At 33.4% G+C, this 144,179-nt stretch overlaps 10 protein-coding genes and 1 pseudogene across 12 annotated transcripts; 6 read left to right on the top strand and 5 right to left on the bottom strand.

The window, feature by feature from the left end:
- Positions 1 to 7,876: 7,876 nt before the first annotated feature.
- LOC107645889 (mitogen-activated protein kinase kinase kinase NPK1) lies at positions 7,877 to 12,675 on the top strand. Its single transcript, XM_016350025.3, has 17 exons — positions 7,877 to 8,457; positions 8,718 to 8,759; positions 9,053 to 9,118; positions 9,217 to 9,327; positions 9,415 to 9,495; positions 9,578 to 9,655; positions 9,769 to 9,851; positions 10,005 to 10,089; positions 10,161 to 10,261; positions 10,489 to 10,528; positions 10,710 to 10,766; positions 10,846 to 10,892; positions 10,982 to 11,135; positions 11,238 to 11,471; positions 11,568 to 11,899; positions 11,980 to 12,044; positions 12,212 to 12,675. Exons 1-17 carry the CDS (start codon positions 8,152 to 8,154, stop codon positions 12,313 to 12,315), a joined length of 1,986 nt encoding a protein of 661 aa, XP_016205511.1. The 5' UTR covers positions 7,877 to 8,151; the 3' UTR covers positions 12,316 to 12,675.
- LOC107645890 (Chaperone DnaJ-domain superfamily protein) lies at positions 12,599 to 14,474 on the bottom strand. The gene is made up of 7 exons (XM_016350026.3): positions 14,138 to 14,474; positions 13,961 to 14,032; positions 13,851 to 13,888; positions 13,681 to 13,760; positions 13,410 to 13,493; positions 13,197 to 13,305; positions 12,599 to 13,047 (listed from the first exon to the last, which is right to left on the bottom strand). Exons 1-7 carry the CDS (start codon positions 14,372 to 14,374, stop codon positions 12,906 to 12,908), a joined length of 762 nt encoding a protein of 253 aa, XP_016205512.2. The 5' UTR covers positions 14,375 to 14,474; the 3' UTR covers positions 12,599 to 12,905.
- A 498-nt stretch (positions 14,475 to 14,972) lies between these two features.
- Positions 14,973 to 17,223, bottom strand: LOC148554680 (Tetratricopeptide repeat (TPR)-like superfamily protein). The gene has a single exon (XM_088489744.1). It carries the CDS (start codon positions 17,125 to 17,127, stop codon positions 15,169 to 15,171), a length of 1,959 nt encoding a protein of 652 aa, XP_088345870.1. The 5' UTR covers positions 17,128 to 17,223; the 3' UTR covers positions 14,973 to 15,168.
- Positions 17,224 to 17,676: 453 nt separating this feature from the next.
- LOC107646499 (mannosylglycoprotein endo-beta-mannosidase) lies at positions 17,677 to 22,941 on the bottom strand. Its single transcript, XM_088489743.1, has 11 exons — positions 22,626 to 22,941; positions 22,361 to 22,499; positions 22,026 to 22,253; positions 21,841 to 21,899; positions 21,575 to 21,623; positions 20,988 to 21,218; positions 20,340 to 20,509; positions 20,014 to 20,218; positions 19,040 to 19,708; positions 18,715 to 18,942; positions 17,677 to 18,600 (listed from the first exon to the last, which is right to left on the bottom strand). The coding sequence occupies exons 1-11, from the start codon at positions 22,772 to 22,774 to the stop codon at positions 17,818 to 17,820; spliced, it is 2,910 nt and encodes a 969-aa protein (XP_088345869.1). The 5' UTR covers positions 22,775 to 22,941; the 3' UTR covers positions 17,677 to 17,817.
- Positions 22,942 to 33,926: 10,985 nt separating this feature from the next.
- Positions 33,927 to 43,479, top strand: LOC148554681 (uncharacterized). The gene is made up of 3 exons (XM_088491586.1): positions 33,927 to 34,141; positions 36,349 to 37,481; positions 43,155 to 43,479. The coding sequence occupies exons 2-3, from the start codon at positions 36,356 to 36,358 to the stop codon at positions 43,178 to 43,180; spliced, it is 1,152 nt and encodes a 383-aa protein (XP_088347712.1). The 5' UTR covers positions 33,927 to 34,141; positions 36,349 to 36,355; the 3' UTR covers positions 43,181 to 43,479.
- A 20,077-nt stretch (positions 43,480 to 63,556) lies between these two features.
- Positions 63,557 to 64,932, top strand: LOC107646498 (epi-neemfruitin B 7-O-acetyltransferse L7AT pseudogene; annotated as a pseudogene).
- A 7,750-nt stretch (positions 64,933 to 72,682) lies between these two features.
- On the bottom strand, positions 72,683 to 76,559 carry LOC107646497 (putative UDP-glucuronate:xylan alpha-glucuronosyltransferase 4). Its single transcript, XM_021104044.2, has 2 exons — positions 75,746 to 76,559; positions 72,683 to 73,700 (listed from the first exon to the last, which is right to left on the bottom strand). The coding sequence occupies exons 1-2, from the start codon at positions 76,557 to 76,559 to the stop codon at positions 72,727 to 72,729; spliced, it is 1,788 nt and encodes a 595-aa protein (XP_020959703.1). The 3' UTR covers positions 72,683 to 72,726.
- A 2,074-nt stretch (positions 76,560 to 78,633) lies between these two features.
- Positions 78,634 to 79,775, top strand: LOC107646496 (Cyclin family protein). Its single transcript, XM_016350678.3, has 2 exons — positions 78,634 to 79,091; positions 79,540 to 79,775. The coding sequence occupies exons 1-2, from the start codon at positions 78,691 to 78,693 to the stop codon at positions 79,745 to 79,747; spliced, it is 609 nt and encodes a 202-aa protein (XP_016206164.1). The 5' UTR covers positions 78,634 to 78,690; the 3' UTR covers positions 79,748 to 79,775.
- A 20,188-nt stretch (positions 79,776 to 99,963) lies between these two features.
- Positions 99,964 to 103,045, top strand: LOC107645888 (uncharacterized). The gene is made up of 6 exons (XM_016350023.3): positions 99,964 to 100,255; positions 100,360 to 100,399; positions 100,705 to 100,785; positions 100,965 to 101,157; positions 102,194 to 102,461; positions 102,544 to 103,045. The coding sequence occupies exons 1-6, from the start codon at positions 100,205 to 100,207 to the stop codon at positions 102,748 to 102,750; spliced, it is 840 nt and encodes a 279-aa protein (XP_016205509.1). The 5' UTR covers positions 99,964 to 100,204; the 3' UTR covers positions 102,751 to 103,045.
- Positions 103,046 to 106,243: 3,198 nt separating this feature from the next.
- On the bottom strand, positions 106,244 to 109,251 carry LOC107645887 (serine--tRNA ligase). 2 transcript variants are annotated; one of them, XM_088491109.1, is made up of 8 exons: positions 108,907 to 109,251; positions 108,563 to 108,830; positions 108,192 to 108,385; positions 107,974 to 108,077; positions 107,713 to 107,896; positions 107,406 to 107,585; positions 106,735 to 106,925; positions 106,244 to 106,410 (listed from the first exon to the last, which is right to left on the bottom strand). In XM_088491109.1, the coding sequence occupies exons 1-8, from the start codon at positions 109,108 to 109,110 to the stop codon at positions 106,290 to 106,292; spliced, it is 1,446 nt and encodes a 481-aa protein (XP_088347235.1). In that variant the 5' UTR covers positions 109,111 to 109,251; the 3' UTR covers positions 106,244 to 106,289. The 2 variants fall into 2 exon arrangements, with proteins under 2 accessions (XP_088347235.1, XP_016205508.1); XM_016350022.3 differs by lacking the exon at positions 106,244 to 106,410 and having other exon boundaries at positions 106,448 to 106,925.
- Positions 109,252 to 114,506: 5,255 nt separating this feature from the next.
- Positions 114,507 to 118,039, top strand: LOC107648011 (uncharacterized). 2 transcript variants are annotated; one of them, XM_021104046.2, is made up of 5 exons: positions 114,507 to 114,851; positions 115,746 to 115,868; positions 115,945 to 116,045; positions 116,977 to 117,125; positions 117,804 to 118,039. In XM_021104046.2, exons 1-4 carry the CDS (start codon positions 114,588 to 114,590, stop codon positions 117,062 to 117,064), a joined length of 576 nt encoding a protein of 191 aa, XP_020959705.1. In that variant the 5' UTR covers positions 114,507 to 114,587; the 3' UTR covers positions 117,065 to 117,125; positions 117,804 to 118,039. The 2 variants fall into 2 exon arrangements, with proteins under 2 accessions (XP_020959705.1, XP_020959706.1); XM_021104047.2 differs by lacking the exon at positions 117,804 to 118,039 and having other exon boundaries at positions 115,945 to 116,041; positions 116,977 to 117,113.
- The last annotated feature ends 26,140 nt before the right edge of the window (positions 118,040 to 144,179 follow it).

The raw sequence follows: 144,179 nt of genomic DNA on the forward strand, positions 1-144,179 counted from the left end.
AGTCGCTGGATCTTGCCGCTGCTCCTCGACGTCGACGCCAGCAGATCCACAAGGGTGGACATCGCGTGCCACTCGCCGTTTCTGCTTCTCCTTCTCGCTCGATTGCCAGTCGCCTTTTGTTGTTGTTGTTCAAGAGGACAGGATTGGACCAATGAAATCCAGCAACAAATCCCTCTAATTAATTTTTCATTGACAAATCCCTTGAAAAGCCTTGCTGCTTCTGTTTCTTCTGATTTTGATTTTGATTTCATTATTTTTGTGCTTTTGATTCTGATTCTGTTCTTTGATTTCATTGTTCTTCTGATTTTGATTTGTTTTGCTTTTGATTGTTCTTCTACTTCTATTTTTCTATTTCATTCTGATTCTGTTTATGCTTCTATTTCATTCTGATTCTAATTTCTGTTTATGCTTCTGATTACATTGATTTTTATGCTTCTGATTACATTGATTTTTATGCTTCTGATTTTATTATTGTTGCTGCTGGTGTTGTTGTTTTATTGTTGCTTTTGCTTGATTTTGGTGAGGAAGGGGAAGGGGAAGGGTATTTTAGTGCGAAGGACAATTTTAAAATCAAGTTAAACCTTAGGGACGATTTTTTAAGCAAAAAAAGGTTGGGGACGAAAAGAATTTTCAGCCCCTACCTTAGGGGACCGAAATTGTACTTAACCTTTATATTTACTATATAAATCAACATCCACTTCACACATTTTCTTTATCTCTTCTCACATAATTTCATACCTCTTTCTCTTTCTCCCTTTCCATTCTTGCTATTTTTTTGCACAACTAGAATTTGGTTTATGACCATAGTTTTTTTTTTTTTTTTAATTTGCTAAACGTATGTATTAGGTGATTGTGTGATTGTATTCATTAATTTTTCTATTTCTTTCTGTAATTGTATTCATAAGTTATATAATGTCTTTGTCGTCTATATATCACTTTTTTTTTCTTTCAACAATTTATATTTTTTTAATATAATTTAGTTGTAACAATATTGTTGAAAATACATGTTATCATGATTCATAAAAAATAAAATTAAAAAATTAAATATTGTTTTTGATTATCAAAATTTTAATAATATTCATACTTGTATTTTATCTAATAATTTTATTATTGTACCATAATATTTAAATATAACCTAAAACAAGATATAAAAAAACAAAAGTAACTATTTAAAAAATAAAAACAAAAAATAATGATATAAAATCAGGTGAATAAATTTCAATTGAATATTTTTATTTATTTTAAATTATCATTTATCATCAACTATTATAAAATTTAAATTAATAATTATATATTATTAGACAAAATTTAAATTTTGTAATCAATTAAATTTAATTTATATTATTATTTAATTAAATTATAAAATAACGGTTAAAGATAATTATTATTTATATTAAAACGTTTTTTTTATATATCTTTTTTTGAATAATAATATTATTAAATTATATATAAATTATTATATTAAATAAATGTATTGTAAAATATTTTTTATAAATTAACTTTTAAATTTAATATTAATTTATATATTATCTAATATATTCCTAAATAAGATTAATCCTTTTCGCGTATAGTGCGAATCTTAATCTAATTGTTAATTATTTATAAAGATGCGCACAAGATGAAATATAATGGTAAACAAAATTCTAAGGATGTTGTAAAATAAATAATAAAGATATAATAAATATAAAATAAAAGTGGAAGTAGAAAACACAAGTATTAATATTAGCTAATAATAATCTCACTATAATAGGAATAATTTATGTATCTATATTAAAAGAGAGAGAAGTGTTAGCAATATATAAGAAGAGTATTATAGTAAAGAGAGGAGAGAGGAATGCTTTTTCTATGTAATTGTTGGAGGCTTAAGCCTCTATTTATATACGTACATGAGGTAGTTTTTTCAACTTCATATTAAATGTAGTCATCTTTGAGAAACTATATATCATGAAAAATGGGCATCCACGTAAGGTGTGATAAAGTATCCTTATCACAACACTCTTCCTTGGATGACCATTTAGGATTATACCTCGTTAAAACATTACTAAAGAAAGATCCAATGGAAAAAAATCTTAGTGAAGGAAAAAGAGTACAATATCCTTTGTGACATGGACTGCCTGATTAAAAATCTTGTAAAGAAAAACCCAAGGAAAAAAAAACCTAACCAAGAAAAAAAGAGTACAGTCTCCCCCTCTTGTCGACATCAGTTGATGTCTCGAAATCGACGCATCCCAATCTCATGTACCAATCTTTTAAAGGAGGATTTTGGGAGTGACTTTGTGAATAAATCTGCCAGATTGTCACTTGAGCGGATCTGTTGGACATCAATTGTCCCTTGATTTTGAAGATCACAAGTGAAGAAGAATTTGGGAGAAATATGCTTTGTTCTATCACCTTTGATATATTCACAATTAAGTTGAGCAATGCATGCTGTATTATCTTCAAACAGGACAGTTGGAGCTATCTTATGATCAATCAGTCCACATGATAACAGAATATATTGGATCAAACTCCTGAACCAAAAACACTCGCGATTTGCTTCATGAATCGCTAGTATTTCAGCATGATTAGAGGATGTTGCTGCAATTGTCTGTTTCGTGGACCTCCATGATATAGCTGTACCACCATATGTGAACAGATATCATGTTTGGGATCTCCCTTTATATGGATTAGACAAGTATCCAGCATCTGCATAGCCAACTAATGGTGACTTGGATCCATAGGGATAAAACAACCCCATATCAACCGTTCCATGAAGATATCAAAAGATTTGTTTGATTCCACTCCAGTTTCTTTTGGTTGGAGATGAATTATACCTTGCTAATAAATTCACAGCAAATGATATATCAGGTCGTGTATTATTAACAAGGTATATTAGTACTCCAATGGCACTAAGATATGGTAATTCAAGACCAAGGATATCTTCATTTTCTTCTTTAGGAGTTAGGACGGAATTAATCCTTTTCCACATCCAAAGATCTTACGATCATTGGGGTATTCAAGGGATGTGACTTATCCATATAAAATCTTTTCAAGATCTTCTCTGTGTATGTTGTTTGATGAATAAAGATCCCATTTTTTATATGCTCGATCTGCAGGCCGAGACAAAATTTAGTCCTTCCAAGATCTTTCATCTCAAACTCTTCTTTTAGAGTTTTTATAATTGTTGGAATCTCTTCAAGAGTCCCAATGATATTTAAATCATCAACGTACACAGCAATTATAATGAATCCAGATGCAGATTTCTTTATGAAAACACATGGACAGATATCATCATTCTTGAATCCATTTTTGGCCAGATACTCAGTAAGACGATTATACCACATTCGTCCAGATTGCTTTAGACCATATAAAGATCTTTGCAATTTGACTGAGTATAACCGTTGCGAATATTCATTGGATGGTTTAGATATCTTTAGTCCTTCAGGGACTTTCATATATAGATATCCCGATCTAATGAGCCGTATAAATAGGCTGTTACCACATCCATTAAATGCATATGCAGTTTATGATATGCAGATAAACTGACCAAATAGCGCAATGTTATTGCATCCACTACAGGGGAATACGTTTCTTCATAATCTATACCGGGCCTTTGTGAAAAATCTTGTGCCACAAGTCAGACTTTGTAGCGCACAACTTCATTTTTCTCATTCCGTTTTCTCACAAATACCCATCGGTATCCAACAGGTTTTACATCTTCAGGTGTACGGACTACAGGTCCAAAGACTTTACATTTTGCAAGTGAGTCTAATTCAGCCTTCATTGCTTCTTTCCATTTTGGCCAATCATTTCTTTATCGACATTCTTCGACTGATCTTGGCTCAAGATCCTTATTTTCATACATTATATTCAATGCCACATTATATGCAAATATTTCATTGACAATTGTTTTATTTCGGTCCCATTTCTCTCCTGTAAAGACATAATTTATCGAGATCTCGTTATTTTCACAATTTTCAGGTACCTGAACGTCTTCTGGCATTAAAACTATATCAGAATTTTGGACAACTGCAGGTGTCTTTACTATGTCTTTTTCAACAGGAATAGTATTTACCTCTTTTCTCTTTCGAAGATTTTTGTCTTTGGAACCGATAGGCCTGCTCACTTTTGGCGTGTATTTGCTTCGGTGGCAATTTGTCCAATTGGGACATCAATTTGAATTGGGGCATTTTCCGCTGGTATATAAGACTTGGATATCCTTTTTGTATCAGAAAATGCATCAGGCAATTCATTTGCTATTCTTTGCAAATGTCTAATCTTTTGAACTTCTAGTTTACATTGCCCTGATCGAGGATCTAAATGCATCAATGATGATGCATTCCAATTAAGTTCCTTTTTAGGAAGCTTATTCTCTCCCCCTAATATTGGAAATTTTGATTCATCAAAATGACAATCCGCAAATCGGGATTTAAATACATCTCCAGTTTGTATCTTAAGATACCTCACTATAGAGGGAGAATCATATCCAACATATATCCCCAATTTTTTTGGGGTCCCATTTTGGTGCGATTAGGTGGTGCAATGGGAACATATATCGCACATCCAAATATTCTTAAATAGAAAACATTTGGCTACTGGCCAAAAGCTAATTGCATAGGAGAGAACTGATGGTAACTCGTTGCTCTCAAACAAATAAGTGTTGTGGCATGTAAAATAGCATGCCCCAAACCGAGGTTGGGAGATTTGTTCTCATAAGTAAGGGTCTAGCAATTAATTGGAGGCGTTTAATAAGTGATTCTACTAACCCATTTTGTGTGTGAACATAAGCTACTAGATGTTCAACATTTATTCCATTAGCCATACAATAAGTATCAAATGCTTGGGAAGTAAATTCACCAGCATTATCAAGATGAATTGCTTTAATTGGATTTTCTAGAAACTGTGCTTTTAATCGAATAATTTGAGCCAGTAATCTCGCAAACGCCAGGTTGCAAGAAGACAATAAGCACACATGTGACCATATCGAAGATGCGTCTATTAGGGCCATAAAATATATAAAAGATTCACATGGTGGATGAATAGGTCAACATATATCACCTTGAGTCCTTTCTAGGAATTCAGGGGACTCAAATCCAATTTTTACTGGTGATGGCCTTAAAATTAACTTTCCCTGAGAACATGCAGCACAACAAAATTCACTAGATTTAAGAATCTTCTGGTTCTTTAGTGAATGTCCATGGGAGTTTTCAATAATTCTCCGCATCATAGTTGTTCCCGAATGACCCAATCGGTCGTGCCAAGTTATGAATTCATTTGGGCTAGTAAACTTCTGGTTTACAGTGGCATGTGATTCAATTGTACTAATCTTGGTATAATATAACCCAGATGAAAGTGAGGGCAACTTTTCTAATATAACCTTTTTATTTAAATCATGAGTTGTGATACATAAATACTCATGATTTCCCTCATTCATTGTCTCAACATGATATCCATTTCGGTGAATATCTTTGAAACTCAATAAGTTCCTCAGAGACTTAGTAGACAATAGTGCATTATTTATTATGAATTTTGTTCCTCCGGGAAACAAAATTATAGCTCTTCCGGAGCCTTCAATCACATTGCCTGAGCCAATAATAGTATTAACATATTCTTCTTTTGGCACAAGATGAGTAAAATATATATCACTTTTGATAATGACGTGCGAACTTGCACTATCCGCAAGGCATACATCTTCATTATATATCTTTGTCATTTTCTTCAAAGATAAATAATAATAAAATGAGTAGCAATACATGCACAGTCAAATTGAATTCTTGATTGGAATTATTTTTCTAAGAAACACTGCACATAATGTCATATACTAAAATTTTATTTTAAAAGTTGACACATTTAATGATTTCAAAATTCATAAACATTAATATTTCATTATTTATATACATCATATTTAAAACTTAAATAAAACTTAACAATAAGTTCTTTACATTATTTATTTACATAGATACTTAACAATCCTACATATTAAACTATTCCATCATTGATCAAATGACCAATATTTCCTTCAGGGTCCTCAAAGAAATCAGATACATCATAATGAGTGGTGGAATTTTCAGCATCATTTGAAACAAAATTTGATTCCTTCCTTTGTCATCCTTTTTCAAAGATGCCTAGTAAAGATCGACTAGATGCCTTGGAGTACGACAGGTACGTGACTAATAGCCCTTTCCACCATAACGGAAATACTTATTTTCTGTTGATTTATTTTACCCAATATTTCTTTCTTTATCCCACTTTTGGTGAGATCCTCTCTTTTGAATATAATTTCTTTTCATTCCATAATTTTTCTTGTTATTAAAACCTTGTCATTTACCGCTTCTGGGGTAATTTGCCGCATTTACTTCAGGAAATGGGGCAGCGCCAGCTGGGCGCGTTTCATGATTTTTCAAGAGCAACTCATTGTTGCGTTCAGCAACAAGAAGACAAGAAATTAACTCTGAATATTTTTTAAACCCTTTTTCTCGATACTGCTACTGTAGGAGTACATTCGAGACATGGAAGGTTGAGAAAGTTTTCTCCAACATATCATGATGAGTTATCTTTTCCCCACATAATTTCATTCATGAGGTGATTTGAAACATTGCAGAATTATATTTATTTATGGATTTAAAATCATGCAGACGCAAGTGCGTCCATTTATATCGGGCTTGAGGAAGTATCACCATTTTTTGATGATTATACCTTTCTTCAAGGTCTTTCCAAAGATCTGCTGTATCTTTTAATGTGAGATATTCATTTTTCAATCCTTTGTCAAGATGACGACGAAGAAAAAGCATGGCTTTGGCTTTATCCTTCTGGAATGCATTATTTTCAGCCTTAATGGTATCTCCAAGATCCATTGAATCAAGATGAATTTCAGCATCTAATATCCATGATAAATAATTGTTTCCAGATATATCAAGAGCATTGAATTTAAGATGAGAGAACTTCGACATAATGAAAATTTGTTACCTGGGTCTTCCTAAAAATTTGATTAGAATCTCGTGCTAATAACGTGTTGTAAAATAAATAATAAAGATATAATAAATATAAAATAAAAGTGGAAGTAGAAAACACAAGTATTAATATTAGCCAATAATAATCTCATTATAATAGGAATAATTTATGTATCTATATTAAAAGAGAGAGAAGTGTTAGTAGTGTATAAAAAGAGTATTATAATAAAGAGAGAAAAGAGGAGAGGAAAGAGGAATGTTTTTTCTGTGTAATTGTTAAGCCTCTATTTATATAGATATATGAAGTAACTTTTTTAACTTCATATTAAATATAGTCATTCTTGAGAAACTATATATCATAAAAAATATAATTAAATCGAATATTATTACTAATACTAGCGTCTCGTCTTAACCTGTGGATTAGATATTTTTATTCAATACGAGATAAAAACACAAAATTAATCATAATTTAGTGATTAACTATTGTGTAGAGGTAATTTTCTTAACATCAGATATCGTATTTCATTTTCTACTGAAAACAATTCTGATTATATAATTACAAATAACAATTTATATTTAAATATACGGATTTACATACAAATTAATAAATCCATTAAAAAAAACCTCATCAATACTCGAGTATTATTTTTTTTCATCGTTTATAATATTTTTTAGTTTAATAGGCCAAAAATTAATTCATCGTGGATCTAAATTTTATGTTTTTATTTAAGAGTTTGTCGTTGGCTAATAAATTATTGCATACATAAAGTGAAATTCGAACCTTCAATACTTACTTAAGTAGATGAATAAATTTATCATTTAACTAATTCAAATTAGTTTAATACTCAAGTATTAAAATTTAAAAGCAGTAAATGAGTAAAAATAGACAATCTAAGTCAAAAACAATGATGAATTTTACAAAAAGTTCTGAAAAGGTAAAAGAAGTTGTACAAATTAACAAACAAGTCCAAGTAGCACTCTACACTTAACAAAACGGCCCCAAAAGATTGACGTTATTCCATTCGCAAGTCACTAAAATTTGAAAAGAGAAATCCGCAACCCCTTTTCCCTCCTCTCTCTATGCTCTTCTCTCTCTCTTCGCCGGAGCCAACGTCTCTCGTTCTTCACTCTTCACTCTTCACCCTTCACCGCATTCACTTCTCACTCATCACTCATCACCGCCGATTTAGAGACAGAGAGACAGAGAGAAGAGATCACACAAATGCAAGATATATTCGGATCAGTTCGGCGATCGCTGGTGTTCCGTGCTTCGCCTGAGAACGAAGAGCACTCGCTGAGAGGAACCCTAGTTGATAAGATCGGTTACTGTATACGCAATTCCAGAGTCTTCTCTAAGCCCTCACTGTCGCCACCGTCCTTGCCGCCGATTCCCAAGGACGTTGCTGCTGCTGCTCCGCCGCCGCCTACGATCCGATGGCGCAAGGGCGAGTTGATCGGTTGCGGCGCCTTTGGCCAAGTTTATGTTGGAATGAATCTCGATTCTGGAGAACTTTTAGCAGTTAAACAGGTCGCTTCCTTTTCCTTCATTCTTCCTTTGCTTTTTCGCTTTGTTGCTAATTTCGGTTTTTGTTTTTTATTTTTACTTTGCTAGCATCTTGTTGATTTTAAAGTGGATTTTCATTTTGTCTTATGATTAGCTCTCTGTTTCTTAGGAACTGATATTTTGTTTCAATCACTTCTTGAAATTGTCGGCACTTCTATTTGAACTCGTTTCATTTTTTAGATTTAACACTTGAATTGATTTCGTTTTCCTGTCTGGGTTTTCAGGTTTTGATTGCAGCGAGTAGTGCTTCGAAGGAGAAGGCACAGGTTCGTTGTCTTGATTGAGTTCCATTTGCCACGGATTCTGATTGCATCAACTAAAGCAATTTGATGCGACTCAATTGTTATACATTTCCAAATAATAAACATAAAATTTTGAGAGTTATAGATGTTTATTTATTTACTACTATGGTTCAATACCGGTATTAACCTGAAGTAATGGGAAAACAAATTTGTTTTCTCATAAATCATAATATTTTGGGATGTCATACTATTTGAGATCCTGATAAATTAGCTGACTCCTTGTGCTGTTGTTTGATTAACCTTTTGCATGCTAACAGGCTCATGTAAAAGAGCTCGAGGAAGAAGTTAAGCTTCTTAAAGATCTTTCACATCCCAACATTGTTGTGAGTATGATATTCTATTGGTGGAAGAAATTGATAAATCAGTTAGTTAACCCAAACTATTTCTTTTCTTGACTGAATAACTTCTTTTTGTGCTGTAGAGATATTTGGGTACAGTTAGAGAGGAGGACACCTTAAATATTCTCCTGGAGTTTGTCCCTGGTGGATCCATATCATCACTGTTGGGGAAATTCGGAGCTTTCCCTGAGGCAGTAAGTTGTATCTACCAAACTAGTGTACTGGGTAATTTTATATGCCATACGTATATGATATTATATTTCCACTAATTCATTTAACAGGTCATAAGAACTTACACAAAGCAGTTGCTGCTTGGACTTGAGTACTTGCACAAAAATGGAATAATGCACAGAGATATTAAGGTGATTTTTCTTGTAGTATCATTGATTAGCATGTCAGATCTCCTTTTTTGAGTGACTAATGTTCACTTGTAATCAATTTCAGGGGGCCAACATTCTTGTAGATAATAAAGGTTGCATTAAACTTGCAGATTTTGGGGCCTCCAAACAAGTTGTTGAGCTGGTAATCCAAGTCTTCTCTATTTCTCTACTATAGTTCTATTAGATATACTATTTTGACTTTGTAAGGATCTTGTATCTGCGTATTTGTTGAAGAAGCGTCTTTGTTTGATTTAGGCTACTATTTCGGGTGCCAAGTCTATGAAGGGTACTCCATATTGGATGGCTCCTGAGGTTATTCTCCAGACTGGACATAGCTTGTAAGGCCGAGTTTATTTTTATTTTTTTTTACCTTTGATATACTATTAGGAACTTCCTTGTTCCTATATACCGTACTAAGGTCCTTGGTCATATATATATATAATTTTTCAGTTTTTCTATGCAAGTGTATATTGATATTGATGCCTTTTCAGCTCTGCTGACATATGGAGTGTGGGTTGCACTGTGATTGAGATGGCCACTGGAAAGCCTCCCTGGAGCCAACAATACCAACAAGAGGTATCCCAAATTTTGACTCATTATATTCTGTTTGAGGTGCTCTCTGAACATCTACTGAAAAATTGGACCAGGTTGCTGCTCTCTTCCATATAGGGACAACTAAGTCTCATCCGCCAATCCCTGATCATCTCTCTGTTGCAGCCAAAGATTTTCTGCTAAAATGTTTGCAGAAGTATGTTTATTTTTATTCTTCTCTGCTTTCTCTCTATCCAAATTAATTCTACTTTATTTCTTAGTGTGAATGACTAATAAATTCTTTATTCTCAAAATGTACTTGCTGGGTTTTATCACCTGGGAAAAAAAAAAAAAGAATACATTCTCAGTGATAAAGGTGTTTTATTTGGTTTCCTTTCTAAATGTTAGTTTTTGGGTTGTGATAAATACATTATCCTTTTGCAGGGAACCATATTTGAGGCCATCGGCATCAGAACTACTGCAGGTAATTCTATGAGCATTTCTCTTCTGAATGCGCCCAAGAAAGCTGCACTATTGAAGTGGACATTTGATTCATTTAAGTTACTGTTATCTATAACTAGTGGAATGTGTTGTATTAATATCAATGTTTTGCATTCAAATATTCAGTTCTCGATAAGATTAACTGAGTTTCTTACTGGGTGCAGCATCCCTTTGTTACTGGTGAACCTATGGATTCTCTTCCTGTTTCATCTACTGTCGTGGTATGTATTATGCATGACTGTTGGGTATAAACACTATGTATATTTGTTAATCCAATTAAACTACTTTTTCTTCTCATAGAAAAATTTGGAAGCTTCATCTTCTTGTGCTCCAAATGTTGAATCCTTGTAAGTAGTGAAATGATATTCTTCTCTGGACTTGTAAGATTGCAGTTGCTTCTTTGGCCCATGTTGACCATTTTTATTTTTTCAATTAGCCTTCGTTGCTCAAATTTGAATCTTGAGGACTCAGGAAATAAAGAGTTATGGGGAATTAGCAACGATGATGATGACATGTGTATGATTGATGACGACGAGGAGTTCTCTCAGAATGATGTCAAACACGAACCTTTGATCTCAGAAAATATTGAGGTGAATACTTTCAGATCCATGTCACTTCTTGTAGTTGATAGTATTTATTTCCCATGAAAGTCATAACCTAAGTAACCTTTTTTCCTGAAAAAATAAATGTAGAGCTTCAACCTGATGTCAGATCCCTCTGATGATTGGGTGTGTAAGTTTGATGGAAGTCCGGAATTGGAACATAAAGGAGTCAGTTTTGGCACAGATGAAAATGATAAGTCACTTGGTCACTTAGGGGATTATAACAAGGAGCAGAAAGATTTTTCCTTTCCAAGCGTGCCATCTCTATCAGAGGAAGATGATGAGCTCACGGAGTCAAAAATTCAAGCTTTTTTGGATGAGAAGGTATTGTTTCTGGTTGGAATCTAGTTAGTCCTTCTGCACTCTATCTTTTCTACAGTAAATGCTGTGCTGAGTGATGACTGTTTGCTTTTATGGCAGGCTCTTGAACTGAAGAAGCTGCAGACACCTTTATATGAGGAGTTCTACAACAGTTTAAATATGTCTTGTTCACCAAGTGTGATTGATGGAACAAGTGATGAAACTGCTTCTCGGAAGTTTTTGAAATTACCTCCTAAGAGTAGGTCACCAAGTCGGGTACCAAGCACTCCATCTAAAGCAGCTGACAATACTGGAAGTCCTGGAAGTAATGGCAGGTCCGCATCAACTGTTGGCAATGTAAATGATCATAGTTCACAGGACCTTCCATCTTCTCCCCTTAATGAATTTAAAGGGCTGATAGTTGACTCCCAGCAGGAACCTGGTAGCCCAAGGTTAATACTTTGCTTTGCTTTTGTTAGCTTCAATAATTTTCATAAATAAGTAATTTCAGTTCTAGACATTTTACTTTCAGTTTAAGCTTTTCGAAACAGAGAGAGTGGAAAGAAGAGCTCGACCAGGAGCTTGAAAGAAAACGAGGTTAGAAGTTTATTAACTTTGTTGTTAGAAGATTTTGCTATTATCTAGTATTTGTGCAATTTGTCAATCGTGCATAATTGAAAAGTAATTTGGATGAACCAAACAAACAAAAGAGGCTATGTTTTAATTTATATCTAATCTATTTATTTACTGGGACATGATTGCAGAATGGAGGCGCCAAGCAGGGGTGGGGTCAAAGACTTCTTCACCAAAGGATAGAGCTTTACATCGGCAGAGAGAGCGGACACGATTTGCTTCTCCCAGCAAATAAGATTGTTGTGTTAAGAGCGTTCATGCTGCCTCCGTGAATGCTTCTTATAAAATCACTGTGCTTGCAAATGCAAGTGTTGCTGCAGTTTTGTTGCGGTTACTAATGCTGTAGTTATATATGTCTTTTTGCCATTCTACACATGCTGAGATCCTTTTGTGTCTGAGAAGCTTCGATTGCTCTCCCAAGTGCTCTTGAGCTTGTCCGTGTTGTTCTGGCATGTAAAGCTTTTTATAGAAGTGTTGCTTGAAAATTTTACTTTATTTTTGGGGTCGAGAGAGATGGATGCTCGTCTCAAGTTTTATGCCCAATTGTATTATTAATATGAATATAGAAATAATCAGAACTAATGCCTTCTATCGGTAGTAGTAGTATTCACTATTTGAGACGAATCAACTATAACCAAATCCACTGTCATAGACTGATAGACTCATAGCTTAGGGGAATGAAAATGCATTTGCAAGTTGGAATCTTGAAAGGAAGAAGCGGAATGAGAATGCTTTCTACTCTTTGAAGTCTCTCTTCTTTCTCGTTCCCTTTCCCTTCAAGAGCTCAACTCATAATCACACCCTAGACAGAGTTGCTGCTGAAATTTAAAACCACTCAACATGCTGGGTTGAGGTTTTGGGTTGCTTCTTAGGTTTTTGAAATCGGTTATTCTCAAACTTAGCTTTAGTGATAAGTGAGTAAAGTAAGTCTGCCTCAGCCGATATATCGTAGGGTGCTTCTAGTATACTGCAACATCAAACATAAATGTATGAGAAATTAATGGAATGGATACAATAAAGCCTAGAACCTATATACCATTTGAAGCACGTTAATGGAAACGTGTGCTAGAGAGTATCGCCAAGAACAGTTTTTGTTGGACGACTAAGCTTAATTACCTGTCAAGTAGCTCCTCCAAGAGAATTCTTTGTGATGGGGTAACGTAATGAATGCAATTTCTAGGGCATTGTCCGACAGCACATTGAACTTGATAATCATCACCATGACCTAAATTATTGTAGAGTAAAATGGATTTTACAAAATTATGAAAATAATGTTGTTTACCCAAAGACATTTTGAAACTAGAAGAATGAACAGTAGAAGAAGCCAACCTTGAGAAGATGCACGCGCTGTTCCAGTTGAAGAGACAAACGAAAATGCATGAGGTGCTCTTTGCACACATGAACTTGAACATGCTGCACAAAAATTGTTCATAAGATGCTAAATATTACTGCATGGAGTAATGATTAGGAGTCCTAATCATCTTATTATTCTTCTAACGAGTAAAAATTCAAATATATATGTTATTTTTCCAAATCTTCCTTATTTAAAAATTAAGAAGATAATTAGGAGGATGAGTTATGATTTGTACGAGCACCTTACCTTTGCCAACACAGAGAAGCTCATTAACAAAAATATCAAAAGCTTCACACTCTGGTGCATCAAATGGATCTAAGCATTCCCTACAAAATGCAATTCCAAACGTTAGCATTACAAGCTGAATGCATATAGCGGAATCTGAAATTATGGAAACGGAGGTAAAGAAGAATCACCTTTCAATAATTTCTGATCGGGTGCAGTTGGAAAGTATCTGCAGCAATATGAAGTTAGAAAAATGAATACTATGAATACGTGAGTATCATGCGGAAAATTGTAGTAGCACCTGGTACGCCTCAATTACACGGCGAATCATGGAATCACCGTCTTTGTTAACATCTGGATGGAACTGCTTAACCTTTTTTAAAGAAGAGAAATCAGAAAAACATGAGTGAGTAATAGAATTATGATAAGAATGCAAAATATTTTTTAGTTTCTGAGAATTGATGCTGGTGTTTTGTACTTTGGATCGAAAAGCAGCTTTGATCTCGGTGGTGGAGCAATCAGGTTGAAGTCCAAGAACTGCATAAGCTGAAGCAGTGGAAAGAGGAACATCTCTGCTTCTGCAACTGCAACTGTAACTAATTCTTCTTGCTTGCTTCCTCGGAATGAACGGAGAACTGTGTTTCCGAAAGGGTAAAATGGTAATTGAGGTCGGGGTTGCTGTTAATGTTAAGCCACTCAACAACCACGAACCCATTATTCTCAATTACTCTTGTGGCCACAATAGTTCCATCCACTTTCTTAAAATTTAGATTTGTTATGGTCTACAAGATTCGTGAAACTAACTTTGGACTAAATTCGTGTTCAACAACAATTCTAAAGTTTTACGTAAAACAGAAAATAGATCCTCTTACATTTTTTTTTCGTGACTCTTACACTTTTTTTCGTGACTCTTACATTTTTTTTTTCAAGGTGTAGACTGTAATTTTTAATTTTTAATATTTTTTTATATTTTCTCTTAATCTCACTTACAAAATATATGGTGAGTACTTTCTCAAATGAGAAAAAAATTTGAAAGGATCAATCCCTAAAACAAGGGCCTAAAGACATGAATTAAAATGAAAAATATAGATGCATTAATTTACACAAAAAAGAATCTCATATTTGTTTTCTCACTTATATTTAGAAGTTCAATATTTATACTGTAAATCAGAAGTTATTGTGCACATAATAATTCAATTTATTGTGCACACAGTTAGTCAGTTAGTTGGATCCTACACAAAACACAATTATCGTAAAATTGTTGTATTTGAAAGGGAGGAAAATTATCGACCAAAAAAAGAAAGGGAAGAAAATTTAGTTGAATTATACTCATAATATTATTAGTAAATATTTGAACTAAGTATACAAAATAATGATTAACAAATGCCCTAAATCCATTATACTGCTGAGTGTCCTCTATTTAAAGAAACAAATCCAAGGCTGGATAATTTTCTGGACAAAAATTGAATTGGATTATCACTAGAAATTCAATGGTGAGAATAAAAGAAGCTAATAATCCTTTTTTTCTTGGCCCAAGTAATAGAGAATACACTTTTTATCAGGTAGATAACCTTCATCTTTCAGGTGTTCCAATAACCCACACAAAACCCAGTATATAATGTCAGCTTTTGGATGCAACTTGTCCCCAACAACGAAACTGTTAACCTTCTTATCAATCTCAATGCAACTTATGCCTACTTCCTTTGCTACTCCCATCTCTTTCATTCTCTTAATGGCACCTGCTCTTTCTTTCCATTTCCCTTCAATGGAGTATATGTTTGCCATCAAAACATAAGGAGCTGGCCTCTCTGGTGTAGCTAAAAATAATTGATCCGCGGCATATTTACCCATCTCAGAATCACCATGGATGCTACAAGCACCAAGCAATGCTTGCCAAATTAGTACACCCGGATTCTCAGGGAATCCCTCAATGAACTTTTTAGCTTCCTCAAGAAGTCCTGCCCTGCCCAACATGTCAACAACACAGGCGTAATGTTCCGAGCGAGGACTTATGCTGTGATCTCTAGTCATGGATTCTAAGAACTCCATGCCCTTGTCGACAAAGCCTGCATGGCTGCACGCGTGTAGTAGTGACAAAAATGTAACATCTGTTGGTGCTACACCCTCCATTCTCATCTCTTCATAAAATTCAAGTGCTCTAAAACCATCTCCATGGCGAGCGAAAGCCGCAATAATAGAGTTCCATGAAACCGAGTTCTTTTGACTCATTCCGTGAAAGACTTGGAGTGAGTCATTCAAATCACCGCACTTGGAATACATGTTTACAAGGCCATTACTTACAAAAGGATTCTGAATGAAGTTCTTCTTAATAACCAAAGAGTGAATCTGCTTACCAAGAGACAAAGACGTGTCAATACCAAATACGCCAAGAATAGCAGAAACCATGTTGGGATCCACTTCAATACCCAATTTCAACATTCTCATGAATATCTGGATAGCCTCCTCCTCAAATCCATTTTGAGCAAAGGCTACAAGGATTACAGTTAAGGAAATTTCATCTAGCTCCTCCGCAGACTCAAAAATTTTCCATGCTTCTTCTAAACTTCCGCACTTTGAATAAAAATCCATCAAAGCACTTTCAATGCATAAATCCGACTGCATTCCTAACTTCCAAAGCAGGGCATGAATTTTACAACCTTCCCTCAGTGCCTGTAAACCTGAACAAGCCATAAGTGAGCTCAAATAGGTCAAAATATTAGGACTCACTGCCCCGCAACGCATTTGAGCAAACAAATTCAAACTATCCTCATAAAATTCATTTTGCGCAAGGCCAGAAATCACTGCTGTCCAAGTCACAACATTCCTCTCAAGCATCTCATCAAAAACCTGCCTCCATTCACTAAAACACCCACACTTAAAGTATGAAGTTATGAGAGCATTTCCCACCGTAATTTCCTTCTCAAAGCCACCAAGAAACACCAAACCATGGATCATTTTGGTTAAACTAGAGAATCCAGCTCCATCACAAGCTGACAGCACTGTAGTCAGAGTTGCTTTATCAAATCCACAACACCCTGTCCCTGACTCACTCCTTTGCTTCTTAAAGAACATTAAACCCGAATCAAAATCCCTGTTTCTTAAAAACCCAGAAATCATAGTGTTCCATGACACCGTATCTCTCACGGGCATTCGATCAAACACCTTAAGGGCATCCTGCAGTTCACCACATTTCGAGTACATCGACAAGAGAGAGTTCCAAACAAAAAGGGCATTACGTGGGAACCTATCAAAATCGAATGATTGAGGTTGTTTGATGAGATGGGCATGGATGGAAGAACCAAGGCGAAGGTTTCCATCTCTGCCGCAAAGGGAGAGAAGAGAAGCTGAGGTTGGTGCAGAAAATGGGTTTTGAGAAGTTGGTAATGGTGGGTTCTTCAGATTGAAGGGGGAACTGAGAGAATCCACCAACGAAGGGATATAAACATTGAATTTCCATCTGGATTTCATCCATGAAATGGATCATAACAATACAGTGGTTCAATGAAAACCACATTACACAAAACATAACTACGTCTCACCACAGTATCTGGCTTAAGTGAAAATTAGCACTCATGTCAAAAAAAAAAAAAAAAAAAAATCCAAGTACAATGTGCTCTAAAAGACTTCTTAAAACAGAAATTCGAAGTTTTGATGTCTTTTAATGTATTGAAAATATAAGGAATTTATTTTTTAATAATTTTTTATTAAAACATTTTGTTATAATATTTTAAACTAATATCTTTAAAGTATTTGTTAACAAGTAGATATTCTACTCGCATAAACAAAATGCTAATACTAGTATTGTGTTAATTTAGTCAGAAACATTAAATAAATTAGTTCATCTTTTAATATAGTCTTGAGTTCAAGTTCATACATTAAAAGGAGACGGTTGCTAATGATTTTTCTAGCTAAAAAAATCAACTAAAATTTTCCTTATGTTTACCCTTCCTTTGTTAAATTTAAGAGAGGTAAAAAACCAATACTTTTTTTTTTTTTTTTATCAATATTAGCCAACACTTTGAGCCTAATATTTTATAATTTAGTATTTGATTTTGGTAAAAAATAATAAACTTTGTTAGTCATGTAATATTACTTTTAAATCTAAAATACATGAGCATTTCACAAGGCTGTTGTGTTGAGTGTGATTATCATACAACTTCATAGAATGAAGTGTGCTTCATCGTAATTCCAAGCATGCAGAGCAACACAAGGAGTGACACCCTCAGGGTCAGTGACTTCAAAAGTCAACTCAATATGCATCACCTCTCCTGGGATCACTGAAATGTAGTTATCTGAATAATGAACCGGAAGAATTCTGGTGTCTTCCCCTTCCTTATTGTCCTTCTTTGAGGTATGAACAGAAAAATGAAGAAAGAAAGCAACACCAACGTCCTCCCCATTTATCTCATAAACTTTCAAACCATCACTTTTCCCAGCAAAACATCTCTGTAACCTCTTAAACCAACCAACTTCATGTTCCTTGTCAACCAAGGAATCTGCTGTTTCCAGTGAGTCCTTACCATCAACATAGCTGAGCCTACTTGTTGAACTTTTAGAGTATGGTTCTTTTGATGTGTTCTTCACTTGAATTTGAATTTTGTAAGTGGACCCTTCATTGGAAGTCTGGGATGTTATCCTGAGAGGTATTTTCTTCTTCCTATATTGCTCCAATAGCTTGTAATCTCCACCAGAAATATGTAACCAATAAAAGTTTCTAGAGATGGTTGTGTGATCTGACATGCTGTATAGTTTGAGAAGAAGAAAATAAACTAGTTCTGAATTTTTTGACTTCGGATAATCCATCTCAGAAATAGATGCAACTTTCTTTGGCAGCAAAGAGAGATTTTCAAGAATCTTATAGTACGAACATGTTCCTTCCAGATTCCACACTGAAGCTTCCATACCCACATTAGATAATTCTTTCAACGTAGTATTAACGACCTGTGTTGGGAAAAGATAAATTATAAAATCAATTGAAGTTATCATATTTGTAAAATGACGTGTCTAATTTTATTTCTAATTCATATAACTGAGCTTCATTTCATACACAATTACCTCTATAGAATATGTAGCCAGATTAAGTTGTATGTGAATTGGCTCGGCAGCACATCGACAACCATAGAAGCCTGCGGTTTGGTCAAGGAGATGATCATAAAACTGACCTCTCAGACCCGTCCAAGGATTTTGCGTCTTCCAAATCAATACACCGGTATATTTGCTCCACATTCGAGAGCTCCATCCTTCGAGAAGAGCTCTATATTGTACGTAATTGACAAGTTGAGCCTGACAGGATAATAGAATAAAAATTTTACACCAGCTTCAATGAAAGAACAAAGGAAGGAAAATCAGGAATGGCCAAAGATATGAAGACTTCTCTTACCTTCAAACAAAAATCATCAAGATCTTTTGCATCACCATAAAGTTGAATTTGATCATGAACATTGCTTGGTTTTGAATAAGGAATGTATTTATGGTACTCCCATATGGGGTTCGGAACTTCTTCTACATAACCATTGGAAAGTTTCTTAAACACTGGTATCTTCCATCCTTCCGGAGGCATTGTGGCTCTTATGGTAGATGCAACTGGCACTCCTACGGAGCCAACCTCTGGATTAAATCCATAATCATAATAATTATCCTTGAAGAAGTCTTCCGGATTTTGAATTTCATAAGGACCATCAGTGAAGTTCCCCTTTCCATCAGCAAACCCATCCCACAATGATCCTTCTATGTATATGCGTGTGCCATCAAGGTACTGACTGGGATCGGTCAGCTCCGGAGACAAGTGTCCTACAGATTTGTTAGTTTCATCTACAGCTTCAAACCAAGGATGAAGCCTCAGATCATTTTTCAAAGCAGTATTTATATCATCTGGTGGAGTTTGTTCATTTCCACCCACCCAGAGAGCAAGACTAGGATGATTTCTGAGAAGTTTCACCGTGTCTCTTGCACAAAACAAGAAAAGATCATGGTCTAGAGGTCCATTTGGATTTGATATTGGATCGCCACGTCCATCAACATCCCCAGTTATCCAGAACTCTTGCCATACCTGGAAGATTTAAACCAGAAGTATGACCATTTTCAAAACCAATGGTGGCATTGATGTAATATAAAAATAAACTATTAAGATACAGATACTGGGACGCAACAAAAGACCTCCAAAAGTACGCTCATAACAAAGTCATGTTCAACACAGACAATGAAGAGAAATACATAACACTGTTTTTAATAATGACAATTGAGTCATTCAAGTTTGTATGGGTTTTGACAGAGCAGCATTATTCAATAAATATCTTCAAAAAATATAGCTTAAGAAAAAGGATGACAAGTAGATATATCAGCAATATGGCTTACCAGAAGGCCATAATAGTCACAATAATGATAAAACTCTGGCCTTTCTGCAAGTCCACCACCCCAGCAACGAATCATGTTTAAATTCATATCTGCATGAAATTTTATATCTGCATTATACCGCTTCTTAGAAAGCCTCAGTAGCCCATCAGACAATATCCAGTTTCCCCCTCGAATAAAAATTGGTTCTCCGTTGACTTTAAACAACCTAAAAGATAAAAAACATGCAACAGACATATACAGAAACAGATTAAGATTGAATTAAGTCTACTAAGAAAAAGGTACAGAATACCACATTGAAGAAACATCAAATAAGAAATTCATCGTACCTCCCTCCAGTAGCATCATCAATATGGCTCTCAATTTTGCGGAACCCAAAGAGATGGCTCCATGAATCAGACTCACCATATTCTTTAACATCAATGTTAATGATAACATTGTACAAAGACTGCTTTCCCATTCCATTTGGCCACCATAAATTGGGCTTATAGAAGAAAAGCTGGGGAAGAAGATGCAGAAGAAAATAAGCTACAACAATGGCTATGATCACTTTGACTACTTAAAAATCTTTATATACTCTCTTGCTGTCAGTTTTGTTTCTTTGGATCACACCATCAGTATAACCACTTCAGAGGAACATCAAGTAATAATTACAACTTATGAATCCCAATATCTTGGAAATTGCTAAACATCACCTCATCAAATATGTCCCCTCATACCTGAACCTTTTATTTCCTTTTCCCAAACAAAGAAACACAGAGAACCACTTATTATTTATGGTATCTTGAACCTAAAAACTAGCAGCAGTATATCAAAGACTGTATGGTCATAATAGTCATTTAGGACTTCAGGTTCAGGATATGAAAGTTGATTTCAACAATTATAATAATAGGATTAGAGCAGTTTAAGAGTGAGAATAAGATACATCCACACAGTGGACTAAACTTTGTCAAAAGCAATTGAATGTTGTCACTGACCTCAGGAAATGTATACTGCACCCTTGAATTTGCTGGAACTGAGAGATATTGAGTTTCCACATGCTCCACTAGGCAAATGTTATCCTCAAGTTCCATGATCACTTGGATACTCAAAGAACACTCAGCAGTCCAGGAGCTCTTATTTTCCAACTCAGTAGTTGTGTGTAGATAAGCTCTTTCATAATTGTCAAAAAATGATGACACCAAGTGCGGATCAATTATTTTTACTGGCTGCACAAAACAAAGATACTGAAATCATCCTCCCAAGTAATGGTTAGAACTTAGAAGCACTATCAACTATCAAGAAGTAAACTCTAAAGAATGCTCAATCAAATTCATTAGCTGTATGGAAAAAGGTATCATAGCATTTCTCTAATTGTGAACTACAAAAAAACCAGTATATGACAGGACTAGCAGTTCTTTATATTTAACCATGAATACGGAAGGGAGAGGAAGGCAATGCACCGAACCGAAAAGGACGATCAGGAGAAAAAAGGCTAACTTAAATGGTCTCAATGACAAATTCTCATGCATGAAAAGAATTTGGGATAGTGAACTAAAATATTTAATATAAGTATATAACTCACCCCAGTAACAGAAATGGAAACTTCATCCCATATTCCAGTATTCCTATCTCTGCAATCAAATTCAACACTAGCATTAGATAAAGATGCATTTTGTTTTACATGACCCACTCTGTAGTGCACATTCTCTTCAAATTTTAAGCAGTCAACATGTAATGCTCAAAATGCACTATATTTAAAAGAATGATGGTTTTTATATATTATTTGACATAATTAAGGGAAAATAAAAGGAAATACATTGTCCATGGAACATTAATCAAGTAAGTGACCTTATTGGAGCTATCCAATCCCAGCCTTCCACATATTGTGTGGCAACATCCTTGCCTATCTGCAGAGCAACAAAAGAGAATGACTTAGACACACTACAATAATCAATCACTTCCTCTCTAACCCTCGTCAGGCTCTCAATTCCAAAGCCCTAACTGATTTAATAAGCTCTAAACCGTATCCTGACCTCGTGATCACCACCCTGTCCCCCTTCAGGAGGAATTCTCCCAGGATGATCGGGAGGGTGAACAAGAATAGCTAGAAGATTACTGCCATCAGGGTGAAGAATATCGGTGACATCAATTGCATGCCTTCGAAACATTCCTTTTGGCAATGTGATTTCGTGCCCATTCAAATACACATCAGCATAGTAATTGATTCCACGGAAGTTCAGATCACAGTGTTGATTGATAGACTGCAAAGGATTCAGTAATTAGTTAACTTATGTCAATCCATGATCCATCAAAACAATAAAGAAACAAATATCAAATAAAGAACCACAACAACAGAGCATCAACGTACCAGCTTACAGTTAAAGGTGGTAAAAAACCAGAAGGTATAATAATCTCTTCCAGAATCAGCAATATCTACAATGTCTTCATTTTGAAGTCCATAAAAGGGATCAGGCACCACTTTGTTCTTCACTAAGGTCCCCAGAACACTGTCAATTCAATAGATAGTAAACTACCACAAAGACAAGACTGAAAGGAAATGCATGAATGGATAGTAATTAAAAGCTAATAATGCTGTGTTTGTCACAATCAAGAGAGAGAGAGAGAGAGATTACGTTCCAGGGACGAGAGCTTGCATCCATGGTGAAGTGGGGGAAGTAGGGGGGTGAGTAGTGGTGAGCTGGATTCCAGTGAATTGGACTTCGGTGGACCTGGCTGCCAGCCACCCTGAATCAAGCACCGTCTTGCGGTGTTGCTCCGCCATAGTCGCCGGAGTTGAGAATAATTAGATCGCTGAACCGACACGAGTCAGAGAAATGAGAACAGAAATGGAAAGAAAAAGGGTAACTTTTTGTGTGTGTGTGTGTGGTTTTTTTTTTTTTTTTTTTTATGGTTGCTGTAAATTTTAAAAGAATAACCAGCATTGTGCTTAAGGAATTTTAAGTTGGAGATTTTTTTTTGTCTCAATAAATTTTTATTCCAAGATTATTAAAATTTATTAATTTTTGCCAATTAATTTATTAATATTTAAAAATATAAATAAAAATATATTATTAAATTATTATATTAAAAAAATTGAGTTAATAATTAAAAGTAATAAACAAAATTAATAAATTTAAAAAATAATAAAAGTATACATGTATTTTTACAAGATGGATAAATATACATTTCAATTTTTTAAAGACAATTGAAGGTGCTACATCACACAATAAGGTGTCATTTAGGCGATTGCTACCACCAAAAAAATTATTCAAGCCATAGAATGATAGAAATGATAACAAAATTTGATATTATTGGTACAGATAACTCCTTAAAATATTAAAATATACATTTATTCATCATATAAAAATTTATGTGTATTTTTATCCACCTTTTCAATTTTAATAATTATCTAACATTTATTTGTATGAATCTTAAAAAAAATACTTTTATCATATAAATGAATTTTTTTAATAAGACTAATTTATTTTATAATAATATTTTTTTAATTTAATTAATTATTTTATAAAAGAATTTGTTAAAAGTTTATTTATTGAACGTACATAATTAAAACTTAATTAAAAGCAAATAAACTAATTTATTTGATGAGAATAAATAAAAATTTATTAAAATTAAAATGTCTGATCTATAATTTTTTACGACCAATTTAGATATTTATTATTTTTAAATTATTAACATAATTTTAGCCTTATTATTAAAAATGTGTTTTAATTTTCTAAATTCGTTTTATTATTACTAATTCTATTTTTTATATTTCAATTTTGCCCATTCCATCTTTTTTCCTCAAGCTTTATCCTTTTTTATCTCATCTAATTCCTTTATCAACACTACCAACAAAACCAATGCCACTATCACCTACTGCCTCTCACTACAGAAAAAGAAAAAAGATGAAAGAAGGTGGAATAGCAAAAATGAGATAAAAATGACAAAATTAAAAAACCTTAAAATTTTAATGAATTTAGAAGATATAAATAAAAATAAAATTGATTCAAACAATATAAATTAAATGTTATAAATAATTTTAGAATACGTATCAAACATATATGTACATACTTTATGCAAAGATAAAAAGAAAAAGAATAAAGTCCTTCTGTTTTCTTCTTGGTATGTGGCATAGTGCTTTCTTCTTGATACGTGCGTGTCATGGTGATTGAGATGTTACGATGATTTGCCCAATTATAAAACACAACACGTGGAATTCTGTAAATATAAGACGCATGAAATTAAACGCCGCCATAATTAATCTTTTCTCTTTCGGATTATAGTAACACAATCTCCATTGTTCACTTCTAAGTTCTAAATGCCACATATAACTACTTACCAAACATGGGAGAGTGGTTGATCCTTCACACTTTCACTTAATAGTTAATCTACAAAAGTTACATCCCGCGTAAGATCGTTAACACAGTGTGTGGATGAAAGAGAGAAAATAAGTGGAAAGAAAATTAAAAAAAAAAAAATTTAGATATTTTTTTTTATTAATCAAAAATTAAATTTATAATTTTATCAATTTTAATTTATTTTTTTATTTTTATCTTATTTTTGAAAAAATAAATTATATTAAATTTATATAATTTTTTTATTTAATTGTTATTTTTATTCAAACAATAAAAATTTTATTTTTTTATATATTTTTTTTATTTTCCACAAATCCAAACAACTTATTAAAAGAATGAAATATATATATATATATATACTTTTTATATTATGATTGTTTTTATTATTTTCTTCTTTTATATTTTCTTGTTACCTATGACATATTTTATGGTTTTAAAGAGAAAAAATTCTAAACGACTCTTGACAATTATCTCGAAAGACAAGAGATCTTTAATAAAAAAATACTATTTTTTATTCCTGATTTTTATTTTTATGAGACTAACTATTAATATTTTCTTTCTATATTAACAAAATAAGTCTATATGGCCTATTAAACTGTTGATTTATTCATTAAGAATTAATTAGGATTGATAAATTCTTTTTTGTTGAAAATTTTGTAGTCTTTTAAGGATAATTGTCAATGTTGTTTAAATTTTTCTATATTTTTTGTTATTTTTTCAAATATATTAGCTAAATTTACAGTGTAAAACTAAGAAATATTAATATTTTTAAATTATTTTTATCTATAAAAATTAAATGGAGTATATATACGTGAATACTTATGTGATACGTTAATCACTAATATATATATATATATATATATATATATATATATATTAGTGATTAACGTATCAGATGAGTATGTTTTGAAAAGAAATCATTAACAATGGACTAATCAATCTCATAAAGTTAAGAAAAAGTATATGGAACTAAGAGGTTATCAGCTAAAAATTAAACAAAACCACATTAATTTATATTAATAATTAATTTTTAATTTTTTAAATTCAAAATTAAAAAAATTAAAATTAATTAAGTAAACCTAATTAAAACCTATAAAAGCATTCTTCTTCTTTCTCATATTAACCTACCCACTTCCAACAATCAACACACAGATCTCTCTCTCACCAATATTGCTGTGCTTCGTGGTGATGGGTGGGTTTGATTCTTATGCTTCTGTTAACAATGCCATGCTCACGAGTTATAGCAAGGAGGGATTCTTGTGTGAGGCGAAAAAGCTGTTTCATGAGATGGGGCTTGGTGGGAGGGATGAGGTTTTTTGGAACTTGATGATTGTGGTGTGCGGGCAACACCGCGAGGGATCGGAGGCGCTGGCACTATTCTATGAGATGGTTAGGATGGGATTGGAGGTGGACATGTTCACTATGGATAGTGTTTTGACTGCCTTTACTTCCCTCAAGGATTTGGCAGGGGGAATGCAGTTTCATGCCAAGATGATTAAGAGTGGGTTTCATAGGAATACTTATGTAGGATGTGGTTTGATTGACTTGTATTCGAAGTGTGTAGGGACATGTTAGAGTGCAGGATGGTGGACGATGGAGTTCTTATTTTGTATTCAACACACATGTTTGTAATTAGGGGTTTGTTGCAGATGTTGCTCTCTGCGTTTTGGAATATTATGTGCCGTTTTAATGATTAAAGAGACTACAAACTACACAATTACAAAATTATAAAAAAACATTCATTTAATATGAAAAAAACATTCTAATACTTAACAAAAGAAACATCCAATTATATTTTAGCAAAAATAATTAAATATCTATAAAATTAAAAAAAATAAAATTCTTAAAAAAATAGAGACATTCACATTTGCAATACAAAAAAATTCAAAAAATATATAAAAAAACATCCATTTAGTATGAAAAAGAAACATTCTGATACTTAGTAAAAGAAACATCCATATATATTAACTCATAAAAATTTTGGATTCATCCAAAAGTATTTGGCTGGTTTTTGGCTAATACCCTTTTGGTTCCTAGCATTGCTCGTTAGTTAAATATCAATGACCGGAATGATATTTGTTGTCGGAGCCTCAATTTTTTAAAAAAATTATCAGGAATCGAAATAAGTATTTTCCCAATTTTAAATGATGACAAGTGTAATAACTTATGCCCCGCACGTGATAAGATTGAAATTATAATTTTAAGTTGTTTTATTAAAATTAATTTGAATTATAATAATTTGATTAATAAAAAGTAACTTGTGTCCCGCACGTGATAAGATTGAAATTATAATTTTAAGTTGTTTTATTAAAATTAATTTGAATTATAATAATTTGATTAATAAAAAAGTAACATGTTATGCATTGTTCGTTTTCTCTTAATCTAGTGTTAAGTATATCAACTCTAAAATAATTATTAATCAGTTTTAGTAATTTTTTTCAATAAATCAAACATATATACTTAATGTGACCATAAATAACCTAGTAATACTTTTCACCAACAAATTTTTATATGTTAATTTACTGTGAAGTAAGAACATATCAAAATCAGCTTAAAATGAATAACAAATTATTAGAGAATTCTAATGCACAAAATTCTCTAATAAATAATAAATAATTTAAAACTACTAATATTTATTTAATACACCATATGTTAATACTGAGAGTATTTTTTAAAAAGATATATTCGTAAAAATAGATATAATATGATTACAAATATAACATAAACAAATATGTTAAATAAAAAATTAAACTAATATGCTTACCAATGCCTTTATTAAATTTTGCAAATTGAAAAATAAGTATGTATTTGGTTGTTTGGTGATCACATAGATAATTGAATAATTGAGTTGTAAATTGATCTCATAGTGTGCACCTTATTTTTTTTTATTTTTAAATAAAAGTAAGAATTAAGTGAAATAAGCAGTAATATATAATGAAAAAGATAAAATATTTTGCATATGTATAGATAATTGTTACAAAATAAAATATTATTGTGAAATATTAAAATTTTACATACTCCAAATCATGAAGATCAACCACAGTGTAATGGTCACTTCTTCCTATTTTTGATCATGATATAAGCTCTTCTTTTTCGGTCAAGAGTCCAATAATATCTAATTGAAAAAAAATTGAATTAAAAGTATTAAATTAAGGACAAATAAATGAATAACATAATAAATTACTTATAAATTAAATTTTTTTTACCAATTTATTTTATATTAAACAATAAAACTAACAATATATTAATAAAAGGATATACCTTTAAAAAAGTCGCAATACAATTTTAAACATTTGCATAAATAAACTATTAAAATTTATGTTATTGATAAAATGATGCTATTATATGATTTATTTGCAAAAATTAAAATAAAAAAATAGTTTTGTGTAGATTAATACAAATTAACTACGTAACAAATAAGTTGGATTGTTCATTTGTTTGTTTCAATATATCAGCATGAGCAAGAAAATTAAAATGATTGTCAGGAATTTTACGATCATCGACCGTATTTATTATACGTGACTCTTTCTTAAAAGTTATTCTATATACGTGTGCAGTCGGAATATATATTTCGCTTGATTCCTCAATCACAAAATTTGAGAAGACATAGACCTTGCCCTCAATCAATTCATTCTCAAACATCTTTGCCAAATAATTCTTGATTGAAGAATGAATTTTATCACACTGTAAAACAAATTAAAGATAAAAACTATTAGCACTTATAAAGCTATTAAATGGCACTGTCTTTGATTGCAATGGTTTACTTATCAAATAAATTTAAAATACGAACAAAAAAATATTTATAAATTGGACCTAACATCACTTGAAAGAATCATGAAAAATAATCAACTAACTTTAATATCCATTAGAACCATTTCTATATATGTAAGTCGTCTTGCTCTTGTCAAAATTGAATGAGGCTTTCCATAACCTTATAATTCTTGCCTTTATTTTCGAAACTTTTTCATCACATAATCTACCATAGGTAATACTATTGATAGAATCGTAGCTAGCAGCCATTAGGTATGAAAAATAAAAAATAGAAAAAGAACAATGTTTGAATTATGAATTCTCTAAATGATAAATAATTGTAAACATTCACTATTACTATATATATACACTCATACATTAATTATACACAATAATAATTAGCCAATATTTTTAATAGAGATACTTGCTACAATTAGGTAAAAATTATACCGTTATATTTTATTAACCTTTATGATTAATTCAATTGAAATACTTACTCAATATATATGTTGTCTACATTAATTATATGCCAATATTTTTAGAAAAGAGCTAAAAGAGGAGATATATAAATATATATATATATATAATATTATTACTATATAGGAAGCAGATATAAATTGCTACGTTCTTTTTTATTATATTATATAACTTAAAATTATAGTATCATGCTATTATTAATTGTAGATACTTGCTACAATTATATCAAATTTTATTATGACTCTAAATAAATAAAATATATAACAATCAATATTTTTTTATATTCAATATTTACTGTAAATATAAAAAGTAAAATAATTAATGAATAAAAATAGGAATAAAAAATAAAATATATTAATTAAAATTCAATTTGTTAAATAATTGATTTTGTGTCCATGCATATAATTTCACAAAAATGTTATGAATCGCAACCTTTTTATACCATAAAAGAAATACTATATATAGTTTTTAGTAGATAAAAATAATTATAAAAATTAATTATTAATATTGATATCAATCACAATTTATTATTGATACTTTAATCATTTTTAAAATATATTTTATTTTTTTAAAATACAATGCATATACCGTCTATACCTTTTCTATTATTATTATTATTATTATCTAATTGATATCAAATTAAATGAGTCATCATTAATGTGTGCACTAACTATCTACTAATTAATAAAATTGTTGCACATGAATGAGAATTAGAACTATATCAATTAATACAATTAGAATAATTAAAAATATTAATGATTGATAATTAGTTTAATAATGCATTTGATACCTCACTTTTATTAGTTGATAATGTATTAAATATTAATTTTATATAATTATAATAAAAATAGTTTCCTAAATTAGTATAATCATACATTATTCATTAAATGTTAATTGTAATATAATTATAATAAAAATATTTTTATAAAATAAATTTAGAAGAGAGAATAATACTTTTATTTTGGAGGAAAAATAAATTCATGAGAAATTGACACCTCACTTTCATTAGTTGAAAAAAAACTCAATTTTAGTATATTAAGTAGATTTTTTTACGTAATAATTTTATATTTAATATTAAAACATGACAATTTACTATGTTATTTTATTATTACTGTATGTAGTATTACATTTTAAAATATAAAAATTTAAGTATTATTATATAGCTTAGATGGATTGGACTAAATATAAAAATATAAAACAGAATTGTATTATTAAATTTTAGTAATTTTAATTAGTCAATAATTTAAAATAAGATAGAAGTGACTATTCATAATTGAATAGTTTTAGTTGATTAGACTAAAAAAATCAAAAAATGCTTTAAATAAAAAGCCAAATTAACTTTAATATTAAATTTATTAATACGATTTTAATTTTATATAATAGTTAGATAATAGATTAGTAAAAGCAAATGGAAGGATGACTTTAATTAGTATTCGATAAAATATTCATTTAGAATAATTAAAAAAAAGTAAACATATTATATTATTAAAAATAATATATTTTTATGTTTAAAAAATTATATTTAAATAAAATATTTATAAAATATAAAATTTAGAGTAACATAACTTCATGAACATTAATCGTTAATCAATTATGAACTAACATAAAATTATAATACAATATATTTACGAAAAAATAATCAACAGTTAATATTAATAAATATAAAAATCATCCAAACACTTTGATTAAAAGTATGAGTGGTTAATTATTAATAATATTTTGTTCATAACAAAAAGTAAAAATATAATTATTCAGATTTAGATTTTAGAAGAATTAACGTTATAAGTAACAAATGATCTATTTTATTATGCATATTATAAATTAATGAATCAAACTAACTGATATAATGAATTATAATTAATTAATTGGTATAAATTATAATAAATTATATGATATTTAAAAAAATAAAATGAATAAGAAGAAAACAAAATGAAATAGAAGAGATAGATGATTACAATAAAATAAATTTAGTGAGATTTTTTTTTATAAATTTCATATCACATCCGTTTCAATAATAATAAATAAAAATACGTCAACTTGATATCTAAGAGAAAATGATGAAATAAAATCATAACACAGTTCTAAAGTAAAAGCTTAAATTAGACCATAATATCGTTGCACAACACAAATTGAAAGTAATTTTACACTACAATATACCACACAAACAGGTAAATGACTTAAGTTTAAATACAATTTTTTTTATTTATGCATACATGATAACACTATGGTTTATAAATGCCTCATGGATAACATATCATATATTGCTCTGAATGATGAGTACGGAAGTTGGAGAGTGTGTGGTGGTTTGTGTTCACAATAGTTGCCTTCTTGCGACGACGCCTCACAGGAAGAAAAAGATTGGTTGTAAAAGCTACCCAATGAAAGAGTAATTGGTAAACAAATGATATTTTCTTCTAGCATATATGATCTTTTATAGTGGTGAAATAAAAATGGAAGGAATAAAATTTTGTATTTTTATATTAGGAATAGAATTTGATATTTATCCTAATAAAATTAAATAACTAATTAGTTATAATTCATGTATTTAAATAAATAAAATAAAAATATTTTAAAGAATTAATCAAATCAATTAGTTGATAAAAATAATTAATATAATTGATTTTATTTGATTTATTGAATTCAAAAAAATAAATTAAGAAATAATTGATTGAATTAATTAGTTGAAATAATTGATTGAATTAATAATAATACACGGATAATTGAAATAGTTTATATACGGGTTTTTCAAGTTATTATTATTATTATTATTATTATTATTATTATTATTATTAAAATAATTAAAAGTATTTTCAATTGATATATAATTGATAAGTAGTTTAATAATGCATTAAATATTGATTTGATATAATTATAATAAAGATATGATTCTAAATTAGTATAATTATGTATTATACATTAAATATTAATTATAATAAAGATTTTTTTAATAAAATAATTTAGAATAAAAAAAAGTACATTCATTTTGGAGGAAAAACGAAATCATGAGGGATCGACACCTCACCTTCATTAGTTGGGGGAAAATCCGATTTTAGTATATTAAGTAGATATAAATATCAAAATAATAGTACTTTTTGCATGCTTAAATATTGTTGATTTGTGCAAGATGTTTACTAATTTGGTTTGTCAGCATTTATGGTTAATTGGTTATCGTTCAATTTAGATTTAAGATCTATTACATTTTTTTTTAGTTTATTTACATCCATAGATTGTTATCTTATAATGAAAATTTAAAAGTGTTTGTTTTGATATGGTGATTAATTTATAATTTTATATGTATCATATAATAGGAAATATAAGCAAAAAAATATTGCCATGTAGATTAACTTTTTTTAATTATTATTTATTATTAATTTATTTTATAAAAAAATTACGTTAATAAATATACCAAAATACCTTTATAAATAATCATAAGTAGATATATATTCTTATGATCAGTTTTATTAAAAAATTAAATAACCTCTTTTTATTATCATGATTAAAATTCTTTTACAATAAATAATTAAAATCAAATCTTAACTTAATAATCTCAAAAAAAGAAAACACGCGATTCTGTTCTTTTATATCAGTGAACAACGATTCATAAATATTAGATAAATTCAAATAAACTGAGATTGAATTGATACTGTCAAGGTACAATCTTCGTCAGGGTTCCATGAAATCATCTGAAGGAGATCTTTCTTGTTATGTGGGTTGCACTGCTTCTGAAAACTTTCTCATACAACCCAAAGAAATGTCAAGAACCAGAATCACAATGAAGAAATAAAGAACGAAGAACAGATAAATAGAAATGAAAAACAAAAATAATGTACAAGTAAAAATAGATAATTTGCAAAAAAATTAGACAAAACTATTACTCAAAAAAATAGAATGTCACTCTTTATCATTTACATATATAAAGTAAGTTATTTATAGTCTAAAGTACTAACTAACACTCAGTTACAGATATTAGAAATTGATGTAACAGAAAACTAACTATTTATTACTTGAGTCTTGATTTTTTTTATTTATTTTACTATTTAATCCAACTAAGTTAGTACTTTTCTTCACAACCCTCTCAAATTCGAGTTTGGCCTTGGAACAATTCAGTTTGAATTTTATCCTCTCAAAAATAACAGTAGTGTGAGTACACTACAAGAATTTCACAAATTTGCGATGAAATATTTTTTGTCATTAATCCGTCACTAACTTGTGAGAAATTAGTGATACATTAACGACAAAATTAATGAGCGGTCACAAAATATCCGAACTTGAGAAAAACGACTGATTAGCGAGAGATTCATGTGTAAGTTTGTTTCTCGCAGATTGACTTTTGTAGCTAAAAAAAGAGCGGGAAAAATTTTCTCGTTAATTTGTCACCAATTAATTAACTAGTGACAATGTTCTAGCAAATCAGTCACTTAGCGGTTCAATCGAATAAAAGTAAAGTAGTGAGTGATATTATTGTCACTATTCCGTCGCAAGTGTTTGATATACAATTAGCGAGAAACAATTCACACACTAGTTCGTCGCTAAATAAACTTTGTGCGAAAAGACTAATTAGTGAGGAACAGTGTTACTAGCTAATCCGTCATAAAGACTTGAAATGCATTTTGCGATGGACAAATTCCTAGCTAATTTGTCACCAAAGTTTTTATTTTTAGCGAGCAACTAGTTTCTCGCTAATTTGTCGCATAATATAATAAAAATTCAAAATTAGGGTAGCGACAGAAAACAGTTGTTGCTAACTCGTCGCAACGGATAAATTATTCAGCTAGGGAAGTGTAAACCCCGGTTAAATTAGTAGATAATTAGTTAATAAATTATTTTTTAATAAGGAGGATTAGAAATGCAAATATTATATCAAAATAGGGTAGAGCTCATCGAAACGAGAATTTTGACACTAATTTTGAAGAAAACGGTCCAAGAATGGACCGAAAGGACCGAACCAGTTGAACCGGACCTAAACCGGGCTATCGGTCCAACCGGACCAGCCCTTTTAAGTGAACCCAAGCCTTTGTCCCCCTCATTTCAACGTGAACGAAGCTGAAAGCTTCAGAGGGAAAAGAAGAACGAGACATTCCTGTAAACCCTCACGTTAACTTCCGTACGCCGTAACTTCTCCGTTCGAGCTCCGATCGCCGCACCGTTTGCGGCCACGCGTTCACCGCGTCGAGCTCTACATTTTTACCGGAACAATTTCATAGGTAACTTGCTATTTCACTCTCAGCTTCATCTTCCCCCAATTTTCGAATTTTAAGTGGGAATATTGAATTTCTTTGATTTCTGATGTTTTAGGATCCAATTAGCTTGAGAGAAACGTTCACTCTTGCTTATGTGAAGCTTGGGTAAGGTGAGGATACGATAATTCTATTTTAATTTCATTAAATTTGAGCTTTGAGTATTAAATTGGGTATATATGTATTATGAATGTGTATTAGGTTGAAAATAAATAATTGGAGCTTGAAATTGTGAATACTGGAACTTGGAGGAAGCGGATTAGTTGAGTTTTGAGGGGCTGTTTTGGTTTTGAATAAATAGCTTTGGTCGTTACGTGGAAATCGGCTAAGGTATGGTTTAGGTTTCTTGCATTTAATATATAATGTTCTGTGAAAACTTAGGCTAGATGACCATTGGATAAGTTGGAATGCAGGTGTATGTTTAATGTTTAGTAATTTATCGATGAATATATTTGGTTGAAGTTTATTGGATAATTAGTTTTTAATTTTGGATGGTGAATGTTGTGATGTTAATTTGGAGAGAATTATGGTTGAATGTTATTGTTGATTAACTAATGATTTGGTGAATTATTGATTTGAGGTATAACTATTGTGGAGGTTGTTGTGATAATGAGGTATTTTGTGTTAAAAGCCTAGGATTTGTGAACTATGATCCTTAGTTGAATTTTGGTTGTTGGATTTGAATATTGTATGAGTTTAATTGTTGATTTGAAGTAGATTTATTGTGGTGATTGTTATGATGATGAGGAAGGGTATGTTGAATTGAAAAGAAAGCAGGTTTGGACCCGAAAAGGGTGGCAAAGTCCGAGTTTTAGAGGAGATGCTGCCGAAATTTTATAAAAAATTAGAGATTTTATTTAGATGATTATTTAAAAGAGATTTAGATTTAAAGGTTATATGGTTTGATTTTGAGTTATTAAGATAGTGAGTATGTTTTAAGTTTGAAGTTTGATTCTTAGAAAAGAATGAATTATGTTTTGAATTGAAACTATTGATGGATGGAATGGGAGGTGATATAATGAAGGATAAGGATTGAATATGTTTAATATATGATGATGAATGAGATGCAATTGGGAATGATGTGGATGTTGATGAATTATAATTGAATTATTTATATGGCTTATGAATTTGAATAATCTGAGATACGAGATTCCCTGGATTAAGTGCCGTGGCTTGCCACCACGTGTACCAGGTTGAAAACTCGATACTCTGTTGACCCTACGACGTAAGTGTGACCGGTCACTATATAAATTCCCGGGAATGTTACCCCCATTGAGCAATATTGATTATTTGAGAAAAATCTATGCATAGACTCTTGGGGATGCACGTCGGGGGACAGTCTAAGGACAATTCAGACTTGTCGGGTTGGCTGGATAACCGACAGATGAGCCTCATCAGCCATAGGACAGGCATGCATCATATGCATATTACTTGAATTACTTGCTTGTGCTCTAATTGGGTGTGCCTATCTGTATTTGCCATGCTAAATGTGTATTTGTTACCTGCAGTAGTTGTAACTTTCTTGTGTTTGCCTTTATCTGTTTATTTGTCTGTGAAAATGCATGGTGGAATTGGAGGTATGGAGGAATGGCAGTATAGGACTTAGATTTAAGGTTAAGTTAAGTTAGGATTAAATATTTCTAGGAAACCACCTTTTATGGCTTCTGTTTAATACTTTAAGCTCTACAATCTGAGTGTCGGCGTTCTAGGATTGCCTCTGGCATTCCCAGGACCTTATATATTATGTGTGTGGCACCTTTACCATACTGAGAACCTCCGGTTCTCATTCCATACTATGTTGTTAATTTTCAGATGCAGGTCGAGAGGCATCTCGTTAGGCGTCTGGACTCTTGAAGCGGAGTGGTTACTGGGATATTTTGTTATGCTATGATGTATATATATGTACTTAGTTTTCTCTCCGCATGACTTATTCTTTTTGATCCTCTTAGAGGTTTATGGAGAGGCAGGATTGTGTATATGTACTTTTGGGTTTTGGATATGTAGGTATATATATGTGTAAATATTCTCCGGCCAGTCTTGACTTCGCAGGCTGAGTTAGGAGCTTGATATTTTGTATCTTTGGCACTCTATTCCTACTTCTGTTATCTTATGTTTGACAGTTACAGTTTTCTTAGCATGCAAGTTAACTCGTTCCTTGAGCGTTGCGCTTTTATCTCGCGATTTTTATTTTCCCTATCCTTCAAGGCTCCTAGCATATTATAACTCTTCTGCTATTATATGTACTTATTTTATTTTAGAGGTCGTAATACCATATCACCTTTGTTTTACGACTTAAGCGTAAAGCTTTGTGTGGTAGGGTGTTACATTAATGGTATCAGAGCAGTTCGTTCCTATAGAGCCTGAAAGACGGACTGATTGTGCTTCTGTGCATTCTCTGTATATGTGTTTATGTGCTATTAGGATATCTGATTGATATATATGGCATAAACGTTTGTGAGCATGCATTTGGAACTTAAAGCATTAGACCTGCGATATTGAGACTGATCAACTTAATATCACTTGTTTGGTGTGTATAGGGACCAGATGTCGACTCGCGGACGCGGTCGCGGGCGAGGTAGAGGTAGGACAGGCACCGTTACTCCTGTACCCACAGGGACTGATCCAGTAGACTTTATGGCTGCCTTGGGAAATATGGCTGCAGCTATGCAGGCAACAGCTGAGGCACTGGGTAATCAGATAAATCAGGGTAATCATGGGAACAATAATGATGAGGACGGTCCTATGACACTTGCTACATTTCTGAAAGTTCGCCCTCCGACTTTTAGGGGAACCTCAAATCCAACTGATGCAGATAATTGGATTCAGGCTATGGAAAGGGCGTTACAGGCACAACAGGTTCCTGAAGAGCAATGGGTTGAATTTGGGACTTATCAGTTGCAAGGTGAAGCTCAGTATTGGTGGCAGGGAACACGACGTATCCTGCAGCCTGATGGTGCTGCGATTCCTTGGGAGGTTTTCCGGACAGAGTTCTATAAGAAATACTTTCCTAATTCAGCTAGAAATGCCAAGGAACTTGAATTAATGCAGTTAAAGCAGGGACAAATGACTGTTGCTGAGTATACCAGCAAATTTGAGGAGTTATGTCGCTTTTCTCGTATCTGTCAAGGTGCGCCTGAAGATTTTGCTGAATGGAAGTGTATTAAATATGAGGGAGGTCTTCGGAGCGATATTCTGAGCTTCGTTGCCCCAATGGAGATCAGGGTGTTTTCTGAATTAGTGAATAAGAGTAGGGTGGCTGAGGATTGTGTGAGGAAGGCGGCAGCAGAGAAAGGGAGTTTGAGGATGCCTTTTCAGAGGCCTTCAGGGAGGAACTTTGCTCCGAGAGGTAGGAATTTCAAACGTGGAGGTTTTGTTTCGCAGCAGACTCAGGGTCAAGGTAATTACAGAAGGCCGAATATTACTGCTAATCAAGGAAAAAGGTTTGGGAAGCAGCCACAGCAGGATCTGAATTGTCAGAAGTGTGGAAAATATCATCCTGGAGTTCCGTGTAGATTAGGACTTGGAGTGTGCTATTCCTGTGGACATCCCGGGCATATAGCCAGTAATTGCCCTGAGAAGAAGAAGTATGAGACTGGTAGGGTGCAGCAGCCGGGGAGAGTATACACCACTTCTACCATTGGTGCTGAGGGATCTGAGACACTGATTAGAGGTAATTGTGAAATGGCTGGTAAAATCTTAAATGCTTTATTTGATTCAGGAGCAAGTCATTCATTTATTGCATTTGAAAAGGCCCATGAATTAAGATTGAGAATGGTGGTTCTAGGTTATGATTTGAAAGTATATAATGCTACTCATGAAGCTATGGTGACTAGGATAGAATGTCCACAAGTTCCCTTTCAAGTACAACAGCGTGAATTTGTGCATGATTTGATTTGTTTGCCTATGACTGGTCTTGATCTCATTTTGGAATTGGATTGGTTATCCAAGAATCATGTTTTGCTTGATTGTTCTGAGAAGTCAGTACAGTTTATGCCAGAAGGGTCAGAAGCACCGGTTGTGGTGAATAGTTACTATTTGAACTCTATGATAGTAAACTGTTCTGGAACCGAATGTCAGGGTATTATGTTATTAACTGCGGGAGTATCAGGTGATGATCAGAGTTTAGAGCAAATTCCGGTTGTATGTGAATTTCCAGATGTGTTTCCGGATGATATTAATGAATTCCCACCTAACCGAGAGGTTGAATTTGCAATTGAGTTGGTACCTGGATCCGGTCCAATTTCAATTACTCCTTATAGGATGTCGCCTTTAGAAATGGCTGAACTGAAAGCTCAGCTGGAAGATCTGTTGGGTAAGCATTTTATCCGACCAAGTGTTTCTCCGTGGGGAGCGCCAGTGTTACTGGTAAAGAAGAAGGATGGGAGTATGCGGCTGTGTGTCGATTATCGGCAATTGAATAAGATTACTGTGAAGAATAAATATCCGTTGCCTAGAATCGATGATCTAATGGATCAGTTACAGGGTGCCGGTGTATTTTCTAAGATTGATTTGCGATCCGGATATCATCAGATAAGGGTTAGAGACGAGGATATTCCGAAAACTGCTTTCAGAACCCGTTATGGTCATTATGAGTATACAGTGATGTCTTTCGGGTTAACTAATGCCCCGGCAGTATTTATGGATTATATGAACAGGATTTTTCGACCGTATCTGGACAAGTTTGTTATTGTCTTCATTGATGACATTCTTGTTTATTCTAAGACTGAAGAGGAACATGCTGATCATTTGCGAACTGTGCTGCAAATTCTGAGAGACAGGAAGTTATATGCTAAGCTATCTAAATGTGAGTTCTGGAAGAGTGAAGTGAAGTTTCTTGGCCACGTGGTGAGTAAGCAGGGGGTAGCTGTGGATCCTGCTAAGGTGGAAGCAGTGATGAATTGGGAGCGACCAACTTCAGTGACAGAGATCAGGAGTTTCTTAGGTTTGGCAGGGTATTATCGCAGATTCATTAAGGGATTTTCACAGCTCGCCTTACCTTTAACTAAGTTGACTAGGAAGGATACACCTTTTATCTGGACTCCGGAATGTGAAGAGAGTTTCCAGGCATTGAAGCACAGGTTGACTACTGCACCTGTATTGGTATTACCTGAACCAAGTGAATCGTTTGAAGTGTATTGTGATGCATCTCTGAAAGGGTTGGGGTGTGTTTTGATGCAGCACCAGAATGTTGTAGCATACGCCTCACGGCAGTTAAGGCCGCATGAGATGAACTACCCGACACATGATTTAGAACTTGCTGCTGTTGTGTTTGCTTTAAAGATTTGGAGGCACTACCTCTATGGCGTTAAGTTTCATGTTTTCTCAGACCATAAGAGTTTGAAGTATCTTTTTGAGCAGAAAGAGTTGAATATGCGTCAGAGGAGGTGGATGGAGCTTCTGAAAGATTATGATTTTGAATTGAATTATCATCCAGGAAAAGCGAACGTTGTGGCGGACGCTTTGAGTCGGAAGTCTTTATATGCAGCTTGGATGATGCTACGGGAGGAAGAGTTACTAAAGGCATTTCAAGGTTTGAATTTGGGAGTTAGAGAAGAATTTGGAATTTTATGTTTGAGTCAGTTACAGATTTCAAGTGATTTTAAATCAGAACTTCTGAAGGCTCATCAAGATAGTGAAGCGTTACGTAAGGTATTACCAGCAGTTGAACAGGGAAAACAGTGGAGAATGTCAAAAGGTCAGGATGGTTTATGGAGGTTCAAGAACCGGATTATTGTGCCTGATGTTGGAGACCTACGACAAAGTATCTTGAAGGAAGCTCACAAGAGCGGGTTTTCAATTCACCCAGGGAGCACTAAAATGTATCAGGATCTGAAAGCGATGTTCTGGTGGCCAGGTATGAAGAATGATGTGGCATTGCATGTATCTAAATGTTTAACGTGTCAGAAGGTTAAGATTGAGCATCAGAGACCATCAGGGACCCTTCAGCCTTTGGAGATTCCACAATGGAAATGGGAGAGTATCGCAATGGATTTTGTGATAGGTTTGCCTAGAACCCGATCTGATTGTGACGCTATTTGGGTGGTTGTGGATCGACTGACAAAATCAGCTCACTTTCTTCCTATCCGAATAAGTTGCACAATGGAGGAATTGGCTCGAATGTATATCAAAGAGATTGTCAGGTTGCATGGTGTGCCTTCTACTATCATATCTGACAGAGATCCTCGTTTCACATCAAGGTTCTGGGGAGCTTTTCAGCGTGCATTTGGGACTCAGTTAAGCTTGAGTACTGCGTATCACCCTCAGACAGATGGTCAGTCAGAAAGAACTATTCAGACCTTGGAAGATATGCTAAGAGCTTGTGTTTTGGACCAACCGGCGAGCTGGGACCGGTATATGCCATTAGTAGAGTTTGCTTATAATAATAGCTATCATGCGAGCATCGGAATGGCTCCATATGAGGCTCTGTATGGCAGGAAATGTCAATCTCCATTGTGTTGGTATGAAACTGGAGAAAGGAGTTTATTAGGGCCTGAGATGATAGCCGAAACGACTGAGCAGATAAAGAAGATTCGTAGTCGAATGCTTATAGCCCAAAGCCGCCAAAAGAGCTATGCTGACCAGAGGCGAAAGCCTTTGGAGTTCGAAGAAGGAGAACATGTCTTTTTGAAAGTTACACCAACCACTGGAGTGGGAAGAGCTATTAAGACCAAGAAACTGAATCCCCGTTATATTGGACCGTTTGAGATTCTGAAAAGAATTGGACCAGTGGCTTATAGAATTGCCTTACCGCCATACCTTTCGAATTTGCACGATGTATTTCATGTATCACAGCTTCGGAAGTATAATCCTGATGCAAGTCATGTTCTAGAACCAGAACCAATTCAAGTGAGAGAAGATCTAACACTCCCAGTAATTCCGGTGAGGATTGATGACACCAGTGTTAAACGATTACGAGGAAGGGAAGTATCATTGGTAAAAGTAGCTTGGAGACGAGCTGGTATCGAGGAACATACCTGGGAACTCGAATCAGATATGCGAAAGGACTATCCACATCTCTTTTCAGGTAACTATATTTGAATTTTGAGGGCAAAATTCTTTATTAGGTGGGTAGAATGTAAACCCCGGTTAAATTAGTAGATAATTAGTTAATAAATTATTTTTTAATAAGGAGGATTAGAAATGCAAATATTATATCAAAATAGGGTAGAGCTCATCGAAACGAGAATTTTGACACTAATTTTGAAGAAAACGGTCCAAGAATGGACCGAAAGGACCGAACCAGTTGAACCGGACCTAAACCGGGCTATCGGTCCAACCGGACCAGCCCTTTTAAGTGAACCCAAGCCTTTGTCCCCCTCATTTCAACGTGAACGAAGCTGAAAGCTTCAGAGGGAAAAGAAGAACGAGACATTCCCGTAAACCCTCACGTTAACTTCCGTACGCCGTAACTTCTCCGTTCGAGCTCCGATCGCCGCACCGTTTGCGGCCACGCGTTCACCGCGTCGAGCTCTACATTTTTACCGGAACAATTTCATAGGTAACTTGCTATTTCACTCTCAGCTTCATCTTCCCCCAATTTTCGAATTTTAAGTGGGAATATTGAATTTCTTTGATTTCTGATGTTTTAGGATCCAATTAGCTTGAGAGAAACGTTCACTCTTGCTTATGTGAAGCTTGGGTAAGGTGAGGATACGATAATTCTATTTTAATTTCATTAAATTTGAGCTTTGAGTATTAAATTGGGTATATATGTATTATGAATGTGTATTAGGTTGAAAATAAATAATTGGAGCTTGAAATTGTGAATACTGGAACTTGGAGGAAGCGGATTAGTTGAGTTTTGAGGGGCTGTTTTGGTTTTGAATAAATAGCTTTGGTCGTTACGTGGAAATCGGCTAAGGTATGGTTTAGGTTTCTTGCATTTAATATATAATGTTCTGTGAAAACTTAGGCTAGATGACCATTGGATAAGTTGGAATGCAGGTGTATGTTTAATGTTTAGTAATTTATCGATGAATATATTTGGTTGAAGTTTATTGGATAATTAGTTTTTAATTTTGGATGGTGAATGTTGTGATGTTAATTTGGAGAGAATTATGGTTGAATGTTATTGTTGATTAACTAATGATTTGGTGAATTATTGATTTGAGGTATAACTATTGTGGAGGTTGTTGTGATAATGAGGTATTTTGTGTTAAAAGCCTAGGATTTGTGAACTATGATCCTTAGTTGAATTTTGGTTGTTGGATTTGAATATTGTATGAGTTTAATTGTTGATTTGAAGTAGATTTATTGTGGTGATTGTTATGATGATGAGGAAGGGTATGTTGAATTGAAAAGAAAGCAGGTTTGGACCCGAAAAGGGTGGCAAAGTCCGAGTTTTAGAGGAGATGCTGCCGAAATTTTATAAAAAATTAGAGATTTTATTTAGATGATTATTTAAAAGAGATTTAGATTTAAAGGTTATATGGTTTGATTTTGAGTTATTAAGATAGTGAGTATGTTTTAAGTTTGAAGTTTGATTCTTAGAAAAGAATGAATTATGTTTTGAATTGAAACTATTGATGGATGGAATGGGAGGTGATATAATGAAGGATAAGGATTGAATATGTTTAATATATGATGATGAATGAGATGCAATTGGGAATGATGTGGATGTTGATGAATTATAATTGAATTATTTATATGGCTTATGAATTTGAATAATCTGAGATACGAGATTCCCTGGATTAAGTGCCGTGGCTTGCCACCACGTGTACCAGGTTGAAAACTCGATACTCTGTTGACCCTACGACGTAAGTGTGACCGGGCACTATATAAATTCCCGGGAATGTTACCCCCATTGAGCAATATTGATTATTTGAGAAAAATCTATGCATAGACTCTTGGGGATGCACGTCGGGGGACAGTCTAAGGACAATTCAGACTTGTCGGGTTGGCTGGATAACCGACAGATGAGCCTCATCAGCCATAGGACAGGCATGCATCATATGCATATTACTTGAATTACTTGCTTGTGCTCTAATTGGGTGTGCCTATCTGTATTTGCCATGCTAAATGTGTATTTGTTACCTGCAGTAGTTGTAACTTTCTTGTGTTTGCCTTTATCTGTTTATTTGTCTGTGAAAATGCATGGTGGAATTGGAGGTATGGAGGAATGGCAGTATAGGACTTAGATTTAAGGTTAAGTTAAGTTAGGATTAAATATTTCTAGGAAACCACCTTTTATGGCTTCTGTTTAATACTTTAAGCTCTACAATCTGAGTGTCGGCGTTCTAGGATTGCCTCTGGCATTCCCAGGACCTTATATATTATGTGTGTGGCACCTTTACCATACTGAGAACCTCCGGTTCTCATTCCATACTATGTTGTTAATTTTCAGATGCAGGTCGAGAGGCATCTCGTTAGGCGTCTGGACTCTTGAAGCGGAGTGGTTACTGGGATATTTTGTTATGCTATGATGTATATATATGTACTTAGTTTTCTCTCCGCATGACTTATTCTTTTTGATCCTCTTAGAGGTTTATGGAGAGGCAGGATTGTGTATATGTACTTTTGGGTTTTGGATATGTAGGTATATATATGTGTAAATATTCTCCGGCCAGTCTTGACTTCGCAGGCTGAGTTAGGAGCTTGATATTTTGTATCTTTGGCACTCTATTCCTACTTCTGTTATCTTATGTTTGACAGTTACAGTTTTCTTAGCATGCAAGTTAACTCGTTCCTTGAGCGTTGCGCTTTTATCTCGCGATTTTTATTTTCCCTATCCTTCAAGGCTCCTAGCATATTATAACTCTTCTGCTATTATATGTACTTATTTTATTTTAGAGGTCGTAATACCATATCACCTTTGTTTTACGACTTAAGCGTAAAGCTTTGTGTGGTAGGGTGTTACAGGAAGTGTTCCTTGCTAATTAGTCGCTAAAGTGGAAATACGGATATTGAGTGCCTAGGACCTAAGTAGCAAGAAATTTGCGACCGTTTAACAACTGACACACTTTATTCGCTGATTTCAAGTCGCTGATTAGCAGGCGAAATATATTTGTCGCTAAGTTATCGCAAGTTTAATTTAGCGAATGACTTGGCAACGACAATATTGTCGCAAAGCAAAAGTTATATCCTACCTATTTTGTAACAAATTACTCGCTAATCTCGTTGGAAATCCGTCGCAGAGTTATAACAAATCTAAAGCTCACAGAGAAAATGTTAGAAGTAACTGGTCGCAATTGAGTCACTAATCAAAAGCTTATTTAGTGAGGAATTAGCAATCGCTTAACAACTGATAGACTTTCCTCACTTATTTCATGTTACTACTAATTTGTGAGGAAACACGTTAGTCCTTATTCTGTTACTATTTTAACTAGCGGCTCACGTGCCTGTTCAACCGCTTTTCTATTAAGTTTAAGAAATTAAATTTATATTTTTATTTTTAAAATTATAAATTTAATATTAATAATTAAAAATAAATTATAAAAAAATAAAATACCTTAAGTTATTTAATATGTAAAATGTATAAAATAAATAAATTTAATTTAAAAAACAAGATTAAAAAAATATTTTGTGTTATTATGTATAACAAAGTCAATATAAACACTTACTAATATTATATAAAGATTAGTTATGTATAAATATTATTAAATTTTTATATCTGCTTTAAATTAAATAAGATTGAAAAAATAAACAACAAATTTACAAATATTTATAAATTTTTTATTTTGATTGTTATCTATAATAATAACATAATGATTTTAGTATTATACTTAAATTAATTCAAATTTTATTATTCTATACATTAAAAAAATTAAATAACTCATAAAACTTAAATTTTTTTTATTTTTTTATTTTTATTTATTAATAATTTATTATTTACAAAATTTTAATCTTTTTATCTCAAATTTATGATTTAAAAAATATAAAAATTAATTTTTATTCGTTCCAACCCAGTTTTTCCCTTCTCCCTCCTGATCTGAACTAGCACACCAACCTTAAGGCTCATCGTCTCTCTTTCTTGGGTCTCGTTCTCGTCACTCTCTCCCTCAAGCTCTCTCACCTCTCTCATGCCACTCTTGTTTTCAGCGTCTCACTGTCTCAAACTCAGTCACCGCCTTCCTGTGCTCGTGGTTGTCTTCTTGCTTCGGATTCAATTTGACCCTCAAAATTTAAATAAACACAAATTGGATCCTAAAATTTGTAATTATAACTCGCATTAGCCCTTGAGCTATCAAATATTTTATATGGATGATCAAGATTAAACTAAAAAGTCATAAAACATTTTAAAGTGTTCGTCCATTCATTATACATACAAATTAATTAAATTTGTATTGACAAAATAACATATCTCATTTATATACCTTTATCATTTTTTGTTTTTTTTTAACGGTATTTCTTAACTCGACAAGTAAAGAATTAATATGTTATAGGTCGGAGTTTTATTTAACAGTTTGTCAATAGTCAATGAATTGTTACATATACAAGATGAGATTCGAATGCCAAATACTAATTTTCTATTTGTTTATATGATATATATTGTTCTATAAATTATACTTTAAATAAATTTTTATTATATACAAAATATCCAATAATATATATTTAATTAAATTAAATTGATTTATGGGATTTTGTTTATGAAAACATAAATTTTGAAATATAAAAATATTCTTAAATTAAAAGAGAAATACAAATTATTTTAGTTTATTTACTTTAATATAAGATCGTTGATATTTACATAAATATTTTTGTATTTATTAAAAAAATCTTATCTACTTTATAAAAGATTCTTTAAAATTTAAATTCTTTTCTAAAAAATCAAAAATAAAAAATTGAAAACAAAAGAAAAAAAGTAGTAACTCAAAAAAAAAAACGTTTAATTTAAAAAATTGAAAACGTACCTACAACTATAAGGTGAATTCTACTCTACTCTTTCTAAAATAAAAGATAATATATATATATATATATATATATATATATATATATATATAATGACGATAATCCTTTCACAAAAGAAAAATAAAAATAAAAGACTTTAAAAAATATGAAAAAAATAGGAAAAACAAAGTTTATCAATGACTAACTTTTCAATAATATGTATCTTGTGTTTGTCGTCGTCCTTCTGATTTTTGATTTTTTGGGCAGCAAATATGTCGTCAATAAAGTTATCAAACAACTCAACCTCATCTGCTTTCGAATTGTAATCTGCATCTTCCGAAAATATATTAGCTATTGTAAAATAAATAATTAAGGAAGATATAATAAATATAAAATAAGAAAGTGTAAATAGAAAACTCTAGAATTACTATTCAGCACAATTACTATCATAATATAATTAATATATTGATATTGTAGTAAAGAATATAAAAGAGGGAGAATAGTATAAGAAAGAGAGAGTGAAGAATGTTTTTATTGCTGTGTATGTTACGTGAGAATTTTTCCTCTATTTATAGATACAAAAATTCAAATATCAACCTTCATTAATTCTTAATCTGTATTCAGAAGTTAATCTTTGAAAAACTCAGCCGCCCATATTAATAAATGGGCATTCATTCCATCCTTATCACAACACTCCCCCTTGGATGCCTATTTAGGATTATTGCCTCGTTAAAACCTTACTAAAGAAAAACCCAGTGGGAAAAAAATCTTAGTGAAGGAAAAAGAGTACAATATCCTTTAGTGATGGGGACTGCCTCATTAAAAACCTTGTCAAGAAAAACCCAATGGGAAAAAAACCTGACCAAGGAAAAAAGAGTACAGTCTCCCCCTCTTGTCGACATCATTTAATATCTTGAAATCGATGCATCCCAATCTGATGTACCAATTTTTCAAAAGAGGAATTTGGGAGTGACTTTGTGAATAAATCTGCCAGATTGTCAATTGAGCGGATCTGTTGGATATCAATTGTTCCTTGATGTATCCGCCTTTAAGTTGAGCAATGCATGCTGTATTATCTTCAAACAGGACAGTTGGAGCTATCTTATGATCAATCAGTCCATATGATGACATAATATATTGGATCAAACTCCTCAGCCAAAAACACTCGCGACTAGTTTCATGTATCGCTAGTATTTCAACATGATTAGAGGATGTTGCTATAATTGTCTGTTTCGTGGACCTCCATGATATAGTTGTACCACCATATGTGAATAGGTATCCTGTTTGAGATCTCCTTTTATGTGGATCAGACAAATATCGAGCATCTGCATAGCCAACTAATTATGACTTGGATCCATAGAGATAAAATAATCCATATCAATCGTTCCATGAAGATATCGAAAGATTTGCTTGATTCCACTCCAATGTCTTCTGGTTGGAGAGGAACTATATCTTGCTAGTAAATTCTCAGCAAATAATATATCAGGTTGTGTATTATTAGCAAGATACATTAGTGCCTCAATGGCACTAAGATATGGTACTTCAGGACCAAGGATATCTTCATTTTCTTCCTTAGGACAGAATTGATCCTTTTTCACATCCAGAGATCTTACGATCATTGGGGTACTTAATGGATATGACTTATCCATATAAAATCTCTTCAAGATATTTTCTGTGTATGTTGTTTGATGAATAAAGATCTCATTTTTTATTGTTCGATTTGCAGACCGAGATAAAAATTTAGTCCTTCCAAGATCTTTCATTTCAAACTCTTGTTTTAGAGTTTTTATAATTGTTGGAATCTCTTCAGGAGTTCCAATGATATTTAAATCATCAACGTACACAGCAATTATAATGAACCCAGATGCTGGTTTCTTTATGAAAACACATGGGCAGATATCATCATTCTTGAATCTGTTTTTTGCCAGATACTCAGTAAGATGATTATACCACATTCGTCCAAATTGCTTTAGACCATATAAAGATTTTTGCAATTTGACTGAGTATGACCTTTGCGAATATTCATTGGATGGTTTAGATATCTTTAGTCCTTCAGGGACTTTCATATAGATATCCCGATCTAATAAGCCGTATAAATAGGCTGTTACCACATCCATTAAATGCAGATGTAGTTTATGATATGCAGATAAAATGACCAAATAACGCAATGTTATCGCATTCACTACAGGGGAATACGTTTCTTCATAATCTATATCGGGTCTTTGTAAAAAATCTTGTGCCACAAGTTAGGCTTTGTAGCGCACAACTTCATCTTTCTCATTTCGTTTTCTCACAAATACCCACCGGTATCCAATAGGTTTTACATCTTCTGGTGTACGGACTATAGGTCCAAAGACTTCACGTTTTGCAAGTGAGTCTAACTCAGCCTTCATGGCTTCTTTCCATTTTGGCCAATCATTCATTTGTCGACATTCTTCGACTGATCTTGGCTCAAGATCATTACTTTCATGCATGATATTCAATGCCACATTATATGCAAATATTTCATTGACAATTGTCTTATTTCGATCCCATTTCTCTCCTGTAAAGACATAATTTGTCGAGATCTCGTTATTTTCACAATTTTCAGGTACCTAAACATCTTCTGGCGTTAACATTATATCATAATTTTGGACAACTGCAGGTGTCTCTACTATGTCTTTTTCAACAGGAATAGTATTTACCTCTTTTCGCTTTCAAGGATTTTTATCTTTGGAACCGACATGCCTGTCACGCTTCTGGTGTGAATTTGCTTCAGTGGTTACTTGTTCTACTGGGACATCAATTTGAATTGGGGCATTTTCTGCTGGTATATAAGATTTGGTTATCCTCTTTGTATCGAAAAATGCATCAGGCAATTCATTTGCTATTCTTTGCAAATGTATAATCTTTTGAACTTCTAGTTCACATTGCCCTGATCGAGGATCTAAATGCATCAACGATGATGCATTCCAATTAAGTTCCTTTTCAGGAAGCTTATTCTCTCCCCCTAATGTTGGAAATTTTGATTCATCAAAATGACAATCCGCAAACCGGGCTTTAAATACATCTTCCATTTGTATCTCAAGATACCTCACTATAGAGGGAGAATCATATCCAACATATATCTCCAATTTTCTTTGGGGTCCCATTTTGGTGCGAATAGGTGGTGCAATTGAAACATATATCGCACACCCAAATATTCTTAAATGGGAAACATTTGGCTGCTGACCAAATGCTAATTGCATAGGAGAGAACTGATGGTAACTCGTTGGCCTCAAACGAATATGTGCTGCGGCATGTAAAATAGCATGCCCCCAAATCGAGGTTGGGAGATTTTTCTCATAAGTAAGGGTCTAGCAATTAATTGGAGGTGTTTAATAAGCGATTCTGCTAACCCATTTTGTGTGTAAACATAAGCTACTGGATGTTCAACACTTATTCTATTAGCCATACAATAAGCATCAAAGGCTTGGGAAGTAAATTCACCAGCATTATCAAGACAAATTGCTTTGATTGGATTTTCTGGAAATTGTACTTTTAATCGAATAATTTGAGCCAGTAATCTCGCAAACGCCAGGTTGCGAGAAGATAATAAGCACACATGTGACCATCTCGAAGATGCGTCTATCAGGACAATAAAATATCTAAAAGATCCACATGGTGGATGAATAGGTCCACATATATCACCTTGAATCCTTTCTAGGAATTCAGGGGACTCAAATCCAATCTTTACTGGTGATGGCCTTAAAATTAACTTCCCTTGAGAACATGCAGCACAACAAAATTCACTAGTTTTAAGAATCTTCTGGTTCTTTAGTGAATGTCCATGGGAGTTTTCAATAATTCTCCGCATCATGGTTGTTCCCGGATGACCCAATCGGTCGTTCCAAGTTATGAATTCATTTGGGCTAGTAAACTTCTGGTTTACAATGGCATGTGATTCAATTGCACTAATCTTGGTATAATATAATCTAGATGAGAGTGAGGGCAACTTTTCTAATATAACCTTTTTATTTAAATCATGAGTTGTAATACATAAATACTCATGATTTTCCTCATTCATTGTCTCAATATGATATCCATTTCGGCGAATATCTTTAAAGCTCAACAAGTTTCTTCGAGACTTGGTAGACAATAGTGCATTATTTATTATAAATTTTATTCTTCCGGGAAACAAAATTATAGCTCTTCTGGAGCCTTCTATCACATTGCCTGAGCCAATAATAGTATTAGCATATTCTTCTTTTGGCACAAGATGGGTAAAATATATAGTACTTTTAAGAATAGTGTGCGAACTTGCACTATCCGCAAGGCAAATATCTTCAGAATATGTCCTTGCCATTTTTCTTCAAAAACAAATGATAATAATAATAAAATGAGTAGAAGTACATGCACAATAAAATTATTCACATGAATATTTAACAAACACATACACATATCAAACTATTCCATCATTTATCAAATACCCAATATTTCCTTCAGAATCCTTAAAGAAATTAGATACATCATAATGAGTGGTGAAATTTTCATCATTTGAAACAAAATTTGTTTCCTTTCTTTTGTCATCATTTTTCAAGGATGCTTGATAAAGATTGTTGAGTTAAGAAATTAACTAAATTAATTAGTGATGACAAACATTATTTTTGGGCAAAATAAATAATTAGTGTTGAGTGTTAATAATTATATGTTACTAATTATTTATTATATGTTGCAGGCCAAAATTTAATTTTATAGCCCAAATAGAATGTAAAGCAAATGGCAAGAATGGTGGGCTGAAAGCAAAAAATAGAAGTCCAAGAAAAAGCAAGGAAAGAAGCTAGATGGGCCAAACGGGTTGCTTAATGGAAACCCGATCCAAGCCCGTGTCCATCCCACAAAGCTTCTCATACAAGATTGAAGCCTTCATTCCCTCTCACTTGCTTTTACCAAAGCAACGTTCTTTTCCCTCTGACCATGTCAAATCACAGAAGTAAGAGAAAGTGCTTAGCTCCTAAGCTATTCAAAGAAGAGGAAAGAAAGAGAAGATTAAGCAAAGAAGGATGAGGTCTAATCAACCATATCAAGAAAAGATCAGAAAGCTCAAGGTAATCCATTTCCTCTTACATGCAACACACTTTCTTCTCTTCATCTTCAACCCTCTGTATCTCCGTTTTGAGCTATATGGAAAAGAAGATTTATGTTCCTCTATGCTGTAAATCCACAGTCTCAAACATGTCTTAGGGACCAAGTTAGTTTTCAAGGGCTCAGATCAAGTTAACCATTAGAAGACTCTTGTGGTTACTGCTTTATGGCTTTCAGTCAAGATGAGGAAGTCAGAAGGAGAGTTTCTACTATGGGGATTAAAGAAAAAAAGTGAATCTGTGGGTTGGTGAAGCTCAAGGCTCAAGGTGTTGACCTTGGAAGAAGAACCCAGCAACATGCAAGGAGATAAAAGAGGTTTGCTGTTCATTCAGAAACTAAGGAGAGAAAACCAGTGAATAGTGGTTTTGTTCTGAGAGAGCTCTTTGAAGAAGTTCAACTAACTGGACAGTATAACCTAGTCAAAGGTGCATTCTGCCAGTATGAAGAACTGAATCAGAGGCTTGCTAATCTGATTTTTCGCATAGCACAGAGGCTGTTGATGAAGTCAATCTCCTTCATGTTTTACTGATTGTAATGTACTTTTCTAAGTTTATCTTTCTATAATTTCTTGTGAGAAAAGGCATTGTGAGAAAGCTCAAGTAAAAGCCATGAGTGAAAAAAGGCCGAGTGATACACTTGAGAGAAAAGCCTAGAGTTATTTTCTGATTTCTTTAGGTTCATTAAGTGTCTTGTATCTTGTATCTATAAGGTATCCCTTTCTTAGTTGGGTTAGCACTAAGAGGAATAGTTAGGTGTTAGCATAACCAATGTCAAGTTAGGTTAGAACTTGAGTGTGAAAGGATTGGGTCAATCCTGTGAAATTGGTGTATGTAATACTGTTAACTATAGTGAAATTCTTCCATTGTTGTGGAGGAGACTGGACGTAGGTTGCATAGCACAAGGCAACCGAACCAGGATACATGCTGGTGTTAGCTTTTCTCTTCTCTGCTGAGTTCTGTTTTCTGATATTCATGAGACAAAAATAAATTGTCTCATAAATTTTCGCTGCTAAGTTCAAACAGAACCTAAATTGAAAGTTTGCTTTAAAAGGGTAATAACAAAAACTTAAAAGGAAGGCATAGATTTAACCCCCCTTCTCTAAGCCTACCACAACCTTCAATTGGTATCAGGAGCTAAGGTCTCAAGAATCAAGCTTAACCGCTTGGAGCAAAGATCCAATGGCGAACAACTTGGGCACTACCACAGTTGCCTACACCCTCACTGAAGGCCAGTCAAACAACCGGCCACCTTTCTTCAACGGGAAGAACTGCTCCTACTGGAAAGAAAGGATAAGGATTTTCATCCAATCCATTGACTACAACATATGGAAGATTGTTGTGAGCGGTTCCAAGATCCCAACAAAAATAAGTGCTGATGAAGTGGTGACTCCAAAAGAAGAAGCTGAATGGAATGAAGATGATAAGAAGAAGATAGAGCTGAATGCTAAAGTAATCAACCTTCTTCACTGTGCTATCAGCTTTGAAGAGTATCGGAAGGTGTCTAGATGCAAGACAGCCAAAGAAATCTGGGAAAAACTCTAGGTTACACACAAAGGCACTAAACAAGTCAAAGAAACGAGGATTGATATACTGAGAAAAGAGTACGAGATGTTTAGCATGAAGGATGGAGAAAGCATTGATGAAGCGTTTGAGAGATTCTCAATCATAATCAACAACCTTGATGCTATGGGTACAAACTATGCAGAACAAACCTTGGTGAGAAAACTCCTTAGAAGCCTCACAAAAGAATGAAAAAACACTGCCACTGTCCTAATCGAGAGCAACAACATAAGTCCCATAACCTATGATGAGTTGAGAGGAAAACTCCTTGCCTATGAAGCCACACACACAAACACAGACTCAAAGAAAAAAGGAATAGCCCTCAAGTCACAAATAGAACCGAAAGAGAGTGAGTCTAGTGATGGTATTTCAAATGATGAGCTTTTATTTTTTGCTAGGAGATTTAGAAGGATGATGAAGAACAAGGACAAATACAAGGGTTTGAGTTCAAAGGAACACAAGATCGACTTGAGCAAAGTGACGTGCCATCACTGCAAGGAGGCTGGACACTTCAAGCTAAACTGTCCAAAGTTCAAAAAGGAGGACAAAGGAAAGAAGGAATGGAAAAGAGTACTCATGGCAGCTTGGGAGGATCTTGAGAATAACTCAAATGAAAAAGAAGAATCTGAATAAGATGACAAAGACTGCTTCATGGCTAGAAACAACAATCTTGATGAGGTAAATTATTATGATTTGACCATTGAGGACTTGCATGCTATTATTGATGATCTCACTTTAAACACCTCAAAACTGTTTGACAAATACAATGAATGCAGATCTGAAAGAGATGTGTTAAGAGTTGAAAATGATTTTTTAAAAGAAAAAGTGAAGGAAACTGAATGTGTTTTGGACATCATTGAAGAAAACAGATTTCTAAAATCTGAACTTAAAAAATTAAAAGGAAAGCACATTGTGGATCCTTCTCATGAGTTAATTGCTGAAAATGAAAGATTAAATGATATGATTAAAAGGCTGAATGGTGACTTAGCAAAATTTGCTCAAGGTTCTAGTAACTTGGACAAATTACTTGCAAGTCAAAGACCATTATTTGAAAAATCTGGTTTAGGCTACATAGCCAAGGAAGATGCCGTTTCCAATATTTTCTCTATAAAATTTGTGGCTTCTTCATCAAATACCAAAACCATACCAAACAAATCTGGTATTGAAAATGCTCCAACATTTGAAGAAAAAGTTGATGAAGTATACACAAGTGAAAATGAGAATTCACCAAGAACCGAACCAAATTCAAACAGGCCAGGTTTGGGATACATTTCGAAAAATGAGGGAGCTTTCAAGAAACCATTTTTCTATAACAAAACCTCATTTTCGAAAAATCCAAAGATTTTCAAAAATTCTGGTGAAAATATTTTTGCAAAGAGGAATAATCATAACAAAAATCAGTTTGTCAAAAGAAATGCATCTCCTCCAACAACCAGAAAATTTCAACCATTTAATCATTTCAAGCAATATAACTCACCTAAATTTCAGTGACACACATCAGAAAATCATTGTGTCAATTGCAAGAAATCTGGTCACTCATATGCACAATGCTTCATTGAAAAAAGAGTTGTAGGAAACAAAGTTTACAATGTTGTTTGTGATTTTAATGCACTTGGGCAACCAAGATGGATTAACTTCAAAGGATCCAAATTAATTTGGATACCTAAGGCTACTTGAAACTCTTCATGCAGATTTGCCTAGCATCCAAGAACAAAAAGGACATGTGGTACATGGATAGTGGATGTTCAAGGCACATGACTGGAAGGTCAACCTACTTCATCAAACTAAACAAGTATGATGGAGGTTTTGTGACCTTTGGAGACGATGGTAAAGGTAAAATCATTGCTGTTGGAAAAGTAGGTAATGAGCAATCTACTTTCATTGATGATGTACTTTTGGTATGTGGTTTGAAGCACAATCTTTTGAGTATAAGTCAGCTATGTGATTTAGGATATTTAGTGACTTTCAAAAGATTTGAATGCTGTGTTGTTAATAAAAAGACAAATGAAGTGATGTTTGTTGCCAAGCGTTTTAATAATATGTATGGACTTACTCTTGATGAACTAAAAGATCAAAATGTAGCTTGTCTTCACTCTAAAGAATCTGAAAAGTGGTTATGGCACAAGAGATTGGGCCATGAAAGTATGTTTCAAATAAACAAACTTGTAAAGAAAGAATTAGTAAGAGGTCTTCCTTTGATAAAGTTTGACAAAGACATCACTTGTGATGCTTGCCAAATGGGAAAACAAACAAAAAGTTCTTTTAAACCAAAGGAAGACATCTCTACTAAAAGACCACTTGAGTTGCTACACATTGATTTGTTTGGTCCAACAAGAACTCAAAGCCTAAGTGGTAAACATTATGGTTTAGTAATTGTGGATGACTATACTAGGTTTGGTTGGGTTTATTTCTTGCACACAAAAATGAAGCCTTTTCGGCCTTTGAACCTTTTTGCAAGAAAATTCAAAATGAAAAGGATTTGAAAATCTCTTCTATAAGAAGTGATCATGAAACTGAATTTGAAAAATAATTTATTTGAATCCTTTTGTGAGGGATTTGGAATATCTCACAACTTCTCTTGTCCAAGAACACGACAACAAAATGGTGTTGTGGAAAGAAGAAATAGAAGCATACAAGAGATTACAAGAGCTATGTTATGTGAGAGTAATGTTCCAAAATTCCTTTGGGCTGAAGCAGTTAACACGGCTTGCCACATTTTGAATAGAACAATCATAAGAAAATTTTTGAAGAAAACCCCTTATGAACTTTGAAAAGGTTACCCACCAAACTTAGACTACTTGCACATCTTTGGATGCAAATATTTTGTTTTAAATAACAAGGATAATTTGGGGAAATTTGATCCAAAGGCGCATGAATGTTTATTTGTAGGATATTCCACAACTAGTAAAGCTTATAGGGTTTATCATCAAGATGCTAGGATTATTGAGGAGTCCATACATGTTACATTTTGTGATACTAACTTGGTGCAAAGCATTTTGGAAGATTGTGATGCAGGAAATCAAGCTCAAAAGCAAGATGAAACCACTCAAAATCATGAAAAGGAAAATTCTGGTCAAACTGAACCAGAAACTGCAACTGCTGAAAATTCAAGAGACAGTTCCATTTTGTCTCATGAATCTAAAGGAAATCCTGGAAACAGCAGCACTCAGAATCCCTTGGCGACTGAATCTGCCACCAAATCCACCAGACCTCGTGAATGGAGGTTCTTGAAGAATTATCCTGAGAAATTTTTTATTTGAGACGTTTCTCATGGAGTGCAAACACGGTCCTCCACTAGAAAGGCAAATGAAGGATCAAACATTGCCCTTCTTTCACAAATAGAGCCTCAAAACATCAAGGAAGCACTTAGTGATGGAGGATGAGCTTCTTGAGTTTGAAAAGAACCAAGTGTGGACTTTGGTTCCAAGGCCAAGTGGAAAGAAAGTGACCGGCACCAAGTGAATTTTTTGGAACAAGTTGGGAGAAGATGGTAGCATTGCAAGAAATAAGGCAAGACTAGTGGCACAAGGATATGACCAAGAAGAAGGAATAGACTTTGATGAATCCTTTGCCCCTGTTGCCTGAATGGAAGCCATAAGACTTCTCTTAGCTTATGCTGCATTTTGTAGTTTTAAATTATATCAAATGGATGTGAAATGTGCATTTTTGAATGGTGTGATAGATAGAGAAGTGTATGTGGAGCAGCCTCCTGATTTTGAAAATAAAGAGCATTCTAATCATGTTTTCAAATTATCTAAAGCTCTCTATGGTTTAAGACAAGCTCCTAGAGCTTGGTATGAGAGACTTAGATTTTTTCTTTTGAAAAATAGTTTTCAAAGAGGTACCACTGATACAACTCTATTTATCAAGAATTCTAATGATTCTTTTATTCTTGTCCAAATATATGTTGATGACATTATTTTTGGATCAGCCAATGAACCCCTCTATTCTGATTTTGGAAAACTCATGACAAGTGAATTTGACATGAGTATGATGGGTGAACTTAATTTTTTCCTTGGGCTGCAAATTAAACAAACTGAAAAAGGTATTTTCATTCACCAAGAGAAGTATGCCAATGAATTAGTTAAGAAATTTGGTATGGAAAATGCCAAACCCATGGGAACTCCCATGCATCCTAATTCAAAATTAGATAAGGGAGAAACTGAGAAAGATGTTGATGAGACTAGGTATAGAGGAATGATTGGTTCTCTTATGTACTTAACTTCCTCTAGACCCGATATTGTGCAAAGTGTTGGATTGTGTTCTAGATTCCAATCCAAACCAAAGGAGTCACATCTTTCAGCAGTTAAAAGGATTATTAGATATGTTAATGGCACATCCAATTTTAGTCTTTGGTATCCTAAGATTGATAATTTTTCTGCAGTTGGTTACTGTGATGCAGATTTTGCTGGTGATAGAGTTGATAGAAGGAGCACTTCAGGCCTATGTTGCTTCCTTGGAAAGTCATTGAATGTTTGGTCAAGTAAAAAGCAACCAATAGTGGCCTTATCCACTGCAGAGGCTGAGTATATTGCTGCTTCTTCTTGTTGTTCTCAGCTTTTATAGTTAAAAACACAGCTTGCCAATTACAAATTAAATGCTGAAAATATTCCCTTGATGTGTGATAATATGAGTGCCATTAATATTTCTAAAAATCCAGTTTTGCACTCTAGGACTAAGCATATTGAAGTGAAATTTTACTCAATAAGAGAACATGTCCAAAAGGTGGATATTAGCATTCAATTTGTTAAATCTGAGGAGCAATTAGCAGATATTTTCACAAAGTCGTTAGCTGAGGACATATTCTGCATGCTTAGGACTAGCCTAGGAATTTTAAGCTATGATTCATTGTTTGAAAATTACTGATGTGTTTGTTGAAGTCTTTGTCTCATAGGTTCGGATGAGACAATTCTGGGCAGAAGAAGAACTATCACTCTGAATTTTATCTTCTGGGCTCTGAACTTTCTTGAAATAGGGTTCTGAATTTTTTTTTCCAAGAACACTCTTAACTTGCTGCAATTGCAAACCTATTCATGTATTGTGCATGTCTTTTAACATTTCTCATTATCATCATTTCAATTTTCGGAAAACTGCAACTTCTGTTTTAATTGTGCTAATGTCTTGTTTGAGAATTCTATTTTGCAGGTCAAAGAGACATTTGTTGAATAAGAAATGAGAGATCTGGTTTTTGTAGTATAAAAATGGACATGGACCATGCTTGAATCTTATTATACATGTGGTCTTTTTTTTGTTTTTTTGTTTTTTTGAAATCTTCAAGTGATATAAAACTTTCTTTTTGGTCTTAATGATTTTTTACAAAAAAAATTGGTCTTTGCACATTTGTGAGTTTTATTATATAACTATGGTGTTGCTAATTGAAATATGATCTTTATTTCTCTTCCAAATATTTCTTAGTATTTCAAAACACAATATTTAGTTTTAACATGCCTCTAACATTTTTTTCAGGTTCTATTTTGTTTTATTTTTCCCACCTTGATGACAAAAAGGGGGAGAAAAATGCATATATAAGGCTTGATAAGACATAAGACTTACTGAGATTATTGGATATTAGTTTTGATTAGTCTTGTGTTTGTTAATTGACTTGTGTTTATGAATTGAAATCTGTTTGACTTGTTTGTGAACTAAACTTGGATGACTTTAAGTCATTTGAACTTTATATTGTGCTGGTGAATTGTTTGTTACATGCTACCATAGTTTGCAATATGTGCTTGTATGGATTCTTAGACTTTTGTGCAACCATAGAATTCTAGATAAGCATGTATATACATTAGATTATTGTATTGGCATTATTGTCTGTGTTCTCAGGTTAAGCGACTTTCATATCTCTACTAGCCAAAAATCTGCCCTGCTAAATGTTGTCAAGGATGTTGTTCAGAAGTTTTTCTCCCAATCAAATCACTTGATTGCTATGAACAAAGAGCAAAGGAAGCTAGCAAGCAAGCGCGAAAATTTTCTCCGTAAGCCAAGAGATAGAGTGGCTGTGTTCATGAATTTCCTTGATAACCTTCAAAAGGATGAAGACCCTGCCACTGATGCTGATGAAGAAGTTGATTCGGAGGGAAATGGTTTGGATGCCTAAGAATTGTTTCATGAAGCTGCTGCTGTCTGCTCATTTTGTCTGATGAATTCTGTTTCTTTTACTACTGTTGAACTGTTTTGTTCTCTTGGATGACTGTAATAACTTTGGATAACATTGCACCTTTGTTAATTCATTAGGACTGTGCACTAACTCTCTTCTGCAGGTTATAAGGTGCTATTTTTGTTGATCTTGCATATTATCCGCTCTTGATGACAAAAGGGGGAGTAATAGCAATAGGATGCTAGATGGTAAATGTGTCCTATGATTTCTTTTGGCATTGCTGCAAGCTACTAGTATTTTTTTGGGGATTTTTATCTGATTGCTGCATTATTTTTTTTTGGCATTACTGCAAGCTACTAGTATTTCTTTTGGGATTTTAGTCTGATTGCTGCATTAAAACTTGAAATCACATGTTGAATCTTTTGGCTACTGATATTAGCTTGATGTTGGGCTGATAATGTGGTGTTGCTTGTGTGATATCCCTTAGGCAAAATAAATGTGTGTAGCTCTTTATTGTACTCTCTTTAAGTACAATGTAAAACAGGAACAAAGAGGAAAGCATAAATCCAGGGGGAGATAATCCTGAAAAAGAAAGGGGGAGCAACATAAAAGTAAATGACAAAAATTAAAGGGAGTTTCTAAACCTTACTCAAATTCATTTCCTTTTGACTATTTCTTAAATCATGTTTGTCATCAAGGGGGAGATTGTTGAGTTAAGAAATTAACTAAATTAATTAGTGATGACAAACATTATTTTTGGGCAAAATAAATAATTAGTGTTGAGTATTAATAATTATATGTTACTAATTATTTATTATATGTTACAGGCCAAAATTCAATTTTATAGCCCAAATAGAATGTAAAGAAAATGGAAAGAATGGTGGGCTGAAAGAAAAAAATAGAAGTCCAAGAAAAAGCAAAGAAAGAAGCCAGATGAGCCAAACAGGTTGCTTAATGGAAACCCGATCCAAGCCCGTGTCCATCCCACAAAGCTTCTCATACAAGATTGAAGCCTTCATTCCCTCTCACTTGTTTTTACCAAAGCAACGTTCTTTTCTCTCTGACCATGTCAAATCACAGAAGCAAGAGAAAGTGCTTAGCTCCTAAGCTATTCAAAGAAGAGGAAAGAAAGAGAAGATTAAGCAAAGAAGGGTGAGGTCTAATCAACCATATCAAGAAAAGATCAGAAAGCTCAAGGTAATCCATTTCCTCTTACATGCAACACACTTTCTTCTCTTCATCTTCAACCCTCTGTATCTCCGTTTTGAGCTATATAGAAAAGAAGATTTCTGTTCCTCTCTACTGTAAATCCACGGTCTCAAACATGTCTTGGGGACCAAATTAGTTTTCAAGGGCTCAGATCAAGTTGACCATTAGAAGACTATTGTGGTTACTGCTTTATGGCTTTCAGTCAAGATGAGGAAGTCAGAAGGAGAGTTTCTACTCTGGGGATTAAAGAAAAAAAGTGAATCTGTGGGTTGGTGAAGCTCAAGGCTCAAGGTGTTGACCTTGGAAGAAGAACCCAGCAACATTCAAGGAGATAAAAGAGGTTTGCTGTTCATTCAGAAACTAAGGAGAGAAAACCAGTGAATAGAGGTTTTGTTCTGAGAGAGCTCTTTGAAGAAGTTCAACTAACTGGACAGTGTAACCTAGTCAAAGGTGCATTCCGCCAATATGAAGAACTGAATCAGAGGCTTGCTAATCTGGTTTTTCGCATAGCACAGAGGCTGTTGATGAAGTCAATCTCCTTCATGTTTTACTGATTGTAATGTACTTTTCTAAGTTTACTTTCTATAATTTTTTGTGAGAAAAGGCATTGTGAGAAAGCTCAAGTAAAAGCCATGAGTGGAAAAAGGTTAAGTGATACACTTGAGAGAAAAGCCTAGAGTTATTTTCTGATTTCTTTAGGTTCATTAAGTGTCTTGTATCTTGTATCTGTAAGGTATCCCTTTCTTAGTTGGGTTAGCACTAAGAGGAATAGTTAGGTGTTAGCATAACCAATGTCAAGTTAGGTTAGAACTTGAGTGTGAAAGAATTGGGTCAATCCTGTGAAATTGGTGTATGTAATACTGTTAACTATAGTGAAATCCTTCCATTGTTGTGGAGGAAACTGGACGTAGGTTGCATAGCACAAGGCAACCAAACCAGGATACATGCTAGTGTTAGCTTTTCTCTTCTCTGCTGAGTTCTATTTTCTGATATTCATGAGACAAAAATAAATTGTCTCATAAATTTCTGCTGCTAAGTTCAAACAGAACCTGAATTGAAAGTTTGTTTTAAAAGGGTAATAACAACAACTTAAAAGGAAGGCATAGATTCAACCCCCCTTCTCTAAGCCTACCACAACCTTCAAAGATCAACTAGGTGCCTTGGGGTACGACAGGTACGTGACCAATGGCCCTTTCCACCACAACGGAAGCATTTATCCTCAATTGATATACTTTGCCCATTGTTTCTTTCTTTATCCCACTTCTGGTGAGATCTTTTCTTATGAACATAATTTCTTTTCCTTCCATAATTTTTCTTGTTATCAAAATCTTGCCATTTACCTCTTCTGGAGTTAAAATTTGCCGCATTTGCTTCAGAAAATGGGGCGGCGCTAGCTGGGCACGCTTCATGATTTCTTAAGAGCAACTCATTGTTGCGTTCAGCAACAAGAAAGCAAGAAATTAGCTCAAAAAAAATTTTAAATCCTTTTTCTCGATACTGCTGCTGCAGGAGCACATTCGAGGCATGGAAAGTTGAGAAAGTTTTCTCTAACATATCGGGTTTGAGGAAATATCACATGATTGTACCTTTTTTCAAGGTCTTTCCACAGATCTGCAGGATCTTTTAATATGAGATATTCATTTTTCAATCATACGTCAAGATGACGACAAAAAAAAAAATCATGACTTTGGCTTTATCCTTCTAGGATGTATTATTTTCAGTCTTAATGGTATCTTCAAGATCCATTGAATCAAGATGGATTTTAACATCTAGTATCCCTGATAAATAATTATTTTCAGATATATTAAGAACATTAAATTCAAGATGAAAGAGTTTCGACATAATGAAAATTTGTTACCTGGAGTCTTCCTAAAATTTCGTTAGAGTTTCGTGCTGATAACGTATTGTAAAATAAATAATTAAGGAAGATATAATAAATATAAAATAAGAAAGTGTAAATAGGAAACTCTAAAATTACTATTCACCACAATTACTATCACAATATAATTAATATATTGATATTGTAGTAAAGAATATAAAAGAGAGAAAATAGTATAAGAAAAAGAGAATAAAAAAGATTTTTATTGCTGTGTATATTTCGTGAGGATTTTTCCTCTATTTATAAATACAAAAATTTAAATATCAACCTTCATTAATTTTCAATCTGTATTGAGAAGTTAATCTTTAAAAAAATTAGCCACCCATATTAATAAATGGACATTCATTCCATCCTTATCACAACATTAGCCACTTTATTGTGATACATTGTCTCTGTGTGTTTTGTGGAAATTTAAATATCATCACTTATATTTGACGGTACAAATCATCTATTATTGTGCGGTGCAAGAAATGATATTTTAAGATGGAATGCTGCAATACTATTAAATAAGGACAAAAATAGAGGAATTATATCACGTACTAACTCCTGTAATTATTCTAACCTTAAAACAAAATGAAATAATTTAGAATGAAATTAAGTAAAAAAATTAAATTTAGAATTATAATTAAATTTATCCATAATTTTCCACGAAAAAGTTACAAAAAAATTAATGATATAATTAAAGGCTTCATAATTTTTCTCCCACACCCTCTCACCTAAGAATCTAGTTTAAACTTAATAATAGTCAAAGTTCGCCGTTCTTCTCAATAAATGTGGTTAACTTATAGTAGGTATGAAACTTAAAAAATTTTTCTCCCATACGGAACATGCATTACTAACTCCGCAAATACCATATTAGTTCTCTAAAAAGATTTCATGGTGTTTTACATGAGAGAAATATTAGGACTAAGCAGATTTTGTAATTTATAGTTCTTAATTAATTATTATTAATATTTTAATAGTGTGAGATTATATTTAATAATATAAAATTATTTATTTTATTTTTATTAGTTAAATATTGACCAAATTTTAATAAAAATATTAATTTTTTAAACTTTCTTTTCATATAAATTTATAAAATTAATGTTATATTATCAATAAATATTACTATTTTTAGTTATTATTTAATTAGTAATAATTTGTATTTATATTTATATATTTTATAAACAAAAAACATATCATTTATATTTATATTTATAAAAATTTTATACATATGAATTAATATAATTTATACTTATATTTTTTAGTATTTATGCTCATAAATTAATAAAATTTATTTATTAAAAATAATTTAATATTTATGTTAATAAAATGATAATTAAAACTACTAAAAATGACTAATTTTCAAAAAATTTTCAATTTATAAATGCTATTTACCGTTGAACATATAGTTTAGCTTACAAGGATTTGTACCTGTACAACTAATTAATTATTTTAGGTTCAAATTTTAGATACGGACGTATTAAAATTAAAAAAAAAAATTATTATTAGTAAGCTAATAAGCTATGATAGAGTTAGGAAGATAACAACATGAAATTATCATGTCTAACTAAATATTTAAAATTTTATATATATAATATTCATAATTACATATTTATTATTTTTAATATTATTTAATTATTTTAATAAAAATTACAAAATATAAAATAAAATAAATTAAAATTATTTTATATTAATTTTTTATTATTTTTCAAATATTTTTAAGTAAATTAATAGTCTTATTTAATTCGAATTAAATTGTTTTTAATAAAAAAAATACATAGACTAACCAATAAATTAATTTAATGATTAATTTGAGTTGATTGAATAGTCAACTCACTTGTGAACTTAAATAAATATGACAGATTAATTTTTATAATCTCATCTAAGAAATACCTAAAAAAAAGAAAGAAGACATATATTCTTTAATATGATCACGTGATGATCATAAGTTTCTCTAAAAAGTAAAGGGTTCTAATACTCTATATATATAGAGACATATCAACCAAATCAAAATACACAACTACAATATAATTTTTCTTCTCAATCTCTTTATAAAGCTATATAGAACTCATTATTTTAGCTAAAAAATGGAAGTTAAAGTTGAAATCATCTCTAGAGAAGATATTAGACCTTCTTCTCCCACACCCTCTCACCTAAGAACCTTCAAACACTCCCTTTTAGATCAATTTGTTCCTTTTCCTCATGCACGGATCATTCTATTCTACACCACCTCACAAAATCTCTCTGAATTTTCGAAGAGACTAGAGTTATTTAAACAATCATTATCTGAAATCCTAACACAATTCTATCCTTTTGCTGGAAAGATCAAAGATGATTTGTCCATTGATTGCAATGATGAAGGTGCTAACCTTGTAGTAGCAAAAGTGAATTGTCCTATTTCAAAGTTGTTAAAAAAGCCTGATTTGAATTCACTGAACAAGTTTATTCAAACTAAAACTACTCCATACTTTGAAGAAGAAACAATGATAGGAGCTCATGTGATTAACATTCAAGTTAATGTCTTTGATTGTGGTGGAATTGCAATTGGATTTTCTTTTTTACATAGGATCAGTGATGGACAGAAAGAATCGGCTGCAACCACAATTCAAAACTTTTGACAGAACCAAATTTTGCTACAAATTCGCTGTTCCCTACAAGTACTTTACATTTCAGAGACTTGTCAAGAAAAACATGGGGTTCCATTTTTAGGAAAGGAAAATGGGTCACAAGGAGGTTTGTGTTCAAAAATTCTGCTATTGCCACACTCAAAGCTCAAGTAGTGGCAAAATTGAAGAATCATCCTAATACTCCTCCTACACGTGTTCAAATAGTTTCTGCCTTGCTGTGGAGGTATTTTATGGCTGCGTCGAAGGATCAATTTGGAACTCAAAGGCCTTCTATACTGATTAACACGCTGAACCTTCGCCGAAGAATGGAAGAGTCTCTACATCCTGAGAATTCTATAGGAAATTTTCTATGGTTGACACCTTTAGAACACATGAGTAATAGTAAAGATGATGAGTTGAGGTTGGATGAGTTGGTGAGTAAATTGAAAAAGTCAATTGAACAAGTTGATAAGGATTTGGTTGCAAGATTGCAAAGTGACGAGGAAGGGAGTTCAATCATAGAAAATGCTCTTAGGAAAATTAGCGGTGAAACATGGTCTAATAATAAGGGTGATGAGGCATTGGAAAGATTAGGTATTACTAGTTGGTGTAACTTTGGAGTCTATGATTTTGATTTTGGATGGGGAAAACCTATGTGGGTGAGTACTATTGGTTTCGAAAGTAATTCAGTGTTAATGAATATGTTAATCTTGATTGATACTAAGTTCAAAGATGGTATAGAAGCTTGGGTTACCTTGGATGAAGAGAAAATGAAGCATTTGGTGTCAAACACTGAATTACTCACTTATGCAACTCTTGATCCAAGTCCTTTGGCAGTGTCTAACTCAAGGTTATAGGCTTGAATCTGTTCATTTTCTTCTTTATCATTAGCCACTTCTTGTTCATAATGAAAGAGAATTAATTGACTAAGTAATTAAAAAAACACGTATGTACTAAGGAGAAATTATTATAGTGTATTTCATATTTTAGTCAAAACTTCTTGTAATTCTCACAATAAAGTGGGTTAATGATTATTAAGCTCCATCTATTATATTATATAGTAAAGAAAAATGAATTAATTTGATGTTTTAATTAAATAGTGTTTTTGGTTTGGTTTGTAAGTTCTTCGTACTTCGGATGTTTTGAGATTTTGAATTTTTTCCCCCTTAAATTGATGTTAAAAAAAAAATGAATATAAGAAGTTTGTGTTCATGCAAATAAGAAGAGAGGTTAATAACATGTCCTATATATGTTAGTCAAAAGAGCTTATGATTTCTATGATATCAGAACTCCAAGACAAAGGAAATGAAATATAATGTGTATATTAATATGTACATGTTTCATGCACATGAACTGATATTACCAGCTACAAAATTACGGCATAGAAAAGTATAGGAGAACAATGAATTTAGTGAATAATGTAGTTATGTATACAGTAAATTTTTTTTTATTTGTAATTTTTATAGAGGTATAGTGTATTTTTATTTATTAAAGCAATTTTAAAATTTATTATTTATATTGTTTATAAAAATTATTGTCTATCTAACAAAACCAATACATTATTATTAATTTGGTAGAAATTCAAATGCAATCAATTTCACGTAAATAATTTAATTGATTTGACTAAATTTTTATCTAATGATTCTCAACTATCAACTTCACAACATGAAGTGGTTATTACTCTCTAATAACCAATTTGAATAAAACTTGACTACATACACGATTTGTACATGTATATACGTAGCAGGATTCGGTTATATGAGGCCGAGTTGGACTATTTTCATGTTTGTATTATAACTCTGAACAAATTAAAGCTCACTATTCTTTTAGAGATGAGATATCCAATGCAAGTGGTGGAAACCTATTGTCTTTAGGGTTGGCATCCTTTATATATAATTTTTAGTGATAATTATATTGAGTTTTATATTTTATTTAATAATGAACAACTATGTGTTAATTTTAATGTGCGAAAAAAAAAATAAATACAAATACAATTTAATCTATTAATTTATGCCTAATTTAAGAGTGAGAATATTTTTTTCTACTCCCAATTGTTTAGAAATATTTTCATATAAAAGTCACTTGTAGCCATCAAGCCATGGCCCGTAGGTCTCAATTTTTATCATCAATAAATGAAAATTTAATCAATGATAATATCTATAAAAAATGTTTAATTCAATCAATCAATTTTTTTTAAAAAAAATCCAAAGTTTATCTAACTCTTTTAGTGATGCACTGAGCACGTGTCATTCTAAGAAGTGATGATAATAATAATTTTATGGCAACCTGCCATTTGCCATATATGGTAAAAAGAATTAAGGAAATGCTATTTAATTTTTTAAATTTTTTATTAGATAAATTAGTGTTCACATAAATTTATTTATCTCTAATTTGAGAAAATGCATAATAATTTTTATAATTTTATTAAATAATAGTAAAAATTAATATGTCTATTTTTTTTTTTACCAAGAGTGACGGCCATAGTTTATCTAAATTTTATAATTTGGGACCGAGTAATCTAGCTTAAACTTAATAATAGTTAAAGCTCGCCGTCCTTCTCAATAAATACGTGTTTAATTTAGTGGGTATAAAATTAAATGAAGGGTTTTAATGGTCTAGAGAAGAGAGATTGAATATATGGTATTTTTTTAATTTGATTAATAAAATCACAAAATTAGAATTTATAATTAAATTACTATTTGGTTTGCGTATTGGATTATGTAGAAGATAATTTTATTTTGTTTTATAAATCATAAAAAATAAAATAAAAACAAAAAAAAAATGATACTTCTATATATCTTGGTTCAGTTATCTAGTGCAATGTAATGTGACTTGAATAATAAATCCGTCGCTTGATCCATCCTAGAAATGTGAACTACTTGTAACTGACCCTTATTTAGCTTATCTCTAATCGCTGAAAATACTTAATTTTATTATAAAAAATTGGGTTTGTTATGAGTAGTACATACAGTACTAATAACAACAACAACAAAGTTTTGTCCTACTAAATGGGGTTGACTATATGAATCAAATGACGTTATTGTGCTCTATTATGTATCATGTCTATAGAGAGACCGTTTACATGTAGATCTCGTTTGACCACCTCATGGATGGTCTTCTTAGGTCTTCCTCTGATCTGCCTTTCACCCTTTGTCCATCTTTCATCTCATCCACCCTCCTGACTGGATGTTCTATCAGTCTTTTTCTCACATGTCCAAACCACCTGAGACGCGATTCAACCATCTTTTTCACAATGGGTGCTACTCCAACTCTCTCCCTTATATCTTCGTTCCTTATTTTATCCAATCGCGTATGACCACTCATCCATCTCAACATCTTCATCTCTACCACACTCATCTTATGTTCGTGCTCCCCTTTAACTGCCCAACACTCCGTACCATAAAGCATAGCCGGTCTTATAGCAATGCGATAGAATTTACTTTTAAATTTTAAAGGCACTTTTTTAATTTGTCGCATATAAAACTAGATGCACTCCACCATTTTGACCAACCTGCTTGGATCCTATGATTTACATTTTGTTCAATCTCTCCATTATCCTGTATGATGCACCCAATATACTTAAAACTTTTAACTTTTTGTAGGATGTTTTCTTCAATCTTCACCTCTATATTAGGGTTTTCCCTTCTCAGACTAAACTTACATTCCATATATTCCGTCTTGCTATAGCTTATGCGCAGACCATACACTTCTAGAGCTTCTCTCCATAACTCCAACTTCTTATTTAGGTCTTCCCTTGACTCTCCCATAAAGACGATATCATCGGCAAAAAGCATGCACCATGGCACAAGCTCTTGGATGTGCTCTGTGAGTACTTCCAAGACTAATGTGAAAAGGTATGGACTTAAGGATGATCCCTGGTGTAATCCTATACCAATAGAAAATTCCTCCGTCACACCACCTTGAGTCTTCACACTAGTTATGGCCCCATCATACATGTCTTTAATTGCACGAATATATGCGATCCTTACTCTCCTCTTTTCTAAAACCTTTCATAAGACCTCCTTTGATACTCTATCATACGCTTTTTCCAAATCAATAAACACCATATGTAGATCCCTTTTATTACTACGATACCTCTCCATCATCCTTCTTAATAGGTATATCGCTTCAGTGGTAGATCTGTCTGGCATAAATCCAAATTGATTCTTTGTTACTTGTGTCTCTTTTCTCAATCTCCATTCTATCACCATTTCCCATAACTTCATGGTATGACTCATAAACTTGATTCCTCTATAGTTTTCGCAACTTTGTATATCCCCTTATTCTTGTAGATAGGTACCAAGGTGCTCTTTCTCCACTCATCAGGCATCTTCTTTAATCTTAAAATCTCATTAAAAAGCTAATATTGTCACAAAAAATTATTGGTGCCATAACAATCTTAACATCCAACTCTTTAAGCAAGTTCTTCAACCAAGTTATCTCTGCTTCACAAGAGGTTAAGTTTTTTAAATTCTACATCAGTTGATGATCTACGTATAGTTTTTTGTTTTCTACAAGACCAAAAAAATCAAGTTAGTCCCAAGATATACACAATAATCAGAAACTGACCTCTTATCTTCAAGGTCTACTGCCCAATTTGAGTAAAAAAAAAAGGCATAGATTTTAGAATCATTTGATTTGTGCAGCACCAAACCTTGATATTTTGTACCTTGTAAATATCTTAAAACTCTTTTTGCTGCTTTCCAATGTGATAGCAGAAGATTTTGCATGAATTGACTTATTTTAAAAACTACAAAAAGACAAATCTAGTTGAGTAATGGTTACAAAGATTCTAGAATAGCTCTATATAATTTCGGATCTTTAAAGCTTTCAGACCCCGTAGAAAGAAGTTGAAGAGAGAAAACCATAGGCGTCGGCATAGGACTAGTAATTTTCATCCCTAATTTTAATAACAACTAAGATATATACTTAGTTTGGAACAAATGCAATGTCTATTAGCTTTTGAAGAATTTCAATGCCAAAGAAATAATTTAACTCTCCAAGATAACAGAATCTAAATTCTTGATTAAATCATTGATTTGAGTTGCATTATTACCAGTGATTATAATGTCGATCGTGTATATAACATAATATATATATCACAGAACCTGGATCTTTATTAATAAATAAAAATTTATCAGACTTTATATTTTAAAAACTAAAAGAGTACAAAATAGAACTCAACTTTAAGAATTATTCCCTTGGTGCTTATTTCAAGCCATAAAGAGATTTATTATAGCTTACACACATGAGAACCAGTCTTGTCCTCAAAACCAATGAATTGCATCATGTAAATAATTTGATGAAGATCTCCATTTAAGAAGGTCTTGTTAAAATCAAACTACTTTATAACCCATTTACAACTAAAATTTTACAATAGTAAATTAATGGATCTCTCATCTTATAAACTTCTCACTCTTTTTTGTTTTCTTTGATGTGGGACTAACTTCATACATTCCTCACACTTGCAACGTTAACAAAAGCCTCATATTCTTCAAACATGGCCTGTTTCCAATAAGAAACAGTAAAAGCAGCATGTGTACAATGAGCTATTAAGTTACAAAATGAATATCTCCCATACTATCTAAAATAACCATTCGAGTATACTAGCGATAATAAACATCTTCTCAAAAGCTTAAACTGATTTTAGGGTTCACCAAGGATTCAGATCTAGTACTCTAATACTATGTCATGATACCACTCATCCCAAAAGGTTCAGCTGATAGGAAAATGTAACACTAATGATTATATCTCTAATACTTCCTAAACCTCCATTGTACACATTGTATAAATATTCCATTGGCTCCTCATACTTTCCCTTATTTAAATTATTATTGATTTTAGTGAGATTTTATAAACCAATCTGAGAGTTATTTTGTTCAATTTGATCAAGAACAATTTGAGTACCAGAAATAGGCTGCATAGCTGATTGCGTCTAAGTCATTTGTAAAAAGATTTTCTTTTCTAAATTTTGAGTATCAACAATAGAAGTAGAATTGTGAGTATCATAAACTAAGTTAGAAGAAGTAGAATTATTAATAATTTGATGATTAGTGGTATTAAAATTAGTGGAGTAATTAGAGACATTAATCACAATTTTTTATAAAGATGGAAGGACAAGATTATTATGATCAATTAAACTGTAAAATGCAGGCTTAGAAACATTAGAATGGAAGAGAAATTAGCTGCAACATGATGAATGCAAAATACTTGAAATGTATGAGGAGGTAGTTAATTACTATCAAGAGCCTCCAGTGCAGCGCAGCCTTGAAACCATTGTGTTTGTCAGAGATCATCAAAATATCCTTTTGTGGAGTCACATTTTGCTACAAGTTGGTCAGAAAAAAGATAAGGACTCCGCATTTTTCTCTTCCATAAGTGCAAAAATAATGGGTAAGATATTCGAGTTTTCATCTTGCGCGATAGCCAAAAACAAAGTATTGCCATACTTGCCATACAAATGAGTACCGTCAATACTAACTAGCGGCTTGCAATATCGAAATGCCTCAATACAAAGAGAAAATATCCAGAAAAGATGATGAAAATACACGGTACCCTAAACCTGATCACCAACTCTAACCAGAGAAGTCTTCAACAGCGCAATGATTTCCTACTCCATGATGGACTACACTCTAAGGATCCAATGAGGCAACTCGTCATAGGACTCTTTCTAATCTCCATAGATCTGTATTATTGTCTTCTGTTTTGTCATTTAGACCTTCTTGTAACTAGGTCTGAATCCATAGGTTGCTTCAATAGCTTGCTGCAACACTTTTATTGTAACCGTAGCATCGGCTCTAACCAATGAAAAGATCCTCGCATAAATAACATGATAATCAACTTGTTGATGATCTTTAAAATCGATGTAGTCAAGCAAGTGTGAGGTTCATTGTACCTTCTAATCTAAGTACTTTTTCATTATCGAAGTGTGATGCGAATTAACCACATGCAATCTTTACCGAACTCTTTGCATCTTCCATTGTACTTAAGATGATCTGACTCTATCACTCTGTACTCAACTCTACGATGAATGCTATAATCCTTTACACTCAACATAGCTTCCTCCTTATTTTAGAAGGATTGGCCAATTGAAATTCCGTAGCAAAAGTTCCCTCCTGCAATCCTTGACCCCCAAAGATAGGATCTATGTCCAGTTGTTAGCCAATGGCTTCCAAGTTTAAAGTTGAAAAATATGGAGGACGTTGTTGTGTGCTAGAACTTGATGGCCCCTAATGTGTAGGTGGATTGCTCCAGATATCCTTATCACTATCCCCAACAATGTCAACACACTCTTCGTCTGAATCATCCTCTCGCATCGCATTTTCAACTTGATCCGGTTCACCCTCACCTGCAATATCAGAAATCAAATGGGGGTAACCTAACTATCCCAACTGCAACAGATGGAGGATCAGCCAACAGACAAGCAGGCGCAACTACAGGCATCGAGGTAGAATCACCCCCCCAACATAGTCGACTGAGGATTTAGCGCTGATGTCTCAGAACTGTCGACACCATCTTCTAACTTGACATACAGCTCGTGTATTCTCACTTCCGAAAAACTTCGCCGACAATGAAACAAAACCTGCATATCTTTATCGGACCCTACACAAATGTTTCATACTTTACACCAATTGACACAACGGCAATAGGGATATTGTAAAATAATTTCTTTACCCACTTTGTCCCATACACCCCAACTTTTGCAACATACTGATTTAATTTTTAGCTCTGATAACATATTTGATGATTGGACAAAGACACTCAGTGGTTCTCTATTAGTAAACTTAACACCGTATCTTTTGTTTTTTTAAATTTTTCCAGAGCAATGTACTAGAGTTAAAAAACTCTCCTCACTATCCATTTGTGAAAATGACACTATATTTCTTGACAAACGCCTCATATTGGGTATTTATAAACAATTCTTTTATGCATAAACCGCTACTGTGTGCCATGGTTTATGCAAACCAATACTTCTTCAGAAACTGCTATAGCCACTCGCAGTTTTTAGTCAGCATAACTTCTTCAGAAATCGTTACACCCTGTAGTGATTTCTTCCCAGCATAAGTTTTCATGTAAACCGCTACATCATATAGCGAATTATGTTCAATTGGAAACCACTACATCTTGTAGCGGATTTTATAGATATAAAAAATTGCAATTTCGTATGCTGTATTAAAAAATTGTAATATGATAAATTTAGTTTTTAAACAATTTATATACGTAACTTGCCTTAAAAACAAATAAAAATATTTTTTTATTAATCATAAAATATTTTTGTTGTTTATAATTATATCATCTGTAAATATTAATTTTCTCCAACACATATTGAATAATATAATGAGTGTATAAATCAATTAATGAATTATTAAAATAAAATAAAAATGATTCATATATTATAAAAAAATAAGACTATATATAAATAGTTAATTATCATTGATTGAATTAATGGATTCAACCAATTATCCGACGATCAAACTAATAATTCATTATCTCAATAGTTACCGATTTGATTTTGATAACTATGCTATCCATTTGCATACACTTATCAATTTCTCACTCCAAACCCTAATTAAGTTAATTTGATGATACAATAAAACAGCAGTCGAATTAAGCTAAGCATGAAGGTATACTGCTATACTTCAATTAGAATTCTAAGCCACAGGATAATTGTTCCTTCTAGGATCTTTAACCTGAATCTTCGAATGGGCATCAAAAGTACTATCATTCATGGCTATCCTTCTCCACTTTACAATTCTTTGATCCATCTTCTTGCTAAGCCCACAGTAAGATTGCAACTCTTTGGGCATGGCATCATAAACCTGCCACCATTTTTGGTGTGCCAAGTCACTAGCAAACATGCGGTACTCTTCTTTGTCCCAGTTGCAATCATAGTCCCGGTAACACATCCACGGTTTCAACCCTAAATAATGTATGGTGTACAAATCCTCCGGAATCTCATCGTCATCATCATGGTTCCCACTATTATTAGACCTAAAAGTTTTAAGCTTGTTTAGCTTTGATGGCGTCCTATGCCACCATGTGAAGACTTCATTTAAGAAACCTTGGTCACCTCCGTTATAAGATTTCACCTTGTGAATTTTGTCCAACATGTTCTCGAACATGCACTGTGACGGTTCAATCACCATGACCCCGGAATTAAACATAGCTTTCTCGTTGGGTGCAGCGGATAACTGCGGATAATAGAAGAAACCATGTATGCTCTTGAGAACAAGAACATCGGAATCTAGGAAGATGATTTTCTCGTACATTGTGAGTTCCCATATTCGAAGCTTGCTGTAGTTCCACTCGTTGTATGAAGATTTCTTGGCGAAGGGGCTTCGGATGCGTTGGATGCGCTTGATCTTGTTCCAGCCGGCGGCTTTCAGAGCGGTTAAGGATTCGGAGGTGATGGAATCGTCGGCGAGAAGGACAAGGTCTTTGGTTTCGTGGAGGCGGTGGGTATCTTTGTCGGGGTTTTGAATGATGCTCTGAGCAAGAGAAATTGCACCACATACATAAAGCTCTGAAGAATGAAGAATGGTAACATAGGCTGTTCTTGCATTGGGACTGAGGGTAGTGCTGGAATTTTGCTTCTTCTCTGGCCTCCATCTCCATATTTCCTTACCTGAAATTAAAAGGAAACTCATCAATTTTCCATCTTAGATTTTATTAACATTTAACAAACTATTTTTTTCAATATTTTAATATATTTTACTGATTTTTAACTATCAATTTTACGTAACCTAACTGGACATATATTTTTATTTTTTTAAGCTAATAATAATTTAAAAAATGAATAAATTAAAATAGAGAAAATATAAGACGTTAATAAAATATCTGTACAATGTGTACAATGAGATTTAGGAATGTTTGATTCAGTAGGATATCAGATGTTTATTATCCTGGTACTCGGATGGTTATTTTGGATAGTATGGGTGTATTGTGTTTGAAAAATTAGTAGTATTTTATCATGAATGTTCATTTTTTAACTCATATTGGACCAAATAAATAGTCTATTATACACATTGTACAAATATTCTATTGGCTCCCTAGCGGATTCATTAAAACAATAAATATGACATGGTGAAGGATTTAAGTTGTTATTGTAGAGAGAAAAAAGTGTTGATGGATTGTTAAAATAATATTAGTTTCCCCAATATTTTTTTTTTCAATCTATTGTTTTAACTTTATGATTTTATCCCTAGCTAGGTTAATTACTAAACAAGTACTAGTTTAATTATACCTTTAAATTTCTTTCTTTGATTGATATTTTAAATTGCCAAGTATTCATCAAGACAATCACCGATGAAATGTTTAGCTTAATTAAAATAATAGCATCCCTAATTAAATGAATATATTAAATTATTAATGCAATTATGAATATTATATATAAATTTGAAAAAGTTTAGGAAGCCAACAATTTTATTAAAATTTGGCTAGCACTTAATCAGCAAAAGAAAAGTAAACAATTCTATACTATTAAATGTAATCTCACACTATTAAAAATATTAATAATAATTAATTAATGACTACAAATTACAAAATTTACTAGTCTTCTAACACTCTTCTATAAATTTTATCAATATACATTAGCACATGAAATATTAATATGTAATATTTATTAGCTCATAATTAAGGTAGTTGAAACATGAAAGTTGTGCGCTGATCGGATTTGGAAATTGAGATTATCACAAAGATTAACCTTCCATAATTATTAGGATTTTATCTACTGTTAATATATTTTTTATGGTCATCTTAAATGTATATTAAAATTAGTAATTAAAATAAAATATATATTAAAAATAAATTAAAATATATAATTACTGATTTTAATATATAAATAATATTTTTGTATTTTTATTATTTAATGTATTCCTAGCACAAATTTAATTAAAGAGGTATGAACTATGAACATCTAAAAGTGGCATCTAATTACTATTTGATAAATAGTTAAGAAAGAATAAAGAAAAACTAATTTTTAAGTATTTAATATTAGTCAATTTTTTTATTGTTAAATTATTTTTTAACTCTTTTTTTAATTTAAAATTTAAAATTAAAATTTAAAATATAGAATTTAATATTTAAGTTTTAATGTTTAAAATTTAAAATTTTAAAAAATTATTAATTAATATTTACTAAAAAAAGTTGCCTCTTTAGTTTAAGTCATCACTTAATAACATTCAATGATGAAGAGAAACAAAAAATATGTTTAGCAGTAATTACTAATTAGAGTGCAAAAATGTTAGGTATAGATTAAAATTAACTATCAAAATTAACAATAATATATTTGTATATAAATAAATATATAGTTTAACTCATTTTTAATGTATATTTTATATTTTAGTATATATTTTAAATTGATAATTAATTTTAATGTACACCTAAAATAATTGTTATGATCTTATTATTATAACGCAAAAATGATCACAGAACAAAATATACGTGCGTAAAATATTTATAATAACATATAAATTCCAAAAAAAGAAAAATTATACCTCTTACATTTATTCAATTCAGAATACACTAACATCCATAATAAGAATGAGTATAAGGCAAAGTTTTTGAATAAACACACTTAAAAATCGATCATTTTGCACAATTATTGTTATATAGTTAAGTAACTAAAATTAGGACATTATTCACATGAAAATATTTTCATGTAATTAATACCTGGTTCAGCATAAGCAGGTGCAATCTGGCATGAACCAATAGGCATAAGGGTTTTGTGCTTGAGGCTTCTCAAATCAGGCTTGTAAACCCAGTAATACCCACCTTGTTGATTATGATTATTATTATTATTATTATGCATCAAAAGATCATCACACCTGAAAATCTCTTCCATTGGACCACAAGAAGAAGAAGACCCAACAAACACAACATACACAACCCTATGATCAAACTCCACCCAACTCACCCACCCATTCTCCACCGCCAAATTCGCCACCACCAAATTCACTTGCAACCTAAACACATCCCTAACCCCACATGATGGAACCCTGGCCACCACAACATTCATATCATCTTTTGCCGCCGCCATTGCCATTTCCGGGCACTTGGGCTTACCCCATCTCTCATTTTCATCAATCCACTCAGGATACAATTCCTCCCATTTCAAACTCTCATTCACATGATCAAAATTCACAGTTAAAGTCTCTACTTTTGGATGAAGGTGATGATGAAGTGAACCTACTAGTTCTTCGTCGTCTTGGATATTAACTAGGCCTATCTTAATCTTCTCTTCTTTGATGCCTTTTGCTATGACATCAAACCAAGCTGGTTTTGTTCCCTTCTTCTCATGAACATTATTATTATTATTATTATGATCATCGCTTAAGGCGGTGCCAACTAATGGCGGTTTTTGGTGTTTCGCTGAAATTATTATTACAATGATCAATGACGGTATGGAGATAAGTAAAAGACAAATTAGGAAACGTTTTTGCTTCAAAGAAGATGAATGAGGAGAGTGCCTAGGAGGAGTCATCATTTTTGTTCAACTATTAATTACAAAAGGACTCTACTCTAAGGTGGCACTTATATTTATATTTAATGCTTATAATAAAGTCAACAAGTTTTAAGTGGCAGTTTTGCATGAAGACAAGTTGGGTGCACCTTTGAAAACGAAAAGAAGCTAAGGTTAAAAAATAAAAAATAAATGAAACTAAGGATTTGATTTGTGTAATTTGTAATTTTTTAATATTATGGTTGTTAAATCAATTTTATTAAATAGTTAAAATATTTTGATGTCCCTAGGTCATTTTTAGTATTAACTTCAAAAAGTATGTATTATATTATATATATACTAATATACACACTATATTTAAAAGAGAGATAAGAGATTATTTGATGTCCAATTTTCATTTTTCTTTTAAAATATTATTTTTCATATATGCAAATACTATATATAAAATGTTTTTTCATTCTTAGGACTCAAACGTAGGACTATTATTTAGTTACAAAATTAAAACATTTATTATCTTAATTAATATTACATTTAATAATACTATATATATGCTAAATAAAAAATGGTATATTAATAATCACATTAGTTCATGTATGTTAATCTACTACTAACTCAAAATGCATGTATTAGCAATAGGTTCGAAAAGTACCTTCCAACCACTATAAAATTAGGTCCAAATTAAAGATAATGCACTCTATAAACTATTGCTAATAAATAAATTTAGGTTAAGTTATCCTTATCAATTTAATTAAATTTTTAATTGTAGAAATTTTTAATTTACAAAAAAATATTTCGTTAATTCAAATATTTTTTACATTAGTAAAGACTAATAATTGCAAAATTAAAAATAGTATAGAGATCCAATTGAAAAGAAAAAAAAATAAAAATTTAGTTGTAAATTTAGTAAAATTATAGAACGAATAAAGTAATTAAATAACCATAAATTTAAGAATTATGATCACCAAAATAATTAAATTGTTTTAAATAAATAAGAGCAAATTATTAAAATAATATCCAAAAGTTTATAATGCAGATAAAATCATAAAAATAATCTCAAAAGATGCAAACAACAAATAAATTTTTAAAATATTTAAAAATGTGACAAAAATAATTAGATATTAAATGTATTTTTTTAAAAATATTCAAAAATTAAAATTTTGATAAATTTTTTGCAAATATTATTAAAAAAGATACTTTCATCCTTAAAATTTGATAATTTTATGTTAAGTGAATTTTTTTATCTTTTATTGAAAATAACCAATTATTTAAAAAAATAAAAAAATTCTAGAGATCAAATTTTATTTTATATTTTTTTATGCATTTTCTAAATATTTATTTACATATTAACATAAAAATTCGAATCAAATAGATAAGTTATTTACAAAATATAAAAAAAATTTCTTATAAAATATAATATATTGATTATTTTTGTCGTATTTTTTAATTATTTAAAAATTTATTTGTTGTTAGAAATTTTTGAAGATTATTTTTGTTAGCAGTATAAATTATATGGTATTATTTTAGTAGTTAATTTATCCAATAAATAAATAAATCAAATTTACATTTGACCATCTCACCTCGACAACTTGAAATTTCTGCCAACACCCCGAATAATACATAACCCAGACAGATTAGAATTCATTGATACTTGAAAGAAAATGAAAGCTTTGATGGCCCAACCAGATGGAATTGCTTTCACATTTGGCAAAATATGCATATTCGTTCCTCTACCTGTCTGTCATATCTCTAAAATAAGACAAGAATAAACCACTACTTTTCCTTAGAACAAAATTTGATACGTTCTCTCTCTCTCTTTATAGGCCAACAACTTTTGTAGTTTGTAGTCATCAATGATGTTTTTAATAATATGAGATTTAATTCAACGATTTGAGATTACTCACTTTTTTTTTACTAGTTATATGCGGGTCAAAATTTAATAAAATTACTTAGGGGGCACAGCAATTTTGTTAAATTCTAGCTAGCATGTAACTAGCAAAGAAAAGTGAGTCATTAGATGAAATTTTAAACCAATCTTACACCGTTAAAATCATCATTGATAACTATTTGAGGCTACAAATCACAAAAGTTGCTACCCCTAACATTCGTCTGTATATATATATATGCACCACTAGCTATGCAATAATAACTAATAATAATGCCTACGAGATCAGAGACATACAAATCACTACTACAAGTTGAAGAATCATCAGAAAATGGCACCTTGATGCCCCGTGCTCTGCTTATTCTGTCCTCTGTTTGGGAGAGATCGATTAAGAAGAATGACAAATTGGTGATGATGATATCATCAAAGAGGAATAATAATAAGAAGGAAAATAATATCACCGTGTTCCATGGATCGAAGGCACCAAAGTTGAGCATCACACGGTACATGGAGCGCATCTTAAAGTATGCACGGTGCAGTTCCTCTTGTTTTGTGATAGCGCAGATATACATTGACAGGTATTTCAGTAAAAATGGTGGATACCTAACTTCCTTCAATGCTCACCGCCTCCTCGTTACAAGCCTTCTTGTTGCTGTCAAATTCGTCGACGATCGGTACCGTACCGTTACTTATCCAAACTTGCATATACAATTACAATCATGTTATATGTGTAAAAAAAATTATATACTATAGGAAATATTTCAAGTGCACCGGGGAGAACCGGCGCACCAATTGTTTTAACAGTTGATTTCAATTAATATATATTATATATATTTTTTATAATTCAGATCAACAGTTAAAATAGCTGAAGTACCGGTATTCTCGGTGCACTTGAAATGTTTCCTATACTATATATTTAAATATAAAATATATATAAAGGTGAAAACTTAGGTACAGTCAATTTCACGTAAAATTAATAATTGAGAGCGGTTAAATAAAAATTTAGTCAAATAATTCAAATCATTTAATAGTTCTTAACTATCATCTTCACGTCAAGTTGACTGCACATTAATTTTTACCATATATAAATATAGGATGATTGATTTTTGGCAATATTTGCAGATATTTTAGCAATGCTTACTATGCTCAAGTAGGGGGAATTAGCACCCAAGAGATGAACAGGATGGAGCTAGAGTTTCTGTTTAGTTTGGAATTTAGATTGTTTGTGACAACTGAAATGTTCGTCAAATACTGTGAGAACCTAGATAAGGTTGATAATATTGGAGAATATCAGATTCGTCGTCCAATAATAAGAAGTAATGCAAAGTAATACAGAGTTTACTCTAATCATGTTTTGTTTGTATAGGGTTTTACAATTAAAAAGATGAAAATTAATTACTTTTTACTTTTAAGTCTTAACTCATATATAAAGAATAAATATATCACTTAATATTTTTTAAAATATCTTTTAATATAAATTTGGAATAAAAACCAAATTGATAATATACAACTGGGATTTTATTCTCTTAAATTTTTATAAAATTAAATAAATTATACTACAAAATTATCATTGTTTACTTTCATATCATTATTGTGCTTGTTTAACTAATTTTTTATTATTTAAAAAAATTATATCTTTTTATAATTGTAAAAGATTTTTGTTAAAATCTTTTTATTTAAATATTAAAAAAAATTAAAGTAGAAGTGAATTTAAATTTTAAATTTTAAAATACAAATTTTTATATATTTAGTATTTACTAAATCTATGTTGGTGGAGAGGTAGAATAACCCTGATGGGTATTACTAATTTTTATTTTCTTTTTAAATTCATAAAAATAATTCATAAGAATATAAAACTTTTTAAAAAAATGCTATTCATTTTTTAAAATATCATCTTTTAAATAGCTTTTAAATTTAATTATTTAATTATAATAATTTTTTAATCACTAATTTTTCGATTTTGTAGGAAAACGTATCTATTGAGATTTAGTTTAATTTTTATATCCTTTAATTCTCTCTCATTTTTAAACTTTTTATACTATTAAGATTTTAGAGTTAATAGCCAAAATTATTTTTGAAAGATACCTCGATCTCCATTTTGGTTCTCAAAAGATAAAATTAATCGAAATCATCTCCGAATGATACACGACTTGGTCACGTTAGTCCTTCTGTCAGTTGTATGATGATGTGTCACGTTAAGTGCCACGTGGCATATGATGACGTGATAGGTTAATGCCACGTGTCACAAGATGATTGGTTGACGTGTCACTTGACATGTAAAAAAGTTATTTATAATCAAAATAGTTCTTGAAAGTTTAGACCTAAATCATTTTCATCCCTAAAATTTTAAAAATTAATCAAATTAGTTCTTATATAATTTTTTTATTTTTTCTTGATAATATTAAATTTAAAATATTTTTTGATACTACTAATTTTAATAGAAATGTAATTGACAAACAAAAAATTAGTAATTGTATATTTTCTTCTTAAAAATTTTTTAATAAAATTATCTTTCTCCTTTAATTCTTCTCAAAATCTCTCTTATTCTTTTCTATTCTAAAACCTTTTTCTTACATTATTACATTTTGCTAGAATATATATATATATATTCAAAATTAAAATGTATGTATTTGTTAACCTAAACAAAGTTATATGTCCAAATTTGTCTGTATGCATGAACGTAGGTAAATAAAAATGTGTAAATTATCTCTAGAACACATTTAAAGTTAAACGGTGGTAACTTAGAGATGAAGAAAGATAACTAATAGTTGGAGAAGATAGTATTTGATTTGATAAGATGAAGGAAGAGAGTAAGGAAAGGAAAAATCGAGACTTGATGATATTAATTAGTCAAGAATAATAAAAATGTAGGATCAATGAGTTGAATGAGTTGAGTGAATTGGAGAATGACGAGATTGAGACATGAATTAATATCGAGAATGAAAATGATAATTATGAGAAATTATTGAATATATTGAGTTTGGGGCGTTGCCCCATGTCAGTTGGGATTTTTTTCCCGTGGTTACTATTAAGCTTGGGGTGTTGTTTCTCCCATGTCAGCCTGGGATTCATCCCATGGATATTATTGAGCTTGGGGCATTCTTTCCTCATGTTAGCTTGGGGAATTCTTTCCTCATGTTAGCTTGGGGATTTTTTCCATGATGTATTTTTGAGCTTGAGAACATGTCGGGATGGCTACGTAACCGACAGTTGATATCAACAGCCATAGGGCAGGCATGCATCATGTACATTTGTTTGTTTTGTCTGCTATGTATTATTTGGGATTGCCTAACTAAATATATACCCTGCTAACTGCTATATTTGCTACTTGTACTACCTGTTTCCTACTTGTGCGTGAAACTATTTGTTTGTTTGTCCCTGCTGATTCATGGATGATGGGGATCGGAGGAAAGGTGGATTGGTTTGGTGTTAATGCTAGAGTTTAAAGTAAGTAAGTAAGTTTAGGATACTTAGATCACCTACCCCTTTTATGGCTTCTGCTTAGAAATTAAGTTTTAGGACCTTATATATTACATGCGTGGTACCTTTACCATGCTGAGAACTTCCGGTTCTCACCCCATACTGTGTTGTTGTTTTCAGATGCAGGTTGAGCGGCTCCTCGGTAGGCGTCTGAAGGTTCTGCGGCGAAGTGGTTTACTTTGGGGTCTCTTTTTGTTATTTTGATGTATATATATGTATAGTTTCTCCTCTTGTATGTAAGAATACTTTGTTTATGTACCTCTTAGAGGTTTTATGGAGAACTAGAGTTTTGAACATGTTCTTTTGGGTTATTATTATGTATATATATGTACGTATATGTCCTCCGGCCAGCCTTGGCTTCGCAGGCTGAGTCAGGAGCTAGTTATGCTGTGTTCTTGGCCCTCTACTCGTATCATCTGTAAATATATATTATTGAACTTTAGTTTTCTTCTCACGCAAGTAACCACGTTTTCTGAGGGTTGCGCTTTTGAATTTTGCGATTTTATTTTACCCGTTTTTCAAGGCTCCTAGTTAAGTATCTCTTTCTCTATTATTATATATATTTTTATTCTTAGAGGTCGTAATACCTTACTATCTCAGTCTTATGACTTAAGCATACGATTAAGTATGGTGGGGTATTACAAATTACACTGGTAAAGAACAGATTTAACAGTGTTAATTGTGGCATGTCCAAATCGCTTATGCCACAATTGAAAATTGGAAGAAGAAACAGAAAATAAAGCAGGTAGAAAGGATGATGGAAGTCTTGGAACAACAACATTGTAAAATTGGTAGAGACCTCCAATATTAAAACCTTATAGAAGAATCTTCTTGGTGTGCTTGCACTTCACAAAATAAAAATCATCATGAAACTAAAAAAATACTACATTATCTTTTGCAAATTTAGAGACACTCACAAGATTCTTAGTAATATCAGGTGCATGAATTAGGAATTGCAATTTAAACCATGTCTTAGAATTAAGGGCATGCAAATAAGAATCACCAATATGCTTAATATGCAAACCTGAACCATTACCTACATGAATTTGTTGAGCATCCGAATACTCAAAACACAAGAGCAAGTTAGACTGATGAAGAGTGATGTGATGGGAGGTCCCAGTATCAAGAAACCATGCTGGACAAGAGACGGAGGATGGCACGACCATATAGAAAGAGGGATTATGAAAGGAGGGTGATGGCGGGGTGGAGTTACTGAAATCGAAAAAGATGAAGCAGAAGAGAAGGAGGCACTAGATTGTAAAAATCGTGCGATCTGGGAAGGGAGTGGTTGTTCTTAATTGAATCTCTGAAAATAATACCAAGTGATATATATGACTTAAACAGCCACAAACTTGACATTGTGGTGATTATTGTTAAGAAAGAAGGAACGACCACCTCTAAAGAATTTTCTACTATGTCCCCTTCTATCCTCAATACCTCTTTCAGCCGAAGATGAAGAAGGGAATGCAGATTGGGTGAGATGTGCTTGAGGAAGAAAAGATTTAGATTTACAAAATTTTTCAAGCATATCAGCATGAGACAAAATGGAAGTTTCAACCTCTTGGAAAGAATAAAACTCTGATTTAGTAGAAACAGTAATAACTAGGTTTTGGTAATATTCATTGAGACCTTCTAAGAGAGCATCAAGATGTTCATCACTAGTTAGGGAAAATCTCAAAGAGGCTAAAGAATTAACAATTCTCTTGATTTTTGAGACATAATCTGCGACAGTAAGACCTTGCTTCTTTGTAAGCTTCAGTTGGGATTTCAATTGCTTGACTTTGTATCGAATGGATTTAAAGAAATAATCCTCAATTCTAATCCAGATATCAGAGGTAAAAATACAACCTATCATTTTGTTCTTGAAGATTTCATCCATGAAAGCAAGAAGCCAAGAAATTATATTGTAATCTTCTTACCTCTATCTTTTGTAATCCAGACATCCAGTGAAAGAATTCCAGCTGCATGATCATCTTCAGAAGCATACTATGAGGGCATTCTATTAGGATGTCAATGATCTTCAAGAACTTGCCCAAAAATTATAGTCAAAACCTGTTGTTGCCAAATCATATGATTGTTTTCATTGTGCTTGTCACCTATAGGATGATCAAAGGATCGTGGAATGAATGCTGAATTAAAAGATGAAGATGAAGATGAGGTAAATAAGTAATGTGAATAAGCAGAAGTAGAAGCCATGGATCGTATATAAAAACGAGGCTCTTGATACCATGAAGGAATACTAAAGCACTGGTTTCTTGAAGGTAAGTAACAAAATAGAATTGTGAATAAACAGAGAAAAAGGCTTAAAGAAAAAAAATGAATGATACTTTTTTACTACTGAAGAGTAAAAGTAATGTGTCCTCTAATACACTGCCCAGTACTATATATATATATATATATATATATATATATATATATATAAAACTATACTACAAAGGTAGAATAGAAAGCAAAATCTATTAACAGAAAATATATCACTAAAACTGATTAGAACACTAACTAACTGACTACACTAACTAATTGAGTGTTATCATTAATAGATATTTATTGGGTTATTTCTTTTAAATAGGATAGAATTGAGTGCGAAAATATAATAATTGTAATTTGAAAATAATTTAGATACTAAATTAATAGTTTTTTAAGAGAATTCACAAATAAATGAAAAATATTAAAGACAATTAAATAAAAATTAAAGAGATAAAATACAATTAAATAATCAAGAACCACTTTTTAAAATTGAATTTATTTATTTATAAGTACATACATTGTATCACTGAGAAGAAGTAGGTTATTATCCTCAAGCATATGCAAGAGTATAAACATAATAGAGTTATAATTTAAAAATGTAAAGAATCCAAAATAAAAATAATTTTACACATGAATAAAGAAGTAACATAATTTATTATTTTAAGGGAAATTATAGCATACAGATTTAATGTATACAGATTTTCCTTTGGAGAAGGTTGTAGTGACAAATGGCATGATGATCCTTGATGGGGAGCAGCTTGGCAGTGGTGTCAGACTCCTTATCGAGGCTGGATGTTGTAGGAGCCGCACCAGCTAGCCAGAGTGAGGGAAGCTCGTAATGGGCTTCGGAAGTGGGCCCCGTAACAACAAGTCAATATGGATTGGAGACAGGAGTTTGGACCAAGGGTGTATGGGCAATGGGCTGTTAATGGGTTTAGGGAGTAAGAGTTGTAGCATTATTCAAACCGGAAAAGAAGTTCTCTTTCAGGGGAAATATGAGGCTGTCAAAAACAATATGCATGCAAAGCTAGTGGAGTGAACTAGGAAAAAATAAAGACGAAACAGCATGTTGAAAGTAGTTCAGGTTATTCTCTTATTATGAATATAATTAATTGCAAATACAAGCTGAAACTGTAAAAATCTTTTTTTTTCTCTTGTATAAAATTCAAATAAAATTAGAAAAGGATTAGTCAAAAAATTAATACAGAAAACAGGCAATATGAAAATGCCACATGAAACATATTTTAAAAACATGCCTATGAAAATATTAAATTTTAATTTTTAAAAATATGACAACACTTTGATAATTATTTTTCAAAATACAAAAACAATATTCGATGATTGAATTTTAAAAAATTGATATATATTTTAGTTTATTCCTAAAGCACTAACAAATTCCGTTAAGCAATAATTTAAAAAATATTAAATTATTACTAAAGTTCAAAGATTATGTCAGCAATTATGAATTGAAATTTAATATTAACAATAGTGAAAATACCTTTTATTTAATTCTAAAAGAATAAAATAGTATTTTATCATTAATAATTTTTCATGTGCATCTAATTATATAGCGATATGTCAAGAGAAATAATTACATTTTACATTAATAGTATGAATAGTCATGTAAATGTAATAATGCAATTGAACCACTGTACAAAAATATTGACATTGTCAGTGTATTAAAATTAAACTTTGATGGCTATCAGTACTTAAGAGAAGAGGGGGCTGTATGTTAGCAGTCAGCAGCCGTTTCTTCTGAATATTACTTGTTGCATTTTCAAAGGAAGTTAGGAGATTTTTGTTAATTTTGTCTCGTGTTGGGTTTAGAGACACTTTATTTTTGTCGTCTCAGCAACAGAAACAGAAATGGAATACAGCAGTATAAGTTACACCTAGATGTATCTTGCTTTAGCTACTAAATGCAATGTAGCATACATTCAGTCTCCGTCACAATGCTGATGAAATTTGAATAACTTTTTCACTGAATTACATACACCAATGTTTTGAATAGGATCTACCAAATCCTATCTGGGACTAATCCAGATTCTGACCAAATTTGAATTTGACTAGGACTCGTCGTAGCTTTCAACAGCCAAGAGCTAACCCAACTTGCAAGGGAATCTCCATAGGAGCATGAAACAAAACAGAAAGGTGTATAAAGAAAATCAGGAACATCTGACGACATTTTCTTCAAGTGTAAGTCACTGTCCTTTATCTCTCATTGGCAGTTTCCGACTAACCTCACCATGTTTGGAGAATTTTGATGAGACTCAGACAGACCAAAATGAGAAAAAAAATAACAAATGAGAACCATGAAGGAGAAGAACTCAAACAACTGAGGCAGCGATGAGATGTGAATCCTGGGTTTTGATTCTTACTATCTTGCAGTCCACTGTCGGCCGTTCACCGTTATTATAGAAGACTGGACCCTCCAAGGTTGAAGCAAGTTCAAAACCTGTACTGTGTTGTTGTGTTGCATCAGAGCCGCAGCGACTTCGTCAGTGAGGAGAGAGAGATCCAAATCTATTGCATGCATGTTACCCATAGATTCTCATCCTTTTTTTTTCAAGTTTCTTGAATCTAGCACATGGAGTTTTGCTTTGGCTTGAAGTTTGGATTTGGACCGTAGATCTTCTACTGTCCGGATTTGACTTTGATTTCTCCCTCATTGCTTGATTTGTGCCTGAGACTTAGTAGATTTCTTTTTGGATCCTTGGTGCAGCACAAATGAGGGAAAATAGTTTTTGATGTGCTCTGACGTTAGTCTGACTAGGCTCTTTGTATTAGCCCTTTCTTGTTGGATGGATGCGGGAACACGCCTTTTGTTCTACAACCCACCGTAGCTTCTGCACCTTCCGTTTCCTTCTTTCTTCGTTGTTGGATGATGTGACCGAAGAGTAGGAGTGCTGGGAGAAAAGAGACGACGTGGCTTTTGGTGGAAGGCAAGAAAGGTTAAATGAATCGGCATAGTTGTAAGAATCGGTCCGGACCGGCCTGTTCGACTGCAAAAAAAGGTGGACCGGACTCGCAACTAGTATGGTGCAATCGTGGAACAGCGTAAGGAACAGAACCGGTCAAAGTCGGTTAGAACCGGTCAAATTCGGTTAGAACTGGTCAAAGTCCGTCAAAGCATGTGAAAACCTCTAGGAATCGGTTAAAATTGGTTCAACCGAACCGTTTGGGAGAAAACTCCAAAATTAGTGAAATCGTGGTGTTATTGGTGACTATAACTGTATCTGAGGTTTGGTCATTGAAGAAGGATATTAGTTGTAAGGGTGTAATTGGGTCGGTTTATTATTATTTTGGACCGTAAAACAACTGAACCGGCCTGTACGGTCCTGAAGTGATGGCAACAGGTTGGGTTGCTGCGTTATGGGCAACGAACCGAACAAAACCGATAGTGGATCAGTTCGGTCGATTACTTCGGGTTTTTATGCCTAATAATCATAACTTAAGTCACCATAAAATGAAGTTTAAAACCCTGAGTAACTTAAAATAACAATAGTATATGGCATCCGATGAGATGTACAATTTCAACTTGACCCGACAGTAAAACATACCAAGGAATACAGTTTAAAATTGCTAACAAAAAAAGAAAACTAAGACAATTTGAATGACACTTCTAATTCGGTTCGGCTCGGTTCGGTCTTCAAAGAGCCAATTGTGAACCGAACCGAACCAATCCGTTTAAGTCAAATAAATCGACAGAGAGCGATCTTTTCCTATTTATGAATCAACTGCTATAAAATTCGATATGATTTTGCAGTAAATTTCGGACCGATTCGGTTAGTTACACCCCTTACAAAAGATATGAAGATAATGAACTTGAAATTAAACACTGTTTTATGATATATTTAAGTGCATATAAATAATTTTATAAATATGTCTAAATTAAAAGGCAAAAAATTTTTATACTTATTAAATATGCTATATTTTTATAAATAATTTAATTTTATTAGATATAAATTAAAAATTATTATAAAAGAAAAATATTGATAGACTATAATAAATATAAAATATAATAAACATCACTAATAATTATGAAGGTTAATTGTGAGATTTTTTCCTAAATAAATTTAACCTATTTTGAGTAATTAATGAGTTAATTTTGTTATAATTACGTTAGTTATGTGTTAATGTGTAGAAATATTTAGCCTATTTAAAATAATTAATATATATTTTACTATAGACCAGCATGCTACTCAGGTAAGAGATAGCAATTATTCTCCTAATTCTCTAAATGATTTCCTCTCTATTTTAGGGCATTGGGATGATAGGAAGCTAAGGGAATGGCTCCGGATGAGGTTGTCCAACGAGTCTTAGCAATGGCTCCACCATCACCTTGGAAGAATGAGGATCAGATTGCTTGGGCTTTATCCTCGGATGGGGCGTTCAACCTGAAGTCTGCTTACCAATCCTTTCACACCAATCAGAACCACTCGAACCAAATCTTCAAGCTTGCGTGGAACTGGAATGGTCCAGAAAGAATTCGCACCTTTCTTTGGCTTTGTGCGAATGATGCCATTTTGACAAATGCTCAAAGGTTCAGGAGGCATATGACTTTGAACCCCAGCTGTCCTCGATGTCAGTCGGGTGAGGAATCCATTGTCCATGTTCTTCGCGATTGTCCTTTTGCAAAGCAAGTTTGGAAGCTTATAATTCTTGCGAGAGAGGTTGGGAATTTTTTTACCGGAAGTATGAGAGAATGGCTCACCTCAAACCTCAATAGGAAAACAGAGTGGACTTACTACTTTGGAGTGGGTGCCTCCTCTCTTTGGTGGTTGCGAAATAAATTGGTCTTTGAAGGCAAGGCCACTGACCCAAGGGTTGCTGCGAGCCACATTAGAGCACGTACAAGGGATATTATTAAAGCCATGAAGAAGACTAACCTTCCAAAGAGAAATCATAATAGTTTAAAAAATCTCATTCGCTGGCACCAACCACAGGAGCACTATGTCAAGATTAATGTTGATGGGTCCTACTTCTCCCAATGTGATAGTGCCTCCTGCGGGGGGATCTTCAGAGACCACATGGGACGGTTTATAAAAGCCTTTTCCTGTAATTTGGGTAACTGTACCATTATGCATGCTGAACTTTGGAAAATTATTAAAGGTCTCCAAATAGCAGTTGCTAATGATTTACAGAATATTATTGTGGAGTCTGACTCTCTTATGGCTCTTCAGGTTATTAAAACAGGATGCCCAAACTCCCACCCTTGTGTAGCTCTTGTACAAGATATCCTGATCCTAAGCAGGCGCGTGCAAAATATTGATTGGAATCACACCTTAAGAAAGGCCAATGCAGTTGCAGATAAAATGGCCAAGAAAAGGCATGATCTTCCCATAGGTCTCCACATTTTTAATGCACCTACACCTGATATTATTTCAGTTTTAACTTTTGGCATGTATGATTCTTTTAGACTTAGAGGCTTGTAATTTTTGCTTGCTGTTTTGGGGTTCTTGACCAGCTACCCCATCAAATATATATATATATATATATATATATATATATATATATATATATATATATATATATATATATATATATATATATTAGTTAGCCGTAGTGTTAATTAATAAATAAATATTATTGTTGTTAAATATTATATAATTTTTAATTTTTGGTTATATAATTAATTAGTTATTTAAGTCATTAATTATTATTATAAAAATAATATTACTATATTAGTTATATTAGCCGTGCAGTGCATGTAAGAATAGTTTATTAGTGTGAGTGTTAGGGACGGCGGTCCTCCGCACTGAATCTAGGGATTTCGTTCCCTGTCAGTACACTATCAAAGTGAAGAACCAAGTGATAGGTTCCATCTTTTTTTTTTTTTTCGGCCCAAACAAGGTCCATGATGAGAGCCTCCAACCAACGGATAAAATGAAAAAAATCTGTATATCTGTACAACTTTGATCTGTATATTAGTGCGACCATTATTTTAAATTTTAAAAATAACAAATTAAGTATTGATAGAAAAATCTTAAAATAATTCTAGTAAAATAATCAAATGTTATAATGTCTTGATTTACAACCTACACAAAATCAATCAATAATTATTTTTTAAAAATAAATGCAAATATATCTACATGATTCTACTTTATAAATATTGTTTGCTTACATTTGAACAAAAAAATAGGTTAAAAAAAAAGAGTAGAGGTAAACTCTTAGTTGAAATAATAAACTTAGTTACTCATTCAAACAAGATTTAAATTATATTTTTTCAATTTTTAACGGTTCTTTTTTAGAAAAAAAGACATTAAAAAAAATAAAATTTTAATTGCAATTACAATGTTGACTTTGATATTGGATATTTTATTTCAACTATTTCTCTCTTCTCATAATATTATTGATTCAAACATTAGCGCCATAATCCTATCATACAAATCAATTGCATATAAAAATTTTAAAAAATACAATAATAAAACTTTAGTATAAACCAACAAATAAAATTCGATTAAAAATAAATTAAACAAAAAATACAAAGTAAAATAAAATTAAGATTATAAACTTAAGATTTAAAATAAAACCTAAAAATAGTTAATTTATTTGTAGTCAACAACAGTGAAATCAAGATTCATATAAAATAGAATACGACCTAATAAAATGAAAGATATTATGAATGAAGAATTGGTTTATTAAAATAGAAACAGTGTAATAAATAATTAGTACTAAATGTTAATCAATTTATATTATATATGACAAATTTAATTTATCTTTACATAAATGATATATGAAAATAAATCGTAAAATTAATATTTATTTAAAAAAATAATTACAAAATAAATGATTAATGGTATATACCATTTAAATAATATCATAAATAAAAAAATTTAATTTATTATTTCACAGTATAATTTAAAAAGAAATATAAATATGTATGTAATGAATTTTTTATTTGTATTTATTATTAAAAGTGAAATCAAATTACAAACAAGAGAGTACAATACTCAGAGTACTAAAGAATATAAACCAAGATTTTTTTTTCTTTATATGCATTCCTTTTAAAATTCATAAATAATAAAATAATTTAATTTTAGTCAAAGATTTACTGAAATATATATTTTTGTCTTTAAAATTTTTTTTTATCCATGTAAAACCATATAAACAGAATACGGAGAGTTTGAAACATAAATCATGTTTTTTGCTTGTGAATTGTATTTGAGGTTCTAGCCAAACGAGAATTTTTTTTCTTTGCACAACTTTATCGTTCATGCCAAAAGCTAATGCAATTGGAGCATAGAAGTTACAAGTAGTACTTTCTCAGTTTTCACGCGAACTTTTTCAAAATCTTACTCTGTAATTTGTTGACTACAGGTTTAAACTGAAATGGAATATATAACTTCTTAGCTTCTTCAATCAGTCTATAAGTTATTTGGTAAAAAATCTCTTTCTTCTTATGAATACTAGCTAGTAATTTTCAAATAATAAGGTAGACCTTCGGAACATGCACTCAGAATGTGAAAGAATGCAATCTGAGTTCAACAGCATTAAAATAATTTTTTCACTTTACATCGCCTCAACCATAGCTTGATTTGTCAGAACAAATGCTACCTTTATAAAAAAAATTATAGAAGAGCTTCCAGTGAGAGGAGGGAGTCTAAAGGCCATGTCTTAAGTATCCGATCAGCAAGTGCTTCTGTAAAATAGACTGCGATCCGCTGCGTAGTATCATCATCGGTGGAATTTTTTCTAAGTAAAACATTTGCATTTACCAACAATTATATGGTTGTTATAAGTGAAAAGCAAATAGATTAAGCACAAATTTCTTTCTTTAAATTTCAGTTCCTTAAAATTTCAGTTCCTTAAATATAGGATATGGAGATCTTAAACTAGGTAAGAGTAATATCGTTGAAATGAATTGTAGGAGTAAGGAAGTTATAGAAGATGACATTTCTTGCATAGTAAATAACATGTAACAAAGAACATACCAACAACAATATAAAAAAGAGTAATGCTAACAGCTAATATATTTTGTGATTTATAGTCATTAATTAGTTATTATTAATATTTTTAATAGTGTGAGATTATATCTAATAATATGAAATTACACATTTTTTAATAATTAAATGTTGACTAAATTTTAATAAAAGTGCTAATCTCTAAAACTTTTCTATAAAAATTTGGAGATAATAAAATAGTGATGAGTAAAAACTTTAATTAAATAATTAAACTTTAGGCTATAATAGCAAATGAGACAAACTTCAAAAACCTAATATATTTATTATGATTATTATGACACAAAAACACACTTTGAAATCACAACTAGTACATCTTGCATGAAGAGAATAGAATCGGACTAGCGGCTGCACGACTTGTTCAACCACTTTATTTTCTATTAGTTAAAAAAGAATTATATTTTTCTATAATTGTAAAATACTTTTGTTAAGATTATTTTTTATTTAAATATTTATAAAAAATTAAAATAAAATTTAATTTAAATTTTAATTTAAAAAATATTTTTTTATATATTTACTAATTTATGTTGATAAAGAGATAGAATTATCTTGATGGGTATTAATGATTTTTATTTTTTAAAAATTTATAAAAATAATTCATAAGAATATAAAATTTTTATCAGTCAATATTTATTTAAAAAATCATCTTTTAATTTTAGGCCATGTAACTCAAAAAGTCATTGTATCTATATTTTTCTAAAATTTTAGAAAAATAAAAATTATTCATATTTTTATAGTTGGTTAAATGGACAAATAATAATGATAGCATTATAATTTTAACAAATAAAGCAACAAAATATAAGTATGCATGTAATGATTTTTATTTGTATTTGTTACTAAAAGTGAGACTAAATTATAAATCAGAGAGTACTCACAGAATACTAAATTATATAAACTAAGACTAACATTTTTTTTTATTTTCATTCTTTCTAAAATTCATGAATAATAAAATAATTTATTTTTAGCCACAGATTCACCAAAATATATATTTTTCTCTCTAAAAATCACTTCATTTCTTTTATCTATATAAAATTATAAATCATATGATTGCAAAAAAATATATACTATGTCTCTTTTTCACCATTTTTATGTAACTTAATTCAGCGTAAATAATTTTTTTATCACCCACAAATTGTTAAAATGTTGTAATCACTTTTTTCATAATTTCCATAAAAATAGAATTTTTTATGATAACTTATAATTCTTTTAGCATGCTCAATCATGGGTAATGTCATTTTTTGTAATTTGTGTGGAGACAAAAAATAAAGAAGATAACAATATGGATGAAAAAGTAAATGAATAAAGAAAACTTAACTGATAATTATACATTTTTAAATGGTAGTTATATCAATTATTCTTTATTGATAGGATTAAGATAAAAAAAATTGAATATCAAATTTTTTATATTTCTTTTACATATTGTTATAGATTGTTATAGATGATGATGATGATGATGATAATGATGATAATAAAAAATTTAAAATTTGTAGATAAGTATGTTATACTAAAATTAAAAAGTCATAGATTTAATTTTTGAAGTTAAAAAATAAATTTTTATAAATATATGATGAAAATATTTTTAAAAAATGTGTACACCAATTTACTTTTATATTTTTATTATATATATTGAGATATAAAATACACATTAAAAATAAGTTAAATTATATACGTATTTATATATAAATATAGAATAACTAATTTAGTAGCGTATTTTTTGTATAAGCTAATGTATGTTCCTATGATGTACACGGGATAATACATAAAAATATATAAAATTTTTATTAAAAATTAAATAAAAAATATACATAAAAATTACCACTATAAATATTTTATAAAGTTATTCAATGTTAAAAACATCAAAAGTTATTCAATGTTTTTTCAACTAATTTGAGTTAGTTGAGTGGTTATTTCATTCGTCCGTTTAAGTAAGTATTAGAGATTTAAATTCTGCCTTGTGTGCAGTAGTAACCCATTAATTAGCAGCAGACTCTTAAATAGAGCTCCAATACGCAGTGGATTAGTCCTAATCTGTCGAGTCAGAAAATACCATAGAAAAAAAAGTATATTAAAATTTGTCTTTATAGCAGAACAATTACTCATTGATAGCAATACTTATAAAGATTTGTCTTTATTAAAATTTATCTAGGACAATTTTATTTGTTAGTATTATATTCATTCTTGAAATCAAAGCAATATAATCAACATTTTACCGATTAAAATTTCACATTTTATGATATAATTCCAAGCTTCAAAATTTATAGATTTATGTAATTACAAAAGCTATTGGATTAGTTAATATTTCTTGGTAACATCACTAGAACACTATTCTAGAGTATTTTGTGTGAAGAGAAACAATAATAATTTTTATTATTCAATAATTTATTTTATTAGAAAATAAATTATTATCACCTAAATTGGTAAATATAATTTTTTATTTTTTATACTATTTTATTTAGTAATAATTGCCATTATTAAAAGATAAATAATCATACTATTCTATAATATGATGTACAAAATATTTTTTAAACTTTTTTACTTAAATAAAATAAAGAATCCCCAAAATTACCTGATTCTCTTAAATCAATTTTTAAAACACAAATCCCATATTACTATTAATATATAAATCGTCTCAGGGTTATGTATTTTAGATTATATGTTAAACGTTACACTCTAGGACGATTTATGCTTGGAAGTCTTTTAAAAAATTGCTCATAAATTGTCCCAGGGTAATGAGCTTCCCAAATTGAATATAAATCGTCCCGCCCTGTGATTATTTACGCTTTTTACTCTTAAAACACAACAATCTGGGACGATTTATGTTCAAACATAAACCTCAAGAGTCTGTGACGATTTACGTGTTGGAGGCTGACCCTCAAGATTTTGTGACGATTTACGTGCGAATTGTAAGTACATTAATAATTTGGATAGATCAACATGTATATAATGGCCTTCATTGGAAGAAGATTAATAGATCATATTTATTAAATTATATATATCGACAGTACATATAGAAATATGACCATTGAACTGACTCACTCTGAGAATTTCTAATGGCTATAATTACCGTATATTTGTCATAGGATATTCTCAAGATAAACATGGTTATAGAATTTCCTTTGACCTGCGACTGTCATAGTAATTAACAATATATTTATTATACTTTGATTCCGGACACCTAGTACCTTAGGGTGTTAGTTGAATAGATATTGAGTATGACTTAAATACTTGTAGAATTAATTATTAGTTAATAAGGAATTCATCAACTCTTGTAAACCCCGCAAAATTAGCGAATAATTAATCAACAAAATAATTTTTAATAAAAAAATTAAAAATGCAAATTTTATAGTTTAATTGAATAGAGCTAATTAAAACAAGAATTTTGTCACAAATTTCAAAAAAATCGGCTTAAGATTGAGCTGAACGGATCGAACCGAATTCAAACCGGACCCGTGACTCCAACCGACTCATTAAATAAAGTGGGCTTCAGCTCATTCTCTCTCCCACATACAAGAAACGTAGATGCACAAAGGAAGAGGGGAAGAACATTTCCAAGGTTCCAAACCCTTAGCATAGATTCAAATCCACGTAACTTTTGATTCGGAACTCTGATTGCTACACCATTTGTGGCCACGCGTCCGCGGTGTCGAGCTCTACAAAGCTCGAAATATTGTGAGGTAAGAAAGCTACATTTTTTTCCTCAATTTATTCACCTTCAGTTTTAAAATTTATGAACAAAGGTATTGAAAATTGTTAAATTTCGGCGTTTAGGTTTGAATTAGCTTGAGAGAAACACTTAATCTTGCTTCATTGGTGTTTGAGTAAGGTGAGAATTCTAAAACTCTAGCTAACTCATTGATTTTTATGATTTGGATATTAAGTTTTGCATGTGCGTGCGTGCATGCGTGCGTGTGTGTGTGAAAATGTGAATTAGGTTGATTTATATGTAAATTGGAGCTTGATTTAATACATTGGAGGTTTGGTGGAGTTTGGAAGTCATTGCCTAGGAGATTTTGGACCTTTGGAGCTGTGTTTGGTGCCTTAGTGGTGTCTTGGGTTATACGTGAAAATCAGCCAAGGTATGGTTTAAGTTTCACGTATTTAATATATAATGTTCTGTGAAAACTTATGCTAGATGACCATAGGATAGGTTGGAATGTATGAAAATATTCAATGCTTAGCACCCTTGATGATGATTGTGATGTGAATTGAATATGTGTTGGGAGAATATTGTTTGTGTTGGTAATAGTATGTTGATTAAGGAGTGGTAAAGAATGAGAGGATGATATGGTTATATATATATTGAGTAAGTGGATGATAATGTTGTTGATGCAAAATGAGGAATTTAGGTTGAAATTGTGTAATGAGGAATTTGGTGCTGTGTTAGTGTGCTTTGGTGTATTGTTGAGTGGAATGTTGGTATAGAAGTTTGGTTTGAGATTGGTCTTGATGAAATTGAGGTTTAAATTTTTTTTTATAAAATATTGATTTTTGGACGAACTTCAATGAGTCATAACTCAGCTTTCAGAACCCCAAATGGTTTCAAACTTATTTCATAAGAAAACTGGATCCGTGAAGTTTACACCGTTCGAAGAACGGAAGGAAAATGATTTAAAACTAAAAAGTTATGTGCGTCGAAAGTTTAGGATTCAAAATTGAAATTCTGCAGATTTTAGACTTAGCCAAAATTTTTGATAAAACGTACGCCCACGTGTACGCATGACCTGGGATTTTTGCGTACGCGAATCTCCTTTATGCGACTATGCGTTTATGTTTGATACGCATGCATGCACGTAAAGGGGGTTGCGTACGAGAAATGGGCCAAAATACACGCCCACGCGTACGCGTGACTCCTATTTTCAACAAATGAGTTTTGTGTTTTAAAGCTTAATTTTGGATCCTCTAAGCTTCTATTTTCATTATTTTGACCCTAGATGTTGTTAGTAAGCCTAGTAATGAGATGAAGCTAGGTATATATGGGAACTTAGAGATGAAGAAAGTTTGTTAAGTGATGATTTAGGTATGAGGATGTAGGGTGAATATATATATATACTACTTGAATTATTAAACTGGCTAAAGAAAGAAATAAATGTTACATCTGAGTACTCTTTTTCGAAAGTGCAACCCCAGGAGATGGTGGAAGGTGAGGATCCCCTTCCTTGTTCCTCCAGGTATTGTAAAATCGCCCCCAGCGAGATGGTGGGAGGTTAGGATCCTCTCATTTGTTCCTCCTAGGCATATGAGAACGTACCTCTTGGATAGACGTAAGGGTTGTTGTTTTGCCCCACTTGCTCCAGGTTAGTTAGTATAGAGGCTCTCCGGGTAGACGCAAGGGTTTTGTGGTTTCGCCCCACTTGCTTCGGGTTATGATGCGTTATGTATAAAAGTGAAATTATATGATGAGTAAGTAATGAATGAATGTGAAATGATTATCTGATATACGAGTTTCCTTCAGTAAAGTGCCATGGCTTGCCACCACGTGTTCTAGGTTGAGACTCGATACTCTATTGACCCTACGTTGTAAGAGGTGATCGGGCACTTATAAATTCCCGGGAAGGTTAACCCTCATTGAGCAATTTTATATATATAAATGAATTATGAATGAGAAGAGAAAAAGTTATGCATAGACTCATGGGGATGCGCGACGGGGGACAGTCCAGGGTTTAACAGCCGGATTTGTCGGGTTGGCTTGATAACCGACAGATGAGACTCATTAGACATAGGACAGGCAGACATCATATGCATATTAGTGAGTAAATTTTGTAATTTAATGACAATTTTAAATCATCGTGAAATACAACATAAAAACCACCTTGACAAGTGTTACAAATTAATGACAATTTTATGTTTTAAAAATCGTCACAACCAATTTAGCGACGCTTCTTACCAATAGTGGTCCAAAACCGTCACTATGTCACCTGGCGACGCTCAAATCCATGATACTTTTTTAACTGTCACGAAAAAACTTAGCGACAATTAAAACCCTCAACAAATAGTTAAAAAACCGTCACAAAAATTCTGTTTTGTTGTAGTGGCATAATTTTTTTGGAAGAGACCGTGTGACATAGTGATGGGCTTGAGAGAGAGAGAGAGAGAGAGAGAGAGAGAGAGAGAGAGAGAGAGAGAGAGAGAGACGTGAAATCGAAGATGAGAATGAGTCTAGAAAAAAGAAGAAGGATCGAATTGGTAACAGAAACTAGGGTTACTAAATTCAAGAAATGGATTTATGTATATATAAATTAGAATAAATTAGTAATTTTATATTCGCATGAATTTAACAGGTACCTATGTCTCCATCCCTGTCTATTTATTCGCGTGGACGGGTCCCCACGTATGAGATTTCATGGGTCCCATCTAGCCCTAAATCATGGGTAATTTCGACAAATACCCATTTCAACTAGTTTTTTTTTTATCATCCCTATTGCTAGTATTCGTTTATTTGTGACGTGGAGCTACTCCAATCACTTAATAAGTTCTCAGATAACCAAAGTCTAGGCTATATCATTTTCATAAAGTCACATGTATCCTTGTTATAATAATATTAATCGATAATAAATGGTTAAACACTGAATGAGTCACATTTTTCATATATATATATATATATATATATATATATATATATATATATATAACTAATATTATATTATAACTGTGAAATCATAATATTTCGAAAAATGATACATAGACAACTTAAATGTTGATAAGTCTAGACAACTTTAGAAAAAATTTAAAAATATTTAAAAATTATATGTTGATCTGTAAGTTTTTTTAGATATTTGTCCATAGTCTATGATTAATAAATTTGGAATTACATATATATTATTTATCATATATATATATTTTATTTTATTTTATAAAGACTTATATTTTTTTTTTGTATCAACGATGATAGTTATAAAGAGATTTTTACCATTAAATAATTAAAGAAAAATTAAAAATAAAATTGGTTCTTGAAAATTCATGTAGTTTTTATTTTAAATTCAGATTAAATTATATATTTAAGTTATTTTTGTTTGTTTATCATAATTATTGTATATAATAGATAATATAATTAAGCATGTTTTAAAAAAAACTATCCAATTTTATACGGTTGAAAGATAATTATGATATTGAGATTAACACAAAGTGAAATATACTAAATATATAAAGATTTAAAATAAAATAACTAATTAAAAATGAGTAAATAATTAAATTTGTCCCAAAAGATCACTCGTCCTCTAAATTAGCATAATTAATTTGATTTGATTTGATTTAATTTATTGAATTAAAAAAATAAATCAAAAAATAGTTGATTGAATTAGTTAGTTGATATAACTAATTTATTATAATCGATTGAATTTAATGAATTAAAAAAATAAATAAAAAAATACTTTCTTAGAAGATAATAATTTTTTTAACTAAATTAATCTGTATTTATTATATTCAATTAGAATAAATAATAACTAATAAATCATCTATATAATTAATGAATCAAAATAAATGATATAATAAATTACAATTAATTAATTGATATAAATTATAATAAATTGTGTGATATTTAAATATTTAATCAAATTAATTAGTTAATATAATTAATTTACTGTAAAAATTATATTAAATAAATTAAAAAAAAGAATAAAAAATACTCTTAGAAATATTCTATATCAACTTTATTATTAAGCGTAAAAATTTAATTTTTACATAATAATAGAATAGATAGATAAATATAAATTATACATATCCGTTCAATTAAAAAGTTTTCTTTCTTTTTGGGTCCTCAAAATGTTTTGGGCTATATCAAATACCCGCTAAACTAATAAGACATTTACGCCCCCCTTTTCCCTTAAAAAAAAAAAATAAAGAAGAAGAAAACCTGCAAGACATTTACGAGACTGACTACACCATATTTGACGAAGGAAAAGTAAGAGGAGCTTAATATTCGACAAAACTCCATAAAAAATAAAAATAAAAAAGAACTTGTTCTGATCTGAAGTGCGATAATTTGCGGTGTGGAGGGATAAAAAACGAGAAAGACAGCGGTGAAGGTTGAAAAGCTGAAACTCTCAAAGTGTTGAAGATTGAAGAACAGAGAGAAAGAAAGAGAGGCAGATCTGAACATCAAGATGATGTCAGGCAAATACACTACCATTGATAACCAGCCAGGATCTGTTCCTGTCAGTGCTATTCTTCTTCTCTCTTCTTCCATTCACTCTTTCGTTTCGTTTCGTTTCGTTTCGTCTCGTCATCTCACTCTCCATTTTTCCTTATTTCCTTTCAGGCGGTTCCAGATTCAGGCCATGTCGCTGTTAAGTTCGCCGGTACACTATTCTTTTTCTCCTTTCTCTCTTCAATTCTCATTCCAATTGCATCTCAATTCGTAAGGTTTTCTAGCTCCGTTAAATTATTAGATCAGATTCTAATTATTATTATGTCCATTCGTTGCATTTTCAATATTTTAGCTTATCGCACTAGCCGTAGCTACGTGAAATTTTGAAGGAGGATCTTTTGATTCCGTTATTAATTATTAGTGTAGCCTGGATAATCAATTCTCCTTCGATCTGAAGTGTTGTGAGCTGATTTTATAATAGTTGATCTGATCCGAACTTTTTCATTTTCTTTTCAGATTCAAATCTCCAGACATTTCCTCCGTCTAGCGCACAGGGCAAGATTACCGGTGGTTCCAGGCCTCCTCGTGATGCCGATGGTATGTGCCTGTTTAAGGATTTTAATTATTTGTTTTCTTTCCTAATTGATAATCAACAATTATTTTTCAAGTATATATACTTGTAATTTTATTGTTTACGTTATATTGTTTTTCATTAATGTTGTTGATTATGTTTAGGAAGATGTTGTGTTGAAATTATTTTCATTCATTTTGTGCAGATACATTTTCAAAACCTGGATCTGGTGGTTCTTCAGATGAATCCCAGCAGAGTGGGTGGTTTAAGACGTTTGCACTCTCTACTTACAAACCCTTCTTTGATGTTGACACTTCAGATGTTGTAGAGAGGATTATCGACTCACTCTTTCCGTTTAGAGGAACTTTTACTGAAAAAACTGCTAGCAACCCTGATTTGTAAGTTGATTTTGTCGTTTGCTTATATGCTTTACTTATTTAGGTGCCAATTCTATGGTTGAGTTCTGTCAAACAATGAAACATGGATAATGCTAATATCATTTGTTTGGCGAGAAGAGGGAGCTAAAATATTGAATTGCCATGTCCTGCCTTGGTATCATATTCCCTTATGAACTGAGGTGATTCATAAGTTGTTAATCAAAACCTAAAATACAATAGTGGTTGGGCATTTTGGGTTTGTTTTTCTATTTCTTTAGTGTGACACATTATCATCATGAAAACTGGCGGTTGATGGATATCTCTTAAACAATCATCTCAAATAGAGTGATGAGTTGTATCACTCATGAACTATGGAAATCACCTTTCGCAAATAACAAATAAACCTTTTGGCTAGAAGTTATGGATTTTGTATTAGTGAAACACTAGTGTCTTGTTGAGAGCCTAACAAATGGAGAAATGAACTTAGTAATTAACAATTTATCCATAATGTAGAGATACTGCTCCTGAGTCCTACAGCTTGATTTTTAGGAGAAGAGTGCCACTACAATAAACGGTAATCAAGCACTGATCCCAGTTGATATGGAACAAGTACTCCTGCATTGGGGTTGGACAAACAAACTAATTTCTAGTAGCGATTAATCATGGGCAGAAGAGCAAAAGGCATAAGATGGATCAACACTATCATTCCATTAGAATCTCCTAGGTATAAAGTATAAACATTAGAACACAGAATATCCATAAGTCAAGGTTTATTGTAAAATATCCCAATATAACCCCAACATAAATCAGTTGTTTGTTTTTAACCATTTTATATGTGGCTTTGGTTTCTTTTCTTCATTATGTTAGTCATTAAAATATCATATGTGTCTAGTTTCTAGCTATATAAATACTATTTTCCTACATAGAGGCTGTTAACCATTTTTGTTAGACTTTGGTGGACATGTTTCATAATTTGTCGTAAAAGGAATGAATTCTGTGTTTCTATGCCCTTGTCTGCGTGTAACTTTGGTTTGTCACATTCACTATAAATACACAGGTATGGACCTTTCTGGATTTGTACCACCTTAATATTTGTAGCGGCATCTATGAGCACATTTGTGACATATATATCACACAAGCTGAAGCACGAGAAATGGGAATATGACATTAATCTTGTGTCCTGGTCTGCTGGTTTGTTTTATGGTTATGTTACCATAGTACCACTTTGTCTTTATGTAATTCTCAAGTACTTCTCCGTGCCAGCTGGCATTGTCCAGTTACTCTGTCTATATGGATATTCCCTATTTGTCTTTATTCCGGCTCTGGTAAGTTGCTGATCATAATTTTTTTCTCACCCTTTTGGCATTTCCCATCATATTACCCCCTGAAACCCTTTGTTTGGTGCAGTGTATGTCCATTGTGCCTCTGGAGATATTTAGATGGGTGATTGCAGCTGTGGCTGGGTTAATGTCAGCGACATTTCTGGCACTTAATCTCCGGGCACATATCGTATCGGCAGGTGAAAGGTGGTTCTTGATTGTTGCTGGCATTTTTCTGTTGCAGCTGGCTTTAGCCGTTGTACTAAAGGTTTACCTCTTCACAGTATCAGTTTGACAGGAATCTGGATAGTGTCAATGAAATATAATTCACAGATTAAAAATCATGTATTCATTCATTTGTGCAATATAAAGGCGAATAACTTGTGATTTTCGGAACTACAAGCATTTGTCTTAGACACTGCAAGGTGTAATACACTGCAACTACACAAATTATTCGACAGATAATATACCAGCTCATTTGTAATTTGTAAACAGTTTTCGCAAATGCTGGTTCGGCACAGTAAGCACTTAATGTAATGGAAAGTGGAGTGAAGACGATATAGACATTTAGCACATTTTCGAAGTTTCAAGCTGATTGTGGCATAGGGCATAATAGGTAGCTGCTTTTTTTTTTTGTTGACGAGTTACTAAGTCAGTATCGAAGCAATGGTGCTATGTGTCAATGTATTAACTAGATTTAAAGAAATAATGTTATTTAATGAAAATGGTTATAAAATATTAGCATAGTTTAAAAAAACTCTACTGAATCAACAGCACCCAAAATTTTAGTTATGGACGGTTCGTTTGCATTCGCTTGCATGTGATGTCATGATTACATAACTATACTGACAAATTGTCAAACTTGAGCATGCTTGGACATGATTGATTTGGCTCTGAAAATCATCAAGGTTAGGCAGAAATTACTACTCCTAATGAACTATGCTTCGTTGTCAATAGACTCAATACCAACCAACCGATTTCTACTTTATTTGTTTGCTTCAATAACTCTTATTCTCTTAAGAGGCAACAGCCAATAAGAATATCAGACATGGACAATAAAATTACTAATACAATATAATCATTATGCCTCCATCACTTGATTCTTTTTTTTTTTTGGGTCATGGCCTCCATCACTTGACTCAAATACCATTAATGCTTCCCTCAGATTTCAGCAATTCCTAGCAGTAAGTCAAACTCCATACAAGTCTTTCACCTAGTTGATGCCAAAAATGGTTACCTTTTCTGGTAAATTAAGGGGCCAGAGGCCTGAAGAAGAAACAAACCACAAAATGCTCTCACTTCTGAGCCAAGTGGTCCCAGTAACATCACCTACAATATGTAATTGTATTACTACATTGAAAATTAATGTGTCCAAATAGTACATATTTTATGGTACCCAAAACAGTAAAAATGCAACTAGTTTTATTTTATTTAAAAAAAAATCTATTTATACCAATGCACTAAAGTAGGGGTGAACGCGGATCAGATATAGCCAAAATTTCGATCCGATCTGCACTAAAATTATCGGATTGGATCCAATATCCGCAGCTTTTAAGCTTGGATCCGATCCGATCGGATCGGATATCGGATATATCCGCAAAATACAAAAAAAAATTTTAAAAATAATATTAAGCATACTTTTCTTAAATAATATAAATTAAAATAATACAACATATATGATAATTATTAGTTGAAATAAAATATAAAAAAATGTACTTATTTATTTTTTTATTTTTGTAGATACGCGAATTTGCAGATACCTACACAAAATCCACAATTCAATACTATTAGTATGTGGATCTGATCTGATAGCCTTACAGATCGAATTCATATTCGCAATTTTCGAATCGAATTCGGATAAATACGCGGATATACCATAAACGCCCCAAAACTAAAGTTAGAAACTCGAGAGTCGAGACAATAAACTTCGCCCCGATTAACATTGAGAACTATTAGGAACCGACCAAGACAGTGTCTACAACTTGAAGTAGTATTCAGTTAATTGAAATCAAGCTCAGGGTCACAAGTCATTGGAACAAGTTTTTAATAATCAGTTAATGACAAATTTCTGACACAACTATGCAGCTAAATAGAAGCAAGACGAACCCCAACACTACACAATGTAAAAGCTGCCACAAACAACTCCAAAGAAACAAACAAGCCCTCACTAAAATAATCACTCGAAACCTTTTAAGCCTAATTAGAAAACAAAACGTGAGCTAAAAAGATACCATGTACTGTTTACTGAAATCGCTTGCTTCTTCAACTGCCAAATATCTTAGTTTTGTGAGACATTGATATTGCTAAAAATGTGAAGATTCCATAGGACATAGTTAAAGAAATGACGCACTAGCATTAGAAAATTTCATTGAGAAAAATAACACAAGCTAAGTGGAGACATTAAGTGTAATTTTAGACTTTAAGTATGAAAAAAATGGCATCATATAATAAATTAAACAAAGGGGTCCAAGTCTTCATCCTGGAATTGCGGTTCAATGATGGACTTGTTTAATTGACTTTGAAGAATGTAATGGTTGGTATCTAAACCTAATAGTGTACACATTATTTTACCAAAGATCAATGCTTAAACTCTAGTTTCTTGTATTGTTTGATTAACATTAACATTCATTATATGAGCACCAGCTAAGTACGGCGCATGGAAAAACGGTCAAATATGAACTGTGATTCGGTAATTATATTACTAATTAAGTGAGGCACAACCTTGACCATTTGTTCTTTCTCTACTACAGTTTCCATTATGGCCGATTCACACGTGGAAGTTCGTGGAAACAGAGAAAAAACTGGCCCCATTTATAACCAAAAATACTAATCTAGTTGAGCCTTAACCTTGTTTGAGCTTTTGACACTACTAATTAGATCCTTCTTTTTTTCCTACTATCTCTTACACATTCTCATTCTTGATCCTTTTGTTGTCCTCTCTTGATGATGTCAAGTTCATCAAGGAGTCAAGTGGGGTGTCTCTTATTGATGATACTATTAAGTGTTTCAGTTCTAAGAGATGGAGTGTTGGGTGGTAGATATCTAAAAGTAACACTAGTGGATGAGTATGTTCTTCAATCTCCTCCATGTTGGAGGAAAAGCTGCATTAACAATAATGAAACAGATGGTGATGGAGGCTCTTACTCTTTCGAGACAGTTCATAGAGAAGTTCCATCCTCTCCTGACCCCTTACACAACAGGTAGTAGATATGCTACTTCTTCAAGCCAAAGCTTACATACATGTATAATCTGTTTGTCATCATCATTCATAAGAATCACAGCATGTTTCAGATAATTTGACCAACAAAGTTAAGGATGCTCAAGTTATAAGATCTTGAATCTGGAGGTTCAATATTTGAACTGCAGTGCCACTCATTGTGGGAAATGTTTAAGAGTGGATATACTATTTGTACAGCTAGATATGGTTGTTCATGTTGGCAAGTAATTATTTTATTATTTTATTTTATTTAACGTCTATTCTTATGTTTTTATTGAAACCCTGTAACATTGTTGGTCATTACTCATTATTCAATAGTACACAACAATAATTTGCAATAAAATATCCCTTTTCCAGGCTCTAATAGTAATGGTATGTATTATTAAGCGACAATCAGTAATAATCATTGCCTCAGCTCGTGGTCATTTTGATTTTAGTTACTATGCGCACCGAGAGAAAAATTATACCAAAAAATGATGTGTCTTATTGTTCATTCTCCCAAAAGAACAAATCAAAACAGTGTCCTTAAAAGAGTTATGACCGTGAATGCTACTCTGTTAAGAGCCAGCTAAAAAGATTGGGCACCACAACAATGCATCTGTTGTGTCATTATTCTATTACAAAACTTGTTTCAATAGTTTAGTCCCAAATTTCCAGACGGTATTGCTCTTTTCAAAAAAATTTGTAATTGAAGCCAGGATAGACGCAGATCCATTAAATTGAACATGGTTCAATTTCAATGACCTGCAAGACAGAAACCACGAAGACTTCAGAATCCCACAACATCTTCTAGTATTTGAGGTTTATGCCCCTTCAACCAAAATTATAACATTACAAACATGATGGGCTGAATAATATCATCATTCACATCAACAATGTGACGCAAGCCAGCAAGGAATAAGGTCATTAAATAAAACTTTTGTTAAGACTTCTACAATGTAGTAACTTAAGTTATAGTTTGAATATCTAAGTACGTCCTTTCTGAACAAAATCGTGAATGAACATTTTCTTTTTTCATAAATATCATTGAGACTAAATGAAATTTAGGCCTTTGATTTCTTCCCTTTGGCTTCACTAACTGGTTGGTTCTTGAAAGGTAGGAAAGTCTTTCCACCCATGAATGGTCTGAGGGCTTCGGGTATCTCTACACCATCCTCCTTCTGGTTGTTCTCAAGTATGCAGCAAATGGTCCTCTCAGTAGCTGTGAGAGTAGAGTTCAACAAGTGAACATATTGCTTCATTTGCTCATTGCTCTGCAACACCAAAGAGGATAAGTTAGAATTATGAAAGATCATTGGTGCATAGGTAAGTGTCAAAACAAAATATCGTTCAACTTAAATAACAAAAGGTGCATCTATTTCAGATATAGCACAACAAAGGAATACAGAGACCTGCAAGTCTAATCACAAAATATATGCATAGAGAACTCCACTCTTGGCACACATACATCATCATCGTCATCATCATCATCAATATTTGCTCTTAAGAAATTACAAGATATAATGCATATCCTGAATTCAGATCACTAGATAAATATTATTGACATATTCCAGGCAACAGAAATGAAATCTGCTATTACCAAATTGTTGAGAAATATTACTAAAGCTTTTTTTTTTCTTTGACCGGAAGAAATAGCTACTACACTGGGAATGATATAGCATTTGAGGGGATGTGGGATCAGATTCCACACGTGGCATATCAAAACATTGATAACGATATTCAACATAACTGACCTTCTTTTGCCCGTATCGAATTTCTAGTTTTCGGGACTGGTAGTCTGTACAGTTTGAACAGGATACTAGCTCTCTGTAAGTTTGTGAAGATGGAAACCATGCTTCTAGATCATACTTCTTTGCTGCAGCATCATTCAAAGCACCAGACACAATGGCAACAACTTGATATGGAATGTTCAACTGCAGCAAATATTGAAAGGGAATTAGGGGTTTGGGAAGTCAACGTAGGTAGGAAACAACCAACCATTTACACACCAATGTATGTAGAATAATTAACAACCATGCTTTTATGAGGGCAAAATCATACTTCTTTATAGAAATCTTCAGAGTTTTTTAACATTTCCTCGTGCATGTTCCATGAATCATTGTCATTTGGGCTAGTAAGGCAAAACTGTTCCACTTTCTCAAATTGGTGAACACGGAATATCCCAAGAGTATCTCGACCATGTGAGCCAGCTTCTTTTCGAAAGCAAGATGAATATCCAGCATATCTAAAAAAACATCTTTTCAAGGTTAAAACAATACTCTTCCAATTTACCATGCATCATTAAATTTGATCAATGAATACCTTATCGGTAGCTGGGTTGGGTGGATCCAATCATCTAGATGATAAGCACATAGGGGCTGCTCAGCCGTAGCTATCAGATATTTGTCATCTCCTTCACCCGTTACCTGCATAACAAATAATGGTGGGATGAAAATTTCATTTTAAGCTTTAGTGACTGTCATAATACAACAGGGCTTTCAACACATACAGATTTAAACATGTTAACCAATATTCGGTACCTTGTAAAGCTCTTCATCAAATTGTGCTAATTGAGCACACTTTGACATTATATCTTTTCTCATGAAGAAAGGAGTATGCAACAAAGTATATCCCCTTTTCTCCAAAAAATCAAGACCAAAGTTTATGAGTGCTTGATTAAGACGAACACCATCTCCTTTAAGATAGAAGCCTCTACCTCCAGCAACATCAGCTCCTGTTATGTATCAAGCAACATGACGTTGAAATGCAAAAGATATGCTCCATGTAATAACATAGTCTGTATAGTAAATCAAAACTCAACATGCTAAAAATTTAAAGTCAACTCCTAGTCCAATGGTACAACAATAGATACACGCATTGAATTGAAGATCATAAAAAGAAAAGTTGTGACCTTTTTTTGTGTCTGCTATTCCAAGAAGCTCAACTAGATCGACGTGATTCTTTAGCTTAGGCTCGAGCCTCCTCTCTCCCCACGTTCGAATGACAGCATTGTTGGTCTCATCATCGCTGACGGGAACAGAATCGTGGACAAGGTTTCCAATGCTCTCCAATTTAGAGTTCAAGAGTTTGAGAGTGTCGCGAACTTCGACCTCTTTGTCAGCAATGAGTTTCTTAGTCTCCTCCGATTCGGCAATAATCTTGGTTGCATCTTCACCAGCCTGAGGAAAAATCGAAGAAATGATGCAATTGAAGAAAATGAATAAATGGAATTGAGAGAGTGAAGTAGTGGCGTACACGCTTGAGCTTGGAGACTTCCTTGTTGATCTTATTGAAGTCTTTGCGGAGAGTCTCGAGCTCGAATTGACGCTTGCGCCACTCCTTGTCGAGATTGATGACGTCATCGACGAGTTCGACGCTGGCGAAACGACGCCGTTGAGATTCGCGGATGAGTTCAGGGTTGTGGCCCTTCTCCTCCCTGAACAGGTTAATATCTAACATCTTCAACCCTCCGCCGCCGCTGCTTCTGCTTCCCCAAGCAATAGGGTTTAAGAAGCAATTGCGTTATTCTTTTTCCTCTTCTGAGACCACCACTAGGATTTAATTTCTTAGTGCAAACAAGTGAAAACTATCATATATCCCAAAAATATTTTATTTTATTATTGTTTAATCTATTTTATATTTATTAGTTATCACTAGAATAATTGAATAATATTAGATATAATAAAAATGTAAAATTATTTATATTTATTAATTATTATTAAAATAAATTAATTATATTAAATATAATAAATATATAATTAAAAATATTATATGAAGATATAAAGACTAAACAAGTTTATGAATTGGATTATATCTATAAATTTACAATATTTATTCATATTTGATCCGTAATTTGTGGATATAATCGGATCTATACTCTAATAAGATCGGATCGAGATATCACATAATAAATAAATAAATAAATAAGTAAATATAATATATTGTGTTTTATGTTTTATTTCAATTAATAATTTATTATTCATCTAAGTTGTATTATTTTATTTTGAGTAAAGTATCGTTTTTGTCCTCAACGTTTAGGGTAAATTCTATTTGTGTCCCTAACGTTTAAATCGTCCTATTTGTATCCTTAACGTTTGTAAAAGTGATTCAATGTTATCCTGACGTCAATTACACATCATGAACGCTTTATTTTGAGTTTTTAAAATCTCTTCTTAAAGTTAGAATACAAATGTCTGGGATAGAATTGATGATCCATTCTGAAAAATAGCTCATCAAAAGTTGAAACTAATTCCTACAACATTTACATGATTCACTTTTCTAGGGATATAATTGAATCTAAACACAAATAGTAGGTATAATATTAAAATCGAACACATCCAAGTGAGACCTAATTGAGAATGAATACATCTAAGTGAGAATAATTGAAAAATATAATCTGATTTATTAGTATAATTGATAGTAGGATAACATTGAATCATTTTATAAACGTTTGGGATACAAATAGGACGATTTAAACGTTAGGGACACAAATAAGACTTACCCCAAACGTTGGGGACAAAAAAGATACTTTACTCTTTTATTTTTATTATTTAAAAAAATTTAATTTAATAATATTTTAAAAATAAATAAATTTAAAAAAATAAAAAGGAGATTTTTTATAATGAAAAAAGAATTTTATGAATTTTTTAAAAAATAATTTTTTAATATATTTTATATTTTACGAATATACTTGATATCAGATCTGATTAATAAGATACAAATGTGCGGATTGAATTAAAGAATAAAAAGTGTTGATATTGAATTCGATCTAATCTAATAAGTTTAGTCCATTTTAATCATATTCGATTCGAAGGGACTAAGAATCTAAAATTCTACTAATATTAAACCTTAGTTTATTAATTTTAATTTTTAAGAATGAGTTGCATGTTCACCTAAAAAAAATGTAAGTACATCCAAAAAAAGAAATAAAAAAAGAGGGAGATTGTACCACAACTTTGTATGACCCTTTTTTGCTTGTTTGTCTAAATTCTAAAAAACATCTATTTGATTTGCCATAAGCATGCTTAATTGTTTAAGCATTGACTCTAGACATGTAACTAAGCATACGTATGACTTTAAATTAAGAGTTCAACCATCAATAATCGTTCCTCAAAAAAATCGAGTTTCAAATAATGCAATGACAATATATTTATATAATTGTCTAACCAGGAGAAACCTCCTAATATCAATGTAAAATATTATCATTGTTGTTATGTAGGATAAATAAATCAAATTTTTTAAATCATATTAATTAATTAAGTATCTAAAATTGGAGATTTTTAATGTCTTAGAGAAAGAGGATTGAATTTAGAGACGCTTTTAATTTTTTTTAGATTTTATCACCAAAAATAGATTTTGCTGTGTCTGCGAAAGTGATTATACATGAGACAATTTAATTTTGTTTTATGATGAACAAACTAAAAACAGTGTAGAGAAGAGAAGAGAATAATACACAACCATATTTTCTAGTTCAGCCACCTTGTTCAATGTATTCTATATCCAGTCTCCACTATAACCATGGTTGAATTTCCACGATCTTTTCAAAGATTTACATACACCAATTTCTTAAGATTCTCCCTAATCCTATTCATGACAAACAAAACTTCTAACCAAGCTTGATTTGGCTAGGTTCACTCCATAAACTCTCAACACTAAGTGCTCACCCAATTTAGCAAGAAATACCTCTCAGGCACAAAAAATAAAACAGAAACATATTACAAAAGAGATTGACATAATCATTTGTCTTTTCTCTCAATGATTTTTTCTAAATCCTCACATTTATGCATTTTTCCATTGAATGAAACAAAGAAAGACAAAACTGAAAAACTGGAATATTCAATAGAAAAACATGAAGGAGAAGAATTAAAACAACTGAAAAGCTATAAGTATAACCCAATTTTAGAATTCTCTAATGTTACCTTCCATCTTGGTAGAATGCTCTTTTTAGTGTAGGTGCATTACTTCCAAAACTTCATACTTGAGTGGTGAGGATGATGGGTAGGTTTAGATTTGTGGGTTCTCTCTCCTTACTTCAATTTCTGACCATTTACCTTTTTATATAAGAATAAAGCTTCCAAAACTTCAGTTTGGTAGAACACTTTTGACAGACTAGAGACGTAGAGAAGTTATAGGACAGCACCAGAATTTCATGGCTGGTGGAGTTGGCTAGCTGCTTCTCTTTCTTTCTTTTTCTTTGGACTTCAACTATTTGAACCATTGATCCATTCTTTAGTTTCAAGTTTTAATTGTGACTTTTGATTTACAACAGAGAAAACAATCTCCATTTTTTTTTCTTACCCGAAAATGTGCAGTAGAAAGATAGTAGTTTCAACAAGTTAGTGTGGTTGTACAAAGATGGTTACTCATCTTTTTTATTTTCTTCTACATCAAATAAGATTCGATTTTACTTTTTAACTCTAACTTTTGACTTTTACTTTTTTTCCTTTTTAGTGCATAAGTTTAGTGATCCACCTTTTTTACTTTGTTTGAAACCATCTAAACTTACCATTTAGCTTATGAAACATCTTTTTATCCTTAATTTGTGGGTAATCATATAGATTTTGGTTTAGAAAAGAAAATAGAGTGTATGGGTATAATGGTTATGGACCAAAGACGAGAAGAGTGTGTTGCCAAGGAAATTTTAGGCGGTTTATTTTTCTACACAATAACTAAATAAATTACACACAATATTAGATTTTTAACTCAACCAAATACAATGTGTTTGTCATCATAAAAAATATGATTATTATTTTTTAAACTCAATTATCTCTCCTTTGACGATAAATATCATTCATAATAGAATTAAAGGAATTGAAATACAAGTTTGAGATTAGGAACTTTCCTTTGGTTTATACCGCTTTGATTTGTATGAATGACTTCCCTATCTTTCGTACTTTGTGCTCCCACTTGATGGGCTTTAAGCTAATTACCTAAGTCATAAATTTTCAATTATACACCAAAAAATTAATCAAATGCAACTTATCAAAATACTTATGCAACAGCCATCTAAATGCCAAAAAATGCAACTGAATGCACCTTATCAAAGTACTTATGCAACAATTATCTAAATACAATAACCAAACATATCAAAATATCAATAATTAGCAATAATCAACCATATTTAACAATCTGTCCTATTAATATATCATGTTACTACTCAAACACATTTAAAAATCTATCCTACCCAACTATATCATGGCATCATGGAATTACTCTTCTTTTTGTCATCAAAGAGGGAACAAAAATATCAAATAGCCCTGCAAAAGATAGGTTAGATGCAAAAGATAAAATTATTACTAAAAAAATATCAGAGAATTAATTTAGTTTTACAATCATCTCGAAAGTATGAAAAATAGTAAGGTAAACATAAATCATAAATTCAGAGATATCAGAAACACAAATTGAAATCTGCATCAAAAGACATTCTTAGGCATCCGAGCTTTCATCCGTCGAGTCCAGGGGTTCCTTATGATCTGACTGTGGTGTCTCATTATCATTCAGATTGTCCATGTACTTCAAAAGTACAGTCACTCGATCTCTTAACTTGCGCAATACATTTTCATTGGGAACTGCAAACTTTCTCTCTTGTTGGCTAAAAGAGATGAGGTAGTTGGACAAATTTACAAATTCTTATAAGACATCTTTGGCAACATCATTAAGAAGAATCCTGTGGCTTGAGGAGGAAGATGTTCCAGTGGTTGATCTAGGAGGAATATCTTCAAATTCTTCTTCTTTATTGAGATCCACCCTTTTCAAACGATTGGTTCTTTCTTTTTTTGCTTAACTGCACCACCCCCTTTTAAGTAAGAGTTTCTATTTTCATAAGACTCATGGGTCAGGTCAACACTAAAATATTCAAAGAAGAAAGTTAAAAATATGCCATAAGAAAGTGAAGATTCTTATCACTCTTGATATAGTCATACATATGCTTCATCATCAAATATGCAAATAAAATTTTAATTTTCATGAGAATGGCATACAACACCAATTTGTCACAGAATGAAACTTTTTTATATAAACCGCCATTGAGGGAGGATTATATAGTTCATGATTTGGTAGAGTTGAGTACGAACAGGATCTAGGACTTTGTGGTTAGGAGTAAGACCATCAATAAGAGAAATAATTATACATACAAAAGCACTACAATATTTTGGATCTATGGCTACGATTTTTTTTTTGTCACGATAAAAATTTTTTACCGTGACAAAAAAGCTATGGTCACAATTTAAAAAAAAGGGTGACCATAGAGTACCTATGGTCACGGTTTTTTAAAAAATGGTGGTCTAAAAAGATTTATGGTCACAGTTTACAAGATGACCTAAAGGAGTCTATGGTCATAGTTTTTTGGGTGACCAAAAAGGATCTATGGTCACGATTTTTTTTAAAAAAAAAGGTGACCTAAAAGGGCCTATGGTCATGGTTTTTTGGGATGACCTAAAGGGGTCTATGATCACAGTTTTGGGAGGTGACCTTAAATGGTCTATGATCATGGTTTACCAAAAAAGGGTGACCTAAAAGGGTCTATCGTCACGATTTTGAGGGGTGACCTAAAAGAGTCTATGATAACGGTTTTCGTTACTTAAAATCGTCTATGATCACGATTTTTCACCGTGACCAAATGATCACGGTTTTGAGGGGTGGCCTAAAATAGTCTATGGTCACGATTTTACGAATGAGTGACCTAAAAAGGATCTATAGTCACGATTTTGGAAAGTAATCTAAAGATATCTATGATCACGATTTTAGGGGTGAGTCTATGGTCACGATTTTGAGGGGCGACCATAGAGTACGATTTTTAAATTTTTTTTAAAACCCCTCCCTAAACGACGTCATTTCATCCGCTCTCCACCCCCAAAACATCTTCGTTTGCCATTTTAAAAAGAAAATAAAAAACTAACCTCGATTCCCCCCTCCCTTCGCCTCACTCGAGTCTCTCAATGGCTCACTCACACACTAATACGCTCATCAGAAAGCAAAGGGATCTTCTTCTCGTAGCCACCGGCCACATCGTTGCCACCGGCCACCACCACCACACTGCTCCCTGCGTTGTCGTTGAACGCACGGCATCGTCGCCTCCGTCTGTGGCTCGCTGCACTGCGTCGTCGCGTGTTGGTGCTCCCTGTGCATCTGTCGTCGTCGTTGCTTTCTCGCCCGGCGTTGCTCGCGGTTGTTGCTGCCTCGCTGTTTGCGTCATCGCTGTGGTTGGTCTCTCTCTTCTCGTCATTTGCGTCGTCTGCATGCTCGGGTATGTTTGTTCCCTTTTCCTCTGACCCCTTCACCCAACAATATACCAAATTCCTAAGCTAAAAACCAAATTGAGCTTTAGGGTTTTATTAAGTTGTAATCTAATAACTTTAAATCTGATAGCTTTAATACTTTAATGTACCCCTTCACTTTTTGCTTGCTGTGTTAGTTGTTTCTTGCTGGATTTATTTAACTTTTTTGCTTTGCTTTTAGTTGCTGTGTTTTTCAAATCTTGCTGCTATGTTACTAATTTATTAAATTGTTAAGTTGCTAATTGTTGCTGAGTTAGTTGTTTCTAGTTGAATTTATTAAATTTTGTGCTATGTAATTATTGTTGCCTTGTTGTTTTACGAAGCTGAATCTCTTTGCTCAAGTTAATTGATGCGATGTATTAGTAACTAAGCATGGATTTTTTTTATTAGAATTTTTATTTTTATTTTGTTGCTGATTTTTTTTTACTAATTACTCAATCATTATAGTTTTCTATGTTTCAGCTGCAATGGACTAAGCAGTAAGATGCCTTTTTTTTCTTATGTATTTTATAACTTTACTTCAAGATTCTAATATATTATTTTGGATTTTGTTCTTGACATAACTTCTAAGTCAGAAATTTTCTCTATGGGTTGTGATGAGCATCAAAGATATGCATCCATTAACCTGCACTTTTTTATATTAACTGCAAAATTAGGGTTTTTTTTATCTTATTTTGATTCTTATTTTTTCTATGCCTCACTCTGTAGCAAAGTTAAAATTTTTCTATTATTGGGATGAGAAATGTTATCAAGCACCTAATAAAAAAGATGAATAGAGTGAAGATACTGGAAGTCTAACTTTGTGTCTTTGGATAATAGGGTGAAGATGTTGTTAATCCTGGCAAGTGTGAGAAGGCTAGATTGAAAGAGATGCAAAAAATGAAAAAACAAAAGCTTCAGGAGATATTGGATGCACAAAATGCAGCCATAGATGCCGATATGGTAAGTGTAGATGTGCTGATTTACTTCTTATTATTGTAATCTGTTCATGTTATTAATAACTAAATAATTCTAACAGAATAATAAAGGAAAAGGAAGACTAAAATATCTCTTACAGCAGACTAAGCTGTTTGCACATTTTGTAAAAGGTGAACAATCATCTCAGAAGACAAGAGGCAGGTACATTCTTTATCTTGATGCATACTGTAATTTAGCAATTGGCTTATTGATTAGCTTTTTGTACAAACTATGTGTTAGCATACTGTGCCTCATAAGTTAATTAGCTTTAGAAAATAATATACATATTTCACCATATGAACACTATTCTATAAAAGTCTTTAACACAAATTAGTTTAAAGAGATATTACTTAGATTTGTTTTAATTAAGGAGACACAAATCATTACATTCTAGAACTATGAATGAAGTAAATACCATAAATAATAGAAGAGAAACATGTTTGTAAAGAAGGTAGAAAATCTACAAAGACAAAAATTAAAATAGGAGAGATCTGCATAAGTCATGACTTTGAGGAAAAATACTAAGCAAGAAAGATAGGATGGTTAATTATAAAATGTTTCTACAAGACATGTACAAAATTATATTTATTGTGTAAATTATTCTACTCTTGATTATAATTGAAAGAACTAATAATCTTTCACAAAGAAACTTTATAGTTTTAAATAATTAGGCCTTCTTTGCTTTGAAATATGTAATGCATGTCTAAATGCAAAGAAAATAATATCTTAAGATGAATTGAAAAAGGCATTATTCAATAAAGACAAGTGTGGCCATATAATTCTATATACGAAAAAATAATAAGGTACCCTTGTGGCTATGTGCTGGAGAGAAATTCTTTCCCTTGTTATAATTAAACATTGTCCTAGGCACTAAGTATCATGTTAAATATCTTTGGATTAATCTGTGTAGAGCTTATTATTAAATCACCCTTTTGTGAGAAGCAACTACACAAAAAATACAATCAAAACTGCAAACAAAAAAATTATTTCTATTTTATAATACAATTTGAACATACTGAAGATTTATGTTTTTTCTTAACTCTGTTGTGTTGTATAAAAAAACTCACCCTGCATTCAATGATGTCTATTTTAGGGGCCGCCATGCATCAAAAGTGACAGAAGAGGAGAAAAATGAAGAATACCTAAAAGAAGAAAAAATTGAAGGATTACCAACTTACTAGGCTAAACTGGCTTATAAGAGTGTATGAGAATGGAATAAATGAAATTCAATCTACTGAAATGGTAAGTGGAACAGATTTGGCCTTGGTTTGCATATATTGTCATTCGATTCTGCACAGTGAACATGCTTTTGGATGTGTTACAGTATTAGTGGAGTAAGGTTGAATTATCGATCAGTTGATTTATCTAGTCTTGATTTATCTATTTCATTTCTTATAATCTTTTATGAGTTTCAGTGCATCATTCCAGTATTAACTTTTACTTCATCTAGTAAGAAAAATCTGTTATAAAACTCAACAAGCCATTGTTCTGGGGAACAATTGTTATGTTTTCACCATATGTGAAGGCATTCTGCATTAATCATTGTATGTTTCTGTTGAATAGTTCTTTGAATAATCAAAGTGATTTTGATCACTAGGAGTGAAAATAATTTAACAGTAGTATGCTTTAAAGTTTCAGTATTTTTCTTGAGTTGTAATTTCTGAAATGTGTGTTTGTTTGGTTTATTTTAAATTATCATGTATCTATATAATCATATTTAAAAAACAAACATAACTAGCTTGCCCCACTAGGTGGGTCAACTACATAGATTAAATGTCAACATAGTGCCCTATCCTACCTAGATCATATTTGTGTTCAAACCATTTATTTTTTAATCTCTTTTAATAACATTATCAGTTCATATGCATATTATTCGTCTGAAGTACTTATTGTTGTATGTTATCTCTTTTATTGGTGCAGAACAATCTTCATGAATTCTGGTCTCTGCTCAACTTTCTTTTTCTCGAATTTTTTAGTTCTTCTCAACCTTGGGTCTCATATATACTTTAGTTATCTAAATATAATATTTTGATGCTTCTATATTTTTAAAGAGACTTTACCTGGTATTACATGTAATGGATAAATTACACTGTATTTTGATTTGTGTCGTTTGGACTAAAAATATATCTAGCTTATAATATAAATTTTATGATCTAGATTTCTTGAATTTTTCATTTTTAGACTTATTTTGCGATTATCATAAATTTGGGATGCGATTATGCTTTAAAAAAAATAAATCTCATAAAATAGAGTAGGCTTTGGTCACGGTTTTAAAATAAGGTGACTATAAATAAGCTATGATCACGATTTTAAAGAAGGGTGACCATAGATAAGACTATAGTCATAGTTTTAAAGGGGGTGACTATAGACAAGCTACTGTCATGGTTTTAAAGGGGTTGACCATAGATTAGGCAATGGTCACGGTATAAAACAGAGGTGACCATAGAGTAAGCTATGGTTACGCTAAAACTGTGATCATAGATTAGACTATGGTCACGGTTTTAATAAAAGGGTGACCATATAGTAACCTATGGTCACGGTAGAAAAACGTGGCCTAAAGTGTTAGAATTTGATCACTACAACTGTGACCATAGCTAAAAAAACCATGACCATAGATCTATGGCCACGACGAAAAAACCGTGACCATAGGTCAAACCGTGACGATAGACCTATGGTCACTCTTTTCACTAGCTATTTCACCGTGACCATAGTCCTTTTTTTTTTTTGTAGTGAGGCTAAGGCATCTTGGTATAAAAGATCTAAGTCTTTATCCCATTTACTAGAGGTATAAGCATTCATACCAACATTAGTGTAACCTAGGACTTCATTAATTGTCTCTTGATTCAAATTCATTTCAGAGCCTTTAATATAAGAGTGAATATTTTCATTATGGTAGGTTATGTTATCACATAACTCACGAACTAGATTAGGATAAACAGAATTTTGAATAATAAAAAGGTGGTTTCAGTCTAGAAATTCAATATTTTCAACAAAATCAAATTCTTTGGCAGCTAAAAAAGGAAGATCAGCAAGATATAAAGAGCACAAAAGACGTTTGACAACAACAGCTTTATAAAACTCGAAGTACATTGTGAATGAAAAAACAAAAGGATTTAAATGCGAGTAGGGTAAGTTTGCAAAATGATATTTGAAGGCAAATGGATCATGGTCAGGGGGTTTTTTGACTGAACGAAGAAGGATACGATGGTTACCTATTTGAGGGCGAGGACGAGGAGGAGGAACGGATCGAGGAGTAGGTCTTGTAGAAGGACGAGCAAGAGGAGAACGAGGTTCCTCTTCTGCCATTGGACACTTTCCCTTTGAGGTGCTAGGGCATGATAGAGGATGAAAAGGTTCAGTTGCTTGGTAGGTGGTGCGGAATTTATAACCCACAAACTAACCGGCAAGTGCACCGGGTCGTACCAAGTAATACCTCAGGTGAGTGAGGGTCGATCCCACGAGGGTTGATGGATGAAGCAACAATAATTGAGTGATAGGCTTAGTCAGGCAAACAGAAAGTAATGTTTGGGAGTTCAAAAGACATTAAACAATATAAAGAATATTGAAGAAAGGGCAAGTAAGTAAACTGGGAATAAACTATGGAGAAAACAGTTAAGGTTTCAGAGTTATCTAATTTTCCAGATTAACTTTTCTTACTAACTATTTTAATCATGTAGGATTTAATTTATGGCAAACTATATGTGACTAGATCCTAATTCCTTAGACCTTTCTAGTCTCCTCTAAAATTCATCAACAGCCAATTCCTTGGTCAATTAATTCCAATTAGAGGGTGATGATCAAATTTCAGTTTATATGCCACAAAAACTCTAATTACCCAAAATAAAAGGATTATATGTCACGTATCTCGTTAAATCCAAATAATTAAAATTTAGGAGAATATGCTTTCAAGCTGTTGTTCAAGTAAAGAGCTTTTCCAAGTCATACAAGAACTCAAATAGAAAAAGGGTCATACTTCCGTTCCACCCAATTTCATAAGATAAAGAGCGAAAACAATTTTTAAATTATAAATTCATACATGAATTAAAATAGAAAAAGCAATAAAATTAATCCATACAAATAGACAGAGCTCCTAACCTTAACAATAGAAGTTTAGTTGCTCATGGTTCATAGAAGAAAATAAGGATTCTGATAAAATGTATTTTGGTAGTCTGGAATGGGGGATCCCCAAAAGAGAAGTTTCTTTTCCCTTTTATATCAAATCCTAATTAATTTAAAATCTATTATCTAAAACTAAAATAATATCTTTTCCTAAAAATAATATTTGAATTTAAATTAGAATTAATTAACAAGTCTTCAGTTGATGGATGGGGACCACTCGGTTTGTCCATTCTGCAGCTTCTAATATGTGTTTTCTGGGCTGAAAACTGAGTCAAAACAGCCCAGAAATCGCCCCCAGCGTTTTTCTGCATTTTTTGCACGTGGCGCATATCACACGTACGCGTCAGTCACGTGTACGCGTCGATGGTCTTTTTCGCGTATCACGCGTACGCGTCAGGTACGCGCACGCGTCGCTGGGCAACTTCGCTTTTCATGCGTACGCGTCAGTCACGTGCACGCGTCGCCATGGAAAGCTCCGAATCACGCGTACGCGTCGCTCCTCGCTGGTCAGCTCCTTGGTTTCTTCTCTTTCTCTGCAGAAACTCCATCAAATCCAACCAAATACTACCTAAAATAAACAGAATTGTACAAGACTCAAAGTAGCATCCATACTGGCTGAAAGATAATAAATTCTTGATAAAACTTAACAAATTAAAAGCAAATTCACTAGGAAAAGATAGGAAAATGCTCACGCATTAGTAGGCGGTTGGACGATAAGCAGTGGATTTAGTTCTAGCCATGGGTTCCGTGTGTGGAGGAGAAGGAGAATGAGAGTGAATGTGAATGTAGGTGTGAGTTGGTTTCGGGAGGTTTCTGGGATTCTTGTTTGGTATTAAACAAACGTGCCTCTTCATATATCAGTTTTCTTCCTCATCTTAATGACACAGAGGAGTTGCAGTTTCTCGAAAAATTTGAAATGTTGATAATGTAAAATATGAAGAGTTTTGCAAGTAATATGATGATGTGAAATGAGGATAATGGTAACTGCAACAAGTTATGAATGCTTCTTGGAAAGAAAAAAAGACAGAACCTAATAGAGACTAGCTTTGAAAAAAGATTGTACTTGAAATAAATATTTAATGTACAAAAAGACAGATTTAAATAATGTGAATTAATTTTTAACAAAAACCAACGACGCCCACTTATGAAAAAGAAACTCATTTTGGGCTCAAAAGGGAGGGTTAAGGAAACACAATAGACCATTTGAGATCAACAAGTTTGCTTGGCCCACTTGGTGTATTTTTCAAAAATTAAAGTCAACTTCGATGTTCTTGTCAGAAGGCCTTTCATCTGCCCAGAAATGTCTCATACCGACCTCTGAGGCAAAATCTTCACACACCATATTAGCATGATTAAAACAATGAATCATAACAAATAATGTCCAAATTAGTTCTTAATTTGCAAAACCTGTTTTTTGCTAGAGGCTTAGTGAATATATCAACGAGTTATTCTTCCGATTTAAAAAATTGAATATCAATATTTTCTTTTTGAACGTGTTCTCTTATTGAGTGAAATCTCACTTTAATATGCTTTATTCTTGAGTGTAAAACAGGGTTTTTGAAAATATTTATGGCACTCATGTCACAAAGCAAAGGAATATTTTTAGCTTTCAATTTGTAATCGACAAATTAGGTTTTTAACCATAATAATTGGGAACAACATGATGACGTTGCCATATATTCAGCCTCTGCAATGGATAGAGCCACGACGGACTGCTTTTTTCTTGACCACACGTTAAGGGATCTTCCAATAAAGCAGCAAATTCCTGAAGTACTTCTTTGATCCAATGTCAGGTCTAGATGAAGTAAGACACATAAGAGAACCAATCATTTATCTATATCTAATTTCATCCACATCTTTCAAGTTTCATCCTTTTCCAGCTTAGAGTTTGGATGCATTAGAGTACCTATAGGCTTGACATTCTCCAATCAAACTTCTTAACTAAGTCCTTATTATACTTCTCTTGATGTACAAAAGTATCCTTTGAAGTTTGTTTAATTTGAAGTTCAAGGAAAAAGGCAAGTTCTTCCATCATGCTCATGTCAACCTCACTTATCATGAGTTTGCTAACATTAACACAAAGAGATTTATTAGTTGAACCAAATATAATGTCATCAACATATATTTGTACAAAAATAAAAAAATCATTAGAATTTTTAATGAATAGAATAGTATTGGTTGTGCCTCTTTGAAAAGTATTTTTTCAAAAGAAATGAGCTAAGTCTTTCATACCAAACTCTAGGAGTTTGTCTTAATCCATAAAGTGCTTTTGAAAGTTTGAAAACATGGTTTGAAAATTCTTTGTTTTCAAAATCGGGAGGCTGAACTACATATAATTCTCTATCTATGATTCCATTCAAAAATGCATATTTTATATTCATTTGAAAGAATTTAAAACCACAATAACCAGCATAAACAAGAAAAAGCCTAATTGCTTCCATTCGGACCACTGGTGCAAAAGATTCATCGAAATCTATTCCTTCCTCTTTGTCATATCTTTGTGCCACTAATCTTATCTTGTTTCTTGTTATGCTTCCATCTTCTTCCAATTTGTTCCAAAAGATCTACTTTGTTCCCATAACTTTCTTTTCAATTGGATCTGACACTAATGTTCACTCATTATTTTTCTCAAATTGTTGCAGCTCCTCTTCTATGACTTTGACTCAAGAGAGATCACCAAGAGATTCTTTCACATTTTGTGGCTCTATTTGAGAAATAAGTACCAAATTATTTTTTTCATGCTTTTTCTATATGAGAATCTTATTTTGACTTCTTGAGATAGATCACCAATGATGAATTCTTGAGAATAATTCTTCAGAAATCTCTATTTTCTTGGTTTGGAAAATTTAGGAACAAATTCGAACAAGTTTGGTTCATGGTTACTAGAACTTCTAGGTATTTCTACAATTGTAGGAAATAAAACGAGATTGTCTCCTGTAGAATAGTCTGCAATATCAGAATCAGGGATAGCTTGCAAGGATTCAGATTTTTCTTGAACTTGGGCTTCTTTTTTGTTCTTCTCAGCTAGATTACCTACATTATTATCTTCCACAACACTTGAAACAGAATTAAAATCATAGAAAGTAATGTGTATGATTTTCTCAATGGTCTTAAAGTCTTTGTTGTATACTCTATAAGCTTTACTAGAAGTTGAATATCCCATAAAAATACATTCATATGACTTTGGATCAAACTTTTTAAGATTGTCTTTTGTATTAAAAACAAAGCACTTATATCCAAAGACATGAAAGTATTTAAGATTTGGAGGAATTCCTTTCCATAGCTTATAAGGGATTTTCTTTAAAAATTTCCTAATGATTATTCTATTTAATATATAACAAGATGTATTTACCATTTTAGCCCGAAAGAATTTAAGTACATTACTTTCAGAAAGCATAACTCTAGCCATTTTTTGAAGGCTTCTATTTCTCTTTTCTATAATACTATTTTGTTGAGGTATTCTAGGACAAGAAAAATTGTGTGAAATACTTAATTCATCACAAAATAATTTAAAATGTTAATTTTTAAATTCTTTTCCGTGATCACCTCTAATAGAAGTGATTTTTAGATTCTTTTCATTTTGAACTTTTTTACAAAAAATATTGAAGGCTGAAAAAGTATTATTCTTGCAAGCTAGGAAGATAACCAACCAAATCTAGTGTAGTCATTAACGACAACTAGTCTATAATGTTTGCCTTCAAAATTTTGAGTTCTAGTAGGAACAAAGAGATCAATGTGTAGCAACTCCAAAGGTCTCTTAGTTGAGACATCTTCCTTAGATTTGAAAATTTTTTTGGTTTATTTACCCAATTGACAAGCATCACAAGTGATGTCTTTGTTAAATTTGATTTTAGTAATACCTCTAACTAAGTCCCTTTTTACTAGCTTAGAGATTTGAAGATTTGAAACATGCTTGCATATCCCAATCAACCATTTTTCCGATTCTATGGAGGTAAAATATAGTACATTTTGTTCTCTTAGTTCCTCTAAAGTAAGACTATACACATTATCGCACATTTTTGCAACAAAAAAATATCACCAGAATTTTTATTTACAACCAAGCATTCCAATCTTCTGAAAGTAACCCAATATCCCAAATTGCAAAGTTGACTAATGCTTAAAAGATTGTATTTGAATCCATAAACTAAAAATACATTATCAATAAAGATAGAAAAGTGCTTACCCACCTTACCTATGGCAATGATCTTGCCCTTTCCATCATCAAGGAATGTCACAAATCCTCCATCGTATGCGTTAAGTTTGATGAAGAATGTAGACTTTTCAGTCATGTGCTTTGAACATCTGCTATCAAGATACCACATGCTTTTCTTCTTCTTGGATGCAAGGCAAACCTGCATAAAGCTTCAAGTAATCTTAGGTATATCCAAATAAATTTGGATCTTTTGATGTTAATCCTCCTTGATTACCCGAAGACATTAAAATCATTCACCATTTTGTACACTTTGATTTCAATCTTTTTTTTAAACAATAAAGCATTGAAAAGATGAGTGACCATGTCTTTTGCAAGTTTGACAATAATTTTCTTTTGCTGATTTTTTATAGTGATAAAAAGTTTGATGACTTTTGATTTTTGAGGTTGAAGCTTCAATTTTAACATGACATTTTTCAAAAATAGCTTCATTCTTTTCAGCATACTTCAAACCAGATTTTTCAAACGAAAATTTTTTACTAGCTAGTAATTTGTCTAACTTGCTTGAATTTTGAGCAAATTGTACTATGTCTTGATTCAATCCTCTAATCACCCTATGCATTAATCGTGTGCTTCCCTTTAAAATTTTTAATTTCATATTTAAGAAATTTATTTTCTTCGATTAAACTAGCAGCACTTTCTGTTTCCATCATTTTTTCTTTAAGAAAAATATTTTCTACTTTCAAGGAATCATTTTCAACTTGCATTTATGATATTTATCTAGAATTTTGCTACCATGTGCAGTTGAATCATCAATGATTATAAACAAGTCCTCATTAGATGTTCAGAATAATTTACCTCTTCCAGTTAATCTTGGTGAACCATGAAACTTACTTGAGATTCATGTTCAGATTCTTCTTCTTCTTCCGAGTTGTTTTCAAGATCTTCCCATAACGCCATCAACACTAGCTTTTTTTTTTATCTTGTCTTCTCTTTTGAGTTTGAAATAATCATACTTGAAATTGTCAATCTCTTTACAATGATGACATATAATTTTACTAAGATCCCTCTGGTATTCCTTTGAACTCGAGCCTTTGCCTTTGTCTTTACTTTTCATGAGTCTTTTCAATCTTCTAGCAAAAAACACAATTTCATCATCCGAAAAATTATCATTGGAATCATCCTCTAATGAATCAATTTTGGATTTTAAGGTCATTTCTTTTTTTTTTGTCACGGTTCAAGTGTGTAGTTTCATAGGCAAAAAGTTTTTCTCTTAACTTGTCATAAGTCATTTGATTCAGATTGTTACTCTCAGCTATAACAGTTGATTTCATTTTCCATTCTTTTATGAGACTTTTGAGTATTTTTCTCACTAGCACTTGTTCGATGTGAGTCATCCCATAGCATCCAAGCTATTGATAATGATTGAAATCGTTCAAGTATTTCGTCTATGGATTCTCGTTCTTTCATGGAAAATATTTCATATTCTTTTCTAAACATATCAATCCTTATTTTCTTTACTTGTTAGATGCCTTCATGAGTGACTTAGAGTTTATCCCAAATCTCTTTTACTATTTTGCACCTTGATATCTTCTGATATTGTAACACCCCAATTACCCTAAGCCTTACCTCTAGCCGTAAAGCAAAGGTTAATCAGAGGTTACGACAGTCCTAAGGCTTATACATATTCATATATAGAAGGAAATAATATATTCTAGAAGATCGATGAAGGATTAAGCTCAAAGACAGATTTACAAAAGCGCGAAACGTTCACACGAAGCTATCGCACAAGACACAAAGTATAGATGTGATAAATGAGAATTGGTGTTGGTTTGGAATCAATCAAAACAAGAATCACTTCGTTAGTAGCATAATCCAAACCAACAACAAACTCTCATAATCAAATGTTAAATTCAAAACAATATAAATCGAGAGTACTTAAACCTCGGATCGTCTTCCCTAGGAGTTGCAATTAAGTGTACAATTGTTAGCTGTGAGGAATTGGAGGTTGTGATTGCAAGGAGCAAGAAATTAAAATGCAAGAAGGTAGCTTAACATGCAAAAAATTAAATGAAGGCAAGTAAAGACAATGAAAATGGAGATTGAAAGCTAAAAAGGATTCTTGGAAAAAAGTGGGTAATTAAGGATTCCTATCCTAGTTGTGGACCACAAACATGGTAATTGTGTGTGAATTAATCCCAATTAGTCAACCCTACATCGAGGATAAGTCAACTAGGCATAATTAATCTCAATCCCTAAGTCCTAAGTCAACACTAGTGGGTCACTTAGAGTCAAGGGAAACCAAATTAATTAACAACCCTCACACAATGGGGAATAGACATCCACCACTCAAGTTCATCCAAACCACACAATTTCTCAACCAAGAGTGAGAAAAACTATGCAAAAGCTCAACCAAGCATTTTGTCAAACACTTGGTGGGTGTAAAAATAAAGCATGGTAAAATGACAAGAAATAATAAATGCTACAACTACCAAGCAAGAAAAGTAAAGATACAACTCAATAAATTAAAGCAATAAATGGCATGCAACATAAAATTGCATTGAATGTAAATTAAAATGACGAGAGTGTTCTTAAACATAAAAGCAACAAAATGAGAAATTAACATGATAAACTAAAGAGAATAAGACAATAAAGTAAAGAAAGGTAGAAGAAACTAGATTAAAACAAGAATTAAAAGTAGCAATTACAAGGAAATTAAACTAAAAACCCTAGGTTCTAGAGAGAAGGGGGAGCTTCTCTCTCTAGAAATTGAACTACATGACTAAAATCTAACCCTAATTGCTCCTCTCTTTCAAATGGAGTGAGGCCTTGCTTAATATAGGAAGAATCACCATCAAAAAGTCCAAAAATTGGGCTATGGAGGCCCAGAAATTGCCTCCAGCAATTTTTATTAAATGAGTCACGCGCTGGGATGTGTGCGGACGCACAGGTTGTCGTGCGTACGCATAGGTTGTCGTGCGTACGCACACATGGTTCTGTGGCTTTTGTGCGTACGCACACTAGGTCGTGCGCACGCACACTCCAATGTATGCTCACACTAGGTCGTGCGCACGCACACTCCAATGTATGCTTCTCCTTTGTTTTCTTCAAGTTTTCTCCCTTTGTACATGCTTCTTTCCACTTTTGCCTTGCCAAACTTGCCTTTAGGACCTAAAATCACTCATTAAACATGTCATGGCATCGAGTGGCATAAAAGTGGGATTAAAATAGCTAATTTAAGCATAAAAAATCATGTTTTCACATTTAGGCACAATCTAGAGAGAAAACACAAAAGCATGCTATTTGGATGAATAAATGTGGGCTTATATGATAGAATTCACTCAAATCAAAGCAAAATATATCGTCAAATATGGACTCATCAAGATGCAAGAGAAAAGAACATATATAAATGTAAGAATATAATACTCATAGGGAACTAGCCGCAACTTGCAGAGTTTAACCCGACTAGTTATATACAGAAAAATACAGAGTTTTGGAGTTAAAACAGCTTATACAACTTATCTCTCAAATAAGCCTCTAAGGCCATAAAGGTAAATATTCAAAGAAATGTGAGAGTAACTATAAGAAAGGAAAATAGAAATAAACCAAGAAAGAACCATACTCCGCTCTGTCACTGTTCAAACCCTGGGTCGAGCTATGCGATCCGGGTCGGACGAAGATCAGAACGACCGACCTCTTGAAAGTTTGGTCCATTACCAACCTCTTGAAAGGTTAGTCCATTACCGACCTCTTGAAAGGTTGGTCCATTACCGACCTCTTCACAAAGAGCTCGGCCAAATCGTTATAAGGCCCAAAGCAGGCACAAAGCAAAGGATCCCCTCTCACCAAAAGGTGGTAAACTAAAAGATAAAGATCTCCTCCACAAAAAGATAAGATAAGATAACAAACTTATCTCAAGGAAGATCACTTCCCACTAATATAAATACACTGAAGCACCCAGGTATAACTGATACTCTGATTCTACACAAAAACCTGCCTAAAGCACATGCTAGCTTAAGCATCGGAGTCTCTTACAGGTACCACCACCCTCCGGTGATCAAGGATCAGCAACACCACTAGATCCAACAAGTTGGACATGACAGCTCCGGCCACAATAACAGATCTCATCCGAGATCGACCTTCAGTTTTAGGTAACCCTCGAAACATTGGCGCCGTTGCCGGGGAACTTGGAAGTCATCCCGTAGTCATGGGAGACAACCTTGACAATGATCACAACTCTGGCTTGGAAGATAGAACGCCACATAAAAATATAGATGCCATGCCAAAAGAAACACCTCAAAATAAGGGGGATAAACAACCCCCAAACACAGAAATCTTGGAAGCTATCCGAGAACAACAACATCGCCTTAAATAGCTGGAACAAGAAGTCGACCGACAGCGAGAGGCCGAGCGAGACCTTTGTAGAGAAACAAGACGATGTCGAGAGCTGGAGGACAAGCTCCTAAAACTCGAAGCTGATCTCAAGACTAAGACCGCTCGATCCAGCTACGAGGACAACCCCCACAAGGACCAAGATCCGTTCACAAAAGAGATCATGAAGGCTAAAGTCCCGAAGGATTTCAAAGCCCCCGACATGACTCTGTATGATGGTACGTCTGATCCAAGCCATCACCTCAGCAATTTTAGAAGTTGGATGTATCTTACGGATGCCTCAGATGCAATCCGTTGTAAAGCTTTTCCGACCACTTTAACCAAGACAGCAATAAAGTGGTTCGACAGCTTGCCGCCAAGATCAATAGCAAGCTTCGATGATATCATCAAGAAGTTCCTAGCCAGATTTTCCATCCAAAAAGACAAAGCCAAACATTCCCCAAGCCTGTTAGGGATTAAGCAAGGAGATCGGGAGAGCCTCCGCAACTACATGGAAAGATTCAACAAGGCATGTGTGGACATACAAAGTCTGCCAACAGAAGCAGCCATCATGGGTCTCATCAATGGCCTGCGAGAAGGACCCTTTAGCCACTCCATATCCAAAAAGCACCCAACATTTTTAAACGAGGTACAAAAATGGGCTGAAAAATATATTAATATGGAGGAGAACTCTCGACTAGGAGAAACCTCAAAATCCGAATTTTCCTACCCGCCTCGGGACAAGGATAAAGAGTCCAGAAAAAAAGAAGACCAGCCTACTGAAAAACCTAGAAAATACCACAACTACACTCCCCTCAGGGTGTCCCTTGTGGATGTTTACAGAGAGATATGCAACACTGAGAAGATCCCGCCCCCTCGCCCGATTAAGCATAAAAGAGGAGGAAGTCGGACAGAGTACTGCGAATACCACCGAGTCTACGGGAACCCCACCAACGAATGCTACGACCTAAAGAATGTCATAGAGAAGCTAGCTCGGGAAGGAAGACTAGACAGGTTCCTGGCCAACAAAACAGACGAGCCGAGGAAGAGAAGAAGGGACGAAGAGGTCGGACGAGCTAAACGTCCCCCTCACACCCCTGAGAGGCATGTTCACATGATAAACGGTGGATTCACAGAAGGAGGGATCTCTAAATCGTCCTGCAAAAGACACCTTAAAGAGGTATATCATGTTGAAAGGGACCGGTAACCCGACCTCCCCACTATTACTTTCACCCAAGAAGACGCCATGGGCATCATCCCAGGGCACGATGACCCTATGGTCATTACCATAATACTTGCCAATGCCAACCTCCACCGAACATTAATCGACCAGGAAAACTCTGCGGATATACTGTTTAAAACCGCCTTCGACAAGCTCGGTTTACGAGAAAAGGAGCTCAGAGCATATCCAAATAGCCTATTTGGGCTAGGAGACGCTCCAATTCAACCATTAGGGTACATCTAATTACACATAACCTTTGGAAGAAGAATTCGGTCTAGGATGTTGAGCATAGACTACATTGTAGTTGACGTGAGCTCAGCCTACAATGCTTTAATAGGCCAGACAATGCTAAACTAGCTCGCCGTCGTGGTCTCCACTCCACACCTATACATGAAATTTTCCACTCCAGAAAGAATCGCTACCATAAAGAGAGACCAAAAACTAGCGCGACGCTGTTACAACGAAAGTCTGAAACTCAAAGTTGACCCCAGAGGAAAAGAAACCAATACTATAGAACTCGGGGGGATCCGAGCTCGCAAAGAACTTCGCCCTCATCCAGAAGGTGAAACCCAAGAAGTTCAAATTGGAGACGCCCCAAACAAAACAACAAGTATAGGAGAAAATCTGAGAGAAGGCTTAAAGGAACTGTTAATAAAGCTCCTAAAAGATAACTCCGACCTCTTTGCATGGAAGGCCGCCGACATGCCTGGTATTGATCCCGGACTAATGTTCCACAAGTTAGCCGTATATCCAAGGTCTCGGCCAGTACAGCAAAAACGTAGGAAGCTCGGCCCAGAAAGGTCGCAAGCTGTAGAGGAGCAGGTACAGGTCTTGTTGGAGGCAGGGTTCATAAGGGAGGTAAAATACCCATTATGGCTAGCCAATGTGGTGTTGGTCAAAAAGTCAAATGGGAAGTGGCGGATGTGCACCGATTACACCGACCTCAACAAAGCCTGCCCAAAAGATCCCTACCCACTCCCGAACATCGACACACTAGTTGATGCTTCGTCAAGCAATCAGTACCTCTCCTTCATGGACGCTTACTCGGGATACAACCCGATCCCAATGTATCAACCCGACCAAGAGAAGACATCATTCTTGACCCCAAAAGCAAAGTATTGCTATATAGTTATGCCCTTCAGACTCAAGAACACAGGGGCTACCTACCAAAGACTGATGAACAAAGTCTTCGCTGACCACATCGGAAAGCTAATGGAGGTTTATGTAGACGACATTCTAGTAAAAACACAAAGTGAGAAATCGTTGTTACCCGACCTCATTAAAGTATTCGACACCATAAAAAAACATGGCATGTGACTTAACCCCGCAAAGTGCACCTTCGCGGTAGAAGCTGGCAAATTCCTGGGCTTCATGCTCACCCAAAGAGGAATCGAAGCAAACCCAGACAAGTGCCAGGCCATACTTCACATGAAAAGTCCGACCTGTGTCAAAGAGGTCCAGTAGCTCAATGGAAGACTAACAGCTCTATCTAGGTTCCTAGCTGGATCAGCCTTAAGATCTCTCCCCTTCTATGCAACATTAAGGAAGGGAAAGAGGTTCGAGTGGACCCCAGAATGCGAATAAGCCTTCCAAGATTTCAAGAAATTTTTGGGGCAACCACCTGTCCTTACTCGACCTCAGGAAGGTGAAGAGCTCATACTATACCTCACCGTAGGAAGTCGGGCAATAGCATCAGCACTAGTCAGAGAAGACGAAAGTGGGCAATAACCCATCTACTTCTTCAATAAGGCTTTACAAGGGGGTGAATTAAACTATCAAAAGATAGAAAAGTTCGCCTACGCCCTCATATTCACTTTCCGACGACTTCGACCATACTTTCAAGCTCACACCATCAGAGTACAGACCAATCAACCCATAAAGGGGATCTTACAGAAAACAGACTTAGCTGGAAGAATCCTGCAATGGGCAGTCGAGTTGTCCGAATTCAACATCTAGTATGAAGCTCGGACAGCTATTAAATCCCAGTACCTGGCCAACTTCATCGCAGAGTATACTGACACCCCGGGTATCCCCACAAAGTGGAGCCTTTATGTAGATGGCTCCTCAAACGAAATTAGGAGTGGCGCAGGCGTCATTTTAGAAAGCGATCAGGGAACCCAAATCGAGCTCTCCTTAAAGTTCGAGTTTTCTGCCTCAAATAATCAAGCTGAATATGAAGCACTACTGGTCGGTTTGAGGCTGGTTAGGGAAGTGGGAGCTCAAAGACTTACCATCTTTAGCAACTCCCAAGTAGTCACTTCGCAAATAGAAGGGAGCTATCAAGCTAAGGATCCCACTATGAAAAAATACCTTGACAAAACCGAAGAACATCTTGGACAATTTAAGGGATATGAGGTCCGACACATACTCCGAGAACAGAATGCCCGAGCTGATGCACTCTCAAAACTAGCCAGCACCAAACCAGGGGGTAACAATAGAAGTCTCATCCAAGAAACACTCTAAAGTCCATCAACCTTGGAGGAAGAAAAGATCCTAGCCATATCAGGACAGGATCAAGGATGGATGACTCCCATAATCAACTACCTCAAGTCAGAAACACTTTCCACAGACAAAAGAGAGGCAAAAAGGCTAGTACGAGAAGCATAGTACTACACCATAATACAAGATGTCCTATATAAGAGAGGAATCTCTACACCTCTCCTAAAATGCGTCCCAACCTCCGCTACAAGGGAAGTTCTTGAAGAAGTCCACAACAGCATGTGCGGCAATCACCTTGGGGCACGAGCCCTTGCCAAAAAGGTACTTCGAGTTGGGTTCTACTGGCCGACCTTGCAAAGGGAAGTAAAGAGTTTGTCAAAACATGTCAACCATGCCAGAAGCACACCAACTTCCACATAGCTCCACCTGAGGAGCTCATCTGCGTTTCTTCACCTTGGCCATTCGCAAAGTGGGGGCTTGACCTCCTTGGACCCTTCCCCCAGGGGTCCGGACAAGTCAAGTTTCTCATTGTAGGCATAGACTACTTCACAAAATGGATTGAAGCAGAGCCATTAGCCAATGCTACCGCCCAAAGAAGTCGGCAATTTATATACAAAAACATTGTCACAAGGTTTGGGGTCCCATGCTCCATCACCACAGATAATGGTACTTAATTCACTGACACATGCTTTAGAAATCTGGTAGCTGATTTAAAAATCAAGCACCAGTTCACCTCTGTAGAGCACCCACAAGCCAATGGACAGGCAAAAACCGCCAACAAAGTCATACTGGCCGGGTTAAAATGGAGATTATAGGACGCCAAGGGAGCTTGGGCAGAAGAGCTCCCACAAGTCCTATGGGCATATCGGACAACACCACATTCAACCACTGGAGAATCACCATTCCTACTTGCTTACAGAATGGAGGCAATAATTCCCGTGGAGATAGAAGAAGGATCTCCTAGAATGATCCTCTATAATAAAGATATAAACTCCCAAGCTCAAAGGGAAGAGCTCGACCTACTTCCAGAAGTCCGAGAAAGAGTTCGGATTAGAGAGGAAGCCCTAAAACGTCGAATGGCTCTGAGGTATAATCGGAAGGTAGTCTACCGAAGTTTCACCACCAATGATCTTGTCTTAATCCAAAATGATATCGAAAGGTAGTCTAGCCCAATTTCCTACCAAGACGTATTAATCTAAGCTCATAAAACGCAAAAATTCATCACCCGGTTACAAAGAGGTCGGCAAGGTGAAAATCAAATTCATCGTCCGATTACAAGGTGGTCGGCAAGGTGAAAGCAATAGAAGCAAGTTAATGCAAGAAGTTATAAAAAGTAGACCATAAAAGCGACATGACGAGGTCTGACTAAAAATGGACTACTAAAAATAACTTAAGAAGGCACGACAGAGAAGTCGGACCAATGAAAGGATCATTGAAAAGGGACGAAGACACCTTCCAAAGGCCAAGGAAAGGTTAAAAAACCAAAGGCCAAAACTACTTTGTTGAAAGGTACAAGTCTTGCGAAAAATACATTACTTAAAAAGCGAAAGCACAAGTCGAAACGGCGCTAAAAAGTCTTCCAAACAAACTGTAAAGAAAAGGTTCTTCATCAGGAACACTACCTAAAAAGTTGTTGGAATATGAATAAAAAGCCCGAATAACAAGGTCGAACGAGTCGACGTCAGAGGGGCAGAGGTACAATCTCAAGAAAAGAAAAAGCCAAAAAGGTTGAAAAATAACTTAAGGCTTAAAATTGCTTAAAAGGGATGCAACTCCACTCAAAAGAAAGCACGATCTCAGAATAGGGCTACAGAAAAGTCATCCGAAACTAAAAAGGTTCTATCTAAGGAACACTAAAAAGTTATCGGAAGAATCACCAAAAGCCCGGATATCAAGCCGCAAGGATAAATTTGCCAAAGCAGAGGGTTGTTAACACAAACTCAAAGCAAAGCGTGATCCAAAAGACAAGGGTAGAAAACCCACACTACCACTTAAAAGAGGTCAGATTGGGAAGTACCAAACCTTTAGAAAATCTGCAAGGATTGCAAAGCAATGAAGGAAAAAGCCAGATAGATGCTTGAGCACGAATTCCTCAAAGGGATCGAAGCTAAGAAGCACGACCTCACAAGGAAGATCAAAGCTCAAGCAGGGCACTGTTCATACCCTGTGTCGAGCTATGTGATCCGGGTCGGACGAAGATCAGAACGACCGACCTCTTGAAAGGTTGGTCCATTACCGACCTCTTCACAAAGAGCTCGGCCAAATCGCTATAAGGCCCAAAGCAGGCCCAAAGCAAAGGAACCCCGCTCACCAAAAGGCGGTGGACTAAAAGATAAAGATCTCCTCCACAAAATGATAAGATAAGATAACAAATTTATCTCTAGGAAGATCACTCCCCACTACTATAAATACACTGGAGCACCCAGATATAACTGATACTCTGATTCTACACAAAAATCTGCCTAAAACACATGCTAACTTAAGCATCGGAGTCTCTTGCAGGTACCACCACCCTCCGGTGATCAAGGATCAGCAGCACCACCAGATCCAACAAGTTGAACACGACAGCTCCGGCCACAATAACAGATCTCATCCGAGATCGACTGATGACTTGCATCATTTACCCTTTTTTCTTCCCTAAAAGGGACCATAAAAGAGTGTAATCTCATTTGATCATTGCAATTCATGAAAAAAAATTGATGAATATTATGGTACATTGCCTTGAAATGGGTTTATGCTGAACTTTAGGTGAAAAAGGGCAACAAAAAGGGAAGAAAACAAAAACACAAGCTGGGCGTGTGAAACTGGCGTGCCACTTGGAGCAAACGCCACAAAAATGTATGGGCATGGCACACCAGGAGCTGGGCGTGGCACACCAGGAGCTGGGCGTGGCACGCCAGTATTGAATTCTAGAAAGGACCCTCAAGTCATCTATATGGCGTGGCACGCCAGGAACTGGGCGTGACACGCCAGTTATGACTCTCAGAGAAGCATGTTTGAACATTTTTACATGGGCGTGGCACGCCAGGAGCTGGGCGTGGCATGCCAGTGCAGTTTTCCAGAGAGGATTCCCAAAGCCTTTACATGGGCGTGGCACGCCAGGGACACCAACACATGGGGCGTGCCACTTGAAGAGTTGAGCGTGGCGCGCCAAGCCAAATTGGGGGCTGGGCGTGGCATGCCACTTAAACGCCTGTCACACGCCAGCCTGGAAGGTCACGTTTATTGAGTTTTCTTTTCCTTCCAAATTGTATTTTTCTTTATTCTAGTGCTAGGAGTAGTATAAATAACCCCTGAAAGTACTGAGAAAGGGGTTAAGCAGTCAGCTATTAGTTGTTGAAGTATAGTTAGATTTACTTTTCACATTATCTCTTCCATCTCTTGTACTTTCCTTTGAGCTATGAGTAGCTAAATTCCCTCTCATTGAGAGAGGGAGCTCTGTTGTACTTGATGGATTAATGATAGTGAATTTCTTCTTCTCTTCATCTTCTCTTTGATTTGCTAGAAGAAATTTCGTTTTAATGTTAGTGTTCAATCATCTTGGGAAAGAGGTTGAATGCAAAATGGGTTTCATGGGAACCTTGGAAAAGGAAACATGAAACCATGCTAGAAATCCCTTCTCACACTTGAGTAGGATATGGGTTTTGGTATTTGGATATGGTGACATATAATTCTCCCTCTACTTGGACCTATGATGATGTGTGGTATAATCAGGGACCAAGCATATCTCTCTTCATGAGCAATTAGACCAAGGAATTGGCTATTGATCAAGATCTGAGAGATTAAGTCACCAAGGAATTGGGGCTCAATCAATCATGATTGCCAAGAGGTCAATGAGTTACATGATTGAAGATGAGATGAACTGAATTTAATCCAAAGAGAACAACATCTCCTGATCTTAATGAATTCCCCTTATTCTTACCTTCCACTTTCTTTATAGCTTTCTTTACATTCTGTCAATCCCCATTCCCATTTACAATTAAGTCATTTACATTTCTGCACTTTACATTATTGCCATTTCCTTTTCTGCACGTTATTGCTTATCTTTACTTTTGAGTCATTTACTTTCCTGTTCATTTACAATTCTGCAACCACACTCTATATTGTTTAGCTTAACTAATTCACCAATTGATTAAAATTTCTCAAATCTACCAATCTCTGTGGATACGATCCCATTCCACTGTGGGTTATTACTTGACGATAATTTTGGTGCACTTGCCAAAAGAATGGATTCATCATTTTTATATGGGGAGTGAATTTTGGTCATCAAGTTTTATGGCGCTGTTGTCGAGGATTGGTTTGAATTTGACAATTATTAAATCGATTGGGGAGCTAGATTAAGCATTTTAATTACCTTGTTATTTCTTTCAGTTCATTAATTTTCCTTTGTTCTATTTTTTTTATTTTTACTTTAGCCATCTTAGTTATTCATTGCTCATATTTTCATCATTCTAACTATTTGATTAATTACATCAACCAAGCTAACCTCTAATCTTAACAAGAGTGATTCCTTCACTTGTCCTCTGCTTGCTGTTTGTTGAATGTATGACAGGTAGAAAGGGAGAAACCTCATCCTCCTTCGATAGTGAACCTGAGAGGACGTTCCTTAGATTAAGGAGGGAAACAAGAGGCAAAGGCATAGTGGGAGAGGAAGTAGTGGAGGAAGATCTGGAAGCCACTATGGAAGAAGAAGTGCAAAACCATGTTGGAGTAAATGCTGGTAATCATATTGGGCAAGAGAGGAGAGTCTTAGGCTCCTACATCAACCCAAATCCAGGAAATTGTGGCAGCAGCATTCTAAATCCAACAATCCATGCTAACAACTTTGAGTTGAAACCTCAACTCATCACACTTGTCCAGAATAATTGTTCATATGGAGGGGGAGCTCAAGAGGACCCAAACCAACATCTTACTACATTCCTGAGGATTTGTGACACTGTAAAGTCTAATGGTGTACACCCTGAGACCTACAAACTACTTTTGTTCCCTTTCTCTTTCAGAGATAAGGCATCAAAATGGTTGGAAGCATTTTCCAAGGAAAGCTTAACAACTTGGGATGAGGTTGTAAACAAATTTCTAGCAAGATTCTACCCTCCATAGAGAGTTAATAGACTGAGAGCTGAGGTACAGACCTTCAGACAGCAAGATGGTGAAACACTTTATGAGGCCTGGGAGAGGTTCAAAGACTTGACAAAGAAGTGACCTCCGGATATGTTCAACGAATGGGTGCAACTTCACATCTTCTATGAAGGGTTATCATATGAAGCAAAGAAAGCTGTAGACCATTCTTCATGAGGTTCACTTAACAAGAAGAAAATCATTGAAGAAGTCATAGATGTTATAGAGACTGTAGCTAAAAATGAGTACTTCTATGCTTCAGAAAGAACTCAAAAGAGAGGAGTGCTGGAGCTAAATTCTATGGATGCCTTGTTAGCACAAAACAAGATGATTGCAGCACAACTAGCAACCCTAACAAAGAGGATGTAGACTAGCCAAGTCTCAGCTGTCCAAGCTCAAGCACCACCACAGGAGGAAGATGCCCCAGAAGCTGAAGGTGAATTGGAGCAGGCAAATTATGTGAACAATTCTTCTAGACCACTATATGACCCAAACTCCAAAACATATAACTCAGGTTGGAAGAATCACCCAAACTTTGGGTGGGGAAACCAACAAAGCTACAACCAAGACCATAACAAACCATACCAATCCAACCAATACAACAACCACAACCCCAACCATCAATCAGGCAATAACAGACCCTACCACAATTCACAAAATACATCATATCACTCCACCCAACAAATACACAACAACCACCACCAAGAAACATCAACTTCAACCATGCAACCATATGAAATCAAGAGCAATTTTGAAAGAGTGGAGGCTGCAATAGCACAAATGTCATCACAGCTGACAGGAGCTATTTCCAATGTTTTGGAGAGACAAATACAGGCCGAAAGGAAGATGGATGGCAACCAAGAAGAGTGCAGATCAAACATAAGGAATCAAGGTGCAACAATTTCAAAATTGGAAGCATAATTAGCGAGCCTATCTAAGCAAATATAATGCCCACACATACATTTTTCAGTGATACCATGGCCAAACCAAGAGGAAAATGCAAAGCCATTACACTTTGAAGTAGAAAAGTTGTAGAAGAAGCATCCCCAAGTCAAGGCAACCAAGAAAAAGAAGCTGCAAAAGAGCCTGAAAACAAGAAAGAAGAAGAAACCCATGCACCATCCTCATCAAAGCCAGTCCTAAAGCCTTATGTGCCACAGGCACCATATCCGCAAAGGCTAAGGAAGGATGGAAAAGATAGCCAGTTCTCTAGATTCCTAGAAATCTTCAAGAAGCTCCAGATCAACATACCATTTGCTGAGGCATTAGAGCAAATGCTGCTCTATGCAAAATTTTTAAAGGAGCTCATGACAAGAAAGAGGAACTGGAGTGAGAAGGAAACCATAGTGCTAACTGAGGAGTGCAGTGCTATCATACAAAAGAAACTCCCCCAAAAGATGAAAGACCCTGGGAGCTTTCAAATTCCATGCATCATAGGTGATATCACCATTGAGAAAGTATTGTGTGACCTAGTGGCTAGCATCAATCTCATGTCCTTGGCTATGATGAGAAGAATGAAGATTGAGGAAGCCAAACCAACAAGAATGGCACTTCAATTGGCTGACAGAACGTTCAAGTTTTCTTATGGGGTAGTGGAAGATTTGTTGGTGAAAGTAGGAGAGTTTATTTTTCCAACTGACTTTGTTGTGCTAGATATGGAAGAAGAAGCCAACACATCAATCATCCTAGGAAGGCCATTCCTAGCTACTGCTGGAGCCATTATTTATGTTCAAAAAGGGGAGCTAGTCTTGAGATTACATGAAGAGAAGATGGTCTTCAATGTATTCAAAGCAATGAGTTATCCCAAAGAATCTATAGAAGAGTGCATGATGGTAGATACCATAGAAAAGATAGTTCAAGGGGTTTTGGAAGAAGAACAATGTGAAGAAATTATGAGCTGGAGCAACAAGCATCAGGTGGAGAATTACCACAAGAGACCATGAAGAATTCAATCATGCTGAACCACATGGACAACAAGGAAGTGGAGGCACCAAAACTAGAGCTGAAGACCCTGCCTCCAAGCTTGAAGTATGCATACTTGGGTGACAACAATACTTATCCAGTAATCATCAATTCAAGCTTAAGTGAGGAACAAGAAGAGGAGCTTCTCCAAGTGCTGAAACAACATAAGGATGTTATAGGATGGACACTTGCAGACTTGAAGGGAATTAGTCCTTCAATATACATGCACAAAATCCTACTTGAAGAAGGTGATAAGCCCTCAAGACAGCAACAAAGAAGGCTAAACCCAACCATGAATGAAGTAGACCAAAAAGAAGTGTTAAAATTGTGGCAATTTGGGGTGATCTACCCAATCTCAGACAGCCCTTGGGTAAGCCCAGTGCAAGTTGTCCCTAAGAAAAGAGGGGTCACTGTTGTACCAAATGAGAAGAATGAGCTGATACCTACAAGAACAGTGACCGGCTGGCGCATGTGCATTGATTATAGGAAGCTTAATGAAGCCACTAGGAAGGATCACTTCCCCCTACCTTTCATGGACCAGATGCTAAAAAGACTTGCGGGACATGAATATTATTGCTTCTTGGATGGTTACTTTGGTTACAACCAAATAGTTGTAGACCCTAAGGACCAAGAAAAGACCTCATTTACCTGTTCCTATGGTGTTTTTGCTTATAGGAGAATGCCCTTTGGATTGTGCAATGCACCTGCAACATTGCAAAGGTGCATGCTCTCCATATTCTCAGACATGATTGAAAGATATATTGAAGTGTTTATAGATGACTTCTCTGTATTTGGTGATTCATATTCTAACTGCTTGCACCACTTAACCTTAGTGCTAAAGAGATGCCAAGAAACCAACCTCGTTTTGAATTGGAAAAAATGTCACTTTATGGTTACAGAGAGGGTGGTTCTTGGCCACAAGATCTCAAAAAGAGGCATAGAGGTGGACAAGGCCAAGGTGGAGGTGATTGAAAAGTTACCCCCACCTTGCAATGTCAAAGCAATTAGAAGTTTTCTAGGACATGCTGGCTTCTATAGGAGGTTCATTAGAGATTTCTCAAAGGTTGCCAAACCTCTAAGCAACTTGCTCATCTCTAATGTACCTTTTGTTTTTGATAAAGAATGCATGCTAGCCTTTGAAGAGCTTAAAAACAAGCTTTCCTCTATACCTATTATAGCACCACCTTGCTGGGATCTACCCTTTGAGTTGATGTGTGATGCATCTGACTTTGCTGTTGGTGTTGTTTTAGGACAGAGGAGGGATAAATTAGTGCATGTTATTTACTATGCCAGCAAAATCCTCAATGAGAATCAAAGGAACTATACCACTACAGAGAAAGAATTACTTGCCATTGTCTTTGCTTTTGACAAGTTTAGATAATATCTTATTGGCTCTAAAGTAACTGTATTCATTGATCATGCAGTACTCAAATATTTGCTTACCAAACAAGAGTCCAAGCCCAGGCTAATAAGGTGGATCCTACTACTCCAAGAGTTTGACATTGAAATTAAAGATAGGAGTGGACCAGAAAACAAAGTGGATGACCACCTTTCAAGGATCCCATAAAAAGAAGATGAGGCACACCAATTTGTAGTGAATGAGAGCTTTCCTGATGAGCAGTTGATGATGATCCATGAAGCTCCTTGGTTTGCAGACATAGCCAATTTCAAGGCTATTGGAGTACTACCAACAAGCATCAATAAACACATGAGGAGAAAGCTAATCAAAGATGCTAAACACTACATTTGGGATGAGCCCTATTTGTTCAAAAAATGTGCTGATGGGATCTTGAGAAGTTGTATTTCCCATGAGGAAGAGCAAGAAGTACTCTGACAATGTCATGGATCTGCATATGGAGGCCATTTTAGTGGAGAAAGAACTGCAGCCAAAGTGCTACAATATGGATTCTACTAGCCAACAATGTTCAAGGATGCAAAAGATTTGGTAACAAGATGCAATGAATGCCAAAGAGCTGGGAGTCTACCCAAGAAAAATGAGATGCCACAAAAATTTATAATGAAATTGGAGTTGTTCGATGTATGGGGAATTGATTTCATGGGGCCTTTCCCTTCCTCATACTCAAACAACTATATACTGGTGGCTGTAGATTATGTGTCAAAATGGGTAGAAGCCATAGCCATAACAACAAATGATAACAAGGTTGTGATGAACTTCTTGAGAAAGAATATCTTCAGCCGATTTGGAGTTCCTAAAGCCCTCATTAGTGATGGAGGAACACACTTCTGCAATAGGCAACTTGAAGCACTCCTCTCTAAATATGGAGTGAAGCACAAAGTGGTAACTCCATACCATCCACAGACCAATGGGCAAGCTGAGATTTCAAACAGGGAGCTCAAAAGAATTATTGAAAAAACTGTTGGAAGCTCAAGAAATGATTGGTCTAAGAAGCTGGATGATGCCTTATGGGCCTATAGGACAGCCTTCAAAACACCTATTAGGATGTCTCCATACCAATTGGTGTTTGGTAAGGCTTGTCACTTACCAGTTGAGCTTGAATAGAGCATTTTGGGCTCTAAAAATATTAAATTTTGATGATCAAGATGCTGGAGAAAGGAGGCTAATACAACTCAATGAGCTGGAAGAATTCGGAAATCAAGCTTATGAGAATGCAAAGATTTACAAGGAAAACACAAAAAGGTGGCATGATCAAAAGATAGCAAGGAGAGAGTTCACAGAAGGTCAGAAAGTGCTACTATATAATTCAAGACTCAAGTTCTTCCCAGGGAAGCTTAAGTCTCGATGGTCTGGACCCTTCACCATCCTTAAGGTATCACCTTATGGCCATGTAGAGCTCATGGAGGACAAAACACAAAGAACTTTTACTGTGAATGGCCACAGACTCAAGTATTACTTGGGAGACTCACTGGATGAGAAGAGAGTGAGGTACCATCTCAGCTAAAGAAGGAAGAACGTCATGCTAATGACGCTAAAGAAGCGCTAGTTGGGAGGCAACCCAACACTCTATATCCTTTTGATTTATTGCTTTCTTAGAAGTAGCTTAAAATTGTCAACTTAGAATAGTTTAAGTTCCAATTTAATATTCTGGTTTCATTGCTTTCTAAAGGTAGATTGTAGGTGGTAGATTAGGGAGCTTAATTATCAGCTTTTGGTAGTTAGAAAATCTTCAATTTGTTTTCTTTTTCTCTGGGAATGCAATTTGATGAATATACTTACTGATGATGAGTAATTGGGCTGAGAACTAGCTAAAAAGCTAAGTTTGGTGTGGCCACTATCCCACTTAATCTAGGCTTACAACCATTTGAATAAATTAAATTTGAAAGTAAGCCCAGAGATTAAGTTTGGTGTGACCACCACCATACGAATCTCACCTAGCAAGCCCAATACCATTCAAGTTGAAAGCATTTAATAAATTGGTGGGTGCATGAAAGTTGGTTTTAAATGTGTTCGGAAGGGGTTAGAAGTGAAGGAATGTGAAAGAATTGGAATTATTTTATCCTTATGAACACATTAAAAACCCAATGATGAACCCAATTTATTAGATGCAATGGGATTAAGTTTGGTGTCCCAAGGGACACTCATCAGTTGCAATTTCATTGGTTCACACTATAAAGAATGTGAAGGATTCTTTTGTCATTACTGATGGGGTTTCAGTTTTTATTTTCAGGAGAGAGAATGGGGCCCACATGATTGATAGCTCATAAAGCAAGAAGTCAAAGTGTACTTGCACTTTGGAACTCAACACATGCAAGAAGCCAAAAGGAATAAGGATTGGCGCCTCTTCCCACGCTAGGCACCACTCCCCAAGTGAGAAAACACTGAATTGCTTTCACTTCCCACCCTCCAAACTTTACTTCGTACTTCTATAAAAGCCCCTCACTTTCCCACATCTCTTCACACTTTGAACTTAACCTCATACAAGCAAGAACCTCCACACTTCCCCTCCTTGTCTTTACCTTTCTTTTCCTTTTCTTGATTGGGACAATCAAGTCCTAAGTTTGGTGTTGGAGCAAAACTGCGTTTTGCTTACTTTCTTGCAACTTTCTTCAACTCTCTTTAACCTTTCAAATCCCTTTTCTCATCCCAATGGCACCACCAAGAGCCTCATCATCAAAGAAGAGAAAGACCAAGGAACCAACCTCAGGATCTTCAAGCCACAATGAATTCAAGTTTCACTCATCATTCAACCAAAACCAATTTTATGGTTGGGTGAGTGAGAGGCAAATCATTCCAGAAGTTGGCTTCCAACTGGGGAGGAACGAGCACCTTGAGATCAACAGGAAGATCAATAATAGAGGATGGGCACTCTTGTGCAACCCACCAAGAAAAGTGGTGAAAAGCTTAGTTAGAGAATTCTACACCAATGTTGTGCCTCAGCTAGGGCAACCCTATGGCTATCTTAGCTATGTTAGGGGGAAAGCCATTGACTACAGCCCCTCTAACATAGATAGGATGTTAATGGTGAAGCAAACAAGCTCCACTCGGAGCTATGAAGAAATAATGAAGCAAGAAGACCCATGATTTGATGAAATCCTCAATGAGATTTGTGTGCTGAATGTGCAATGGATAAATGACAAAGATGGGAGACCCAACTAGCTAAGGAGAAGAGATTTGAGCCCCTAAGCTAGAGGGTGGCTGGATTTTGTGAGAAGATCTCTCAATCCTACTTCCAATACTTCTGAGGTGACAGTGGAAGGGGCTGTGCTCATATACAGCATCATGAAAGGGGAAAATGTGAATGTTGGGGAGATGATTGCCAACAACATTAACAGGGTGCTGAAAAGCACCAAGGATAGCACAAGGCTGGCATTCCCTAGCATCATTTAAAGGCTGTGTGATGAAGCAGAAGTTGAGAAGATTATTAATGAGGTGCTGGTAGATCAAGATAAGCCCATAACTGCCAAGAAGATGGCCAAAGTGGTGGTTGTCAACCCA

The sequence above is a fragment of the Arachis ipaensis genome, chromosome B6 (genome assembly GCF_059453495.1).
Source record: "Arachis ipaensis isolate K30076 ecotype BB chromosome B6, ASM5945349v1, whole genome shotgun sequence".
Classification (NCBI taxonomy): domain Eukaryota; kingdom Viridiplantae; phylum Streptophyta; class Magnoliopsida; order Fabales; family Fabaceae; genus Arachis; species Arachis ipaensis.

Coding starts and splice junctions, on each gene's coding strand:
- LOC107646497 (XM_021104044.2), bottom strand. CDS start 76,559: ATGATGACTCCTCCTAGGCACTCTCCTCATTCATCTTCTTTGAAGCAA. Junction 73,701..75,745: donor ACCTGCTTATGCTGAACCAG/GTATTAATTACA, acceptor TTTTAATTTCAG/GTAAGGAAATATGGAGATGG.
- LOC107646499 (XM_088489743.1), bottom strand. CDS start 22,774: ATGGCGGAGCAACACCGCAAGACGGTGCTTGATTCAGGGTGGCTGGCA. Junction 21,624..21,840: donor GATTGGATAGCTCCAATAAG/GTCACTTACTTG, acceptor ATTTGATTGCAG/AGATAGGAATACTGGAATAT. Junction 18,601..18,714: donor TGGCTACATATTCTATAGAG/GTAATTGTGTAT, acceptor TTCCCAACACAG/GTCGTTAATACTACGTTGAA.
- LOC148554681 (XM_088491586.1), top strand. CDS start 36,356: ATGTCGACTCGCGGACGCGGTCGCGGGCGAGGTAGAGGTAGGACAGGC. Junction 37,482..43,154: donor ATCTGAGACACTGATTAGAG/GTAATTGTGAAA, acceptor GTTAATTTTCAG/ATGCAGGTCGAGAGGCATCT.
- LOC107645890 (XM_016350026.3), bottom strand. CDS start 14,374: ATGGGTTCGTGGTTGTTGAGTGGCTTAACATTAACAGCAACCCCGACC. Junction 13,494..13,680: donor GCTTCTCTGTGTTGGCAAAG/GTAAGGTGCTCG, acceptor ATTTTTGTGCAG/CATGTTCAAGTTCATGTGTG. Junction 13,306..13,409: donor AGCGCGTGCATCTTCTCAAG/GTTGGCTTCTTC, acceptor ACAATAATTTAG/GTCATGGTGATGATTATCAA.
- LOC107645889 (XM_016350025.3), top strand. CDS start 8,152: ATGCAAGATATATTCGGATCAGTTCGGCGATCGCTGGTGTTCCGTGCT. Junction 9,656..9,768: donor CCAAACAAGTTGTTGAGCTG/GTAATCCAAGTC, acceptor TGTTTGATTTAG/GCTACTATTTCGGGTGCCAA. Junction 11,472..11,567: donor AAGCTTTTTTGGATGAGAAG/GTATTGTTTCTG, acceptor CTTTTATGGCAG/GCTCTTGAACTGAAGAAGCT.
- LOC107645888 (XM_016350023.3), top strand. CDS start 100,205: ATGATGTCAGGCAAATACACTACCATTGATAACCAGCCAGGATCTGTT. Junction 100,256..100,359: donor ACCAGCCAGGATCTGTTCCT/GTCAGTGCTATT, acceptor ATTTCCTTTCAG/GCGGTTCCAGATTCAGGCCA. Junction 102,462..102,543: donor TTGTCTTTATTCCGGCTCTG/GTAAGTTGCTGA, acceptor TGTTTGGTGCAG/TGTATGTCCATTGTGCCTCT.
- LOC148554680 (XM_088489744.1), bottom strand. CDS start 17,127: ATGAAATCCAGATGGAAATTCAATGTTTATATCCCTTCGTTGGTGGAT.
- LOC107645887 (XM_088491109.1), bottom strand. CDS start 109,110: ATGTTAGATATTAACCTGTTCAGGGAGGAGAAGGGCCACAACCCTGAA. Junction 108,078..108,191: donor TTGATGAAGAGCTTTACAAG/GTACCGAATATT, acceptor TTTGTTATGCAG/GTAACGGGTGAAGGAGATGA. Junction 107,586..107,712: donor CTGAAGATTTCTATAAAGAA/GTATGATTTTGC, acceptor TATTTGCTGCAG/TTGAACATTCCATATCAAGT.
- LOC107648011 (XM_021104046.2), top strand. CDS start 114,588: ATGGCTCACTCACACACTAATACGCTCATCAGAAAGCAAAGGGATCTT. Junction 114,852..115,745: donor CTGTTTGCGTCATCGCTGTG/GTTGGTCTCTCT, acceptor TTTGGATAATAG/GGTGAAGATGTTGTTAATCC. Junction 116,046..116,976: donor TCTCAGAAGACAAGAGGCAG/GTACATTCTTTA, acceptor TGTCTATTTTAG/GGGCCGCCATGCATCAAAAG.
- LOC107646496 (XM_016350678.3), top strand. CDS start 78,691: ATGCCTACGAGATCAGAGACATACAAATCACTACTACAAGTTGAAGAA. Junction 79,092..79,539: donor GTCAAATTCGTCGACGATCG/GTACCGTACCGT, acceptor CAATATTTGCAG/ATATTTTAGCAATGCTTACT.